The sequence below is a fragment of the Xyrauchen texanus genome, chromosome 37 (assembly GCF_025860055.1).
Source record: "Xyrauchen texanus isolate HMW12.3.18 chromosome 37, RBS_HiC_50CHRs, whole genome shotgun sequence".
Lineage (NCBI taxonomy): Eukaryota > Metazoa > Chordata > Actinopteri > Cypriniformes > Catostomidae > Xyrauchen > Xyrauchen texanus.
The window spans coordinates 8,251,289-8,395,467 of NC_068312.1; the positions used below are offsets into that span (position 1 = coordinate 8,251,289).

At 40.1% G+C, this 144,179-nt stretch overlaps 3 protein-coding genes across 5 annotated transcripts in view; all 3 read right to left on the reverse strand.

Annotated features, from left to right (window-relative positions):
* Positions 1 to 2,853: 2,853 nt before the first annotated feature.
* On the reverse strand, positions 2,854 to 80,491 carry LOC127630664 (prickle planar cell polarity protein 3-like). 2 transcript variants are annotated; one of them, XM_052108302.1, is made up of 11 exons: positions 80,290 to 80,491; positions 70,862 to 70,944; positions 47,109 to 47,292; positions 46,134 to 46,247; positions 42,819 to 42,956; positions 41,870 to 42,073; positions 26,967 to 27,153; positions 21,712 to 22,083; positions 20,779 to 21,093; positions 19,518 to 19,889; positions 2,854 to 6,201 (listed from the first exon to the last, which is right to left on the reverse strand). In XM_052108302.1, exons 1-11 carry the CDS (start codon positions 80,329 to 80,331, stop codon positions 5,783 to 5,785), a joined length of 2,430 nt encoding a protein of 809 aa, XP_051964262.1. In that variant the 5' UTR covers positions 80,332 to 80,491; the 3' UTR covers positions 2,854 to 5,782. The 2 variants fall into 2 exon arrangements, with proteins under 2 accessions (XP_051964262.1, XP_051964263.1); XM_052108303.1 differs by lacking the exons at positions 70,862 to 70,944; positions 80,290 to 80,491 and adding an exon at positions 53,380 to 53,500.
* A 5,513-nt stretch (positions 80,492 to 86,004) lies between these two features.
* Positions 86,005 to 111,044, reverse strand: LOC127630953 (proteolipid protein 2-like). 2 transcript variants are annotated; one of them, XM_052108856.1, is made up of 5 exons: positions 110,683 to 111,040; positions 93,689 to 93,844; positions 90,852 to 90,950; positions 88,284 to 88,380; positions 86,005 to 86,846 (listed from the first exon to the last, which is right to left on the reverse strand). In XM_052108856.1, the coding sequence occupies exons 1-5, from the start codon at positions 110,776 to 110,778 to the stop codon at positions 86,833 to 86,835; spliced, it is 462 nt and encodes a 153-aa protein (XP_051964816.1). In that variant the 5' UTR covers positions 110,779 to 111,040; the 3' UTR covers positions 86,005 to 86,832. The 2 variants fall into 2 exon arrangements, with proteins under 2 accessions (XP_051964816.1, XP_051964817.1); XM_052108857.1 differs by lacking the exon at positions 86,005 to 86,846 and adding an exon at positions 86,853 to 87,089 and having other exon boundaries at positions 110,683 to 111,044.
* Positions 111,045 to 127,713: 16,669 nt separating this feature from the next.
* The window catches only part of LOC127630976 (synaptophysin-like), a 27,025-nt gene continuing 10,559 nt past the window's right edge, over positions 127,714 to 144,179 (reverse strand). Inside the window, exons 3-8 of the mRNA XM_052108903.1 lie at positions 139,568 to 139,692; positions 137,874 to 138,072; positions 137,345 to 137,536; positions 134,964 to 135,102; positions 129,823 to 130,011; positions 127,714 to 129,576 (exon numbers count right to left, since the gene is read on the reverse strand). Coding sequence (XP_051964863.1) covers positions 129,854 to 130,011; positions 134,964 to 135,102; positions 137,345 to 137,536; positions 137,874 to 138,072; positions 139,568 to 139,692 — 813 coding nt within the window. The 3' untranslated portion in view covers positions 127,714 to 129,576; positions 129,823 to 129,853. The remainder of the gene's footprint in view (positions 129,577 to 129,822; positions 130,012 to 134,963; positions 135,103 to 137,344; positions 137,537 to 137,873; positions 138,073 to 139,567; positions 139,693 to 144,179) is intronic.

Here is a 144,179-nt window from a genome sequence, read left to right on the forward strand (position 1 = left end):
TAAGAGATGTGGAAGTCCAGATGTGCAACTAAACAAGAGGGTAAGTACATCAGAGACTCTAGTTTGAGAAATAGATGTATCACATGTCCTCAGCTGACAGCTTCATTGAATTCTACCCGCTCAACACCAGTTTCATGTACAACAGTAAAGAGACGACTCAGGGGGGTGCAGCCTTATGGGAAGAATTGCAAATAAACATTTCCAACAGATAATTGGAAAATAGTGTAATGGATCTTAAACCCATTGAGTTTTATGTGATCAGCTAGACTGTAAGGTGCACGAGAAGTTCCAGACAAGACAGTCACATCTATGGCAAGTGCTACAGGAAGTGTGGGGTGAAATGTCACCTGAGTATCTGGACAAACTGACAGCTAGAATAACAAGGATCTCTAAAGATGTCATTTCTGCACATGGAGGATGTTTTGATGAGAACATTTTGAAGTAGTTTAAGACTATATATTGTGATCAGTTGAAGTTTGACCACTTTGCTGAATAAATGTACCAATTTCTTTCCATAAGAGCAAACTCTGTACATTATTCCAAACTTTTGGCCACCAGTGTGTATACATACATACACACATATATATATATGTAAGCAATATCACACGAGTAAGAGTGTGATATGGCCCTACATCAGCACTGCTGTGATTCGGCCGCAGAGTGCCGTAGGTAATCACTGCAGTGCTCATTTAGGGCCATATAGCATGATTGCAAGTGTGATATTGCTTATATACAACAGTTCAATAACAAGAAAAACAGAGTATGGTCATAAAAACTAATTTGTGTATGGAAGTACTTCTTACGCAACAAATCAGAATCTGCCTTTGCTGGTTCAAACCAAATGATGTGCCAAGCCTTCATTAGTAATTAAAAAATGTCACTTTAGAAATAGTATCACGGCTTGTGCTGTTTCGAACAAGTTATTGGATAAATAAGGATGGATGGATGTGTGTGTGAGAGGGAGAGAGAAAGAGAGAGAGATGGAGCGTGTGCGATCACCTGTTGCCACTCACAAGCAGAGATGCTGTCAGCTTTCTGAAGTTCAGCTTTCTCAGTGGTAAAATAGCCGTCCAAGCAGGGGTATTCCTCTCCATTTCGTGGTAGCTGGTGTGCAAGAGTCGATCATTATAGAAACCACAATGCCCTCCACCATTTAAAAACTTTTTTTTGCCAATGTGGAAACTCCAGTAAGATGTAAGCACCTTGAGTTCTGTAATCAAACAGTCTCTGAACTGTGATGAGCCTTAATGCTAAAGTTGTTCATTTAAAGCCGTTTAAAGCTATTTCCTAGCTTTAGTAATGTAGTAGTAATACAAACGATCATGGACCGCTGTTCTATGTAAACAATGACTAACGGGATTCACTTCATGTCACCAACTGGCTCATATTACACACAAAAATTACCTTTTCATACCACCTGCTGGCTACCATATGCAGTGGGAGAAAAAAATAAATAGATGTAAAAAGAGATACATAGCCTACATTAGCTCTTAACACATATGCACTGCTCTTACACTTTAGGATGAGGAACACAAGCGGAGTGATACACAGTGAAGCGTCCGAGTGCTGATGGTGTCAGACCATCAGTGCTCATGGAACATCTCTTGTCCAATCAGATTCGAGGACAAGAACTAACACACACACACACATATATATATATGACCATCATACTTAGGTTCAAGTTTATTTTCTTTTTTTCCTCCAATAAACAAAAAACGTCCTAAAAATTAGATTAAGTCACGACTGAAAGCAGGAAACATCACAAGAATATAAAACAATTACCATTTAGTTTATCAAAATATAATTCTAACCTACAATCTTTTGATCTGTTTTCAAAAGCACAAAGAGAAAGTAATGTTTCTTTATTAAAACTCTCATTTACGTGTATGAGGTTTGAAATGTAAATATTTACATATCATACAGTTCATGAAGAGACATTTTTCACACGTTCTACTATGCAGCCTGTAATTGCCTTATGTGGTCTTTCACTATACTGTATGTTAGGAATACAGTTAAAACATTATAGAACTTTCTGTTTGTCATCTCACGTTTCTTAAACAACATATATGACAATACATGCTCGAATGCAGCAACTCAACAACATAGTGTTTGCATTTCAATAGGGTTCACTTGGTTACATGTAAAATCTAAATTAAACAGCCCTTTTAAAACTAGTCAGACAAGCTACAACTGCTCAGACCTTTTAGCCCTTTGAAGTAGCTGGTTTTAGATTCAGCACTAATGATTTTGAAATGCACTATGGCATATGATGTGCTCTTTATTTTAAGAACCTCAACAACACTCATTTCTATAATTTTTAAATAATAATTTAAGCTCAGATAATCAGATATTTGTAAAATGATTGAAAAGATTTTTCACCTAGACTCATACTACCACACAACACCGCAATTTATAGTGTGGATCCACAAAAGTAAAAAATGCAAATAAACCTGCTTTTATTTCCTAGATCTGGATGCCACATACTCAAAAAATTATGTATTATACTGAAGTCATGTTACAACAATGTAGCATACAGTACTATTGTTTGAGAACGTTTATCATTACATGATGCATAATGCCAAAGTCTTTTTCAAAGCAAGCCAGTCCACTCAGCGGCAGTCTTGTGAACGTTCCCTGACAGCTATTTTATACAAGCCGAATTAAAGTAAAGATCCAAGATAGAAATAAAAAAAATTCTGTTTGTCGTTTGTAGCTCAGATCACACTTAAAACATTGTTTGTCAGGCTGGTCCAGCTATTGAGTTGACTGACGATTGAACAATGCGATGTCTGAATCTAAAAGGTGATTGGCCCTTTTACCTGTAAGGTGGGACTTTTTTTTTTTTCTCCCCAATTTGGAATTCCCAAAAACTAAGTCCTCATGGTGGCGTAGTGACTCGTCTCAATCCGGGTGGTGGAGGACGAATCTCAGTTGCCTCCGTGTCTGAAGCCGTCAATCCGCACATCTTATTACGTGTCTTGAGCGCGTTACCGTGGAGAGGTAGCATGTGTGGAGGCTCCATGCTATTCTCCGCGGCATCCACGCACAACTCACCACGCGCCCCACCGAGTTACCTAGGATGTGAATCTACCCTCCCTAGCAATTTGGTTGCTTAGGAGACCTGGCTAGAGTCAACTTTCGAACTTTTCAAAGATTCGAACTCGCGACTCCAGGGGTGGTGGTCAGTGTCAATTCTCACTGAGCTTTCCAGGCACCCGGGACTTCCTTTTCTAAACCCGCCAATTTGGGCTTTCCAAATTCTCTATTTATTTTAATATATGTGTCTGTCTCAGGCTGAATAGTGTCTGGTACTGTTTCACAATACAATAGTGTGTTGTATACTACGCCATATGCATTGTATACTACGCCAAGGGTTTTTAAACGTATTGATGCCAAGGACACCAAATATGATCCCCTTGCGAGGGACCCCCTGTGTGAGAAAAATAGTAAACATTATATTATTTGCAAAATTAAAATATCTGGCTTTTATAGTGCCATTGGGCTAAAACAAAATTAATTATAAAAATTTTATATGGAAAATATATACTTTAATTTGACAGTGTCTTTTTTCTATTATAGTAACTTAAGTCATTTAAACTCAGAGAAAGATTTTCAATTCATTTCAAATGTATTTGTATAGCAGATCTAGCTGACGAATTGGCTGTCATCACTTATGCTTTCGCCATTAGCTGCGTTTACATGGACACTTTTTTTTTTTTATTCGTAATGAAATCAATCTGATCGATTATTCCGAACGAGCTGATGTTGCACAAAGGCTTCTAGTTTAAATAAACAATACATCACAAATAAAACAATCATTCAGAATGTTCAAATATACTGTCCATTTACTATCCAGCAACAATAAAAACATCTTTGAAATATTAGAGGTCAATAGTGTGTGACTCTTCGATCTTCTATTGGTCACACGTCTTCTCAGAGTTCAGCATTCCCTTGTCGTCATGCGCACAACGTCCCAGTTTCAGAAAGCAATCCGATCAAGGGTTTACGTGGCAAATATTTTCTTTCTAAAATTTATTGCAAGCAACATCTAAATCGCAAATATTATTAGATAGCTTTTTCCTGGTATTATAGACCTCCTTGGATTTGGCTTTCGTGCGTGGATGTGTTTTTAAAATGTCAGTTGGTATTAATAGTCGGCTGTGACATGGACAAAATATAATGTCCACAGGCATAGTGTGTATTATTAATTGTGAAATGGTATTTTCTTAATGACATGAATCACACCGCAGACCTAGACTTCAAATGATTAGGCCGCCACTGCCAAAATTGGTTTAGAAAGGTTTCTCTGCCTTGTCATAAAAAATAATGACAGTAAATTTGACTAAGCACTTATTGGATAATATGTAATCACCTCTTTAAAAAGGTGCTACACTGATGCACAGACAATCAGATAATGTGATCTTTGTTCATGACTAAGCAGCTTCTTGGTTTGGTTGAGTTTATTGAGCAGTGTTAGATCTTGTAATGTGATGTAAGTGCACAGAAAGGTCTTTTAAAACTGATGTAACTTGTATGTAATTTGTTCTGTTAAAATACTTTCTCCTATCCTAGCTTAATATGAGAAAGCCATTCATAGGTTCATTCGGGCGCTTCCCGTGTTTGTTTTGAGCGACCACATCGAGGGGCTATCTCTTTGTTTCACCAACGGCAGACAGGGGGGTCTATTCAGAAAGCTGTTTTGAAAACCGTGTTAATTTTAGCAATTCCGTTTGGTGGTGCAGAAATTGAAATATCTTCAGCTTTAAAAATCCTATACAGGAAAAAATATTCCTTTTTAAATAATAGTTTTAGAGTTATTTACGCATTTTCTGTTTCATAGGCTATATTCGGAATATAATACTGCTTACTAAACAGTGTTGGAAAATTACTCAAAATAAGTAATCCACTACAAATGATTAATTACTTTTTTAAATTATCAGATGACTGATTACTTCATCGAGAAGTAATCACATCACTAACTACTTTAATTTTTACTTTTTTTTTAAACCCTTTTCATAGATGCGTTTGTTTTTCTGCTCAACAAATTTAAAATAATGTCTATATTTTTCTCCTTCCTGTCACTCACAGAAACGCAAACAGAAGTACAAATGGACATATGAGTTCATATTTTAAATATAAGTATATTATAGTATATAGTAAATATTATTTTAGAAATAAGTGTATCCCAATTAATGTACACAATGTAATTACTTTGAAATTAACTGAAAGTCTGTTACTGTAATCTGATTACAAGAATATACAAAGTAACACATTACACTAATTTTGATTTTAGATTATAGTAACTAATTAGGTGATCAGATTACACTCAACACTGTTACTGAATCCTGTCCACTATACACTATACGTATACTGCCTACTATTTTTAAACAGTAGACATTATTGATAACTTCTCAAACAGCAGCGTGCTTCATTGTTGTCACTATGTTTGTAGCATTACGTTGCACGTTTAATTCAGCGAGTGGAGTCCAGTTATTATCTTGAAAATAAAAATTGTTATATAGCATTTTTTATCCAATAGTGTGTAAAAATGTCTTGAAATTTGGTAAACATCTTAACATTTATTTATTTATTTAATTTATTCTTGCACATATGAAAATACATTTCTAAAATATATAATTCATAATTTTTTATTTTTTTTGGTAGGGCCAGCAAAATAGATTTTCTTTTACTCTTAAGCCCTGGTATACACGCTGTATACTGCAGCAATAGTAAGAGTAGTAAAGAAGTATGCTATTCTGCACACAGCCTCATTCTCTCGGTCTCAGGACACTATGCAGTTCTTGTCTTTTCTACCGAGACTCTGTGTCCTTTTCCTCCTAAAACTTCCTGTTCGTATTTTCTGCTCATCCTCTTCCTCTTTCTGTCCTTCCCTCACCCTCTCTCCACCCGTCAGCTGCGGTGGCAGAGGAATGCGCTGGCCCAGGAAAAAGCCTTCCTCCTCAGAGTCTGAGGAAGAGGAGCAGGTGGAGCAGGAGTCTTCGTGTCTGTAGCGGGAGGAGTGTAGTTTCAGGCTGCCATTACTGCTGCCGTCCAGGACACTGTTGGAGCGACGTCTGCAGTCTCCATCCCGGTAGTCCAGGGTGTCCAGACGAGGTCTGTCGCTCCGTGATCCTCTAAAACGCCGCATTCGCTTCTCTGTGGCGAGGTGGCTCCGACGGAAACCACGGTGGTACGAACCATCTGAAAGAGAATGTGATCAAATGAGATTTACATACAACTTAAAGGGATAGTTCGCCTTATCTGAAAAAACTGAAACTGAAAATTTGGTCAGCATTTTACTCACCCTCATGTCATTCCAAACCTGTATGAAGTTCTTTTTCAGTGAAACACAAAAGGAGATGTTAGGCAGAATGACTCAGTCACCATTCACTTTCATTGTATGGTTCCAATGAGAGTGAATGGATTGAGAATGGTTTCATTTTGTGTCCCATGGTAGAAAGAAAGTCATACGGGTTTGAAACGTCATGAGGGCGAGTTAATTCTGCTAAAACGTTAAAACGTTTTTGCATGAACTACCCACTTAATATGTTAAGTTAGCCTCAATCAATCATGATAAACTTCTGTACTTTCCGAGTTTTGCTCCTTGGTTTCAGTCTGGCCTCAATACCACTGAACCTTTCTGTAAGTTTTATTGAAACAATGGGAAACATTGTAATTCCAGATTTTGTGACTAAAAGAGCAGCAGGAATAGCGCTGGTTTGTATGATGTATCAGAAACATGTCAGCCATAAGAGATTCTGCAATTCTGTTAATACAATTGTAAATCCACAGCATGATTTAAAACATCTGGTACCAAACTATAGCCTGTGTTGGCGATGGGTCCTCTCAGTGTAGACAGATTCAATGATTATATTGTCCATCTTATCCAGTTAGATTTGTAATGTTTTACTGTTTCAAGTCTTTTGTATTTTACACAAGTGTTACTTACAGTATGTTTAGCAGCTGTTTTTGCAATGATGCTAGGCTTTTCATTCATTATAATATAATTATAAATAACAGACATTATTTATAATGGATATGATGTATCATCAGTAACACTTTGGTTGTAAAAGGTTGTTTTTGTTAACATTTGTGAATGGAGTATGTGTCATTAGTGAACAATGAATTGTTTTACAGCATTTATTTTTATTGGCCAATCAACTGGCTAATTTGTGAAAATAAAATTGTCAGCTGAGTTCATGTTAGTTAAAGTGATAATTCAGCCAAAAATGAAAATTCTCTCATCATTTACTCACCCTCATGCCATCCCAGATGTGTAACATTGCAGAACACAAATTAAGATTTTTAGAATAATATTTCAGCTCAGTAGGTCCATACAATGCAAGTGAATGGTGACCAGAACATTGTAGCTCCACAAATCACATAAAGGAAACATACAAGTAATCCATATGACTCAAGTGGTTAAATCCATCAGAAGTTATATAAGGGTGGTGAGAAACAGATCAATATTTAAGTCCTTTCTTTTACTCTACATCTCCACTTTCAGATGTAAAAGTGTAGATTTACAGTTAAAAAGGGACTTGAATATTGATCTGATCTAACCCACACCATCATATCACTTCTGAAGACATGGATTTAAACACTGTAGTCATATGGATTACTTCTGTTTGCTTTATGTGATTTTTCAGTTACAAAAGGACTGATCACCATTCACTTGCATTATATGGACCTACAGAGCAGAGATATTTTTCATTTGTAGAGTATTTAATCATCTGTATTTTCCCAAAAATAAGCATTAGAAGATGGTTATGTAAAATATCAAACATTTCTGGCAGCAAAAATAACCATATTATTTTATACTGTAATATAAGATTTCGGTCATAATGGCACCCATAAGCAGGAAAGATGACTGCTGCTGCCAAAAGTAGAGACCTGAGAGGTCAACAGTCATGATGTAATGATGTTAGACAAAGATGTCTCTTCTTTAATAAAAACCATAAATAGCAAATAATGTTTGCTCTTTAAACTCTTTATGCTTGTAATTTCCTGTTTTAAAAGAACAGGCGGAAAGGTGACTAATCTGTCTAGTAGGTGACTTATTTTGTTCAAACAACGCCGTTGGGTGGCAAATGTTGCTAGCTAATAGCTGTTTTCCATGAGGCGCAACGTTGTCTTCCTCCAGGGGGCGCTTGGAGGCTCTGAGAGCTGAACACTACCCTTGACTGCATTCAAATCTCAGGACAGTGTTAGTGGTGTTTACTTCAGCAAACATCACTAATACTTTTCCAAGGGATCAGACTTTTGATTTTTACCTCGTGGAAAATAAAATAGCCTTGCATTAACCATATCTAGGAACCAGAATCACAGATTCGGTTTACACCTGGTAATCAGATCTGTCTCAAGTATGTCTTCTGTGGCATAAGACTGACACGATGGACCCAAACAAATTCTACACTTAAAAATTAGGGCTGTCAATTACTAAAATTTTTTAATCTATTTAATTACAGGACATGCCGATTAATTAATCAAATTATTTTAAATGAATTGCATATATCAATATTTGCTGAGAAAGGCCCCCAAATCTTCAATATAGGTAAATAACACATAAATGACTCATGCCTGTGTGTGTATATACACTCACCTAAAGGATTATTAGGAACACCTGTTCAATTTCTCATTAATGCAATTATCTAATCAACCAATCACATGGCAGTTGCTTCAATGCATTTAGGGGTGTGGTCCTGGTCAAGACAATCTCCTGAACTCCAAACTGAATGTCAGAATGGGAAAGAAAGGTGATTTAAGCAATTTTGAGCGTGGCATGGTTGTTGGTGCCAGACGGGCCGGTCTGAGTATTTCACAATCTGCTCAGTTACTGGGATTTTCGCACACAACCATTTCTAGGGTTTACAAAGAATGATGTTAAAAGGGAAAAACATCCAGTATGCGGCAGTCCTGTGGGCGAAAATGCCTTGTTGATGCTAGAGGTCAGAGGAGAACGGGCCGACTGATTCAAGCTGATAGAAGAGCAACTTTGCCTGAAATAACCACTCGTTACAACCAAGGTATGCAGCAAAGCATTTGTGAAGCCACAACACGCACAACCTTGAGGCGGATGGGCTACAACCCCACCGGGTACCACTCATCTCCACTACAAATAGGAAAAAGAGGCTACAATTTGCAAGAGCTCACCAAAATTGGACAGTTGAAGACTGGAAAAATGTTGCCTGGTCTGATGAGTCTCGATTTCTGTTGAGACATTCAGATGGTAGAGTCAGAATTTGGCGTAAACAGAATGAGAACATGGATCCATCATGCCTTGTTACCACTGTGCAGGCTGGTGGTGGTGTTGTAATGGTGTGGGGGATGTTTTCTTGGCACACTTTAGGCCCCTTAGTGTCAATTGGGCATCGTTTAAATGCCACGGCCTACCTGAGCATTGTTTCTGACCATGTCCGTCCCTTTATGGCCACCATGTACCCATCCTCTGATGGCTACTTCCAGCAGGATAATGCACCATGTCACAAAGCTCGAATCATTTCAAATTGGTTTCTTGAACATGACAATGAGTTCACTGTACTAAAATGGCCCCCACAGTCACCAGATCTCAACCCAATAGAGCATCTTTGGGATGTGGTGGAACGGGAGCTTCCTGCCCTGGATGTGCATCCCACAAATCTCCATCAACTGCAAGATGCTATCCTATCAATATGGGCCAACATTTCTAAAGAATGCTTTCAGTACCTTGTTGAATCAATGCCACGTAGAATTAAGGCAGTTCTGAAGGCAAAAGGGGGTCAAACACAGTATTAGTATGGTGTTCCTAATAATCCTTTAGGTGAGTGTATATAATCAGTGCAGATCTGTAAAGAGCTATTGTAACCCACACAAGGTTACTGCAGTGCAATTCTCTACTCTGCCAGAGGGTGGCGCAAATTTTCTAGCAACACTCGCTTTTCCTTTCTTCCGGGGGAGACGTTGCGAGAAAACCTCAAGAACTGGTTGAAAGCTGTGAGAGAGTGAATTGAGCCGCATGACTCTGTAAGCTCAAGATACCTCTGATTGGTTTTTTTTAGAGAGAGAGAGATCATCTGAACCTGACCCTCGTGGTCAGTGGCGAGCCAAACCCAGAAGTCGACTGAACGGACCAAGAGCCTGGTGTGGCCAGCCGTGGCATCTTTGGAGCCCTCATTATCCTGTTCCATCATTTGAGAAACAGATAAGATCACACGTAAACCTACCCGGGTAGTGAGAAGAACATACTTAAAGAAACACACACACACCAAGAACTTTCATGGACTCAAAAGGAAGCAACTTTAATTTAAGTTTGGCAAAATCTCACAAAGAGACACTTTTGTTTTGAGTTATTTATTTTGGGTCCCTTTATTGTGCGCCTGTGCACTCAGAAAGCCGGCTTAGGTAGGCAGGGAATGTAAATAATTGTTTTATAATTTTGTACAATATATTTCTCAAACTTACCTGTTTTGTGTTGTCTGTTCTCTGCTGACCGTTTACTACTTCAGGCTCCGTAGTCGTACCTAGAGTTTCTGATATTGGCCCAGTTTTACTTCATAGCTAATCAGATTAGTTATCAGTTATCACTTACCTACAAACACGGGTTACAAGTGGCGAGCCAGCCAAGGAGCGTAGTTATGCGTTAGCGGTGAACCACATTACAAGTTTGTGAAACTATTTTCAAGTGTGTAAGCTCTTTGTTATTTGTCTATAAATTATTCTTTACTAAAGATGGAGTTCATAATGAGCTCAGGTATCAAAGTCCCCAATGCAGTAATGGTGAGCAGTTTGCTTGAATCACCAGAAGATGAGGAGGTCATAGACTACCTTAAGGAGTATGGCTCCATGAGACTTGTCCCAGTTACTGACATTAACTCAGAGTTTTATAAAAACCTGATTATTGAGTATCAAGATGGTGCTGCTATTGAAGCCTTAGCCCCTCTTCTGCCTTACACACATGAACCTAAATGCAATACAGATGTAAAATACTATGTTCAAGCTCTAGCAAGTGTGTACACCACTAAAGTTGGCTGCAGTGTTACCAAAGCCTACCTTGATGAAATCAAGAAGTTAGCGAAACTGAGTGGAAGAGGCTTCGAAGAGGTGCTGAAAGACATGATGTCAGAGATCAGTGAGACAATTGAGACTGATAGCAGTGGTGATACTGAGTTTGTAGCCAAACAGCTCAATACATCTCTTGACACATTTGAACCCCCACACCCCCAGCTGCTCCCAGGTTCTTCTCAGGTACGTTTCATTCATGGTGGTGCTGAGTCATGCCCACCAGCTGATGTGAAGCGAAGTCTGTCCAGTGTGGAGGGCGACCTGAATCCACCCGAAATTCAAAAGGTCATTGTTGAGCACATTGTGAGGAGAGATGAATTAAACACACATTCACACTTTCCCATCAAGCTTCGTTCATTCTCTGGTAAGATCCCCAGACCCAGTAGTGAGACAGACTACGACACATGGCGTTCACATGTTGAGCTTCTCAGGAAAGACACAACCATGTCTAATCTTCATAAATCACGGAAAATCTTTGAAAGTTTGCTCTCCCCTGCAGCAGATATTGTCAAAAGACTAAGCCCTGAAGCTACTCCTGAAACCTACCTTCAACTGCTGGACGCAGCCTTTGGAACCGTTGAGGACGGAGAAGAGCTTTTCGCCCAGTTTATGAATACTCTTCAGGATCCTGGTGAAAAGGCCTCTACTTATCTCTGTCGCCTTCAAGCTGCCCTGAACCTTGCTGTTAAGAGAGGAGGAGCTGCTGCTATAGAAGCAGATAGACACATTCTCAAACAGTTTTGTCGTGGGTGTTGGGACAACACCTTGCTCTCTGACCTCAACCTCGAAGAAAAGAAAAGTCACCCCCCAGCATTTTCAGGGCTCCTGTTGTTAATCCGCACTGAGGAGGATAGGCAGGCAGCTAAAGCCACACGTATGAAGAAGCACCTTGTCTCACAAAGGCAGCGGGCTATGGTAAGCTCTCAGAGTGCATGTGTCTGCAGTCAACAAGCAGCGTTCCAGCCTGAGTCCGACCCATTGACAGAGCTTAAACAGCAGGTGGCGTGTCTGCAGAGCCAACTCACCGCACTGATGTCTAAGAAAGTCAAGAAGACCCCGAAGACCAAGGGGAACACTGAGCATCCATCAGATGGGCCAGCATCTAAACTTGACCCTAGAGCACCAAGCTGGAAACCTACCAACTCAAAGACAAGCACCCAGCCGAGACATTGGTATTGTTTCAAGTGCGGCGAGGACGGTCACATCTCCTCAGCTTGCAGTAACAATCCAAACCCCACTCTCGTCAATAAAAAAAAGAGATGAGTTGAGAGAAAAGCAGCGCCTCTGGGAGGCTAAAGAACATTCACCAGACAATAGGGATTTTTAGATGAAGTCTCAGTTGCAGGGCAAACTGAGGCTGGAGCAGTTCACCAACGCCCTGCTAAAGATAAACGTGATGACAAGTCCAAGTTCAGTGCTGCCTTGAACCAATCTTATATCCGAAAACACCCCTTCAGGGTCCCAGAAAAACTGATAGGCACGTAAAATTACAGGCCAAGTTACCATCCAGGGTAAACCGTTCAGCTGTCTCCTTGACACAGGTTCGCAAGTAACCACAGTCACCAAGTCTTTCTATGACGAATACCTACCTAAGCAACAGATCGAACCACTCTATAACATTCTGGAAGTTGAAGGGGCCAATGGTCAACCTGTGCCCTACCTTGGATATGTTGAAATCACAATCACTTTCCCAGAACAGTTCCTTGGAGCTGAATATGAAGTCCCAACATTGGCCTTGGTTGTCCCAGACAGCGGTACTTCAGGGTACCAGATACTGATTGGCACAAACACACTTGATGTAGTGTATGGTATGTGCAGAGAGAAAAGGCCAGCAAGCTACCATCCTGTCCAGAACGGCTACAGGACGGTGCTGAAAGTACTTCAACTGCGACAGGAACAAAGCCATGACAGTAACATCGGACTGGTGAGGATGCAAGGTAGAGACGGAAAACTAATTCCAGCTGGAGGAACAGTTGTTCTGGAGGGAGTGGCATCAGTTAAAGGGTTCCATACTGAGAGGTCTGTCATCATGGAATACCCTTCATCATCTTCTCTGCCTGGAGGGCTGCTAGTAAAGCCTTGTTTCGTTGATCTACAAAGCAGACAGCCAGGCAGACTACCAGTTGTGGTCTCAAATGAGTCGGAACACGACATTATTATCCCAGCTAAGAGTGTGATTGCTGAGCTCAGTGCAATCCAGACCATTCTGTCTCACAAACAGTGTGTGACCAAGCCATCTGAACCAGAATGCTCCAAGGCAGCTGACCTAGCCTTTGACTTTGGTGAGTCCCCGGTCCCTCCAGAACGGAAAGACAGAATCACTCGAAAATTGAACGGCATGCCTGAGGTCTTCGCCCAGAACGACACTGATTTTGGAAGGACAGACAAAGTCAAGCATCATATCAAACTGTCTGATGAAACACCATTCAAACTCAGAGCTCGGCCGATACACCCACATGATGTAGAAGCTGTTCGACGACATCTTCAAGAGCTTCTCAATGCTGGGGTGATTCGTGAAAGTGAGTCTCCATTCTCCTCCCCAATCGTTGTAGTCAGGAAGAAGAATGCCCAGGTACGCCTCTGTATTGACTACAGGAAACTGAACATGCAGACGGTGAAAGACGCTTATGCACTTCCGAGGATGGATGACACCTTCACAGCACTCTCTGGTTCCAAGTGGTTCAGCGTCCTCGATCTAAAGTCTGGCTACTATCAGATCGAAGTTGACGAGATTGACAAGCCAAAGACTGCCTTCGTATGCCCACTTGGTTTCTGGGAGTTTAATCGCATGCCTCAGGGAGTGACAAACGCCCCAAGTACCTTTCAGAGACTGATGGAAAAGTGCATGGGAGACATGAACTTGAAGGAAGTTGTCGTTTTCCTGGATGACTTGATAGTCTTCTCGAAAACTTTAGAAGATCATGAAGCCAGACTCACCAAGGTTCTCGACCGCCTGAAGGAGTATGGGCTCAAGCTGTCCCCAGAAAAATGTCGATTCTTTCAGTCCTCAGTCCGATACTTGGGGCATGTGGTCTCAGAGCAGGGAGTGGAGACCGATCCGGAAAAGATTGCAGCGCTAAAGACCTGGCCAATCCCTCAGCATCTAAAAGAATTAAAAGCCTTCCTCGGATTCTGTGGGTATTATAGGAAGTTCATCAAAGGCTATTCAAGTATAATGAAACCCCTAAATGACTTAACATCTGGCTACCCACCTCTAGGGAAGCATACGAAGTCCAAGGAAAGTAGTGGCCAATACTTCCACCCCAAAGAACCATTTCTGAAACGCTGGACTCCCGCATGCCAACAGGCATTTGAGATGATCATCGGCAAGTTGACAACTTCCCCAGTTCTGGCCTTCGCAAATCCTGCACTTCCTTACATCCTTCACACGGATGCAAGTTCCACCGGCCTCGAAGCGGCCTTATATCAGGAGCAGGAGGGACAGCTGCGTGTCATCGCCTACGCAAGCAGAGGGTTATCACGTAGTGAGTCCCGCTATCCAGCTCACAAGCTCGAGTTTTTAGCGCTGAAATGGTCTGTAACAGAGAAGTTCAGTGACTACCTCTATGGCAACCAGTTCACAGTAGTCACCGACAGCAATCCTCTTACCTACATACTTACCTCAGCCAAACTCGATGCAACCAGCTACAGGTGGTTAGCTGCTCTCTCCACTTTCTCCTTTAAGCTCTAGTACCGCCCCGGGAAGCAGAATGGAGATGCTGACGCACTATCGCGTCGTCCCCATGGCAATCTGCGTGACGACCCCCCATCTCAAAAAGAGTGGGAAAGGATCCGCCAGTTCACACAACACCATCTATCAGATCCAGATAACATTGAGGCTGTGGATCAGGGGGTTGTTCGTGCCATCTGTGAGAGACAACTTGTTTATTGTGCCAATGATGGAATGGGCAGTGATGGAGGTATCTCCCTCGTCGAGAGCCTTGCCATCTCTGGAGATGCTGTACCTGACAGCTTTGAGCAGGAAGATGAGCTTGGAGGGCTTCCCATCGTCCCGCATCTATCAGAGGCAGATCTCAGAGACAAACAGAGAGCTGACCAGTGCATTAAACATGTCATCTTCCAGATTGAGCGTGGCGAGAAACCACCGCCCGCTGTGAGAACTGAGCTTCCAGACCTACCTCTGTTATTGAGAGAGTTGAACAGGCTTGAACTGCGGAAAGGCATCCTCTATAGAACACGCCAAGAAGAAGGCCACACACAGTACCAGCTAGTCTTGCCTGAAGAACTACGTGAGACGGTCTTAACGAGCCTACATGATAACATGGGTCATATGGGAAAAGACCGTACACTGGACTTGGTCAGAGCCAGATTCTATTGGCCGAGGATGGCCTCTGATATTGAGAAGAAAGTCAAGATGTGTAACAGGTGTGTGCTCAGGAAAACCTTACCTGAGAGGGCAGCACCTTTAGTGAACATAATGACAACACGACCACTTGAACTGGTCTGCATGGACTTCTTGTCCATTGAACCGGACAGAAGTAACACGAAGGACATTCTCGTGATCACAGATCACTTCACAAAATACGCAGCGGCTATCCCAACACCAAACCAAAAGGCTCAAACGGTTGCAAAGTGCTTATGGGACAATTTCATCGTCCATTATGGTATTCCAGAGAAACTGCACAGCGACCAAGGTCCTGATTTTGAGTCGCGGCTAATCAAAGAACTGTGTGAAGTTGCAGGCATAAAGAAAATACGAACAACTCCGTACCACCCAAGGGGCAACCCGGTGGAACGTTTTAACCGCACACTGTTAGACATGCTTGGCACTCTGGAAAACCAGGATAAGTCACGCTGGAAGAATTTCGTGAAGCCTTTGGTCCACGCGTACAATTGTACCAGAAGTGAAGTGACTGGGTTCACCACATATGAGCTAATGTTCGGACGCCAGCCCCGCCTGCCGGTCGACCTTGCATTCGGCTTACCTGTCAAAGAAGAGCAACAGAAGTCACACTCCCAATACGTAAAGCATCTCAAATCCCACCTCGAGGAGAGCTACAAAATAGCTACAAGGAGTGCTGCCAAAGTAGCTGAAAAGAACAAAACAAGGTTCGACAAGCGTGTGACTCCTTCTGCTCTGGACGTTGGAGACAGAGTACTTGTCAGGAACGTACGTATTCGTGGAAAACACAAGCTCGCTGATAAATGGGAGTCCACTGTCCATGTGGTAGTGAGGAAAGCTGGAGATCTCCCGTCTATACAGTAAAACCAGAGACCGGAGAAGGACCCTGGCACACGCTGCATCGAGACCTCTTGCTTCCATGTGGGTTCCTCCATGTAATAGAAGAGTGTGCACAACCTAAACCACTCGAGCGCCGCAAGACACGCCAGAACACTCGTAGTGACCCAAGAGAAGTTGATCAGTCCTCAGATGAGGATAGTGATGATATTCCTGTTACCTGGTCCCAAAAAGAACCAGTTCCAGAGGTAACCAGGTGTATTGTCTCGCGAGATGTTCCAAGACACCATGGTACAAGCCATTCTAAAGAGAATCTGACGACAAACCTCAACAAGGTGACTGATGATGTTCCAGCTAGTGCGGATAGCCTACCTGATGTTACTCCAGTCAACCAAGTAACACTAAACCTACCTGAAAATGAACCTGTGGAAAAGAAAGACCTACCTGGAAATGAACCTGTGGAAAGAGAGACAAAGTTACCTGACAATAACGACCTTGTGAAAGACTTGTCGGATGAGGACTATCTTGAACAACTTCCAGTCCTCTCTGACATGCCAGAATGTGATGAGACAAATGTTCTTGAAAATGAAGGAGAAGAGGAGATTAAGGAGACTGAGGAAAAAGCAGACAGTGTTGACTCGATCAGGAGATCCGAGAGGAATTGTCAGCCACCTAGGCGGCTTGACTACACTGAACTGGGAACCCCCTTAATCACAGTGGTGAAGTCATTCTTCCAAGGGCTGACTACTGTCTGGAATGACATCATACGTGAGAGTAATGCATCAACTCATTCCCCTGATCTGTCCCCTCCGGTGATACCTGTTTGAACATTGCTATGCACAGGGACGTGCATAAGTTTGGAGGGGAGAATGTAACCCACACTGCAGTAGCAGTGCAATTCTCTACTCTGCCAGAGGGTGGCGCAAATTTTCTAGCAACACTCGCTTTTCCTTTCTTCCGGGGGAGACGTTGCGAGAAAACCTCAAGAACTGGTTGAAAGCTGTGAGAGAGTGAATTGAGCCGCATGACTCTGTAAGCTCAAGATACCTCCGATTGGTTTTTTTTAGAGAGAGAGAGATCATCTGAACCTGACCCTCGCGGTCAGTGACGAGCCAAACCCAGAAGTCGACTGAACGGACCAAGAGCCTGGTGTGGCCAGCCGTGGCATCTTTGGAGCCCTCATTATCCTGTTCCATCATTTGAGAAACAGATAAGATCACACGTAAACCTACCCGGGTAGTGAGAAGAACATACTTAAAGAACACACACACACCAAGAACTTTCATGGACTCAAAAGGAAGCAACTTTAATTTAAGTTTGGCAAAATCTCACAAAGAGACACTTTTGTTTTGAGTTATTTATTTTGGGTCCCTTTATTTGTGCGCCTGTGCACTCAGAAAGCCGGCTTAGGTAGGCAGGGAATGTAAATAATTGTTTTATAATTTTGTACAATATATTTCTCAAACTTACCTGTTTTGTGTTGTCTGTTCTCTGCTGACCGTTTACTACTTCAGGCTCCGTAGTCGTACCTAGAGTTTCTGATATTGGCCCAGTTTTACTTCATAGCTAATCAGATTAGTTATCAGTTATCACTTACCTACAAACACGGGTTACACTATGGTTTGTCTTTTTTTCTGACATTACATATGTTAGCCAGCAGGTGGTGGCAAAAGATAATTTTTGTGTGTAATGTGAGCCAGTTAGGTGACGTGAAGTGAATCCGCATCAGCCATTTACATACAACAGCTCTTCGTGATTGCTTACTACACATACTTCACTACACTACTAAAGCTAAGAAATAGCTTTAAATGGCTTTAAACGAACAACAACAGCATTACGGCTCATATCAGCAGAGGGACACAACAGACTGATTAATTACACAACGTGTGCTGTTTAAAATGGCAGAGGACATTGTGATTTCTATAGTGATCGACTCTTGTACATCGGCTACCACGAAATAGGGAGAAATACCCCCGCTTGGATGCTATTTTTCCACTGAGAAAGCTGATCTTCAGAAAGCTGACAGCATCTCTGCTTTGGAGTGGCAACAGGTGATCGCACACGCTCCATCTCTCTCTCTCTCTCTCTCTCTCTCACACACACACATCCTTGTTTATCCAATAACTTGTTCGAAACAGCACCGTGATACTATTTCTGAAGTGACATTTTTTAATTACTAATGGACGCTTGGACGCATCATTTGGTTTGAACCAGCAACAGCAGATTCTGATTTGTCGTGTAAGAAGTACTTCCATACACAAATGCGTTTTTTATGACTGTACTCAATTTTTCCTAATTATGTATCTGTTCATTGAACTGTTGTATATAAGCAATATCACACTTGCAATCATGCTATATGGCCCTATATCTGCACTGCTGCGATTACCTACGGCACTCTGCGGCCAGCAGTCAGCACACAGCAGTGCTGATGTAGGGCCATATCGCACTCTTGCTCGTGTGATATTGCCTAAATATATACTGTATATAAATTAATTACATATTACCTATAAATACACACGATAGTCAATCTACTCTTTGTTTTATTCCCATATCATTGATAAGAAGCATAGAGTTTGCAATTTTGCAATTCAGTTTGTCAGTGTGTCCTGTTCTGACATACGTATGTACATATGCTTCAGATGGACATTTTTGGTACACCTCATTGGTTTTCAGCATCATAAACGAAGCGTTTTTAAAAGTTGTATCAAGTTAAAAGTACTTGAAACTTTAAAAATCACATCTTAAGGATCCATTCTCGTATTTTCGTATTCCGTATTATAGATAGTATTTTGTTGGGCTTCGCCCAGCTGTCAGGAGCGTGTCCTGTGTGAGCGGCTCTCATTCTGTTGCTGTGCTGCTTGTTGAGGTGCGCTGACTGCCCCCCGTTGATGTAGCACATAAAACATGTTAAATGTAGGATTCTTCAAGCATGATTAGCTCCGATGGAAGAAAAACATGTCATTTTACTACAGAATTTAAGTACGAATCAGGAGGCATGACAAATTGTAAATTTTTTATGCTATTATTTGCACTAAATGAAGGTGAATTGACAGCCCTGATGAAAATGTTATTATAATGTTTTGCAGTGTAGTGCAAAAAATGTGTTTCTGGGTCAAAGAGATTAAAAAATTATGGAGTAGGTTACAATGACAGACTACCTTGACATAGTACATTAGCAACCTTATGCATCAAATCCAAAAGGTTTCTTTCCTACAACTAACAACGCAGAATGCATAATTTCTTCACATTTTTTTAGTAGCGAGCAGTGTGATCTTACCCAACAGGTCCATTTGTGCAGGTACTCCGTTGCACAGCCGCAACCGCTGTCCCAAACTCCCCTCAGCTTCATCTTCATCTTCCTCCTGCTCCTCCTCCTCTTTTCTCTCCACATTTACCTCCTCCTGCTCCTCCCACTCTTCCTCTTCCACTGTATAACTGCAGCTGATTGGCTCTCTGAAGCTGACCCGTGCGGTGCTGCTACGGACAGGTGCGGTGGGAGTGTCTTCCGCTTCAGTGACAGTGGGCGGGGAATCTGAAGGGGTTGGCGAATCATATGGCTCGAAGAAACAAGTGGGCGGAGGGGGCGGAAAGGAGTCCGAGTCATCTACATCTGTAAATTCATCTGAACGTGGAGGTTGAGGGGGAATTTCTATGATGGAGGAAGAAAAGCAAGAAGAAAGAGAGAGAGAATATCAGGACATTGCAAAATCGTTATACGCAATGTCATTTCAAACCCGTATGATTCCTTACAACACAAAAAGGTGCATTTTTTGAAGAATACCCAGGCCACTTTTTTTCTATATAATAAAATTGATTGATAATAAACTATCAATATTATTTTAAGGATTAACTTTGTTTTATATAATATATTGACTTCAATCTTATTGACTTCACCTTTACCTGGAGCTTTTATTTTGACACTGAAAGTGCAATATTCCCCATCTGGTGAAACACCGTCATCTCCTACTTTTGTTATACTGTGCCACATTTGTAGATTTGTTTAATAACTTATTCAACTTTACATTTATGCATTTGACAGGTTTAATAATCACCGTATTTCCATATTGATGTCATTTTGATTAATTGCACAGCCCTGAAGGATTATGAAATTAGTCTACAGGTCAAATAATAAGCGCATTTAAATATCGCAATAACCACGATACTGCTTAATGTTTCATCATCAGCCAAATCATCAAGAATATATTGTGGATGTTCAATATATCACCCAACCCTATTCTCCAGGAATGATTATCAGATATTAACAACTTACATTTTGGTCTGTTCCTCACAAAGAGCCATTGTATGGCTTCAGAAGTTTTGAAATATATTGCATTCAACCACATTACATTATACTTCACTTTTTTATATTGAAAAAAATTGGCTAAAATATTCTTTAAAAATGCACCTTTTGTGTTCCACGGAAGAAAAAAAAGTCACATGGGTCTGTAATGTCATGAGTAAAAGCAAACAATGACAACATTTTCAGTTTTGGGATGATTGTTCCTTTATTTCATCATGCTCTTAGATTGAAATCTTACCTGTACAACTGCTCTCGACAATGCCTCCACAATCCTTTGCTGTGGAAGTACCCCTGGATGTGCAGCTTGCTGGAAAAGGGCCAAATTCAGCATATCCATTCAGCTCCACTGTAAACTCCAGACCACTGCATGAATTGTCAGTCTTGTTGTTATTCACTTGGTGCGTGCTGATGTGTGATTGGTCTCTGCACGGTAATTCTGCCATGTTTTTGGCTTCAGGGCAGATCTGAGAGGGTGAATAGGTGTTTTGTGTGTGTTTTTGTCCATACGGTGGAGGATCACCCTTTGGAATAGGAGGGAATGAGGTGTGAACACCTAAAAAATGACCCAAAAGAAAATTTGAGATTTGTAAAGCTTCTGAAAAGAAGTATGCTTTTCATTATGTGACAATTTTCCACATTTATGATGTAATTTTCATCATGTTGTGTTTTAAAGGATTAGTTCACCCAAAAATGAAAAGGTTTGATGGCAAATAACATTGGTTCGCACATATCTTGTATCCAACCGTAACATGCCAATGAATAAGCAAAGTGCAAATGAGAATTGAGAGCTACAGTGGAAGGGGTGATTATCAGTGAATAACGACTTAAATTTTGGTCTGTTACTCACATAAAGCTATTGTAAGTCTTTGAATAAAGCACACAAATTGTATGGACTACTTTTATGGTGCTTTATATTCCTCTGTGGAATTTGAAAGCCACTGGTCACTATATGCTTTCATTGTATGGAAAAGAGCAGTGTGAACAATCTTCAAAACATCTACTTTTGTGTTCGACATATGAAAGTCATACTGGTTTGGAATGACATCAGGGTGAGGAATTAATGACAGAATTTACATTTTTGGTAAACTATCCCTTTATCAACTGAACTGTGTAAAAAGCATAGTAAAAATAAAGATCAAAGTAAACAAATGATGAACAAGAATAACTGAACCTCTGCTCTCCAGTGGAAAATGACTACACCCATTCACTGTTGTTGTACTGGTAGCTATGACTGCATTCTTCTGTGTACTGGCTTTAGAGCTGGCATCAATGGGATTGATTCCCCCCTGTGGCCATTGTGTGGAACTACACTGCTGTTTTTGACTGGGTTTATGTGTTGCAGAACTGCTCTGGAGGGCAGAATCGCAGGAGTCTGAGTTATCTGGGTTTTCCCCCAGCGAACAGGAGCGAGAGCAGAAAATGAGTCCGCCACGCGGCAGGAAGGGTCTGCCCAGCAGAGGGATCCGACAGCAGGCACAGCAAAAACATGCTTCAGAGGCATGCCAGTGCTGGCCCTCGTATGTCATCTGACCCTGGTCTATACCTACAGAGAGAGAGAGAGGAAGAAAGTGGGAAAAATGCAAACACTACAGCACTCTATCTTACCCTTTAATCACAAAACGTCTCAAACAGGAACCACTGCATTCCTCTGTAATTATTCCTATTTTCTGGCATAACTGAAAAGAATATTCTGTTATTTTAACTCAATTAAGGCTGCATCGTAACTGAAACTTCATAAGTGACTGATTTTCAACACTCTACATAGGCAGTTTTACATAACGCTTTGCATAAAACTCATAGCAAACGCATATATTGGGTAAAATAGTCAATTCCTTTTTTAGAACAATGAGAATTTTATTAACTAATATTTAAGTATTAATTAAAATATAAGTGTATATACACTTACCAGCCACTTTAATAGGTACACCTTTACATCTACATATTCATGCGATTATCTAATCAGCCAATCGTGTGGCAGCAGTGTAATGTATAAAATCATGCAGATATGGGTCAGGAGCTTCAGTAAATGTGCACATAAACCATCAGAATGGGGAAAAAATGTGATTTCAGTGATATGGACCTTGGCATGATTGTTGGTGCCAGATGGGCTGGTTATTTTTGTAACTGCTAATCTCCTGGGATTTTCACACACAATTTTCACGGCAGTTCAGTGGATGAAAATACCTTGTTGATGAGAGAGGTCCACCCTGACAGGAAGGTGACAGTAACCCAAATAAACACGCGTTACAACAGTGCTATGCAGAAAAGCATTTCTTTTCTTTGTTCCCCCTTCTTCCCTTTGTGATAATACCCACCACCAACACATAAAGAAAAACACATAAATAGAAACAATAACCAATAAGTACAATTAGATAGTAATTAGATGCTTTTGCATATAAAAAATACAAATGTTTTACTTATATTCACATATAGGCTCTTATAACAAACGCATAGTACCTTAAAATAATTCAAATAATATTATCTAGACATAAAAAAATTATAATACTACTACTACTAATAATAATAATAATTGAATATTTGTTCAATTATTAATGAAAAATATTCATCATTATGAATATTTTAAATGTTATGAACAACATTTAAAAGTTTCACCTATGCAATAATAATAATAGTATTCATATTCTTTCTTTGTGACCCAGGTTCCATACGTTTAACCTGGGCTGCATAATAATATCTCTCTAAATTAGGCAATGCTAGACCCCCTATTCCTTTAATGTTTTATAAGAGCTTAAGTTTTACTCTTGGTTTTCCTTCATCCCAGATTCATTTTCACTTTTTAAAACTACTAAGCTGTATATTTCAAACAAAGATAATGGTAGTATTTTCCACCTTTTAAAATCATGTCTTATAGTAGTTTCTAGAATATCATAATTACACTTTTCTACATTGTTTGGAATTATCACTCCCAAGTACCTTATTTCAGTTTGGGTCCATTTAATATCATATTTCTTTTTAAAATCCTTTTGTAATTTGCCACCTATTTCCATATCTTCTGTCTTATTAACATTTTGTTCATAACCTGACAAAGCTCCATATAAATCTATCTCTTCTAACACTGAGGGTAATGACGTTTCTACATCTGTTAAAAACAGTATTACATCATCTGCATACAATGCAAATTTATGTTCCTCATCCTCAATTTTAAAACCTTTTATTGTGGAATTAATTTGTGTCCTCTGTGCTAAGGGCTCTATGCATAAAGCAAATATCTGAGGTGACAAAGGATCCCCTTGGCTTGTCCCCCTCATTAATGCAAACTTATCTGAAAGAACTGCATTGGCCCTATATATTTTTTTACTTATTTAATAAACCGTTGATTAAACCCATATGCTTCACGAGTTTCAAAAATAAAGAACCATAGAACCCTGTCAAAAGCTTTTCAGCATCTAATGTCATTATTAACATTTGTTTCTTAGTTTTAGTTGCATAATCAATAAGATTTAGTGTTCATCATACATTATCATACAATTCTTGGATTTTCACAAATTCAGTTTGATCTAAGTTAATTATTGTTGGTATTATATCAACAAGTCTGGTAGCAATTAAAATAGCTTTTAATCTACATTAAACAAAGATATTGGTCTATAAGATTAACTTTTTTTTTTTTTGTGGGGTCATTTCCCGTCTTTTTGTATTACCATTGTAATACTGTTCCATGTCTGTGGCCACTCATCCTTTTCTAAAATCTAGTTAAAAACCTCACTCAATATTGAGGACAACATTTTATTAAATTCTTTATCAAATTAATTTGTAAATCAATAACTACCTGGACATTTTTCTGTTTGACTTTTTTTAATAACTGTTAAAATCTCTTCTGTTATTGGAAAGGTCAAAACTTTATTTTGTTGACTTGTAATTGTGTTAAGGTCAAAAATACTGAATCTGGTTTATAAAGAGACTGATAATAATCTCTAAAACACAAAACCCTTCCTTTCTACTACATCTTTATCCCTTATACTCATTCTTACAGATTTTCCTTTTGGTTTTTAATTTAAATGCTAACATTGTTAGAGATTTTGCACTATTATCATAGTATGTCTGTCTAGTATACATTAAAATCTTCTCAATTTCTACTATTGATATTTTATCTAAAACCTTCCTTACCTCCTTTAACTCTTCATAAACCTCCTTATTTTTCACATAATTTTCCTGTAAACTTTTAAATTTATTATCTATGTTTAACTTCTCTTTTTGACTTTGTTTCTTTTACCATGATGCATATGCTATTATTTCCCCTCTCATTGTGGCTTTAGCAGCCTCCCACAATATAACCCTCCATTACTAACAATAACATATTTGTTAAAAAACTTACTTTTTCCCCCGGTGGGTTGTATACATTAATTAGTTATTAATTGGAGTGGAGTGGTGGTGGCGTAGTGGGATAAAGCACTAAACTGTTAATCAGAAGGTCACAGGTTCTAACCCCACAGCCACCACCATTGTGTCCTTGAGCAAGGCACTTAACTCCAGGTTGCTCCGGGGGGATTGTCCCTGTAATAAGTGCACTGTAAGTCGCTTTGGATAAAAGCGTCTGCCAAATGCATAAATATAAATATAATTGTCCTTCTAATTCTCCTCTCACTAGTACATATCTTCCCTCCTTATCCATTTTACTAAATTCACTTTTAAAGTTGCTACTCCTCTTTTTGCTTATGTAAATAATGATACGAATACTTGAGCTGCAACTAGCTTTTCTAATTTTATATGTTCATCTTTATTTAAACGTGTTTCTTGTAAAAAATAATATTTGAAAAGCATTTCTGAAAACACAACATGTCGAACATTGAGGCGGATGGGCTACAGCAGCAGAAGACCCCTCCGGGTACCACTACTGTAGGCTAAGAACAGGAAACTGAGGACAGTAGATGATTGTTAAAACATTGCCTGGCCTTTCTGTTGAGGTACACAAATGGTTGGCCCACTGCAGCCTCAGTTTTCTGTTCTTGGCTGACAGAAGTGGAACCCAACGTGGTCTTCTGCTGTTGTAGCCCATCCGCCTCAAGGTTTGACATGTGGTGCATACTGAGATACTATTCTTCTCACCACAATTGTACAGAGGGGTTATCTGAGTTACTGTAGCCTTTCTGTCAGCTCAAACCAGTCTGGCCATTCTCTGTTGTCCTCTCTCATCAACAAGGCATTTCCATCCACATTGTCTTCTTGTTGTAGTGTGGATAGGGAAGACAGAGACATCTTAAAACAATGACATATTTGTTTTCATGTAAAGCAGTCATATGATTCATTCAACCCAAAATGTAGCCTGTGTTGTAGCGGCATTTTTGTTCCTGCTATCCACTTTGTTAGCATTGTTAAAGAAATTGTACTTTTTACAACTTTTACATTGCATTCTTTAAAAGGCGATGGGAATTTTACTCAGAATTGCTGTCCAGTGACGGAACACAAGAGCAATTGCTTTTCAGACCAACCATGGATCATCTATTTTCCACACGCGCAGTAAGCAAATTAATCATTTTCAGACGTTTCAGTGTGCACCAGAAACTTTTGGAAAATGTTTGAAAAAGATATTGTGGATGGAGAGCTTTTGGAAAACACAGTTTTTAAATATATGGATTGGCATATGTGGATAACAGGTTTTTACCTCAAACTGGGCTGTGAGGGGTGCTAGGGGGTCCGTGGAAAATTTCAGAGACAGAAAATGTTCGAAATAATTGTAAAAAATAAATATGAAATTAAATAAAAAGTCAATGGAATGCTTCCATGCAGTTAAAAACAAACAAACAGTCAATACAGACAATACTGCATTTCAAATACACAGTTTTAGTGTGTTACTGTAAAACAGATTCCCATTAGTTTTTACAAAATGTGGGATGCTTTAAAATAATTGTCTGTGGTAATCGAAAGTATACAACACATCCACAAACATAATGAAAATGAATATGACTCTTTTTGAACACTGTTTATGTGGCTCCTCCATGCAAAGTGTTTTAAATTAGTCATACGTTTTTGAGATTTTTTGAGATAAAATGGCTTGAACATACTGTAACTTTAAGTAACCCAAAAATGAATGACTAATCTTAACCATTAGTCATTCATTTTTGGTTAACTTAAAGGCTTTTCAAAGACCCTGTTACTGAAGGATGTGCAAGTTCAAAACTATATTGGACACAACAGTAAACCCGCAGCTTGTGTGTGAGCACCGGAGCATAGCGATCAACACTGTTGCTCATGCCAGATGCGAAAACAGTTTTTCTTAAAGGCACAACAGCCAAAAACAGACTGCTTATTTCTAAGGGTCAGAGATAGGGTTGAACATGATCATGGGAACTGAATTAAGACATTTTTGACACATTTACACACACAAAAAAGGAAAACATTATAAAAAAAATTATCAGGTGATCCCTTTAAGCGAAATATTGGTAATCAATCATATTTTAGCATACTTACCAATATGTTCTCCGCAGCTGTCGCAGTACTCGGCGTACAGTGACTCATAACAACAGCAGCAGTAAGGCCGACTCTCTCTCATGATGTATCGCTGACCTCCGAGCGCTGTCTCACACTCAAAACAACAGAAATGTTTCATGTGCCAGTGGCGGCTCTCAGCCTCTGTACACTCATCCGCAAAGATGATCTGATGAGCAATGAGAGAAGGAGCCAGACATATTTATTGCTTATTGTGTATAGTGATGGGGATTCACCTTGCTTAGAATATTGTATCTATAAGGTGTAACAATTCAGTAATCATGCAAATTCTTAAAAAGTATTTGATGCAGCATGTATATGGTGGGGATGAATTACGTTAAATAAAGAAAGATATCAGAAAAGATTTGAGTTCAAACAATTCACCACACATCAATTTACATTTCAAATGCATTGAAACATTTTCTAGAATGAATCACCCCTATATCCTTAATGAGTTATTTATTCTAAATTATATTTCCATTTTTAATTATGAATATAAAGTAAATAAGTACAATAATTCATATGACATATTTAGTATTTATATACATTAATAATTAAATCACTCATTGTATATGTTATTATTATTACATTAATAATTAATCATAACAATAACATTTAATTAAATTAAATTGTATTATTTTAATTCAATATAATAAAGAGAGTTAATTATTTATTCATGTAAAATATATAATTAATTATAATATTTATTTAATGTAATATTATATCATATTAATTATATGGTGTATACACCAATTATGTTAAATAAAGAGATTAATATGAGAAAACCAAACCCTATATGAGATGCTAGTGAAAGTTTGGTTGGGGAACAAACTTTATTTTAGTTCAGACAATTCACCACAAATCACACAAATCAATGTACATTTAAAATACATTGAAACATATTTTCCAGAATAAATCTCCCTCAGATTCTTTAAAGAGTTCTTAAAGAGTGGGGGCCTGGATAGCTCAGCGAGTATTGATGTGGACTACCGAATCCAGGGTGTGCTGAGTGACTCCAGCCAGGTCTCCTAAGCAACCAAATTGGCCCATTGCTAGGGAGGGTAAAGTCACATGGGGTAACCTCCTCGTGGTCGCGATTAGTGGTTCTCGCTCTCAATGGGGCAAACACGAGGACCTAGTTAGTAGTGGAAATTGGGCATGCCAAATTGGGGAGAATAGAGGATAAAAAAAATAAAATAAAAGTTCTTAAAGAGTTATTTAAAAATGATATATGTATATATGAATATAAAGTTAATAAATGCAATTATAAATTAATCATTAATTTCATTAATTATTATACCAATTATAATTAATAATAATATTGATAATTAACATTTAATTACTGTAATTTTTGGATTAAAAAAATCATAGATTTTTTAGAGTACAATTACTGTATTCAGTAATTGTTTTTATAGCTATAATATTTTATTAAAATGATATACATTATTATTAATACACACATATACAATATGTATATATACACTAGCAGCCAAAGGTTTGGAATTATTTAGCAGAATTTGCTCTTTCGGAAGGAAATTGGTACTTTTATTCAACAAAGTGGCATTCAACTGATCACAAAGTATAGTCAGGACATTACTGATTTAAAAAACAGCACCATCACTATTTTTGGTCTTGGCACAAAACGACCAAGATATACATAATTTGACTAACATAATTTCACTAATCATATCAGCAGCACCAGGGAAAGTAAAGGAGTACTAGTCAGGTGAAATAACTCTATCATTCTGATTGGATTATAAGAGCTATAAAACGAGGGAAGAAGTGCTTCCAATCATTGTGTTCTTGTTAGCAATGGTTACCTCTAAAGAAAGACATGCAGCCATCATCGCTTTGCATCAAAATGGCCTCACATGCTGCAAGGAAATTGCTGCAAAGAATATTACACCTGAAAGAACCATTTACTGGATCATCAAGAACTTCAAGGAGAGAGGTTTAACTGCAGTGAAGAAGGCTTCAGGACGTCCCAGAGTGTCCAGCAAGCACCAGGACCGTCTCCTCCTGAGGAGTCAGCTACGGGATTGTGTCACCACCAGTGCAGAGCTTGCTCAATATTGGCATCATGTTGTTGTGAGTGCTTCTGCAAGCACAGTGAGGCAAAGACTTTTGGACGATGGCCTGGTGTCAAGATGGGCAGCAAAGAAGCCACTTCTCTCCAAGAAAAACATCAAGGACACACTGAAATTCTGCAGGAAGTACAAGGATTGGACAGCAGAAAACTGGTGCAAAGTTATTTTCCTCTAAAGAAGCCCCCTTCCGACTCTTTGGGACATCTGGAAAATCAATAGTCCGGAGAAAAAAAGGTGAACACTACCATGAGTCCTGTGTCATGCCAACAGTGAAGCACCCTGAGCCCATCCATGTGTGGGGTTGCTTTTCATCCAAGGGAGTGGGCTCTCTCACAATTCTTCCTAAAAACAATGCCATGAATCAAAACGTCCTGCAAGAGCAACTTCTGCCAACAATTCAGGAGCAATCTGGTGATGATCCGTGCATTTTCCAGCATGATGGATCACCGTGTCATAAGGCAAGAATGATAATGAAGTGGCTCGGAGACCATTACATTTAAATTTTGGATCCGTGGCCAGGCAACTCCCCGGATCTTAATCCCATACAGAACCTGTGATCAATCCTCAAAAGGCGAGTGGACAAACAGAAGCTCACATATTTTGATAAACTCCGAGCACTAATAAGGCAAGAATGGATCGCCATCAGACAGGATTTGGACCATAAGCTGATATCCAGCATGCCAGAGCGAATTGGTTATGAAGAACAAGAGTCAACACTGTAAATTTTGACTCTTTGTATATATTGAATGTTTTTGCCAATAAAAGCCTTTAAAACTTATGAGATGCTTATCACTGTTCCCTTTACAAAAGGCTTCACTACGATGTTGCGCTGCTAAGCGCTACGGGGGAACAGCTTTCTCTGTGAGCCGAGCTGAATAATGTGTGGAACACGTCAATGGACATTGACCGGAATTTATAGCCTCGGCTGATGTAATCATTAGATGCACCTGAGGCCAGGCTATAAATGGATACGTCACCAGGTGTCGTCAGAAACTCTTTTTTCAGAGCGATTCTGTTTCTGTGTGTTTCACACACCCTGTCAAAACTTTCTTTCCTCTGTTAGGAGTTAGAATCAGTTAAACAGTGTGCAGTGAACTTTGTTCTTTGTTCTCTTTTCTCTTCTGTTTAGAAAATATTATATATATATATTTCTAAAAAAGAGAATGACTGAAAGCCGCAAACGGTGCGTGTTCCCCTCTTCTCGCTCTATAGCTGAAGACGACACACATCGGTTTTTGCTGTTTGTTTAGGAGCACGCTGCTCTCGCGTTGCAGCAGGGCGGGTGCGAGCACTGCGATTTGCTTTAACAGGCAGAGTGCGTCGTGCTCGCCTTGCTTGCTTCCGGGAGTCAGCACTCTCGAAAAGAAGATCGTTCGTGGGGCTCTTGCATGGTTTTGGCTGAGGAGCAAGAGACGGGTTGATCCCTTTCTCTCAATCTCTCCCCAAACCCAGCTGTTTCTTCACATGATCTCGACGCTTCTCGGATCATGAGGTGGATCGCTATTCTCTTCCCGCCTCCGAGCTTTCCGTCCGCGATAAAAAATCTACGGAGGAATTGCTCGATGTTGTTACTCGTCGCGGTTGCCAGATTGGTCTGGCCACGTGAAAAAGAGACCCCAAACGCTCCAAATTAGGGGATAGATTTTATCTTCCAGTCTAAGAAAGGGAACGCCTCATGGGTTCCTTCCTTCTTTGATAAACCTCCATTAAGAGCTTTTTAGGCTCACGGAGAACCCCTAAAAAAAAAAAAAATATATATATATATATATATATATTTTCTTCCCTTGTTCACATACCCTCGGCGTCATTATATTCGACTGTCCGTGGGTGCTGAGGCACGGCGGTATTCAGTGATGCCGCCGGTCGAAGAGACGCTTATGGGCTATCTCTCGCCGGGCTCGGCATCGTCACTTAAGTAGCCCTCTCTCCCTCAAAGCCTTGTAGGACAACCTCCACTTTAGTGGGGAGGGCTTATCAAGCAGCAGGTCAGGCTCGTGCTGCTCTGCACACTATGCTGTTTTACAGGCGTACCAGGCTGACCCCTGGGCGACCTGAGTATGGGTTCTGCGCTGGCGAGCAAGCCGCAGACCCGCCTCGGTCCTGACTGAAGGGAGGCTCAAAAACAAAGCGTGGCGAGTCGTGCTCCTCCTCCCAGGGATTGGGGACAGTCTCGCCGCCCTCGCCAGCCCGAAGCAAGACCCAGAGAAAACCCTGACGGTCTTGCACCTAGATTAGGGGTAGCTCCCTCGGGACGGGCGCGTGTTTCACTTCACCCCTCCGGTACCCCCTCGAAGCCCCCATTCCCGCCACCTCTTGGTGTTTCGGGTTGCAGAGGCTTCCACCAAAATTGGGTGTTTTAGCTGTTCCTGCATCTTATTCAGGGCGCTGAAGCACACGACAACCCCTCAACAGGAAGTGTTAAATATAATACCCATCTCAGAGATCCTGGCAGTGTGGAAACTCCTGCCGGATATATTCTTTTGTGGGTCTTATAAGGGCGTCAGGATTTAATTCACTCGCCGTTTTCCGTGTTTCAACGGCGTGTTCTCACTACCGTAAACCGGATTTCTTTTTTTGTAAAAACAAAAACTCATTCTCCTGGATAAAGGGGCCACGGTATGTGTTCCCCTTCCAGAGAGAGATTAGGTTATTACACTAAATACTTCCCGTTACCCATGGAGGGTGAGGGGTGGTGTCTGGCTTAGATCTTAAAGCTTGAACTACCCGTGGGTGTTCAAGTCCAAGATGATGCCTGTCAAGGCGGTCGTGTCTCAAGCCCTACAACTCGTTTGGCTGGTCACCATCGATCTTATGACGCACTTCTATACTTCATTTAGAAGTTCTGCCACAACATGGAAAGTTCCTGAGGTTCACTTCGGGGCAAAGTCTTCCAGGGTCAGGTTCTTTCACTCAGCCTAGCCATTTTTACCCGCACATTCACAATGCATGATGTAGCTGGCTTCCTTGCGACTCGGGGCATCTGCATTCTGAATTATGTAGGCGACTGGCTGATCCTAAGCGCAGTTCCAGGAACTGGCAGTTCAGCACAGGGACATCGTCTTAGCTCATCTGTTTCTCTGGGGTTGAGGCTCAACGCCAAGAAAAGCATCCTCTCTCCCACTCAGAACACTGTCTATCGGGGCATCTTATGGAGTTCAATCTCAATGCGGGCACAACTGTCTCCGCTAGGATTGAGTCCATTTAGATCACCCTGAGCAAAGTCAGGCTAGGTCAAGGTTGCACTGTTATCAGTATCAATGATTTCCAGGTCTCAGGGCTGAATGCGTCCACAGTGATCCCTCTGGACCTTCTGCTCATGAGACCGTTTTTGTTGTGGCCAAAAGCCAGGGGATTCTTCCAAGGGCCAAAACCCCTAGGCTAAATAGGGTTCTAGCGCCTCAGGCTTCGTTCCCTTTCTATGTGGTTTAGACCCGGTTTTCTGCCTTGGGTCCCACTCTAGGTGCGTCTTGTTGTCGCAGGCTGCTAACGACAGGCGCCTCCCTGATGGGCGGGGTAGCGGCCTTAAGTGGTCGATCCAGCTTAAGGGGATAGGAGGGTCGTCAGCTCGGTTGTCACAGTCACTGTCTCGGGTTGATGGCTGTATTTCTGGCCCTGAAATACCTCCTCCTGAGGCTGCCATGTCTTGGTGCTTGGTGGACAATGCAGCGGTAGCCTCTTACATAAATCATCAAGGAGACCCACGTTCTTGTCAGCTGTATTTCTGACACGTTGGGTTCTCCTTTGGGCCCAGGGCAAGCTCCTGTCACTCAGGTCAGTTATATCCCTGGATGCCCGTATATGGGAGCAGATTTACGGTCCAGAGAGAAAATACCAACAGGGGAGTTAAGAACTCCACCCTAAGGTAGTAGTTGCCCAGAGTTCGCCAGCAAGGGTTTTTGCCTCTTACTGATAGCACCGCGTTGGCCGAACAGGGCTTGGTTCTCGGAGCTAATCTCTTCCCTCGACGGCTCGCCTTTGGAGATGCCGAACAGGAAGGATCTTCTGTCTCAGGCACAGGGCAATATTTCATCCCTGCCCCAAATTGTGGAATCTTTCATGTTTGGCCCCTAAGGGTACCAACTGAGGGACACAGGACTCTCTCCTGAGGTTATCGAGACCTTTTTAAATCTCAAGCTCATGTCTGAGACCTCTCGCGTTTTTGTGAGTACACTGCACAACCGTAGGGGTCCGGACAGCCCCAAGTGCGGCGGCGTGGGTATTGCGTTCCCTGTAGCGCTTAGCAGCGCAACATCGTAGTGAAGCCTTTTGTAAAGGGAACGTCTCGGGTTACATGTGTAACCCTTGTTCCCTGAAAAGGCGAGCGAGATGTTGCGCTGCTTTGACGCACTGGGACGTCCCAGGACTGCTCTTCAAAAGAAGTATCTGGCGACACCTGGTGGCGTATCCATTTATAGCCTGGCCTCAGGTGCATCTAATGATTAGATCAGCCGAGGCTATAAATTCGGTCAATGTCCATTGGCGTGTTCCCACATTACTCAGCTCGGCTCACAGCTAAAGCTGTTCCCCGTAGCGCTTAGCAGCGCAACATCTCGTTCCACCTTTTTCAGGGAACAAGGGTTACACATGTAACCCGAGACGTTTTCCAGTATACAATAGAAACATGTGAAAAAATAATCTACAATTACTAAAGCAGCAAACTTTGCAAAACCCAAAATGTATGTCACTGTCAATTCTTTTGGCCATGGCTCTGTATATATATATATATATATATATATATATATATATATATATATATATAGGGCTGCAACAGTACATGTATCCACGTCGAACCAAATGGATACAGAGCCTTCAGTATGGTACAAGCAGTCACACAAATGATTACATATCTTAGCATGTGTGAAACCAATATTAAAACTACATATGACGAACAACACAAACCGCGTAGAACTAAAATGAAAAAATATTGCGGAGCAACACAGCGCCACACAGAACCAAATCTTAAAAGAACAGAGCATCACATGGTACACAAGAAACTGCTAATCAGATAAATGCATGAAGTTTAAACTAGCAAGCTCGCTATTTTTCCCAACTGTGATGGAACTAAATAAAATGTAAATATATCAGGCTTAAATAAGCCAGAGACTGAAGACCCACCACCATCTCTAAAATCAGTTTTTTGTGAGCTTTATGGTTTTACAGTAAACTACAGTAATACTGGGCAACAATTAGGGCAACAAGTAGTGAACAGGATGAAGAAATCGCTTCATTGCACACAAGGAGCTCTAAAATACGATTGCACACTAGCAGCCACAGGTGTTGTATGATGATTTTGGCTGAAACCATGAGCGGGAGGGGAAAAACAAGGCACAGTTTTCAATGTTGAAGCACAGAAGGGTTGCAGAAAGGATATGTCAGTCTTCAGAAATATGTTGTGGCTAATTTTAAGGATTTTATAGTAATTATAATTCATTATAATAAATAATAAAATGTATTGTTGGCTTCTCTGTTTACTGAGGTTGCAACATGGTTGCAGAAACATTGTCTCAAGATGGCGCCGAGTATGGCTGCTGCGTTGCGAGCTCCGTTACAACACTGCGGTTTATTGTTTATTTTGTTTACAGTTCTTTGTTTTTTTGTCTTGGATGTTGTCTGCCTTATTGTTTATGACAGACAAACGCTTTTGGACATTGGTTCTACAATTACACATTGAAAACCGGACTTCAAATTCCTTAATGCCGACCCGCTGTTTACAAACACGCTGGCGGAGCCCTTTGTCTGGGCTGCCTGGCCGCGGAAACGCAGAAGGAAAAGAGGAAAACGAGCCGGCGTTCTCATCAGAGTAAGACGTCGTGCAAATCGACCCCCGCTACCCAGTATACTACTGGCAAATGTTCAGTCTCTGGACAACAAGCTCTGCGAGCTGAGAGCGCGGATCTCTTTCCAACGAGAGATGAGATTGCTGTGTTATCTGCCTTACAGAAACCTGGCTGGCTGCGGAGATTCCAGACTCGGCCATCGAAATCACGGGCTTCTCCGTGCACCGAGCGGACAGAGCGAAAGACCTCTCGGTAAAAGCAGAGGTGGTGGTGTATGTTTTATGATCAACAAATCATGGTGTGATCAGAGGAACGTACATTTAATCAAGTCTTTCTGCTCTCCTGATCTGGAATTTCTCATGCTTCTATGTCGACCATTCTGGCTGCCGAGGGAATTTACAGCGGTCATCATCACAGCTGTGTACATCCCCCCACAAGCCGACACAGACCGGGCACTCAGGGAACTGTATGGGAGTATAAGTGAGCAGGAAACCGCGCACCCTGAGGCTGCGTTCATTGTTGCCGGGGACTTTAACAAAGCCAACTTCAAAACAATCGCACCAAAATACCACCAACACATAAAGTTCAACACACGAGGGGACCGGGTTTTAGATCATTGTTACTCTCCTTTCCGGGAAGGCTACAAATCCCTCCCCCCCCCCATTTGGCAAATCGGACCATTCTTCCGTTCTACTTCTACCTGCTTACAGGCAGAAACTAAAACGGGAAGCACCCACCCTCAGAACGATCCAGTGCTGGTCGGACCAATCAGACTCTGCGCTACAAGACTGTTTTGATCACGCGGACTGGGAGATGTTCCGGTCCGCCTCTGATGACGACATCGAGGTTTACGCTGACAGCGTAACGTGTTTCATCAGGAAGTGCGTAGAGGACGTTGTGCCGACCAAAACTATACGGATATACCCCAACCAGAAACCATGGGTTAACGGCGATGTTCGCGCGGCACTCACTGCGCGGACCGCCGCTTTTAATTCTTCTAACACGGAGGAGTGTAAACAAGCCAGTTATGCCCTCCGTAACACTATCAGTACAGCCAAACGCCAGTACAGGCACAAGCTTGAATCAACTGGCTGGTGTTTTTATGGACATTTTCAATCTGTCCCTTTTCCTGTCTGTAGTCCCCACATGCTTCAAAACATCAACCATTGTGCCTGTTCCGAAGCAAGCTATAATCACTTGCTTAAATGACTGGCGTCCTGTTGCTCTGACCCCCATCATCAGCAAATGCTTCGAGAGGTTAATCAGAGATTACATCTGCTCTGTTCTGCCCCCCTCTTTGGACCCATTGCAGTTTGCCTACCGCAACAACCGCTCCACCGATGATGCCATTGCATCTACAATACACACTGCTCTCTCCCATCTGGAAAAAAGGAACACATATGTGAGAATGCTGTTTGTAGACTACAGCTCAGCATTCAACACCATAGTGCCCTCCAAGCTTGATGAGAAACTCCGGGCTCTGGGCTTAAACAGCTCGCTGTGCAGCTGGATCCTGGATTTCCTGTCAGGCAGACGTCAGGTGGTTAGAATGGGCAGCAACACCTCCTCATCACTGACCCTCAACACTGGAGCCCGCAGGGCTGTGTTCTCAGCCCACTCCTGTATTCCCTGTACACACATGACTGTGTGGCAACACATAGCTCCAATACCATCATTAAGTTTGCTAACGATACGACGGTGGTAGGTCTGATCACTGACAATGATGAAAGAGCCTACAGAGAGGAGGTGCACACTCTGACACGCTGGTGTCAAGAGCACAACCTCTCCCTCAACGTCAGTAAAACCAAGGAGCTTGTTGTGGACTTCAGGAAGAAAGACGGAGAACACAGCCCCATCACCATCAATGGAGCACCGGTGGAGAGAGTCAGCAGCTTCAAGTTCCTCGGTGTCCACATTACTGAGGAACTCACATGGTCCATCCACACTGAGGCCGTTGTGAAGAAGGCTCACCAGCGCCTCTTCTTCCTGAGACGGCTGAGGAAGTTTGGAATGAACCACCACATCCTCACACGGTTCTACACCAGCACTGTAGAGAGCATCCTGACTGGCTGCATCACCGCCTGGTACGGCAATAGCACCGCACACAACTGCAAAGCCCTGCAAAGGGTGGTGCGAACTGCCAGGAACATCATCGGAGGTGAGCTTCCCTCCCTCCAGGACATATACACTAGGCGGTTTGTGAAAAAAGCTCGGAGGATCATCAGAGACTCCAGCCACCCGAGTCATGGTCTGTTCTCACTGCTACCATCAGGCAGGCGGTATCGCAGCATCAGCACCTGCACCAGCCGACTACATGATAGCTTTTTCCCCCAAGCAATCAGACTGTTGAACACTTGATCTATCAGGATCAATAATTAGCACTGCACTTTATTCATCTATAATCTCACACTGGACTTTCAACATATTCTCCTCAATATACTACTTCATATACATATATATATATATATATATATATATATATATATATATATATATATATATATATTTCATATACTCTTTACTTATTGTATTGTATATTGTGTATTCTATATTGTGTGTATTGTATATAATTATCGTGTTGTGTAAGTATGTGTACATTTGATATGTAAATTGTGTTGTGTAATTATGTGTACATTTGATATGTAAATTGTGTTGTGTAAGTATGTTGTTTATTGTAATTGGTATATGTCTCATCACTGTCATGACTGCTATGTTGCTTGGAACTGCACACAAGAATTTCACCTACTGTTGCACTTGTATACATGGTAGTGTGACAATAAAGTGATTTGATTTGATTTGATTTGAAAGGATCTAGAAGTTAAGAGGTAAGGGAACGTAGGGGAACCATTGTGTACAACCTAAAGCAAACATGCTCTTTTTCGGCTCTCTCTCTTTCCAAGTGTTTGTCCCGGGTAGGTGCAGGCACCGCTTTATGATAGTCCGCATATATACAGTGAGGAAAATAAGTATTTGAACACCCTGCTATTTTGCAAGTTCTCCCACTTTGAAATCATGGAGGGGTCTGAAATTGTCATCGTAGGTGCATGTCCACTGTGAGAGACATAATCTAAAAAAAAAAATCCAGAAATCACAATGTATGATTTTTTAACTATTTATTTGTATGATACAGCTGCAAATAAGTATTTGAACACCTGAGAAAATCAATGTTAATATTTGGTACAGTAGCCTTTGTTTGCAATTACAGAGGTCAAACGTTTCCTGTAGTTTTTCACCAGGTTTGCACACACTGCAGGAGGGATTTTTGCCCACTCCTCCACACAGATCTTCTCTAGATCACTAAGGTTTCTGGGCTGTCGCTGAGAAACACGGAGTTTGAGCTCCCTCCAAAGATTCTCTATTGGGTTTAGGTGTGGAGACTGGCTAGGCCACGCCAGAACCTTGATATGCTTCTTACAGAGCCACTCCTTGGTTATCCTGGCTGTGTGCTTCGGGTTATTGTCATGTTGGAAGACCAAGCCTCGACCCATCTTCAATGCTCTAACTGAGGGAAGGAGGTTGTTCCCCAAAATCTCGCAATACATGGCCCCGGTCATCCTCTCCTTAATACAGTGCAGTCGCCCTGTCCCATGTGCAGAAAAACACCCCCAAAGCATGATGCTACCACCCCCATGCTTCACAGTAGGGATGGTGTTCTTGGGATGGTACTCATCATTCTTCTTCCTCCAAACACGGTTAGTGGAATTATGACCAAAAAGTTCTATTTTGGTCTCATCTGACCACATGACTTTCTCCCATGACTCCTCTGGATCATCCAAATGGTCATTGGCAAACTTAAGACGGGCCTTGACATGTTCTGGTTTAAGCAGGGGAACCTTCCGTGCCATGCATGATTTCAAACCATGACGTCTTAGTGTATTACCAACAGTAACCTTGGAAACGGTGGTCCCAGCTCTTTTCAGGTCATTGACCAGCTCCTCCCGTGTAGTTCTGGGCTGATTTCTCACCTTTCTTAGGATCATTGAGACCCCACGAGGTGAGATCTTGCATGGAGCCCCAGTCCGAGGGAGATTGACAGTCATGTTTAGCTTCTTCCATTTTCTAATGATTGCTCCAACAGTGGACCTTTTTTCACCAAGCTGCTTGGCAATTTCCCCATAGCCCTTTCCAGCCTTGTGGAGGTGCAAAATTTTGTCTCTAGTGTCTTTGGACAGCTCTTTGGTCTTGGCCATGTTAGTAGTTGGATTCTTACTGATTGTATGGGGACAGGTGTCTTTATGCAGCTAACGACCTCAAACAGGTGCATCTAATTTAGGATAATAAATGGAGTGGAGGAGGACATTTTAAAGGCAGACTAACAGGTCTTTGAGGGTCAGAATTCTAGCTGATAGACAGGTGTTCAAATACTTATTTGCAGCTGTATCATACAAATAAATAGTTAAAAAATCATACATTGTGATTTCTGGATTTTTTATTTTTAGATTATGTCTCTCACAGTGGACATGCACCTACGATGACAATTTCAGACCCCTCCATGATTTCGAAGTGGGAGAACTTGCAAAATAGCAGGGTGTTCAAATACTTATTTTCCTCACTGTATATATATATATATATATATATATATATATATATATATATATATTTGATTTGGCACGGATGCCGGATGCCTTTCCCAGTGGCTGAGGTACTCACTCACACACATACGGGGCAATTTAAAGTCTCCAGTTCACTTAACCTGCATGTTTTTGGACTTGTGGGGGTAACCGGAGCACCCTGAGGAAACCCACGCAAACACAAGGAGAACATGCAAACTTCACACAGAAAGGCCCTAGGCGACCACTGAGCCACTTCCGTAAAAAAAAAAAAACTTTCCTGGACAACCAAAAAAGTACCTTAAAGCTCTGTTCTGAAAATGTTCTGGAAACTAAAAACTGTTAGTTGTGGAAACTTGATTAATAATAATAATAGGCTAATCTTGATGATGTTGACCAACTCTCTACAGAGGCAGTAGCATAATATTAGATTACTATATCATGTCCTTCAAAATGAGTGTTAACAATCACATTGGCTGGCTGCTACATTATATGTGAAGATATGTGACTGGGTAAACAGAAGTAGCTGACTGTAAACGCGTTTCTACATACTAGAGTTTACGTTTCTACATGCGCGCTATAACGTGCATACTCAAGAAAAGTGGGGGTGGAGTTTGAGAGAGCAATTCTAAATAAACAAGTGCTGCTCTAAATAAACAAATTATGTGTGTGTATATATATATATATATATATATATATATATATATATATATATACACGATTTTCTGAATCTATATAGAATATTATATACATAGAATATTATTCTGAGTTGAATATAAACTATTATAATGATCATGGTGGAGGGGGCCAGGTGGTTAAATAAGATTTTTTGATCACTTCATTATTTTAATTGCGTTTAAAGTGCAATTTGAATCTAGAAATGTCTTTTGTTTATGTTTTTGTTTTTTTAATATCGCAATTTTTAAGGCGATTATCGATAAAATATTTTTTACATATCGCCCAGCCCTAGACACTATTATTTTAGAAAAATAAATTTTTTATTAAAAATATTTTAAATGTATTTTATCAGTGACATTGTGTAAGAAGCACGTGTATCTAACATAATTCAGTTTTGTTTTTTGTTTTTTCAGTTAGCAGAATTATTAGCAAATATTTCCATTTGGAGTCACTCACCAAATGTGCCCATGTGAGTGTATGGGCTGATTTTTAGTCCCTGTACAGCTCTGATTGATCGTTTAACACTTTTAAGAACTATAGCCCAAGCTTAATTTTAAAGGAAAGGAGCTGTCTGTAAAGTAATAACAATAATAAACTTTGAATCTTAACTTTTCTTGATTCAGGCTTAGTTTAAAAATCATTAACTGGAATGAACCGTGAGTTTATTATTGTGAACTATATAAACATTTAAAGACACAGGATGAGCCCAGTTTTATATTTACATTTATGCATTTGGCAGACGCTTTTATCCAAAGCGACTTACAGAGCCCTTATTACAGGGACAATCCCCCCCAGAGCAACCTGGAGTAAAGTGCCTTGCTCAAGGACACAATGGTGGTGGCTGTGGGGATCGAACCAGTGACCTTCTGATTACAAGTTATGTGCTTAGCCCACTACGCACGCCACCACCACTCAGTTTTAAATCTGTTTGGTCCAACTGCATCTAAATTATACAGCAGAGTGTAGTTTTTCTCCATGAGGTGAGGTAAACAAACATTGCAAGTCTGCTGCTGCTGTTGGTGTGTGTAGGGGACTTGGCACAATGGAGTTGTTACTGATTGTAACTATGGCAATGACAGCCCCTGAAACCACGACATGATCACTGCCTTGACTGCACAAAACTCTTCCACTATGAGAGAAAGCAGCAGCCGCGTGGCGCTTTTACTATTTTCCGCGTTCTGTGTGTAACAGCCTTAATACTTTACGCACCCGCTAAAATTACACCCTCATTAGTGCCTAGTCCACCACTTAGGGTGACAAAATGGTCAGCCACAGTGTTTTCAAAAGAAATAATTTAAAGAAAGATTCTTTGTTTTCCCTGATGAACCAAAATCGTACCGAACCATGACCCCAAAACCGAGGTACGTACCGAACCGTGAATTGAGTTGCAGTCCTAATATATATATATATATATATGTGTGTGTGTGTGTGTGTGTCTGTGTGTTATTAATAATACTGTATTTATTTGAATCATTTAAATCGTTTAAATATCCATCCATCCATCGTCAACTGCTTATCCTGTGTACAGGGTCGCGGGGGGCTGGAGCCTATCCCAGCTAACATTGGGCGAAAGGCGGGGGACACCCTGGACAGGTCGCCCGTCCATCGCAGGGCCACATCATTTAAATATACTGAATATAATTTAACACTGTATATGTATTTAATCGTGTATCCTACTGAGCACCACGGCTGAACTGAACGCGCCTTGAATATGTGCTCTAACCACTAGGCCACGGGTTCTAACACCAATTCTGAATTTCAGATAGAGGAAAGAGAGAGACACGAGCAGTCACCTCATCGCAGGCTTGGCATCGGGGTTTGATGTGTTCAGCATGGTGTCGGCCGCAGTAGATGTGTCCGTCCTGATAGAAGTAAATGAGATCCACCAACAGCTCGCTACAGGAAGCACACTGGAAACACTGAGGATGCCAGCAGGAGCCGTGACCTGCCCGAGACGCAAACACCGCCATATCACCACCACAGATCTGCCTGCCACACTGACACCAGAGAGGGAAAGAGAGAGAGAGATATAGTCCATTCAGGAGTAAAAAGTTTGCCTTTGCTTAAATTAAGCTAAAGAAAGAAAGTCATAAGGTGTGGAATGACATCAAGGTTAGTAAACCATGACAGAACTTTCATTTTGGGCTGAACTATTCCTTTAATTAAAAGGGAATGTGAATGAAACATCCTATTTTATGCAACTTGATTTGAAGGGAAGGTCTAAGCTGTATTCAACACCACAACTTAAAATGACAAGAAACAAACTGCCTCTCCTCAATGCAGCCACACCCTCTTGGAAGCTATTCATCAGCTGGAGTGCATTATGGGTGTTGAAACATGGCAAAACACTTGAAATATTGCAAGGGCTCTATGGAAAGTATGCGGTTTTATCTCTTACACACGATATCTGCCTTGGCGCTGGTCAGGCTGGAGTTTGAATTTATCACAGCATATCAAAAACTTTCCTGAAGCCACATTCTAGACGAGTGCCTCTTCAGCTCAAGTAGTTCTATCTACACTCTTTACTTCAGCTGAAGTGCCCATGCATGCACCTATCTACTGTAATTGTGTACTATTTCTGGGGCAAGGCAGCAGTCAGTCATCATTTAAAAGTGATGCTACAATAAAACAAGCATTATAAATTTGGCAGAAACTCATCAAACTCGTGACTTGCTGCCGCCATGCCCTACCAGTTGAGCGACAGGAACTTAACACACTGCTTGTGCCTCTTTTGTTCTCTACCTGTTGGCAGATGGCTCCGGTCATAGTAACTGGAAAAAGTCGTACAATGCCACGGCCCAGATTCTCTCTCTTCCTCTGCTGGCTGAATGACTTCAGTTCCTTCTTCTCATCTTCATCCATAGAGTTGCAGTATTGAGGCTGCACACACACAAAATATTGTTAAGACAGATTTTTTTTCCCTCCACTCCACAATTGACAATGCACTCTAAGTCCTTGTGGTTTAAGTCCTTGTAGTTTTCACGTGGTTTGTTGAGTGCGTTACTGCGGAGACATAGTGCGTGTGGTGGTTTCATGCCATCCACCATGGCATCCACGCACAACTCGCCACGTGCCCCACCGAGAGCGAATCACATTATAGCGACCACTAGGAGGTTACCCAATGTGACTCTACCCTCCCTAGCAACCAGGCCAATTCGTTTGCTTAGGAGACCTGACTGGAGTCACTCAGCACGCCCTGGATTCGAACTTGCGCACTCCAGGGGTGGTGGTCAGCATTTTTACTCGCTGAGCTACCCAGGCCCAGTTAAAACAGATTTGTACTTCTTCGTCGATCCTATGCATAGGCTCAGCATAGCTACGACGGTTAAGGTGTACGGCATTTTTGCAAATTGTTGCAGTATACAACAGAGTGCAAGTGCTAGGAACACTGTATCCCATCTATCAGGGAACGTTCCTACAACTTTATGTACAATGTTGTTATTAGTCCTTGATAGAAGTTCTCAAAACGTTAAGAGAAAACATTGTTAGTGCAACTCTGCTCGAATGTTCTTTAGGGCGCCTACACACTAGAGTTTACGTTGCGTCAGAGAATGGTGCGAATGCCTTGATTTAAAGGTGTCATGCATTGAGAAATCACATTTTCCTTGATCTTTTGACATATAAGAGGTCATAGTACTATATAAACATCCTGTAAGTTTCAGAACTCAAAACATATTAATTAGTCCAAACAATGGCTTTATTGAAGTCAATATTCCTAACTGATTCGTTTTCTTCTTATAACGTAATTGAGATGAATACATCAGCACAAGTCTGCCTCTGCATAAACAGGTCAACGCCTACTTCTTCATCATCAGCTTTTTGGCCCGCCCACAGGTTCACGGATAGAGCGGTGATAAGAGTTGGCGCGGCAGGGAGAAACACAGGGATTATTGGAGCAACAAGAGGTTGGAGATGCCTGCAAAGTTTACAAAATGTTGCGCAGTTCCAGGCTGTGGAAAAACTTTGCATTTGTTTCCTAATGATCCTAACATTAGGAAAGAGTGGCTGACATTTATTCTGAATGAAGTCCCTTTTTCAAAGACACAGTTCGACGCAGGCTTTGCAGAGAGACATAAATTAAAAGTTGATGCAGTGCCAACTATATTGAACCTGACAGTAATGTCGCTCCAGACAAGTGTGAGTATCCATGTTAATTGTATTGCTTCACATGTTACAGACTGTTAGATATGTACTGAGAATTTTTATATTTTCACCAAAATTTTCACCGATCTAAGGGGGAGAAATTAAAACAGCATCCGGCTGAGACACTCTGGCACGGGGACGCTCGTCCCTCGAGTGCACACTTAATGCAGCAAGATTATAACGTGATTGCTCGTGACTTATTGAATCATAATACATGTCACTGTCCATTTCTTATCATGAAGAAAATTGTCAATATGCAGCTTTATTAATAAGAGAGAGTTTGTTTTTTGTGAGTTAAAGATGGATTGAAGTGAACAGAAATGTGAGAGGGGGAAGTCTTCGCCCCATTTTACACTGTAACACAATGTGTTTTTGATTTGGCTTGTTTTCCTATATAAATATCTAAAAATCCTTTAAAACAACAAACATTTTCTTTAGCAGCTATACTGCAGAAGATTTTCAAAACAAAAAAGCACGCGTAAAGACAGGGGCGTTGACGCTTCTTTCATATGCAAAGATGTTACCCAATCGTAGCAATGGACATTTACATATAAATCTTAAAGGGACTTGACCCGAAAATTTAGCTTTTTAAACAGAGGGCCAAAAACAGGATAGTAAATGGACAATTATTTCTAAATTATGACTATTTTTGATGAAAAAATGTTACTAACATTATAAGTGGACCTCAGTGAACATAATAGAATAAAAACAAAATTTAATGTATGACATTTTTAAATAGGTCTGGTGCGTTGGGAAAGTACAAGGGTTTGTGAAAGTGATGCTCGGTCTTGCAACATAAAGTTGAGAAAAGGAATGCAGCGATACACTTTTTTCCTCCTGATCCGATTCCGATACCTCAGCTCACAATTCCAGTGTTGTTGTTTTTCTTTATCAGTTTACAATATCTATACATCATGGTGTGGAATGATTTTGGCTACTCTTTATATGAAGTTTACCTCTAACTACACATAATTTCATTATAAAATAGAAAAAAATTAAAAGCGATCATTAAAAATGTAATTGCATAAAATTTGTAGCCAATTAAGAATATATTTGTTAACTTGTCTACTGGATAATGAAGCAGCAAAAAAAAAAAAAAGTCTTCAGTAGAATAGAAGCCAGTTCTTATTGCAATTATGTAGCACAGTGGAGAGAGACACAGGAAATGACCGGGGAGAAGAGGGGGATCAGAATCAGGAAAGAACCTCGAGCCGGTACTCGAACTCAAGTCGCACCATATGTCAGAGAACTGCCCACAAGGCTATGGTTCTTTCAACCTCTCTTTATTATCTGATCAGACTGCCAAAGAAATCCAAAAAAACAGTTTTTCAGTCATGACAACACTCGGAATGGTTTAGCAAGTTAATGTGGGTATGAATTGTTGAAAGGATTTAGTCTTGGCGGACAAGATAAACTACGCAGCTGCTGCTGCAGAGCAATTACAGAGACTTGCTACTGCTAGAACATACAAAGACTGCACTATTAAACACAAGACATGCTGCATATAGCATTTAGGACATGCTGCTGCACAATTAGACATACATATAATCCCCTTAGCAGATCTAGACAGGTGAAGCTGGGGAGGAGGAGGGTTTCACAAGAAAAAAATCTTGATACCTCGAAGTCATTCACTGAATTAAACGTAGTGAGGTCATGTGACAAGAATGTAGCATTTCTGTTTAAAACATCCATTGTTGCTTGTTGCACTCATCTTATGTTTACATACCATTTAAAAACAAAAAAATAGAAGGCAGTACCTACTGCACAATTTGCTAGGGGTTGTACTTTAGTGTCCCATTTTTAACACACCTCTTGAATTATGGTTTAAGAACAGACAGTAGGGTCCATGGTGTTCAGTTTAAAGATTTAGTACTAGAGAATGTTTGGGATTATTAACAAGATCAAGAGTCTTACCTCACTGTCATGGGCTGGGAGTTGGTGTAAAAGCTGTTTAATGCGATATCGTTCTCCTGGACTGTTCACGTATGGAACCTTGTCATCTGGAATACAGCTGAAGTATTGATAAACCTGCAGGTTTACACAGAATTAATTTAACAATAAAAATTTCATCTGGTGATCTTACATGTGGTGCATTGTAACAGAGTTAATTCTCTGTCAGAATAATGCATGATTGTTAGTATGAGATGACATTATAGAAAAGACGTGTTTGAAGTACAGACGCTATTGAACGTTTATTAGTACCATTAGTGATTAGTGAGTTCATGCTGCTTTTTGTAGAAGGTGTCCCTAGAGAAAAAGAAAAAACTAATAATATCAAATTCCCAGAATGCCGGACATTTATGACAAGCGAATACTAATGAGAAAGAAAATACATTTAATAAATCGATTTTAAAAACTATTGGCCAATTTATGGGATACCGGCCTGTCTCTTCTGGTCTTTTGGTCTAAGTTCTTGGCCAGAACATGCTTAAATATGAACCCGACTTTATGCTGATAACAAATAACAACTTCAATTCCATTTTTTTCATATGGCTTCAGAGGATTTGGAATATAACATATGAATCGTGTGGACTACTTTTAAGATACTTTTAAAAGCAGTTTAGGCATTGTATAAAATGTAAAAAGAAATGATGACCGAGTTTTTAATCTTGTATTATTTAGTCTTATAATTTGCTCACTAAAAACAAATGTGAAAGTAATGCCTAATGCAAAACCTGCTTCACTACTCAGGGATTGATTTATAGATGGTTTCATACACACAAGCTGCTCTGCCAGAGCAAGACAGCGTGAAAGCGGCTGTGATTGATTGATTCAGTTCATATGCGGCAATCGCTGATCCCACAAACATATTTACATAAAAGGTCAGCATACATTTTTGTCTGCCTCACACTGTGGAAGGTAAAACCTCCTGAAAACCACCTCCCTCACCTGTTCAGGCTTGAGTCCGGGCGGCACCCAGGCATATTCTTCCGAGGCGCAGCCTGAGTCGTCGTCAGATATGGAGTGCCTTTGAAAGTCAGACACCAGCTTCATCATCATTCTCTCCAGCTGGCCTGGCACCGAGCGCACCACATGCTCTTCCCGCACACACTTACAGTGCACACAGATCTTCCTGTGGAAACAGGTCAGCAGAGATGTGTAAAAATTGGGGAACTCTGATTAGGGGAACTCTTTATATGACTATAAAGATTTGGGGGTAGTAAAAGTATAGAAAAGGAAGGAAAATGAAACGAGCTGTGTTCTACTGGGGAAAAAAATAAAATAAACTTATTTTTGGGTGAACTATTCCTTTAAATGCTGTTCAATAACTGATCTTTGCCATCTGGAGAGGAAGGTATGATAAATCCAAAGTGATTGTGAAGATTAAGCTGTAAACACATCATTAGCCAACGTGAACGCTAATTAATGTGGTGACAAACCTCCATTACTGGTTTCATAACCGACTGGGCTTTTATCCTGCAACTTAATGCTGAATGATTAAATCTGCACTGGGGTTGTTACAGACAGAGATTCCTAATCAAATGGAGCTTTTCCACTGCACGGTACAACTTGACTCGACTCTGCTCCTTTTTGGGGTTTTTCCACTGTTTTAGTACCACCTCGGTCGAGGTTCCAAGCGATCTGAGCCGATACTAAATGTGACATCAAAACCCTACAGATCACTGATTGGTCAGAGACTTACTGGAGAGAATCATCACTACCAGTGTCACTGGATTTGCGACATGGGACATCAACCTGCTAATTTTAAAGATAGAAACAGCGATAGCAGTATTAGCGACTTTCGAATTGTAAAAAGAAATGGCTGTGCGCAAAACCACGCCATGGTCAATAAACGAGGTGCAGACGTTCCTCTCGTTAGCTATGAACGAAACAACGGGAAACGAAAAAAAAATTCAGGAAGTGTCTCAGCTGTTGGCCGCTACCACCGGATCTACCAACAGTGTAGGGACAAGTAAAAAAAAAAAAAAAAAAAAACTAAACAATTACTACAGAACCATCAAGGAAAAGTGGAAGTGGTTTGACCAAATGGACGCTATCTAGACTGGCGAGCAATGGGAGGGAGAGTGCCCTGGAGTCAGCCACGGCTGGAGTCCATGATGGAGGATGGTACGTTAACTCTATACGCTGCTTGAAAGCTTCACTTTATTTAGTTGACCAGCTACTGGAAACAACCAGGCCAATTTAACTGTTACACTTGTGTAAAATCACCATGCAACAACTGCTTTAAGCAGCACAAAGAGCTAGTAGCTAACAGCTAGCAGTCGTGTTATTGTTTATTGTTTTGTGTCATGTTTAAGATGATGTCATGGCAGTAGAGGCGGCGCAACTATGGCGATCAGCCTATGATCCCACCCACATTGAGGCAGAACTAAACAGCAGTGGAAGAGCAAACTCAGAAAAGTAAAGCAAGTAGAGTCGAATCGAACTGTAACGTGCAGTGGAAAAGTGACATAAATAGAAAGACAAAAGTTCAGAGGTTACAGCTAGACAAGAAAGCTGCCAGGTGTTGCGCCAAATCCCATCCCCCTGTCAAATCACCCCTTGAACCCTGAAACAATTGGCCGAAATATAGGCTTATTCTATTTAGTTGAGTTTACTTTAGTGTTCAGGCATGGCTGAAAATTTGTCTTCATTGCCTGGTTAGAATCCTATTATATAGCTTGTTGTACAGTAACAGTATGGGCTCTATTTTTGCTACTATCTAATGATCTAATTATCTATTTTCACTATGCGCAACAACCATGTGCTACATCTTATCTCATTTTCGTGAGAGTGCTAATTCTAAGTGCAATTTTTGTGCCAGAGTAAAGCGAAAAAGTGTGTGAGTGAGAGTGTTTGCGCTATCTATGTATTGTTTGGAAAATAAAGTGGCAATAATCAATTAGCTATATGCATGAGAAATAGGTCATTGCGCCAAGACGTTTCAAAAGCAGGTCTGTTTTCAGCACCAAGTCTAAACTCAGTTTCTGCATTTGCAGTTGGGAGATTCCACCAGCTGGTGGTAATAAAGTTTATGTCCAAACTGAAAATACAGTGGAACATCAAATGATGACTGTTTTCGGCATGGTTTATTTGACAATTGTTGGAGAGGATAAAATGTCTGGATTTTGTACATTATTTTTTTTTTTTACCATTTCGTTATTTTGATTAAAATTTTCGTTTGAAGAGTAATTTGAATTTAGAAATATTTTTGGTAAAATTTTTTCATGTTTAAATAAATTAATTAAAATGTTCAAAATCAAAATCAGTGAAGTAGATGCCGATACAATCACTATTAATACTAGCCATAATTTGTTGTGATGTGTCAGTAGATGAAAACTATATATAATACTTACTTTCCCTATAATTTAACAGTGTACATCCAAATCCTGATGATAATATCATGTTCTAAGCATGTCCATAGGAGTATGTCCATATTTCTATTCTTCCAATTCATTACAGACAGTCTATTCACACTACGAATTTCTTACGAATGTGCTGTTTTTGTTTATATAGCTGGTTCTTGAGGGAATTAACTGTAAAACAGGATGCAGACGCTGCAATAAGCAGAGAATTAAACTGCACTGGACCTAGCACATTAGTGCGATGCACGCACGATTTCGCCAAACCACTTGTGCCTAGACTTAGCGCATACTTGCACAAAAATACTAAACCTTTCTGGCCATGCCCAATGGCTTTTTACTTTTGACTTATATAGTGCTTCACTTAATGCTAGTGCTCTTAAAATAGGGCCCTATACGTAGTTTTAACAAAGAAAATGCATAATTTAAAGCATATTTTCTGTATGTGTGGAATACACAGATCCTACTACATTTGCCAATATGTGCAGTATAAAACCAGTACACTGTGTGGAATACTGTTTCCCACAATAAAATCAATTTGACCTTCCATTTCCAGTATGATGGAAAGCGATGGAAGCGATATCAACTGCAATATTACCACTTTCTTGACTCATGGTGAGAGCGAACTCCAAATCATCTGTCCTCAAACTCCTTGACTTGTCTGCTGCTTTCGACACAGTCAACAACCAATTCTCTTGTCCATTCTCTCTGACCTGGGCATCACAGGAACTGTGCTTGGATGGTGTCAATCATACCTCACAGGCAGATTCTTCAAAGTCACCTGGAGAGAAGTGTCCAAGTCACACCGGCTGACCACTGGTGTTCTTCAGGGATCAATGTTTGGACCCCTCCTCTTCTCAATCTATGCTACATTATTTGTACCTATCATTAAGGCACATGGTTTATACTACCACTGCTACACAGATGACACGCAGCTCTACCTGTTGTTCCAGCCTGACAACCCTACCATCACAGCTTATATCTCTGCCTGACTCTCTGAGATCTCGGCCTAGATGAAGGAACATCACCTACAGCTCAACCTTGCCAAGACAGAACTTCTTGTGATCCCGGACAACCCCTCTGTTGATCAAAACCAACTTTGCTAACGCCAAACAGGACAGCCTGGAACCTGGGAGTGGTGATGGATAAACACCTTAACTTCACTGCCAACATCTCAACAACTGCCCAGTCTTGCAGGTTCGCACTTTACAACATCAGGACCATCAGACCTTTGTCTGAATATACTACAAAGCTCCTGATCCAAGCTCTGGTCATTTCAAGACTGGACTACTGTAATGTCCTGTTGGCCAGTCTGCCAGCTAACATGATTAAGCCACTGCAGATGGTTCAGTACGCTGCAGCATGTCTGTTCTTCTATCAGCCAAAAAGGGCACTCTTGATTTCACTCCACTCGTTGCCAGTAGCTGTACGCATCAGATTCAAGGCTTTGACTCTGGCCTTCAGGACAGCCAATGGAAATGCACCCTCTTACTTCAATCTACTCCTCTAGGTCTTTGTCCCAGCTCGCTCTCTGTGATCAATGAAGGAGCGATGCCTGGTGTCCCATCACAAAGAGGCACAAAGTCCATTTCACGATCATTCACTCTCTTTGTTCATCTGTGATGGAATGAGCTTCTAACCTCCACACGATCTGCTGATATGATCTCAGCATTCAAGCAACAGCTGAAAACACATCTGTTCTGTGAGTACTTAACCAATTCACACTAATGCACTTACTATTAAACAATAATAATAAAAAAAAAACGTGTGTGTCTCTTTCTTCTGCAGTAGCATGTTTAGCAGATATTGTTGACTTTTGTATGAAAAATTGCTTGTTATGTTCCTCATTTGTAAGTCGCTTTGGATAAAAGCATCTGCTATATAACTACCTGTAAATGTGATTATTTAATAGGACTCTGAAAAGTTACTCATACTTAAAGTGATAGGCTCAGAGTAGAATCTATTATCTGCATGATTAAAAATGCAATAATTCTAAAATGAGTGAATATAACTTTTTGAACTATGTGTAGACTACCCTAATATGTCATTTAATTTCTTTTCAATTATACATAAATCAAAGCTTCAAATGGCCACAGCTTTGTGTTTTCAGTTAGTTAGCTAACTGATAAGCCTGCTAAGTAGGTGCAACGTCCTAGGACATATCTCTTTATGCTGTCACCAGGTATTAGCTATGATGACTACTAAAAGTTCCCTGTTACGACTGGCTGACAAGAGTATAAATGCTGGGTGGAACCAACACATGGCGAGAGAGATGGAGAAAGGCAGACAGTTTTTAAAAATCTATTTATTAAAATGTAAAATAAATTAATTCTTATGTCTTTCCTTATTGTGTTGGGCACAAACATAGCTGCAGCAAGAGTCTAAAATGAGTATCCTAGACGTGTGCTTGTTGTAAAAAACAAAATCCCAATAATAATACGAAGATTCAGTGCATAGCGCAGGACTTTTAATTTACAAAACAAGCCTGAAATACACAGCTCATACAAACACAAGGAAATTGCTTACACTTTTACGATCATCAACAATCTATTACAATAGAATCATTATAAAGTAAACATTATAATATATGTTAATAAATGCTGTATGAGCAGTTATTAATTAACATATTATCAGCAATTACTTGTTAATTGTCATACGTATCTTTTTTTTAATAACATTTTGCATAATGGGGACAGAAACTTGGCTCTATTACAATGCTCTATACGTAAATATTCACCAAACTAAGCTTTCTGTGGCCTATATGTTCACCAGATGATGGGTTTTGGCCACAGAAGAACAGAAAAAACCCCAACAACTATCAGCGTTGATTTTTGCAGACATCCGATAGTTCTAAATAGTTATTAATGGCACTGATTAATCTGTAAAACTGATATATCACTCAACAACTAGCCCATACCAACTACAAAGTTACAATGTCTGCAGGTTCTCTGTACAACACAGCTCTCTGTTGCAACACATGCAAACAAACTGGGGTATTTTTGGGCTGCCGTCTGCAATTTTTCACAAATAAAAAAAGGACTCCAATTATTCAAAAATAACATTTACAATCTTATGATGAATATAATTTTGTTGTTGTTGTTGTCCCAATGTGTCCTAAGCATGTAATTCTGGTTCTGTTTGCTCTGTCTCCCTCCAAAAAGTCTTATTTTAGTCAACTAGATGAAAGCAAGTAATAAAAAAATATTCTTCCATCACAATATGCAGATCTGAAATGTAGATGGTGCTTTAAAGCATTTAAGCCATCACAGATATGGTCATCCATATACATTCAGTCTAATTTTCAGCATGTACCACTCATAGTTTCATTAAATATCTCGGCCTCTGAGTGGACTACAAGCTCATTCTAGGTCATTAGAAAGCTGAGATCCTCAGCGATGATATATAATGTTTTATCATCAACAGTCGATAACATATATTTCGATGATTTGTTCAGCATTCTTTTCCTGCTGGACTGCATATTTTGTAAGGGTAGAATTTTTAGCTATTTGAGGCATACAGCATGAGTGACTGACGCATAAAAGAGACGTTTGTTTTTGATGTCTTACATAAATCATATTTCTCTTTGTGATTCTTTTGAAAATCTATCAAACTGTGGTAATTAGGGCAACAATCTAATTTACACAAGGCTGTGCTATATTGTAAACCTTGTGATGTATTGTGAAAATAAGGATAGTCAATATAGCAATGTCACATGGTGAATCTGTTATTCATTATACCTAGTGGCCCCCTTTAGCCATGACTTTTTTTTTTACAATGTAGTACAGCCAATTTATTCCTTGAATAAATAATATTAACTTAATAATAATCCTCCAAAGTAAAAAAGAATAAACACATACAAAATGCAGTTCCAGAATCAGCCAGAAAACAGTCAGGTATGACAGACTTTTCCACAGAACTAATCCTCTGTACTGACATTGCCCCAAAACAAAATAAACATCCTTCTCCAACTGAGCTCAGTCATATACTGATGAGAGAGAGAAACGTTTGTCATAGTTTGTAGAGCCAGTAGAGCCAGTCATTGAGCGGGACAGCGATGACATCACACCTCTAGTGTGATCAGCTCTGATCTCAGCATTCACTCTTTATAATCTTAAAAATGAGGTCAAAATGAGATCTTCACATTTACATGGGGCAAAACAGGAATATTATGGCATTCCGTGTGGTAGGGGTGGGGGCATAATCCCTGTCAATGCAGTTATGGGATGAGCTCCACTGTTCTATTGAAGTCTGACAGTATGAGCTGTTGATGATGTTGAATAGCACACAAGACAACAGCGAATATAAGTGCATTTTGAAAGACAAAGGCATCACTATATCGTTGAGTTTGAAATGTGTTTTTGTTTAGCAAATGCCTCAGACTGTGCTCCAGTGGTACAGAGGCAGCATGGGCACTAAAAGGCACAGATGGAAAACAAAAGCTGCTTTTCCCCTGATTTTACTCTCTTCTTCCACCTATCCTCCATTCTGCCAATCCCTACTTCTCTGCATAAGCTGCCACTCCTATGACTGTCCTAAGCTGAACTCTCTATCATATACACACATACGCCATATGATTTTAAAGGGATGATTCACCCAAAAATGAAAATTCTCTCATCATTTACTCACCCTCAAGCCGTCCCAAATGTGTCTGACTTTCTTTTTCTGCAGAACACAACATTTTTTTATAAGTAAAATATTTCAGCTCTGTATGTGCATACAAGGCTAGTTAATGGTGACCATAATTTTGAAGCTCCAGAAAGCACATAAAGGCAGCACAAAAGTAGTCCATACAGTCCCAGTGGTTAAATCCATATCTTCTTAAGTGATATTATAGGTGTGGGTGTGAAACAGATCAATGGGTGAGTAAATGGTGAAAAAAAAAATCATTTTTGGGTGAACTATTCCATTAAAGGTGACGTGTGCTATTGTTGATGTTAAAATACTTTCTCCTGTCCCAGTTTAATATGCTGAGACAACTTGTTAAACCCCAGAATCATCATATTAAACAAAATTCTATATTCTTTATTTTATGATAAAAAATATAATCGTACTAAGAAAACATACTGCAAGTGTCAGAACTGAAAACTTCTCTGAAAACTAGTAAGACCATTTATTTACCACCCCTGGAGTTGCTAGTTTGAATCCCAGGGTGTGCTGAGTGACTCCAGCCACATCTCCTAAGCAACCAAATTGGCCCAGTTGCTAGGTAGGGTAGAGTCACATGGGGTAACCTCCTCGTGGTTGCAATAATGTGGTTCGTTCTCAGTGGGGCGTGCGGTGAGTTGAGCGTGGATGCCGCGGTGGATGGCATGGAGCCTCCACACGTGCCATGTCTCCTTGTCAACGCGCTCAACAAGACACGTGATAAGATGTGCGGGTTGACGGTCTCAGACGCGAAGGCAGCTGGGATTCGTGCTTCGCCACCCGGATTGAGGTGAATCACTACGCCACCACCAGGACTTAAATGCACATTGGGATTTGGGCATGACAAATTGGGAGAAAAAGGGGAACAAAATAAATAATAAAATAGAAAATATATATATTTGACCCAACTGCAAACTTGCAATCTATAAAGCCAGTCGCACACAGGACGAGAAGCGCTATGCAGCATCGCATCACAGGTTGGACTAGGCACAGGTATAGCACATAGGACACATCAGTGAGGTGCATAGAAGTGCATTCCAAAAAGACATTGTCTTTGTCCAAAAAGATTATGTCATTTGATGACGATTTGGGTCAAATTTAATAGAAAACTATGGTGGCACTTCGTTATGCAATAAAGTTCTTAAATTTAAAACTGAATTTTCAACTTGAAGTTTATGCACCATTATTATCACTAAACAAAACTGGAAAAAAAAAAAACTGAAAAAAAAAACAAAGTTGATTCCAAACAGATTTCTGTATACACTCTCCGTCTACCATTAAACAGATAACACTTCCCAAACTCATGCCATTGATTGAGTCAATGTTGCTGTGTCTGATGGTCGGGACACTCAAACTAACAGAGGATCAAGAATTTGATAGCACCACAGCGTTTACACTTTTCATCCTACTTATGGTTTACTTATAGTTGTCTTTGTATATTAAGCTGATATACAAGAAAGTATTTTAACATAAAAAAAAATTAAACACATAATCTTAAAACAACCGAGTACATACAGTACACCTAGTTCACAGAAATCTTGTAGTATAATAATGGACATTCACACACTTAGTCACAAACTCTGTTCAGAAGGAATAAAGAGCTTATATAAACAGGTTTTTTTGTCCTATTGTTCCCTGAACAGGACAAACATAGATTAGCGCACTTCTAAAACACACTGAAATAGTGTGGTAATGTTCAGGGTCAGGTATAAGCGCCGGTCAAAAGGTTCAGCTGTGCTGGTTATGCTCTACTGAAACTAGTTCTACTGACCCAATATCAACACATACAATCTGCTACCAGCTGCATCCTCAAGATACCATACATGTGCAGATGGTATGGCAGCACAGGGTGTTGTCACAAACAGCTGCCAATCCCATGATCCACAGGTTTTATATAGAAGCCTAAGCACAACAATGACCACGTTTACCTGCACTTAAAGGGGACCTATAATACAAAATTCATTTGTACATAAATGTGTCGGCAGTGTGTGTACACAACCACCCTACAATGTTAAAAGTCCACCCACTCCACTTTCTTATATTTCTATTAATAAAGTGTGTCAAAATGAATGGTTTTTGTTTCACGCCTCGCCCACAACTGGTAACGGACTCCACCCTATTATCATAGATCCTCCCCTGAGTGATCTACACACAGTCCGCCAATTTTTCCATGCTGGAGCAGATACAGTGGGAAGAATAATGTCTCAGCTTCGTAAGCCTCATAAGTGTTCTGTTGTTGACTGTAAAAGTGAAGTGTGGAGCGGAGGGGGGCGGAGCTGGGTCGGAATATCGTGCTCCCGGTCCCCAATCGGCCTGATGAGGCGCGCGGGGGATAAAGGCGGCCGGTGACGACTGTTCGAGAGAGAGAGAGAATTACGGGCATGTCCGTCATGTGTGTGTTTATGTTTGTGTGTTTTGGTTTTGAGTTTAATTAAATATTATTTATATTGACAAGCCGGTTTTCGCCTCCTCCTTGCCCATCTTAACCCCCTTACATTGGTGCCGAAAACCCGGGAAAGAGGAGGGATGCCCGTTGCAGAGTCCTCGACCCTGCCGTCCACTCAGGGGAGCGCCGCTGCCATCTGCCGGGTGACGGAGTAGCCCGACCGCCCGGATGCGGGGAACGGCCGCCGTCCACGGGGCAAGTGGGGACTGGATACCCCAACCACATGGAGCGAGGGAGCCGCTGCCGGGGGCGGAGGAGTGCCCTGCCGTCCCCAGAGACGCGGAGGGGTCGAGGGTGACCACCGTCCGCGAGGGGAGGAGGGAAGAAACTCCCTGACCACCCGGAGCGGTAGGGCCGCTGCCAGGGGTGGAGGAGTGTCCCCATTTGCTGCCAGAAAAGCGGAGGGGCGTTCTACCCGCTGGGGGTCGGAGGTTTGACTCCGGTTCACCCGGGGTTGGAGCGGCTGTCGTCCGCCTGAGTTTGGAGGAGTGTTCGAGGACCACGCGACGGTACATCAGAGAACAGGTGAGTGAGCTTTTTCTCTCTCTCCTCTCTCTCTCTTTCGCACAGTGTTGGACTTTTCCCTTGCCTATTTTTTTTTCTTTGTTGTTGTTGTCTTCCCCTCCTGTCTCCTCCCAGGGCGAGGGAGGTGGGGATGACCACATGGGACGCAAGATACACCCCGCCCCAGGGATGGGGGTGTATGTCATGCCGGTGGCACCCCGCCGGGAGGAGTGTGGAGCAGAGGGGGGCGGGGCCGGGTCGGAATATCGCGCGCCCGGTCCCCACTCGGCCTGATGAGGCGCGCGAGGGATAAAGGCAGCCGGCGACGATGGTTCGAGAGAGAGAGAGAATTACGGGCATGTCCGTCGTGTGTGTGTTTGTTTAATATTTGTGTATTTTCAGTTCAATTTGCATTAAATTATGATTTATGTTGCCAAGCCGTTTCTCGCCTCCTCCTTGCCCATCCTTAACAGTGTTACATGAACATAAGAGTCTTCATGTACTCCCGGCATCAGAGCCACTGAAGACACAGTGGACAATTTAGTTTTTGAAAGAAATGTGCCCCAAAACATACAAAAATTTGTGTTTGTTTTTGCAAATCAGTTTACATCAGACTGCTTTGTGAATGAGTGTCAATATAAAGATTCTCAAACATGGATCAGAACCAACTGTTCATTTTCCAGCTTTATATCCTGAAGATGTAAGTATCGCACTTTATATTTTGTTTGCAAATCGCCTTTCCGAACGTTCTTATTAGCTGATTCCACGGCTAATGCAGCTAAAGTTACCATTGCCTCTGATTGTATTCACGGAGACCAGAGCTATGTCGGGGCGGGGAGTAGTAGCTCATTTGCATTTAAAGAGACGCACACGAAAACAGCGCATTTTTGATTCAACCCAAAAAGAGGCATTTACAACATGGTATAATAATTGATCCATGGGGTATTTTGAGCTAAAACTTCACAGACATGGGGTTAAGAGAAAGTGGTTTAACATGCCTAGGTTTCTCCCTGTGAACGTGGCTTAATGTTGCCATGTAAATGCATAAGCAGCATTCTGATGGGTGTTTGAAGATTGTGCTTGCATGGAACAGATCAGGATAACAAACATCATAGGATGGAGCCCAACAATATGGAAGCCCAGGAGTGCCATTTACAAAAGAACGAAGGAATAAATTATTAATCTATTTATTTGAAAATAAAAATGCAAATAAACCCATTTATAAATGGACAAATAAACAGACACATTTAAATGTTTATGCTTAAAAATGTAATTATATTTAACAATAAAACTGTGCATTAATAAATCATATGAATATCATGTTTAAATTGTCATTAAATGTAGCAATAAATGAGGACATTAATGAGTCTTCCAAATTGCATTTTAAAAAGGTATTTGGCAAATTCTTTTCTTAATTCATGTGCCAGTTGCTTTTCCTCATCCATTTTCCATTGGCTTTTCTTTTTAGTTTTTCTTTTCCTTCTCTTTCTCCAATTGAGAATATAGTAAAAAAAAAATGCCATTGGACCGTTGACTCGTGGGAGCAACCAATGAACTTTCGACTCAGTTATAAGACACCCCCTCTCCCACTCGATGAGGATGTAAGATGGCCTGCCATTGGACGATGGTATGAGCAGTTTGCGTGATATTATTGGAACTGCGAATCCCGCACATGAGACAGATGTGATGTGTGCAAAGTGATATGTGTCCAGGATTGGACCTGATAATCATGATGTTGTCAACAGAACCAGCCTCCTGACCCATGCCCCGAACTGAAAACTTGTGACGGAGGTGAGCAAGGGCAACGGCTTGAGTTGCTGGAGATTGGCCGATGCCGATGGACTTTCCAGAACTTATACTGAAGAATACGCACATCCTCTTTCAGTTATATCACGTTCAATTTCACGTTCAAGCGAGCACACATTTGTGGAACAAATGGCAGTGTTTAAACTAATGTTGTGTATTACAAAAGTGTCTCTTTCAAATAAAAATAAAATAAAATAAAAAATGGGTCTTATGGATTTAACATTTTGGAATTAGAATTTTGAATGAATTTACATTTTAATTGTACCTGAATCGATTATGTTATAGGCAAAATTTAATTGACACAGATAATAGCAAATAAAATGTCAAATTGCCGTCAAAGTCATCTTGTTTACATTTAAATAAATTTAAAACAGTGCGGATGGACACAAAAGCGTGCTCAATGTGAACGGCCCTTCAGTGTACGACTAAAACTTTGTTGAAAGGTTTGATCAAACTTGCCTATTCTTTATTATTCGTTACTGCACATTTTAGAATTTAGAGTATAAAGTCATCAAAACAAAGGAGTAACACAAAAGTATGGAAATTATGCAGTGACCAAAACGTTTTTCTTTTATTTGAACTTCTTCAGTGTAGCCTTTTGTCTATTCCAGCTCAGAACAAACTTCAGGTGCATCCTGGGATAAGTTTTAAACAGTATTGAATATGCTGGACACTTGTTGACTACTTTTCTTTAAAAAATACTATTAAATAAAACAAGTAAATAAATAATGTTTGAATGGGCATCTGTAATAAAAAAAAAAGTTTCTAAGCTATGAGAAACAAACTTTGTCAGTATAATTTTTTGAATGGTTGTTGGCTACATACATTTTATATTTCTATGTGTAAAGGGGTTACAGGGAAAGGAGGAGGTGAGAACCTCAATGTAAATAATAGTTTAATTATAAACTTAACCAAAAAGACAAAACACACACACACACACACACACACACGTGTCGGACAGCTGTCCGTAAATCTCTCTCTCTGTCGCACTGCCGTCTTTGGTCGGCCTTTATTCCTCTCGAGGGCTAATTAGCCTGATTAGGGGCCAAGTGTGCAGACTCACGACCCGGCCCCGCCCTCTGCCCTGCCACATTCCTCCTTCATTCTCTCAGGCTGGGGATTTTCAGTCATTTTCAGAGCATCTGGCAATGGAATTCCTTTATGGTCGGAGATCGTAGAATTCAAATAGGAATATCCCACATCCGACCTGAATAAAATGCAGCATGAGTATCTTGCAAAACTCTGCTTTTGACATTGACCCCGCCTCGATCCCCAGTTGGCCTTCTTTGGCCCAAGGGAAATCAGCAGGCCAAAGGCCATTGGCCCAGAATAGGCTCGATTAAGCCCCGGAAGTGACAGTGGGAATGACACTGGCCCTGGCATGCACTAGAATGCCCTCATTCGGTCCATCCAAACGAATGACATTTTAATTTCACACATTTCACACTAGCAATTGAGTCTATTAATCAACCACCAAGAACACCTCAACAACCATGTAGCGACACTCAGATCACCCGAGCACCCACATAGCAATGCCATTGCAACCAACCAAGACAACATAGCAACAACCTAGTAACACCCTGGCAACAACTCACAACATAGCATCTTGAGAGTGAGTTTGCATGGGAAAGCACTATTCAAAATCTATTCTGATTTACAATGGCCAGAACCAGTCAAAAGGGACTATGTTTCAAGCATATTTTAATATGCTTCACAATCTACCAAAAAGTATCCATCCACCAGAAACGAGGCCTGTCAACGTGCTGTGCTAAAGAGTTGCAATGAGCAGTGTTCATAGAAGGGCTCGAAAACAGATGGACTTATGTGGGTGTTGTGCTGGCAGCAATTAGAGGTTGAGTGATGACTCTAAGGGTCTGCAGGGTCTACTATCCCACCAGACTCTCTTATCACCACCAGCAGATCACTGGTAACTCAATGAATTACCCACAAGAGCTTGACAACCGCCATGACAACTGCAGTGGACAACATCACTATTTGTTCTAGAAGAGACACTTGACAAGACGGATGTTCTCTCTGGCCCTCTGGATTTGTGGATGTGCTCCGCTGCCATGGTTTCTGGGACCAATCTATCACCTTCTAGCACCATCAGAAATAATTAAGTCACATAAATATACAGAATCTTATAGACTAAACCTGACCGCATAAAAATGCAATATAAAAATAATAGTAATTTTAGTTCATGCTATTACAATACTGCAAGTCTGCAATTTAATTTTGAAATGATAGGAAAAACACTTCTCAGCTTTGTTTTGTCTCTTCAACTTTTTGAGGTTCTTCAGATATTGAACATCACTAACAGAATACATTTGCAATTGTGTTTGTAAATCTCTTGTCTGAAAGGGAGAACTTTGAACAAATATTATTAATAATAATTTCTTAATAATAATCATTTAAAATAATAATATTTATTTTACATAATACTGTTTATGTATATATACTGTAAAGTAACATTCGTCAAGTTAACATAAACATGATAAACAGTGTGGTAATAATAATAATAATATATTATTATTATTATTATTAATATATTATAATAATATACATACAACTTAGTCAAGTTAACTTAAACTTTATAAACAGTGTGATAAATAGCAGTATTTAACTAAATATTTATTTCACAACAAAAAAAGATCATAATGTATACAGTGTTTGAGTTATTTATAAAGCATATAAAAGCTTTATGACCCCCCCACCCCCCAAACACACACACACCCGGATCACCTGTAAATTATTCATACCTAACACTACTGTCTGTTACAGCATCTCCTTAAAATGCATTTAAAATAGGCTCAAAACAAGGGCAGATTGCCTTAGACAACAACTTGCACCTCTGTAGTTACAAATACTAATGCACGTCCAGTCTGCAAGGTTATTCTGTCAACCAGTGCTTGTTGAGTTTTACCTAAAGACTTGAATGTATGTTTATGCACACTCTTGAATCAATTAATGTCTTAAACATGCATCAGATATTAATCATGACTATCTGAACCTAAAAGAAGACCAAAAACACGATAGCATAAATGAAAGAAAGTGAGAAAGAGAGGCACAAACAAAGAAGAGTGAAGCATGGCGGATACGTCTGGGAGTTTGATGGCTCTATTTCCACAGTCTTGGCTGCAGCTGCAGCAGAAGGACTTGAAAGGACTAATCTTATTAGTCTGACAGGCCGGATTAGGACACAAAATAAGGGGCCAGACGGGTGGACATGAGGGTGAGAGAGTCTGTGAAGTAAAGAAATGAGGCAGAATGGGCTTAATCTGAAAAAAATACCAAAGTGAATATACAAAAGAAAATTGTGCGAGAGACTATTTCTATTTTTTTTGCCCAGCGCTTAAGAGCAAGTTGAACTTTTAAATTTGAAGGTTGTGTAGAACCAGAAAGCAGGGTTAAAGCAACAAGGATTCCCAGATTAAACTGATGTTGTACATGTAGATGTGTGTGTTTATGTGCACTGCATTGTGAATAGTGACTAAAGTGTTGTGCTCACTTAAAGTGCTTGGCAGATTAGATTTAGACTGACAATGATGTATGACTTTGGACAGAAATGGCTAGTTGACATAAAAGTCCTGCAATGTGATAGACTATACTCCATCTGGAACTTTTTCCAATTCTTTTATGATAATTACTTTTTTTCTGATTAATTGAGAGACTACAATGAAGAGTTCAAAAGTGAACATTATACCTCTGCTGAAAAAGTTTCTATTTTGGCAAACCTAATTTACTTTAATTGTCAGCTTCCAATTTGAATGAAAAGCTGAAGTGAAAAACATTAATTTCAGAATGTATTAGTATTTGGCATGTCCCCCATTTGCTTAAATGACAACATGCACTCGAGCAGATATGGACTCCACAAGTTTGTGCAAAACCTGATGATCATGTTATACAGCAGGATTTGAGACTGTTCCAAAGTCCATTTGTGCACTTCAATGGAAGCATTAAAATCTGACCTTTTGTACAAATGTGTTAACATGGTCTGTGTCACTCATTCGCTTATTTGATTAGATGGTTGCAGAACCTCAATGTGTCTTTTTAATTTGAAATCATAACTTTTCTTTGTTTTAAATGTTCCAAAAGCTTTCTCTTTATTCCAGGTTTAAATAAATAAATACAAAATCAATGTGTCTCAGACATTTGGCCCCAGTGTGAGTACTTTTTAAAATGTATTTGTCACACCATGTCTATTTAACCTGTTGATACGCACCCCCTTTTTGAGCACAAACCATGAAAAGGACATACCTGAACTTAAATGGCTGTATTTACTGGACCCTTTTGAGTATGGACATAGTTATAGTATATTTTGAAAGAAGACACTTTGGGCTTTATTTCCCAAATTAATATATGTTGTTATTTTTTAAAGTTAGAGAAGTGCCAAGACAACCCAGAAATACAATGTTCTCAAAGCCACAAGTCTAAAGAAGTTGTTTCAAATTTGAAGATGATCTATCAAAAAATTAGGCTCCTGTGAGCTTTTATCTCTGTAAAATTGCTGGAAGCGTACAGAGTAAAATTAAGGCTCCGCCTCTCAAATTCAACACATTCTCTGACGGCACTGCTTGGCTATTATAAATGAAACTACGCCCTAATTTTAAAAATAGACTTTGGAGACAGGCTCATTTTGTTTACGAGACTCTAATATATAAGATCATATAAAGTTTTACAACATGAATGCTGCTCAAATTGCATAGTTTGTTGAAGAACGATGACGAAGGGTAATTCTTTCAGACTAGATCTCATTTAAACAATTGAGAATATCGTCATGGTTGCTATTGTAACCTCCGTTCCCCAAGGGAAGGAACGAGACGTTACATAATGAAATGTAAGCAGAGTGATGTCACTATTGGGGGGGGTGCATCCACAAATTGTAATACATTTTGACTTATTAAAAAATATGGTGAAGAAACCAGTCACCTCACCTTAAATAAACACTTTCATGTTTCCCTCACACATTCATGTACTATACATTTTACCCTAAAGTCCATGTTATTTGTCAACTACCATAAAACAGGAGTGGGAGTGAGGAGTGCAAAGAGAAGATTTATGGTGATTTTCTGCTCTGTTAATTCTCTCTCACACACACACACACACACACACACACACACCTCTGATCTCATTGGAATGCCTTGTGTCCTTTAGCATTTGTTCCAGGTCATTGTCTGGCTTCTTCGCACACTTCACAACCACTGACTCTGACTACCTTTTTAGATGGACACAAGAAAGCGGTTTATTGCGAGACAGCTGCAGTCCCTTTTGCATGCACTGTTTAAAGGGACAGATCTCCCGAAAAAAAAAATAATTCTCTCATCATTTACTCACCCTCATGCCATCCCAGATGTATATGGCTTTCTTCTGCAGAAAATAAACAAAGATTTTTAGAAGAATATTTCAGCTCTGTAGGTCCATACAATGCAAGTGAATGGGTGCCAAAATTGACACTTCAAAAAGCACATAAAGGCAACATAAAAGTAATTCATATGACATTTTCAGAAGCGATATGATAGGTGTGGGTGAGAAACAGATCAATATTTAAGTATTTTGTTTGCTAGAAATTCTTCTTCCTGCCCAGTAGGGGGTGATATGTATGAAGAATGTGAATCAACAAAAAAACCCAAGAAGAATGTGAACGTAAAAGTTAAAGTGGAGATTGACTGAGCAGGAAGGAAAATTTATAGTAAAAAGGGAATTTAATATGAATCTATTTCTCAGCCACACCTATCATATCACTTCTGAAGGCATGGATTTAACCACTGGAGTCATGTGGATTACTTTGAAGCTCTATAAAACACGTGAAGTCAGCATTAAAGTTCTGGCCACAATTCACTTGCATTGTATGGACCAAAAGAGTCAAGAAATTCTTCTAAAATCTTAATTTAAGTTCAGCAGATGAAAGAAAGACATACACATCTGGGATGGCATGAGGGTGAGTAATAATGAGAGAATTGTCATATTTGGGTGAACTATTCCTTTTTGCCGCGTACTCTTCTGTCCCGTATATACTCGCCTCTATCAGTGAGCAGCTTTCTCCACAGCAATGTAATTTCTCCGTGGCACTTCATTAAATAACAAACACAGAATCCAGGAAAGACTTCGCTATTTTATTCACCGTTTCATCGCTTTATTTCCAGACATTTATTTCCAGACATAGGGGTGGTTGTGGCTCAGGTGGTAGAGCGGGTCGCCACTAATCGCAGGGTTGGTGGTTCGATTCCTGGCCCACACGACGCGGGAAGCGCACGCCCCCTCGAGGACCCGGAAGGCTCCCAGGCGCTCCTGAGACAGCCCACCCAGAGTCCAAGACGTTAGCTCCGGAGGTGGTAAGACCGCTCCGTCCCCCGGTGGAGGGCCGGGAGGAGAATCTTGTGTTTTTTTCATTTGCCGCACCCCCTAACAAGGGCTGCAGTGCCCAAATTCTCAATAAAAGAGCTATTTCCTTTGTCTCTGGGTCACATGGCCCGCAAATGCCGTTCTCACGGCACTCTGCATTCAGGCCTCAACAGTCCTGGCTTCCTGGACGCGGCATCCCCGCCTTCAGCCCCACGACTGTTCCCCGGCCGGCCGGTTCAGACGAGTCCAGAGGACGCCAACATCAGACCTCCTCCTCAGTCACAAACCCGCCCCCTGCCGGGTGCGCGGAGCAAGGTAAGTGCTTTGAGTCTATTCTCAGCACTGCAGCCTCGGGCCGCTTCACTGCCTCCCGATGCCGCATTACCTGTTCCGCACCGCTGCGAAGCCCCGCCGGGTACGTCCAAAAAACTCGTCCCCTTGGTGGCCCTAGCACGGAGCTTTCACTGCCCAGCCCGTCACGCTGGCTGCACCGGACCATTCGACTCGGTTACGCAATTCAGTTTGCCAGGCCTCCGCCCCCCTTTGTGGGCGTTAATTTTTCCGCAGTACACGGCGAACATGCCCAGTCCCTGCACGAAGAAATCGCCTCCCTTCTAATCAAGGACGCGATAGAGCCTGTCCCTCCAACCGAAATGAAGAAGGGTTTCTACAGCACTTACTTCGTTGTACCCAAGAAAGGCGGCGGCTTACGACTGATCTTGGACCTGCGAGTTTTCAATCAGACCCTGTCCAAAATGCTCACACAGAAACAAATTCTATCTGGCATCCGGCATCTAGATTGGTTCGCAGCGGTAGACCTGAAGGACGCGTACTTCCACGTCTCAATTCGCCCTTGACATCGACCCTTTCTACGGTTCGCGTTCGACGGCCAGGCGTATCAGTACAAAGTCCTCCCCTTCGGCCTGTCTCTGTCCCCTCACGTCTTCACGAAAGTCGCAGAGGCAGCTCTTGCCCTGCTCCGAGAAGCCGGCATACGCATACTCAATTACCTCGACGACTGGCTCATCCTGGCCCCCTCGCAAGAGTTACTATGTGCGCACAGAGACCAGGTGCACAGGCACCTCAGCCGTTTGGGGCTTCAGGTCAACTGGGAAAAGAGCAAGCTCACCCCAGTCCAGAGCATCACTTTTCTCGGTTTGGAGTTAGACTCAGTCTCAATGACAGCACGTCTCTCCAACGAGCATGCTCAGTCGGTGCTGAAATGCCTCGCTTCCCTCAAGCCAGGTACCGTGGTCCTGCTAAAATGATTCCAACAGCTCCTGGGGCATATGGGATCCTCCGCGGCGGCCGCGCCGCTGGGGTTGATGCATATGAGACCACTTCAGCACTGGCTCCAGACTCGAGTCCCGAGACGAGCATGGCGCCGCGGCACACACAATGTGAAAGTTACCACCGCCTGCCGCCAAAACCTCAAACCCTGGACAGACCTCTGCTTTCTACGGGCAGGAATACCATTGAAGCAGGTGTCCCGACGCATTCTGGTCACAACCGACGCCTCCAAATTGGGTTGAACCGGGCCCCGCTGCGTGGCCGCAGGAGGCCTACAGGCCTACAGGCCCCGCTGTAAGGCCTCCTGCTCGGACTCCCCCTGTGTGTAATTCCACGGTACTGTCCCCTCACGAGCTGACTCCCGTGTCTCCCTTAGGCAGTTACAGCTGCCTCGGTTGCCGCGCTGTATGCTTCCCCCCTCTACGAGGCTGGATCTACCACCGCACCAACTTTTCCACATTGGTCCTGTTAGGCCATGTGATGCATTTGCCACTCTTTGCCTCCCCTGCCAGGTAGGTGTGGCCTCCGCAGGGTCTTCTCCCCTGAAAGAAGGGCTAAGACCCCCTTCCCTCAATGCGTGTAAGGGCCCCGGCCGTAGTTGCTCTATGCGAGAAACATAGAGAGAAAAGAGGCCCAGCCAGGCTGGCCCGTTCCCAGGTTGGCGGCCATCACCTTGTTCCCCCCTCCAGGACAACGATAAGGATTCTGATGGCTTGAATGGGGCATTGGGGAAGGGTACGTGCAGTCTGATACAGTTGGTCGTCCTGCACGTAAGAATACCTGCTCGCTCCTGTATCAGCAGTTCACGTACACGGCTCAGCGCATGGCACTTTTATAAGTGGACCCCTAGTGTCGCTTCTCTGACACAACGTGGAGAGAGCAACAGAAGGGGAACGTCTAGGTTACGTATGTAACCTCCGTTCCCCAATGGAGGGAACGAGACGTTGTGTCTTCCCCGCCACGTTGCTGAGCCGAGCCACTGTTGTGGCCGGACCATTTCCGGCTCCTCAGAAAAATCCTGAATGAACTCCCGTATTTGCGCCGCTTAAACACCCGTATGTCCGGGGGCGGGATATGCAAATACCGGCTGCCAACTCTCATTGGACTTTTTTCATAGATCAGAGGTGGATATCGGCGCTCAAGAGAGACCCCTAATGTCGCTTCTCTGACACAACGTCTCGTTCCATCCATTGGGGAACCGAGGTTACATACGTAACCTAGACGTTTTCATCTCATGTGAGTGTACATTTTAATGGATTTTGCAAAAGTAAACGGTTACTTAATGCATCTTTAAAAAAAACAACAAGAGCAGATGAAACAAATGCCATGTGACTGATACAACAATCAGTTGATCTATTCCATCAAAGAGAGTGACCACTCCATGAGAGCTAAACTACAGCAGTCACAGAGACACAGCAACAGCTGGCATATTTAAACGTCACAAACTGCCCTTTGGATTCTGAAATCTAAACTTAATCTGATGGGGGGACGTAATCTACAGAGCTAAATGTCTGCAATATATCTAAATATCTCTATTTTGGTGTGCTAGTGGTCTTGCTGTCAGCTGAAATACTGTAGCTCGAGGTTAATAGGTTTTTCAAATGCTGATGCTGATTTCTAAAAAAGAAGAGTCACTGATGGCCATTATAATACAGATTTATAAAACAGAAAGTTCCAGTCCTGTATGCTGATTGTTCAACACAACGTTCCAGCCATGCTAAAACAAACTGTATGGAAACAAGAAGTTGACCAATAATGGAATTTGCTGATACTAATATCTAAAGTGCTGGAAAAGGCACATTCATTGGCCGAAAGTTTTCTAAAACGATTTAAAAAAAATTAATAAAAAAGTATTTCCTTGTTATAACGGGCAGACATACAGTATAAAGGCAACTAGAGTCTAAGATGAATTTTTATTTATTGTTCATCCAAAATCCCAATAATACCCAGAAAATATAAAGATTTGGTGCATGATGCAGGACTTCAAATTATAAACAAGCCCAAAACATACTAACAATGGTTTGGCTCCATTGCAATGATTTAGTTAATAGACTATTTTCCAAACTAAGCTTTAAATAGCCAATATATTCACCCGATTAAGGGTTTTGTACATATATTTCACCAGATGAGGTTTAAAGAAGAATAAGGATTATTATTATTCACAACATCTAAAGTTGGAGACACAATCTATGTGCTGAGGGGGCAAGTTTCTATCTAGTAATCGAGCATTCCCACAATTCCCTGCGTGACCCATTTATATTTTATGGGAATAGTTATGTTTCTTCTTATTTTTAATATTAGTTATGTACTTTGGGGTGTTATGTAGTTTAATTAATGTTTATTGCATTATTTCTATTTCACATGTGTTACCATGATGGTGTTTAGTGTTTGTGAGTGATGCTGAGCACTGTCTCTATATGTTTATTGGTCATTGCTCCTGGAAGGGCCACTATATTGATAAACTTCATGTCATCATGCCCTTCTGTAGTTACTATGGTGATGAACGATACATTATAAAGTGAAAAGCCAATATTTACAGTTTCAAAAGGTTGATGTATCAAGTTTATATCATTTCATATTATGAACGGTAATGAACCATAAAATACACTTATCAGCCACAACATTAAAAGCACTTGCCTAATATTGTGTAGGACCCCCTCATGCCATCAAAGAGTGGTTATCTGAGTTACAGTATACTTTGTCAGTTCGAACCAGTCTGGCCATTCTCTGTTGACCTCTCTCATCAACAAGGCGTTTCCGTCCGCAGAACTGCCACTCACTGGATGTTTTTTGTTTTTGGCATCATTCTGAGTAAATACTAGAGACTGTTGTATGTGAAAATCCCAGGAGATCAGCAGTTACAGAAATACTCAAACCAGCCCATCTGGCACCAACAATCATACATACAATTATCTAATCAGCTATTTGTGTGGCAGCAGTGCAGTGCATAAAACTATGCAGATACGGGTCAGGAGCTTCAGTTAAGGTTCACACCAACCATCAGAATGGGGAAAAATTTGGATCTCAGTGATTTGAAGTGTGGCATGATTGTTGGTGTATACAGACATCAAAATAACATGCCGTTAAGCCTGAAACTTGGTTAGCGTATTTTTTTTTTTACAGTAAATGCCGGGCAACTACAGCTGCCAGTAATTTACCTTTTACAGTGCTCATAACTGGCAGCTTTGACTGCAGCCAAAAAGTGGTTAAATGTTGGTCAACACCTTATAAACTCTCATTGAAACATTGGTTACATTGCTTGTTAGAAATCCTTTTTCTTAAGTTACCCTCCTCAAGAATTTACCATGCAACTCCAATGGCTATGCAATTGTGGAAAGATGCAGTCGTTAATGTAAAGGACTTTAACAAATTTAGGATAAGATTGTGCCACAAATTAACTTTTCATCTGACATTTAGTTTTATTAACGACATAGTTACATTTTATGTAATATGTTTTTATATTAAATGTATTATTTATTAAATGTATTATTAATTAGTATGTTTTTTTACTAGTCCCATATGGGTCAATAGATAGAAAGATGTATCCCCTTCAAAATAAAATAAAAAAGTTGTGACAAAAAAATAATAAATGCCTTCGACACAAGGGGAGAGCTAAAACTTCTGTTAACCAGTCAAGCAAAAAAATAGCAAAATATTGTACGATTAAATGTCTGGCCTATATCTGGCTATATATCACTAATTGTATCTATTTATGTTGTTAGCTGGATTGTTTAAATGAGGATAATGACTCACATTCTCATCCCAGGGTAGTCACAAGAACCCTGCAAAGCTCTATACTGTAGCATGGTCAGCATGTTAGAAAAACACACAAACACACACTTAAGCTGATGAACGCTAATGGATTGTCTAATGGCATCTGCAAGTGTTACAGTCTAGTGTGGTCTGTGTAAACACTGGCTCTCATTACCTGCTCTGGAAATTTGATTAAACGTCTCAGGTTACACGCGACAATTCTAGGTCTCGTTCAATGCCTATCCATATCGCACATAACAAGCCTTCGAGTCAGCAGTTTATCCTTTCCTTAACCTCAGTCTCATACAACATTATTTCAAAACAACAGCATAACTAAAATGATAATACCAGATTGTAATGTCTGAGGATGTTATGTTTCTGTGGGACAAATGTCCTTCAAAAGTTCAAAAAATACTATTTAATGTTCATCCTCTTTCAGGAGACATGAGTTTGAATCTGGCTCACACAGGGGTTAGAATAGGTTTTTGAGGCCTAGCCTTTTTTTCAACCATGTGAAATGAAGGATGGACAATGCTTAAATTTCCCAGTCTTACCTCCATCCATGCATGTGGAAGCCGGGACACTGTTCACCACAGCGCATACATGGCTGCCCTCTGTCTGGATCCTCCACCTCGTTCTGAGAGAGAGAAAAAAAAGAGAGAATTAGGAACATTTTAAACTAGAGTATGACCAACAGTGGATTTTGCCAATGCCGATAACCAAGGTGGTGAAGAACCGCGATAACCAATTTATTTGCCTTTGTTACTGTGACAGACACAAACATAAGGTTAAATGAGGAATAAGGTTAATTATTATTCACAAGAATGTGCTGACGGAACACATTTTCATATAGTCATATTTCTCCTCCATATGCTTCCATATGCTTCCATATGCTTCCATATGCTCCACACCTTGTCATATTCACATCTGAGATATTAGGGCTTAAATATTTGGACATTGGAGAACATAAACCAATGAACAAACAGAACTCTAAACAAGATAATCAAACAAAGAACCAATGAAAACAAGACACATGAACATGGAGGGAAAACAGTACATCACATGACCAGGAACACAAAACATGAAACAGGAACTAAACTTTTCAAAATAAAAGACAAGAAAAACAAGAATCAACAAAATACACATGACAATTGTCAATAACGAAAGATTTAGATACAGCAATTTTTCATGTGATTGATTTGTCACATCAGGTATCGCACTGAAGAGCCGAGCCAAAGACCCGGCCATTTCAGCAGTTCAGTGTTGTGGCAGGAGGGACACAAAGTCTCGTTCCCTCCATCAGGGAACGGAGGTTACATCAGTAACCGAGACGTTCCCTATCTGTCACTCACTCAACGTTGTGTTGATTAGTTGACACTAGGGGTCCCAATGGAAATCGCCACAAGAGCTGAACCGAGTTACGCAGACTGGCGGTGCGAGACGGACAGACCTCTGTGTGCCTTGTAGCCAGTGCAGCAAGCCGTCGCATAACTACCCCCAACACACTGGCAGGTATGAAGCGGTCCCCTCACACGGGGTTGCCTAGGGGATCTGTAACTATTAGCATAGATTTTGGCAGATAAACTATAGTTCCAAAAAACTATTGGTTGGTTCGTTGGACCGCTGGATTGGATTGCCTTCTCACCACAAGCAAATCACTCCAAAGTTTGTTTGAAATTAGACCAAGACTACCTTGTCGAGGTGGTCTCAGACTGAGTGTTTTAGTCCCGATCTGAAATCGAAGCGAACTAAGGGAGGAAATGAACCAGGTTCTGAAACAAAATGCTCCAAATGAGGCAAGGTACAAAAACACAATTAATGTAATTTCATCACAAATGTTTAATTTGGATAATGTGGGTCATACTCAACTGTAGTTTCATCTTCAGCCACTAGGGGCTGTTTGGAAATTCAGAAAGCATAGACCTATTCTAACACACACACCAAAAAATCCATCTCTTGAATCTTATTTCCCTCAAAATCTGCCTGTTTCAGATGAATATATATCATTAAATTGAATTATGTATTGAATAACAAAGGTCTGTGTTTTTCAATACACTAATTACAAATCTACTGTTATACAAGTATATGTCAGGCCTAGTTTTGCCTTAAGGTTTTCTGCTTGTCAAGCGAACAAATAAAACTATAAATCTGAGAACTCTTCTCCTACAAGTGACAAGTGACAAGTGATGTGCTGAGTGTGCTTGAAATCTCTGACATGCCTCTTGAATGGTCATAAAGCTACAACACCAGGTTTCCTCTCAAAAACACTGTGGAGGAGTGCAGGAAAAAGTGTGTGAAAGTTTGAGAATTATTTTTGAAAACAAGACAGAGGACAAAACATTGGTGTAGAGTTTAAGTATACTAGCTGCCTCTTGTCCTTCAGCTAGGCTACATGAGAATGGGAATTTGTATTTTATATCAAGATCTTGCAAGATCTTTATATATAAGATATTCATGCAGATTTTAAAAGGAATATTCTGTGTTCAATACAAGTTAAGCTCAAACAACAACATTTGTGTCATAATATTGATTAGCATAGAATTGCATACCGACCCATCCCTCCTTTTCTCAAAAAAAAAAGAAAAATTTAGTTTACAGTGAAGCACTTACAATGGAAGTGAATGGGGGACAATTTTTGAACCTTAAAATACTCACTTTTTCAAAAGTATAGCCACAAGAAATAAACAATATGCATGTTAACATGATTTTAGTGTGATAAAATCACTTACAAACCTTTTCTGAGTAAAGTTATGTCCAATTGTACTACTTCATTACAAAGAGGATGTAATGTCAGCACCCCCTAAAACCCCAAAAGTATTGTAAAAATTATGATTTAAACAACTTTAGGGCTCAAATAATACATGAGTTTCAACAGAAGAATTAATTTAAGTGCTTTTATAAAATTATAAACAAAATTTGATGTTTAGTTGAAAAATAAAAATAAATTTGAGTTCCCTAATAATTGGTATCCATTACTGTATGAGTTAAGGCCCAGGTATACTTCGATTTCGATAATTAAATGAATAGTCATTATTCTTTTAGCTGAAATTCAGGGGCAAAGTCTTATTTTGGCTAATATTTATGCACCTAATGATGAGGATTGGAACTTTTTTATAGATCATGAAGGATTGTTGCAAGCCGCTATCACCCCTCATAATATAAAATTGGGAGGAGACTTCAATCTTTTGATGGACTTTTGATCATAGTGAAGCAAAAGTGTGTAAGCCCCCTACAGCAACAGTGACGCTTCACAAGTGTGACCACTATAGTGTATGTGTCGGGTGGGGGGGTGTGGGGGTGTGGGGGAATGTTCGGGGGGAGGCATTTCATATAATGATATTTATAAACTTTTTTGTTAATAGCAACAAAAAAAAAGAAGCCCAGTCAGGATGAGAGACTGTGAGAGAGACGGTAGCTGGATGGTGGCCTCTCATCGCCAGGAACGAGAGATCTATGGAATCGCGTGCTAAAACAAACAGAGCCTGTAAGATCAGTGAACTCTAAACACTTCACTGAACCGAGACCAGAGCACAGCTATTCACTAGTGTGTGTCTGAGGGAGAGAGCTAAAATGAGTAAGGGAGAGAGAGAGAGAGAGAGAGAGAGAGAGAGAGAGAGAGAGAGAGAGAGAGCAGATGGAGAGCAAGATCTTTTTTGTGTGTGTATTTTCTTTGCTGAATGGTTAATTGCATTAGCCTGTTTTAAAGTATGAATAGGAGAGGAGAGAAGGAGAGAAGGAAAGGGGGGCACAAAAACCTTCTGTGTGCAGACAAAACTGTTTTGACAGTAACATAATTAGTTGTTACACTGGCATCAAACTGATGTGGTTTTATACAGGAAAACCTGACAGACAGGTACAAAAGCTTTACAAGTTCATGGATTTTATTTTTCATATACTACTAGTAAATACACGAAGGCCCAAGGCTGTGTCGTATAGTGGTAAACAGGATTACAAGTGAGTTTGAATGAAAAAAAAAAACATTATATTTGTCGTTTTGGGGCTTTGTTTATTAAAGTATATATTTGTTGCTTAGAGTAGTTCATTATCCCTATCCAAAAATATTTCAAGTTTGGATGTTGGTAACTAAGTGGCAAAAGTAAGGAAATTAGCGAAAGTCTTGTCGGTTACGTAAATAGGCCATTTCCCACTGCAAGAACTAAAGCCTGTTTTTGGTACTTTTACATGGAACTGGGTATTTTTGTCATTTTTACACAAGGAACCATAGTTCCTCTTAGCCATTAAGAGGGGCTTAAGACAGACTTTTTAGCTTCTACTCCGGGGTAGATTTTCTACCCTCAGAAGAGGGACTGTGGGAGGTGCTGCATGTATGAAGCACAAAGCTGAGAATGAGAAGTCGGCAGCCACCATAAGTAAACAAATTTGTAGCTGCTTGCTTGCCACTCAGATTCATTCAGATTCCCATAATAGAAAAAACATAAAACCAACAAAGTATCCAAAGAGTGTCACATGTTTCACATGTGTGTTTGAGGGGTGAGCAGAGCTGCTGTGTGACTTCAACGGAGATGTTTTGAGTTTTATCGCATCTGCACAGTATGACTATACAGAAAATAAAATGATTTCTGGATTATCGAACCTTCGAATCCAGCTTCAGGAAGCAGCACGCACGGCTCGCATGCCCAGTTTAAACTGTAACCTGAAGACACAGGCTGCGTACGATAACTTTAAAATGCTGCCTTCGGACGCTGTCTAATGAGGTGGGATGAAAATAAGGTGCATTTCAAACTGTTCTGAGACTATTTTCCTTAAAAGTTCCATTCATTAAAAAATACTATTGTTTATGCCATTAACTGTTTAGGCAGTAAGACAGCTGCTCACGTTTTTGGATGCAGCCACAGTTTGTGTAAAACAGCACTAACAAAAGTGGAGCTCCGATCCTGACATCCTCCGTCGGTGTTGTTGATTTTAACAAAAGTAACAAAAGTACCGAAACAAATGTAAGAAATGTGATTAGCATCAAGTAAGAAACAAAATAAAGAAGTGCAAGTTAGGAAAGGAACAAAATAACCAAAAGAAACTTAAGGAAAGTAAATAGCCTTAGGAAAGGCTAGTACAGAAAGTAACACAAGTAGCGCAAATAAGCAAAGCAACATAAGTATCAAAAAGAAACGTAAGAAACTAATGTAAGAAGTGTAACCAAGGAAACTAACACAGACAGTATAGCTGACTGATAAATCGCTAAAAGATCGCGATCTCGATTCAGACGCCCACGCAATCTTATTCCTAAATGACAACGATTCAGCTATGCATTTTAACATTCCAGTGGCATGCCTTTGTTAGGCAGTCAAATTTAATTTTGAAATCCACTTCGAGACGTGTTTTTAAAGGGTGAAGTTAACTTTATATGGCATCTAAAAAAATGCCGCTCCTGCTCGAGATGCTGAATAAACTAGGAAACGCAACGGCTAAAGACGTTACTCTAGTGCAATGATTCCCAAACTGCAGGGTGCTGCAAGAACTGGATATGGGTGCCACATAATCTATGCTCAGTTCAATATTTTGGCATATATTATAATAATATTCAGCTACTGATGCTAAAAATATCAGCAGTATCAAGCTCTGACTTACTTCGGTAGCTACGTGCTGTTTGATTTCAGCGGTTCGAACGCTCACATGAGTATATCTGCCTGTGCACTCGTGAACAAATGCTCTTTTTCAGACAAAATACTTGACACGATATTAATGTAAACACCGCTGTTAATATATAAGCAGACAGGACAAAAATCTTATTTTTCAAAGTATCAGATCAGTTTGAGGTGTAAATGCAGGCTAATATACCTGCTGCTCTCTGTTATGGGCGTTAAGGCATTCTGACTGCATCAAAGTAGTATTAATGTATATCTAATAATCACACGGTAAACACTGTCAATAATTTAAGTAGTTTATTTTGCATTAGATTACATTTTTTATGTTTTTATATTATAATTTTAACATTTAATTCTACTGTTACTGAAAACTTAAAGCACTTTTTACTCTGTTCTGTATTTAATTTTCTGAGTCTTGAATAATTACTTTAAGCTTGAAGCAACATTTAAAAAGAAACACTGAAGGCTCCGTTGTTTTAATTTAATGAGTGGTATTTTAAAGCATATTTGCTTATTTATTTACCAGTGCAACCAAACACCTAATGCTGAGGTTTTCTAAATCACAAAATTTGTTTCTTCAAAATCGTAAAAGAATCGTGACATTTATTCTAAGCCAAAAAATTGTGATTCTCAACTCAGCTAAAATCATTCAGCTCTAAAAGAAAGTACAGAAAGAAATGTAAGGAAAGTAACGAAAGAAAGAAACACAAGGAAAGTAACAAAAGAAGCCCAAGTATGGTAAAAAACAAAAGTACCTAATGTAACGCAAGAAAGGAGAGTAATATAAAGTAACGAAAGTAACGAAAGAAAAAATTGAAATACAGAAAAAAAACATAAGAAAGGGTTGTAATGAGAGTGGAGTAACCGTATGTAAGGAAAGTAACAAAATAACAAAAGAAACATAAAAAAGTAATGTAAAGGGTGATTTATACTTCTGCGTTAAACCTACGCCATAGCCTACTGAGTAGACTGACGTGCACCTCTTCAAAAATTTAACTTAGTGTTGCGTCAAAGCAGATCACAACAACTGTGATTGTAACCAGAGACTGCCCACCAGAATGATAACAAGCATGACTGAGGTAGTGTTACATTGCATCCCAGATTATTTTGAGATCTATGCATTATATCACATTATTTGGACTCGGGACCATTAAAGCAATTAATGCATCTGCTGTTTTTATATTATGTTTGTGTAAGAAAAGTAACAAAAAGACAGTATGGAAAGAAACTAATGTAGCGCAATTAAGGAAAGTAACAAAAGAAATGTACGAAAGGACAGTAATGTAACAAAATTTAAAACGAAAGTAAAAAAAAGGAACAGAAGTACAAAATAAAACATAAGAAATGGGAGTAATGTAAATAACATAAGGAAATTAACAAAAATAAATAAACGTAACGAAAACAATGAAAGTAGCGCAATTCTTGAAAGTAAAAAAAATCACCAAAAGAAACATAAGAGAGGATAGTAATGCAAGTTTCGAAAGAAAGAAACGTAAGCAAGGAAAGTAACAAATGTACCAAAAGAAATGTAAGAAAGTAGAGTAATGGAAGTAGCGTAAGTCGCACACACACACACACACACACACACACACACACACACACACACACCCTAACACTTTAATCACTTTATCTATTTTTGTATGTATTGTGTATATGATAATGTAATTGGCATATTGTGATGTCTTTGTGTTTATTGTAACTGGCTTCTGTTGCATGTTGAGCAGATATCAAGCTTGACCAAAGTAAATTCCGGTACCGCACAAGTACTGGCGAATAAAAAGAGATTCAGATTCAGAACAAAAAGAAATAAACTAAAGTAACGAAAGTAACAAAAGTATTGCACGACAAGAATGTAAGACAAGTACAGAACAAAAGTTGGCAAATAAAAGTACCGAAAGTAACAAAAACATTCCTTTTAAAATGTATAACCTAACAAAAAATGTGTTGGTTCTCTCTCGAAAGTAATTCTGCTAGGAGATGATCAAGTAGTTTTGTTTGCAGAGAATTGCGAGTAAAGTACCTGAGATACACTGTATGTACAGTGTACATTAAAAAACACAGTCACCTGAAGGCTTTATGCTGAAACTTTGGTCTCTAAATAACCTTTGACTCCTGTCTCACGGTAAGACAGGATACCCTCAGTGTGTGTTCCTGTCCACACCCTCGGGGAAAATTTCCTCTCGATTGTGACCATTACAACAGTTACAAGAGGTCAAAAGCTCAAAAAAACTTTTTTAAATAATTTATGAGACCCACAATCACCGTTTCCTCAGAGTACTTTGTCAAAACAAGTACTTGCCTAAATAATGATTAGTATGGCTCACAGAGAAGTTAGCTACAGAATTACTAGCTAAATGTCAGTATACATAACATAACTGTGAAAAGAGATTTATTTACATATTGCTTTATCCATTGACCAACTGCTAAGTTAACCATAGCATAGTGACCAAGTTAAGTAGCACTTCTTCTCACCAGCATGTTTTAAAGGGATAGTTCACCCAAAAATTTAAATTCTCTCATCATTTACTCACCATCATGCTATCCCAGATGTGTCTGACTTTCTTTCTTCTGCAGAACCCAAACAAAGAGTTTAGAACAATATTTCAGCTCTGTTGGTCCATACAATGCAAGTGAATGGTGACCAAAATTTGTAGCTTGACAAATCATATAAGAGAAACATAAAAGTAATCCACATGACTCCAGTGTTTAATCCATACCTTCAGAAGCGATATGAAGGAGAAATTTTTTTTAAAGTAGTTTTGTACTCTAAATCTCCACTTTCACTTTTACATCTGAAGGTTACCTCTGATGCCTGTTTAGTTTCACTTTCACATCTGAAAGTGAAAGCTTAAGTAGAGATTTAGGGTAACAAAAGGACTTAAACATTGATCTGTATCTCACCCACACCTATGATTTCACTTCTGAAGACATGGATTTACACACTGGAGTTATCTGGATTACTTTTATGCTGCATTTATATGATTTCTGGAGCTACAAAGGTCTGATCACCATTCACTTGCATTGTATGGACCTACTGAGCTGAGATATTTTATAAAAAGAAAATCATACACATCTGGGACGGCATGAGGGTGAGTAAATGATAAGAGAATTTTCATTTTTGGGTGAACTATCCCTTTAAGACGACCAGCTATCATCTGGAGTTCAGTGTATGGTGCACATCTGCATTCCTGCACCAACACTTTACAGAGAGAGCAGCTTCAGGAAACAAAGAGTTTACTGTTGTGTTGAAATCCATTTAAAACCATCTAATCCAATACAAATATTCAATGGACATAAGCATGTCCTGATGTTTTTCAGGTTGTTTACTTTTTGTCCGCTTGCTTTCCTGGCTTCACTTTCCAGGCATTTTAGGGACATTTCCTCATTGGAAAGCACTTCCTCCAGGAAAGTAAACAAATAAAAAACAAAAGCCATGCTAATCGTTCACAGAACTTATATGAAGTATTAAGTTGGGATGCTAACTTAGTGAGGTAGACAAACTGAGCGTTTCAATAATAATTTGAAAACAATGAGTGAAAACATAGAATATTGCATGGGAGGGAAGGGATTTTAAAAGACTCAAAAGCAAAACCCAAAATAATTCCAGTAGGACACACATTATTGGGTAAAAGGTACATGTCCAAGCCGATACATGTAGCCTACATGTTGTATACAGAGTCCTATTTTCAGAAAGGAGGCTGTCGTATTACAATAGATTTCACTAGAAATCATTCAGAAATAATCTGTACATAAACAAATTTTAAAAATTCAACTAATAATAATGTTTTATATTATATAGGCTGTGACTAATATTAGCCTATCTTACATAAATATAATATAGGCAAAATAGTTTTTGTTCATTTAACATGTTATACTGATAATATTTTTAACTTTTGATAAATCTTTGAAATTATACAACTATTTTACTTTACACGAAATACGCCATGATGTCCTTGAATGATGGCGTCACATGCACAGGTAAGCGTGACTAAATATAAGCCACGCCTCCTAAATACAGTAGTTCACCAGATCGTTAAAAAAAATCCTATTAATTGTTAGGGATAAAATAATGATTGATAAGCATACTATCTGCACCGAAAAGAACATCTCACCATACGTAAGTTGCCTAAAACTGAATGATGGAGTGGAATCTATAAAACAAAAAGCCTTCTTCATACGTTAAACCTACAACATGAGAAACAGTCTCAGGTAAAAGTGCTCGAGGTACATAACTTTCGATAGCCATCGCGCGTTACGGTGGAATGATCTTTAAGACTTCAAACTGCGATGCGTTTATTCAAATATGTGTAGATTATAGGCTAGGTTAAACTCTGGGAATGATGTTTAAAGCGGGATGCCATGACTTGAGCGCGACTTACCGAGCGATTGGAGCGTCGCTTCTTGGACCCGCGCGTGAACATGTCGCACGCTTTAATGTCTCGTGCGTGGATTCACGCGAATACTGTCATGTATCTGCTGGGGCTTTTCTTAACGTAAGTTAAATCCAATGTAACGTCTTGGCGGTCTGTTTTTGGCCTGTCGATCTCCGGAGCTGGCAACAACTCCTCCAGAAGTTGTCCCGCGTCAGAACGCATAGGGAGGGACGAGTTACACCTACAGGACGAGTCTCTGAACTGTAGCCGATATCAGATTCAGGACCACCCCCTCTCTCTCCTATTCTGTCTTGTATGCTCTTTACTATTCCATAACTAAACTAAACTAAACTTGTCTATCTATCTATCTATCTATCTATCTATCTATCTATCTATCTATCTATCTATCTATCTATTTATCTAAGGTAGCCATTAAACTATATAGCTATCTGTCTGTCTGTGGTAGCCATTAAACTAACTATCTATCTATCTATCTATCTATCTATCTATCTATCTATCTATCTATCTATCTATCTATCTATCTATCTATCTATTTATCTAAGGTAGCCATTAAACTATATAGCTATCTGTCTGTCTGTGGTAGCCATTAAACTAACTATCTATCTATCTATCTATCTATCTATCTATCTATCTATCTATCTATCTATCTATCTATCTATCTATCTATCTATGGTAGCCATTAAACTATCTATCTATCTATCTATCTATCTATCTATCTATCTATCTATCTATCTATCTATCTATCGTAGCCATTAAACTAACTGTCTGTCTGTCTGTCTGTGGTAGCAATTAAACAAACTATCTATCTATCCATCTATCTATCGTAGCCATTAAACTAACTATCTATCTGCCTGTCTGTCTGTCTGTCTGTCTGTCTGTGGTAGCAATTAAACTATCTATATATCTATCTATCTATCTATCTTAGCCATTAAACTAACTAACTATGTATCTGTCTGTCTGTCTGTCTGTCTGTGGTAGCAATTAAACTATCTATCTGTCTGTCTATCTATCTATCTATCTATCTATCTATCTATCTATCTATCTATCGTAGCCATTAAATCTGTCTGTCTGTCTGTCTGTGGTAGCCATTAAACTATCTATCTATCTATCTATCTATCTATCTATCTATCTATCTATCTATCTATCTATCTAGCTATCTATCTATCTATCTATCTATCTATCTATCTATCTATCGTAGCCATTAAATCTGTCTGTCTGTCTGTCTGTGGTAGCCATTAAACTATCTATCTATCTATCTATCTATCTATCTATCTATCTATCTATCTATCTATCTATCTATCAATCTATCTATCTATCGTAGCCATTAAATCTGTCTGTCTGTCTGTCTGTGGTAGCCATTAAACTAACTATCTATCTATCTATCTATCTATCTATCTATCTATCTATCTATCTATCTATCTATCTATCTATCTATCTATCTATCTATCGTAGCCATTAAATCTGTCTGTCTGTCTGTCTGTGGTAGCCATTAAACTATCTATCTATCTATCTATCTATCTATCTATCTATCTATCTATCTATCTATCTATCTATCGTAGCCATTAAACTAACTGTCTGTCTGTCTGTCTGTGGTAGCAATTAAACAAACTATCTATCTATCCATCTATCTATCGTAGCCATTAAACTAACTATCTATCTGCCTGTCTGCCTGTCTGTCTGTCTGTCTGTCTGTCTGTGGTAGCAATTAAACTATCTATATATCTATCTATCTATCTATCTTAGCCATTAAACTAACTAACTATATATCTGTCTGTCTGTCTGTGGTAGCAATTAAACTATCTATCTATCTGTCTGTCTATCTATCTATCTATCTATCTATCTATCTATCTATCTATCTATCTATCTATCTATCGTAGCCATTAAATCTGTCTGTCTGTCTGTCTGTGGTAGCCATTAAACTATCTATCTATCTATCTATCTATCGTAGCCATTAAATCTGTCTGTCTGTCTGTCTGTGGTAGCCATTAAACTATCTATCTATCTATCTATCTATCTATCTATCTATCTATCGTAGCCATTAAATCTGTCTGTCTGTCTGTCTGTGGTAGCCATTAAACTAACTATCTATCTATCTATCTATCTATCTATCTATCTATCTATCTATCTATGGTAGCCATTAAACTATCTATCTATCTATCTATCTATCTATCTATCTATCTATCTATCTATCTATCTATCTATCTATCTATCTATCTATCTATCGTAGCCATTAAACTAACTGTCTGTCTGTCTGTCTGTGGTAGCAATTAAACAAACTATCTATCTATCCATCTATCTATCGTAGCCATTAAACTAACTATCTATCTGCCTGTCTGTCTGTCTGTCTGTCTGTCTGTGGTAGCAATTAAACTATCTATATATCTATCTATCTATCTATCTTAGCCATTAAACTAACTAACTATGTATCTGTCTGTCTGTCTGTCTGTCTGTGGTAGCAATTAAACTATCTATCTGTCTGTCTATCTATCTATCTATCTATCTATCTATCTATCTATCTATCTATCTATCTATCTATCTATCTATCGTAGCCATTAAATCTGTCTGTCTGTCTGTCTGTGGTAGCCATTAAACTATCTATCTATCTATCTATCTATCTATCTATCTATCTATCTATCTATCTATCTATCTATCGTAGCCATTAAATCTGTCTGTCTGTCTGTGGTAGCCATTAAACTATCTATCTATCTATCTATCTATCTATCTATCTATCTATCTATCTATCTATCTATCTATCGTAGCCATTAAATCTGTCTGTCTGTCTGTCTGTGGTAGCCATTAAACTAACTATCTATCTATCTATCTATCTATCTATCTATCTATCTATCTATCTATCTATCTATCTATCTATCTATCTATCGTAGCCATTAAATCTGTCTGTCTGTCTGTCTGTGGTAGCCATTAAACTATCTATCTATCTATCTATCTATCTATCTATCTATCTATCTATCTATCTATCTATCTATCGTAGCCATTAAACTAACTGTCTGTCTGTCTGTCTGTGGTAGCAATTAAACAAACTATCTATCTATCTATCCATCTATCTATCGTAGCCATTAAACTAACTATCTATCTGCCTGTCTGTCTGTCTGTCTGTCTGTCTGTGGTAGCAATTAAACTATCTATATATCTATCTATCTATCTATCTTAGCCATTAAACTAACTAACTATATATCTGTCTGTCTGTCTGTGGTAGCAATTAAACTATCTATCTATCTGTCTGTCTATCTATCTATCTATCTATCTATCTATCTATCTATCGTAGCCATTAAATCTGTCTGTCTGTCTGTCTGTGGTAGCCATTAAACTATCTATCTATCTATCTATCTATCGTAGCCATTAAATCTGTCTGTCTGTCTGTCTGTGGTAGCCATTAAACTAACTATCTATCTATCTATCTATCTATCTATCTATCTATCTATCTATCTATCTATCTATCTATCGTAGCCATTAAATCTGTCTGTCTGTCTGTCTGTGGTAGCCATTAAACTATCTATCTATCTATCTATCTATCTATCTATCTATCTATCTATCGTAGCCATTAAATCTGTCTGTCTGTCTGTCTGTGGTAGCCATTAAACTATCTATCTATCTATCGTAGCCATTAAACTAACTAACTATCTATCTGTCTGTCTGTCTGTGGTAGCAATTAAACTATCTAGCTACTATCCATCTATCTACCTTAGCCATTAAACTATCTATCTATATGTCTGTGGTAGCCATTTATCAAACTAACTATCTATCTAATTATCTATTTATCTATCTATCTATCTATCTATCTATCTATCTATCGTAGCCATGAAACTATCTATGCCCCCCTCCCCTCCCGTTCACAGAAAATGTATTTATTTGAGTTATTTACTTTATTGAAAATTGAAGGTGTTTAAATACAAATATTTAGTAACACAATGTTTATGATGTTGTTTTTTTATGTATTTTATATATATATATATATATATATATATTTGCTTGAAGGCTATGCATTTCGAAGACGCTTTTAACCTAAATGACTTATAAAGCATTCAGTGCATACATTTTTCAGTGTGTGTGTTTACTGAGAATTGAAACCATGATCTTGGTTGTTATATTTTAAGCATCAGGATTCTTTTGCTTTTAACTTACCGTTTTACCGAATGTGCCGGTCACTTTAAATGAACTTAGATGCTGCCATCTAGTGACAAATATTCATGTCACCAAAGTAATGGAGAACATTTGGGGGATCCTGGCTCTGTAGGGGCCATACTATCTGTTGCAGGGCTTCTTGATCTTCTTTTATTCATTTCTATTTGCAAAGGGAATGTTGAAATATTTTCTACTGATACACTAAAACAGAATATATAAAATAGCCATTTAAGCCCCCCCGCCAAAACATCAGTGAGCCACCACGTTTCACAGTGGGGATGGTATTCTTTTCACTGTAGGCCTTGTTGACCCCTCTCCAAACATAACGCTTATGGTTGTGACCATAAAGCTCTATTTAGAAGCTGTGAGGCGTGTCAAGGTGTTGTCGGGCATATTGTAACTGGGCTTCTTTGTGGCATTGCCACAGTAAAGGCTTCTTTCTGGCAACTCAACCATACAGCTAATTTTTGTTCAAGTATCGTCGTATTGCGCTCCTTGAAACAACCACACCGTATTTCTCCTGAGGTTACCTGTGGGTTTTTCCTTTGTATCCTTAACAATTCTTCTGGCAGTTGTTGCTGAAATCTTTCTGGGTCTACCTGACCTTGGCTTGGTATCAAGAGATCCCCGAATTTTCCACTTCTTAATAAGTGATTGAACAGCACTGACTGGAATTTTCAAGGCTTTGGCCTTTTCCATCTTTATAAAGACCTTGTTCTGCAGGTCTTTTGACAGTCATTTTCTGCTCCCCATGGCTCAGTATCTAGCCTTCTCAGTGCATCCATAACAAACTCATTGATTATTTATACACAGACACTAATTGCAATTTAAAAAGCCACAGGTGTGGGAAGTTAACCTTTAATTGCCATTTAATCCTGTGTGTGTTTGTAGGGTATGTAAACTTTTGATCAGGGGCATTTGGGTGATTTCTGTTATTATCATTATGATTAAAAAGGAGCCAAACAACTATGTGACAATAAATGGCTTCATATGATCACTATCCTTAAATAAAAGTTTTTATTTTTCATATTTTTAAAAAATGTCATAATTTCTGCCAGGGTGTGCAAACTTTTGACCACAACTATATATATATATATATATATATATATATATATATATATATATATATATATATACTATGTGATATATATGTAGTATATAGCAACAACATATTATGCTAATATTATGGCATACAGTTTTATGGTTATATCAGGTCACTGCCCAGATTATGGACAATGTTTCTATTTTTAGCAATAAAACTGAGAATGACAATTTCAGTTACACAATATCAGTCTGGTTACACAAGTGATTTTTGAAGAGATGAGCTAAACCGTTGTGACACTTCTGCAATAGAGAAAACCGCTGAGCAAGCATCTTAATTATTGAAGTAGCTGACACCACTGAATAATTGGCAAGTCCAAATAAGCATTGGTTATAACAGCAGAGTAAGCAGTCTTTTCTTTGTAATGTTTCTTCGAGTAATATTGACAGTACACAGACTGTACATTGGTGCTATTTTAGTATTTTTTACACATTTACATTCATGAATAGGGCTGAATGCCAAAAGACAAAGACATATCCAATATATGACTCAGTTTATTATTATAATAAAAAAGAACACTTATGACATAAAGAAAGTGAGCAACCTTTGAGGTAACAGGTTACATGGCAAAACGGAAGAAAGATGAAAAATGAACATATTGTACTAACAGATAGATGTGTGAACTCGCTTGTATGTTTGAGATCAGTTCCTTTTCAATTTAAATAATCTTAAATCAAATTTTCAAGTTATAGTCTGGTCAGAACCTGAGTTGAATATACTATATCTATAAACTGGCTAAATTGAACTGGAACTGAACCCAATCCTCCTTAAAAACATTTTTTTCAAAACAAATGTATATTGTAGGCACAAAACACAACATAACCAATAGTTATTATAAATTAGTTACAGTTACAAACTATGGCTGAAAGTTCTCCTGAATGGGAATCAATTAGCACTACATCTTACAATATGTTGTAGTTTTTTGTAACCAAAAAGGTGACAAAAATGTGTGGTGACTAAAGCCCTCTGACCAAGACAATTGTAATAAATCTTTGGATGCCAACAACTTTCTGTTCCTTTCTGTTCCTTCAAATATGTCATGAAGGCTTCTTTACCTGCTTTGCATTAATCTTACAGTACTTCTTGATCACTCAACCCCTTTTTTACATAAACTTCAGTCTTTTTCATGTAATATTTTCATCCTTTTGCACTCCTCGGGTCTTCAGCTGTTATTGTTGAGTCATATGGTATCTTTGCGAACACTCTGGGATTCTCCCATTTAGCCATTTTTTTAATGTTTCTCCATGTTTTGGTTGCTGTTAATGTTGTAGTGAGGGAAGTAGTTTTCAAGCTGTGCCATCTGTTAAAACAATAAAGAGAAAAAACACAAAGGGAGATGCAAAATAAATGATTAGGGAATAGTTAGTTAGGTTAAGCTGTTATACAGTAGTCACAGGACATCAGCAGTGCACAGAAACAACTGTTAAATGCTTTCTCTGTTAAAATGGCATAGCTCTTGCTGAGATGCCAGTGCCCCAGAATAACTGTTTGGCTCAAATGCCAAATGACAGTTGTAAACATTCCATGCAGAGCCTTCAGTGACCTGTTTAAAGAGACACTCAGTTAGAACATACGTCACCTCGAGTGAAAATCAACGGAGAGGCAGGTGTCCTTAGACTTGAATAAATGTCTACTCTGTCAAAACTGGCAAACATTATGTCGGGTAAGATTTGTTCCGATGAACTGACAATGAATAATACTTTTACTGTTTTTTATTCTTTATTAAAGGGACGGGTCATCCAAAAATGAAAATTCTCTCTTCATTTACTCACCCTTATGCCATCTAAGATGTGTATGACTTTCTGTTTTCTGCAGAATAAAAACAAAGATTTTTAGAAGAATATTTCAGCTCTTTTGGTCCATACAATGCAAGTGAATAAAGCTCCTAAAAGGACATAAAGGCTGCATAAAAGTAATCCATATGACTCCAGTGGTTAAATTTGTCTTCAGAAGCGATATGTTAGGTGTGGGAGAGAAACAGATCAATATTTAAGTCCTTTTTTACTATATATTGTACTCCCTGCCCAGTAGGTGGCGATATGCACGAGGAATGCGAATCGGCAAAAACGAAAGAAGAATGCGAATGTGGAGATTTATACGTAACAAATTACTTAAATATTGATCTGTTTCTTGCCCACACCTATTATATCACTTCTCAAGACATGGATATAAACACTAGAGTAGTATGGATTACTTTTATGCAGACTTTATGTGCTTTTTGGACCTTCAAAGTTCTGGCCAACATTGACTTGCATTGTATGGACCTACAGAGCTGAAAAAATATTCTAAAAACCTTTATTTGTGTTCTGCAGAAGACAGAAAGTCATGCACATCTGGGATGGCATGAGGGTGAGTAATGATGAGAGAATTAACATTTTTGGGTGAACTATCCCTTTATTGTTAATTTCTACATCCAAATACATTAAAAGTTGTATATATTAACATTAGTTAATGCATTATGAACTAAAATGAACAATCGTATATAGAAATATACATTTTATATATATATATATATATATATATATATATATATATATATATAGTCGATGCCACTTGGTTTGATATTTTATTATGTAATACAGTGACATTCAGACATTTAATGTTTTGCTTTAAGTGTCAGAATACTTTTGGGGCCACTGTACTTCTAACAACATGTTTCCCATACACATGTGTTTGTTTGTATATTCTGTTCATTAACTTGTATTCTGTATGTGTATATATGAGTGTGTGCATGTACCTGCAGCAGCAGCTGTATTCTGTCTGTTGCTCTTGATGCCCATGAAGATTGTATAGGCATCATACCCAAACAAGATCCCAGCCAGCAGACCAAACACCTGCAAGAGAAGGTGAGCATCATTTCTAAATAGATGTTGCATAGAAAGGCCCACATCTGTCATCACCAGGGGTGGACTGGTAATCTGGCATACCGGGCATTTTCCCTGTGGGCCGACGCACTTTGGGGCCGATCAGGGGTGGACTGGCCATCAGGAGAACCGAGCGGGCCAGTGGGTCAGCCGCGAAATGGGCCGAATGGGCCGCGATAAGATAAAACGAGCCGGCACTTTATGCAGAACGGACCACAAAACGGTGCCGCGATATGCAGAAAAGGACAGCAAACTTTTGGGCCAGTTGCTATGTAAAATCCTGGGCCGATTTCTTTTCCTAGTCCAGCCCTGCCACAGTGGCACTGAGCAGATTTCTTCCATACCGGTGGACACATACCAGTTTTATGGATCAACTGGGGATCGTGTTAGCTGGGGATGTGCGCGTACGTGCACGAGAATGATTTTACTTGTCATTTCAGCAGATTAGTTCAATGTGAACTGCCAAGGAGCAAAGAAAAGATATTTTGCACATTATAATAAACATTGGCATCATTGTTTCATTGATGTCTGTTCTAATGAATCTGACACAGTTTAAGAGCAATTTTAACCATTTCACTGGATGACATCAGGTTGCCTATGTTAATGTGAGACATTGGTTTGAATGGGAACTGGCGATTACACTTGTCAGAGCAGTACATCTCAAGTGGAATGCTTTTATTTGCAACAATAAAGCATCATAGGCTAATATGTGTCAATAATATGCTTCCAATCGCTTTTATTTCTCTATATGAATTATGTCTTGACTCTTGATTAATCATAATAGTTTGAGTAACTTTCTCCTACCATTGTTAAACCATTATCAAAATAAACAAAGTGAGTGATTGAAGCTGGGAGGTTTGGTCAGTGGTATGTCACACTCATAGTTAACAGAGTGACCTGGGTTCAAATCCGGAACCATCAGAACAAACACATGTACCATCACTGCAGCTTAAGTTATTTTTATGTTATCCATGGTTAACAGGTTTTTTAAAATGTATCAAACATTTTAAGAGTAAATATTGAAAATCTTAAGATTTAGTCAAACAAACATCTAATTCTGAAAATCATTATGTTCCCATACTTTCTTAGAGTGTCATTTATTCTCACCCATTAATTTGACCTTTGACCTGGTTTCTTGGCCAAATTCCCCCCATTGGCCCTTATCTATCATGGCCTCCTAATAATCTCCATCCCTGAATTGGCTACATCACTCTACTCTCTCCTCTCCACCAATAGCTGGTGTGTAGTGGGCGTTCTGGCGCACTATGGCTGCACACCGGTGGTGGTTGAGGAGATTCCCTCTATAGTGCCTAGAAAAGAGCTATATAAATGTAAGGAATTCTTATTATTATAATTATAATTATTAATTACTTTATATTTATAAATACTATAATATTAATTCACTCACTGCTCCAAATAACGTACAGATGATAAGCAAAATAAACATATTTAGAACAGAAACAAAATCCCTCAAAAAGCAATAATACATTTTGAATTATTTTATATCAATACTAAAGGTAAATATGCTGTTGTGTGATCTATTAAGAACAAAAGTGTCTGAAACATTCTTTGTTTCATAGAAGAATAAAATGTTTTTCTTTTATTAACATCAGACAATCTCTTCTTATCCAAGTGAGCTGTAATAAGCTCTCAGTAGATGGCGGTAATTCACTATTTTTGTTTGTGATATGTCATTACAAAAGAAGAAGACGATGAGGCTGCCTGATTCTGATCAGCTGACCGGAATATGGTGCCAGATCGTTGGACGTTTTGCCGGTAAAAGTTTGGCTTCTACACAATAAGGAAGGCTATTAGTTATAATCTGACCAACATGATGTAGCGTTTGGTCCCACTACACCGCTACTTGCTGGAAAAAGTAGTTTGCTACTGGAACAGCTACTCTGTTTTAAAAGCAGCTGAGCTTCTGTCAAGCTACTGAAAAATGTAGTTAAGTTAGTAGCATCGCTACATGTAAGTGCAGTGTAGTTCTAGTGGGAAGACTAACAGCTGTATGTCATTGCACCATTAGCTGGGTAATTCTCAGCCAATCACATGTAAGCCGTTGCTTTATAAGTCTGCTCACAATCTATCACATTGCTGTTTTAGTGCGCTAACACGGCAACCTCCACCACCCCACCACCACAAGTTGAGTCCCGTCCTGCACGGGGGTAGGCTCCTTGACAATGCCTCCTATCTCAGGCAGGATATGACGGTTCCGAGTACTACTTCTTCGGACCGCCAGACGGGGCCTACGCCAAAGAGAGACATTACATTCCTGCTTTATATGCATCAAATAAATGTCATCTTAAATCTCCCCAACACTGCACGCACATCCCTAGTTAACACGATCCCCAGTTGATCCATAAAACCAGAAGAAAACACATTTGCAGATCAAAAAGACAATGAGGTTTATTTTGAATGTTAAATGTTGAATATCTTACACCACCAGCGATTCGAGCCCCATCACCTGAACCGCCAATCACACAGATCAGAGAGGTAATAAGATACAGGAGTGCACCAATCCCAGCGCGGAACATATCCTGAGGGGGCAAGCCAAGAAAGAAATGGATTAACAACTTTTTGACATTAAAGGTGCAAGTATATTCAATATTTTCCTCAATAAAAAAGTTTTACTCCCAAGGAAATGAATTGTATTTTTGAAATATGTATAAAATCCTGACCACTCACATGAGATGAAGAGTCCAGTCATATATATATAACCTTATAAAAGTTGTTTTATTCAACATGAGGAGGGTCCCCCTCATGGGGGCTGCCATTTTAGAATCAAATGACCAGCTGAATGCTGCTTAATCTCAGTAACCGCTCTGTTATTGGACACTTTTACTCTTGGATTATATTAATCATGGCTGATTGTGAATTGGAAATTTCAACAAAGGCATCTATAATTGAAAACTATTGAGTTTGAATGATGATCCACGCCACAAGGGGTCAGTATAAGTCCAAGGCAACATATTCAAGACATTACAGAGCGAAACTTTAATGAAGTAATCAATGCCTTTTCACTGAGAAACTTGCACTCCCTAGAGGGATCTTTTCAAGTTTTGTGGAGAGGAATTTGGATCAGTGTGATTTCCATCCATGAGAAAAATGTGGTTAAATGGTTCAATCTTTGCAATAGACCCATAAATATATTTTTATATTCCTTCAGACTCAAGTTTAAACAAATGCAGGTATATCTTGACCTCCTCACACATGTGTTCTTGACGTGCGCATCCACTTCGGTTGTTTTTAACCTTCTTCTCCTTCTCTTCTGTTTAGTGGCATCTTCTATCACTTCTTTATGACTGCAATGCTCAATTGTGAGTGTTGACACCTTGTGGATCAGCTAATTAGTGCAAATTATTTCAAGTGCGTGTGCATAATGTGTGTTCAGAGTATGCGTGGTTCGAAAAATCGGGCCAGCTGTATTCCTTGCTCGAGCACTCTGCTGATGACAAAATTTTCGTCACGTGTCCCGTATCCAGATGCCTAGCGTTCACGTCTGACTGCAGTATATTTTAGGATTTAAATGGATCAGAAAATGCTGTGGTCTCTTCTTATGTATAATGCATAAGACTGAAATAAAGTCACATGTTTGTCAAAACACTGCCATTCAAAATGACACTACATGAGCTAATTGGCCAAAACATGTGCCACCTGGCCAAACACCTCAATGGTTCATTGTTAGCACTTCTATCAGGAAGTATATGTGGATGTAAGTACAATATTGACTGCAGTACACTACATGCAACATTGTTTCCCAGTGTACTGATAACACCATACTGACTGATTTTTGTTCTTTTTTTTTCAGGGAGTACTGGAAATGGATACTCATGCAATCCCACATGAGCTCATCTTTATAGATGAGGCTGGATTCAACCTAGCAAAGACCAGAAGAAGGGGGAGAAACATCATTGCCAACGTTGTGGGAACATCACAATGTCCGCTGCCATCTCCAATAAGCATGGTGTTCTCCACCGTCATGCCAACCTTGGACCATACAACACAGCCCATATTCTCACATTTCTGGACAGACTCCACAACATTCTGATACCACCAGAGTGTATGAATGATGCAGACCATCAAAGAAACCGGTATGTTGTAGTATGGGACAACGTGAGCTTTCATTGTGCAGCCCCAGTCCAAAACTGGTTTGCTGACCACCCAACATTTCTCGTGCAATAACTACCACCATACTCACCATTTCTTAACCCCATAGAAAAGTTATTTTCGGCATGGCGGTGGAAGGTATACGACCGGCAGCCCTTTGTGCGCATGCCTCTTGTGCAGGCTATGGAAGAGGCATGTGATGAGATTGATGTGGGTGCGATTCAGGGATGGATAAGGCACTCAAGGCGCTTCTTCCCTCGATGTCTGGCAAGGAAAGATATTGCCTGTGATGTGGACGAGGCGTTGTGGCCAGACCCAGCTGTGCGGCAAGATGCTGCCTAATTATTTTTCTTGCCTTTTCTATATATTTTTTCTGCAATTTTCTTTTTCATTTTACTGTTTTCAGTCCAATGTAAATATATCTGCTGTGCATATGTTGCACTGACTTGTTTGGTGAAAAATTAAAATACAAACGTTTCAACAGCATGTGTGTGTATCTGCAAATATTTCTGTGCATGTGAACAATATGAAGAATTTTCTACAATTTGAACTATTTTAGTATTATTGCAAAGCTAAAGATGAGAGTGCTTTTCATTATGCCCAACAGTTGTAGTTGGTTAGACAAAAATCTGGTAATATGAATGAAGTGTGTGCCATTTCGTGCAAACATTTAGTTTGGTTAGCAATTGGAAAAAACTGTAATGATTTAAATTCACTAGAACTTTCTATCTGGAGGTATTTCCAGCCTTTTTAACTGTTTACTGTAAAAGCTTTTTTTCGATTTCTCACTTTTGCAAAGTTTTCTGTGACTCATTACACAATCGAAATCGAGTGTCTGCATTAACATACTTGCCTAGAGTATGTTACGGGTCTGAATGCTTGCATAATCAGCCCTGCAACTGGATTTTGAATTCCAGCATGTATAATAAATTCTAGGTTCTGTAAAAATGTGAATCCCCGAATAAGGAAACATTCATAACACATTTGTGTGTGTGTGTGTGTGTGTGTCTGTGTGTTGGTGTGTGTGTGTATATGTGTGTCTGTGTGTGTGTGTATATGTGTGTGTGTGTGTCTGTGTGTGCGTGCGTGTCTGTGTGCATGCGTGCGTGCGCGCTTGTGTGTGTGTGTGCGCGCGCGTGTGTGTGTGCGTGTGTCAGTTAATACTTACACTCCAGGGCCAGTTCACGACCAGGAACTGTTTGTCCAGCTCCATCATGAAGATAACGAAGAAGATGATGGCAAAGACCATTTCACAGATGGCAACTGCTGAATATCCTCCATACATTGATGCAGCGTAACAGATAATGATGATGAAGCTGATGAGCTACAACAAAGAGACGTAGAGACAGTCAGTTCAACAACTTTAAAACAAACTTGATCACCTCAGTGGAGAAAATGTTAATCTGTTATGAAAAGGTTGATTTTTTTCCTTTAGGGCGGGCAACTGGCTGTATCTTCGCCAGTCACCCTTGTTCATGTTTCAACATCACTCTGGGGTTGGAGGGCATGAGAAGTTTCTGGGGGGGCACTTGGTAAATCTGCAGCCCCCGCATAAATCCAGCCATGCCCTAGATGGTATTAGGACACAAAATAATTCTTATTTTTATTATATATATATATATATATATATATATATATATATATATATATATGTATGTATATATATATATATTTTTTTTTTTGTGGAATTGCATTAAATAAAACGGGAAGTTTACAAGAAATACTTTGGGGAAAATGTCTTTTGATATGACATGCAACACTTTCATTCCAATCAACTCAAACATTTTAAGCTGCATTTTTCTATTTTTTGGTAATTTTGCGTGCAGTAATTACGGAATTACTACGTGGAATAATTGTAATTCTAAAAATTAATTTGTTGCTGCAGGACCATTCAAAATTAACTAAGTGACGGAAAAATGGTTTAGAAAACAGTGAAAAATTAAGAGAAAATCTCATTCCATCCTGAAATGTTGATGCTGATCCTTTATTATTATAATTTTTTTGTATCTTAAAAATATGTAATTGTATTAGATTATAACATATCAATCCAAGCGCCATTAATTTAAATGAAAGATAGCACATGCAAAAATCCTTAATGTATTTGCCACAAGTATGCCTTTCACATTTGCCGCCAAATCACCTCTCAAGGTGGCACAAAGCTTCTTCCTACACTACCCACAATTCATGTGAATGTCCCATCTGTTCTAGGTGTCAGTTAACAGAGGAGCTCTACATTTCTCACATCCCTTGCAGTTTGTGAAGCTTTTTGAACTTTGATTACTAAAACATGAGGTGAAGACTAAAGAAAGTAATACAGCTTTGGTGTAAACAGCATGAAATCCTGAAGGATCCTGAAGGCCCTTACATAGTTGTAAATAAAGACTTGACTAAGAATACATTTAGGAGCAGACAAATGTTGTGCACATCTAATCAACTCAACCTTTAAACTGAAATAGTCAACCAAAGGTTTTTGCCTGTATTCCACCATAAAATAAAAAGGTTTTCTTTACTGAAGTCAGTACAGATTAACTAAATAAACACTGCCAGCAATTTTCGACTAAAATGTACTCCTGCTATGAGTATCAGACTTCGAGAACTCATTATGAAATTGATAATTTATGACTCATGGTTGTGAAAAATAGAGTATGCATCCAAGTCGAAACTGACCTTAAGCATTAAAGTAATAGTTTACCCAAAAGTGAAAATTCTCTCATCATTTTCTCACCCCCATTCCATCCCAGATGTGTATGACTTACAATAACACAATAACACAAAATATGATTTTTAGAAGAATATTTCAGCTCTGAAGGTTCATACAATGCAAGTGAACGTTAACCAAAACTTTGAAGCTCCAAAAACATAAATGCAGCATAACAGTAATTTATATGAAACCAGTGGTTAAATCTGTCTTGAGAAGTGATAAAAGTGTGGGTGAAAAACAGATAAATATTTAAGTTCTTTTTTACAATAAATGCCTACTATCACTTTTACGTTCATCTTGTTTTTTGCAAATCACATTCTTCGTGCATAGCGCCAACTACTGGGCAGGGAGAAGAACCACTGGAGACTTATGGATAACTTTAATGCTGACTTTATGTGATTTTTGGAGATCCAAAGTTCTGGTCACATTTCACTTGTATTGTATGGACCAACAGAGCTGAAATATTCCTCTAATAATCTTAATTTGTGTTGAGAAAGTCATACACATGATGGCATGAAGGGGAGTAAATGATGAGAGAATTTTCATATTTGGGTGAACTATCCCTTTAAATAAGCTTTTTAAATCTTCTGACATGTCAAACATGATTAAAAAACACAAGTAAACATGTGAGCGAAAGTGTCATAGAAGCAACATAAAATGACGTGGTTGCTTCAGCAATCACATTTTTCAACTCACATTTCCTTTTTATGACACTATCTGTTAGGTTTAGGATTAGGGTGGGGAGGTAGGTTTTGTTGGGGAAACTAAAGTATGAGCACTAGTAATAGTGATAGTATAAAGGTGTTGTGTGACATTTTTACATAGGTCACTTCATCCTGAAGTGTTATTTATGTTACCATTGTTATTATAGTGGTGCTAATGATTTGTACACTTTCCACCGTGAAACACTGTGCTTGTAAATGGAATGTGCTGTTGTCATAGTAACAACAAGTGTGAAGTAGAGGACCGTTTCTCAAACAGGAAGACTGTCGATGTGTCTGCAAGCAAGTTTCATGCTTGCAACCCCTTGGTGAATAAACAAAGCTGTGTTACCATGACAATTTCTATCATAGACATTATAATTCACAGGAAATGTGATTCAAGCGTCAGTGACTAGGGATGCACTGATGTAGAAATTCTCTCCAATAACGATTTAATGACAATTATTTTAATGTTATGGCCAAAAGCTGGCCTATATTACAAGTATATACTACTTTACTGTACTGTATATGTTGTATGGGAAAACTGTTTACTGTGTGAATTAGAAAACAAGCCATCATATTATCAGCTTCCAATATATAATTAAAAAAAATACATAAATAAATAAATGCAAATTAATAAATAAATATATATATATATATATATATATATATATATATATATACTTTCTGAGTAATATAAACAAATTACTAAAATTCATCAGCATCGATATGATGAATAATATATTGTGCATCCTTAGGTGACCCTTGCTGGCATATTTTATATGCAAAAGAGACAAACAATCTACATAAGCATTCACCAAAAACACATTACACAAACACATTGCAAATCAAATTTAGTACAGTAGGTTTACAGCACAATCAGCCCACGGTTGAAGGTTAAGAAATGTTGAAGTCCAACGTTGGCCTAAAACTACCCAGAAAACACAGCTTAAACCATAAAATTGAACTATTTTTTGCACATGCTGTTTTCATTTTCAACTAAGCTCTGGACTGCAAAAAGAGGGCTGAGAAAGGCATTTTTCCATCAGGGTAGCCAGTCTGTCTTATCAAGGCATGCCTTTGAAATGAAGCCAGAATGGGGGTGCATATAAATATTTCTGCCAGCACACCGACTCCCGTTTGGCTACAATCTGTTCAATTTGACAAATGTGTGACACTACGGTCAGTTCATCACACAGATGTGTCAATGGTCAGCTATGTGGATCCTCTATGTTGACTCAGTGGTCTGTGTGAAAGCCAGCATATTAAAGCCGTGTGTTACTATAATTGTCACAAGGAAGCTCACTGCAGTTTTAGGGCCACGCTTAGGAAACAGTGCCATTTGTGTCCCCGTGACTTAATGCTGATATAATTTACTCTTACACCCTGGAGGCACTTTTGAAAGATTTCTAAAAGGCAAACAGAAAATAAATGCTTATTACTTTAAGGAAAAAATACATAAATAAGTTGGGTTAATGGAATGGATTCATTTTACAAATGTTATAGCACTCTAAGTGTCCAAAAACTTCTCCAAGCTAGTTTTCAGGTGTTTTATTGAACATTAAAGCAGAATAACTGAAAACTATGGATGAAAATATCTAAAAATACTTAAACATATAACAACCGTGTGGCTAAAATTGAAATTCAACACACTCGTGTATCTAATTTTGTCACTCTATAAAATGTGTGTTGAGCGCTCTGGGTCATCTTTCCCCATGTGGAGATATGGTACTTTCCAAATATGGATTCTAACACTCTCTAGACATCCAATGATGACAATCTGAAACATCAACGACGTGAAGAATTGTGTTTCTGTGAATCGATCCCAGAGAAACCATTGCTTTGTAAACAAGATTAGCGATTAGCCACAATAGCTGTCATGACACTCTTTGAGGAATTTTTGCAGGATCTCCACATTATATTACATTGAATGTGGGCTTGTTTGATTCAGAATCACCTGCTGCAAGATGTGATATGGCATTTTTTATATCATGATTATTTTTCATGAAGTAATTAAGCAAAATGTGATGAAAATTCTGTTTATTATACATGTGGATTTCACTCGCTAATACTCACTGTGGTGTGGTCTCTGAGTGAAACAAATTTGCTCATTGTATTATTATTTGTTCCTTTCCAAAGATATATAACACATGGCTATGTGATCTTTTTATCTCTATTTTTTATCCCCTTTTCTCCCAATTTGGAATGGCCAATTTCCACTACTTAGTAGGTCCTCGTGGTGGCGTGCTTACCTCAATCCGAGTGGCGGAAGTCTCAGTTGCCTCCGCTTTTGAGACAGTCAATCCGCGCATCTTATCACGTGGCTCATTGTGCATGACACCGCGGAGACTCATAGCATGTGGAGGCTCATGCTACTCTCTGCAATCCACGCACAACTTACCACACGCCCCATTGAGAGCGAGAACCACTAATCGCAACCACAAGGAGGTTACCCCATTTGACTCTACACTCCCTAGCAACCGGGCCAATTTGGTTGCTTAGGAGACCTGGCTGGAGTCACTCAGCACACCCTGGATCCGAACTCATGACTCCATGGGTGGTAGTCAGAGTCAATGCTCGCTGAGCTACCCAGGCCCAGATCTTTTTACATTTTTTAACACTTTTAATTTGTCAGTAAATTGAAAAGGAGTATTTTAGAACTTGCCAGATCTGCTATATTCATTGTAAAGGTAAGAGTCTAAGAATTAAAATTACCATCAAGTGATTGTTAAATAATTCCATAATATATATTTTTTTCCACGATCAGTGCCCCTCTCTGGGCCGCTCCGAATTTAAGAGGTTTACTTGTATAATAAATAAACATTCATTTTAGTTTAACATTTTTAAAATCAGAATATCAGCCACATTGTATGTCCCTATAGCTCACTGTCACGTATTTAAAAAAATAAATAATTCATGCAAAAGTCTCGTAATATATTGATATGTGACTGTATCGGAACAAACTGAATGGAAATAGTATTTTAATAAACAGTACTACCTAATGAATAGCTTTGTGAACTTAACTATAAATGAAACTTTTCCTGCTGTTTCATTTGAATAAATTTGAATTTTTTGATTAAAAACATTTCTGATGACATGGTCTTCTATGTCCCTTTAAAGAAAGTCAACCATCATTAAATGTACAGTACCTCACCTTCTGTACTTGGTTTAGCCTACTGAAATACAACAGCCTAGAACAGGCATGCCATTACGGCAGGGCAGGGCCATGTCTGTGGGCGCAAGGAGAGTAATGGGAAGAATGATGTCATCAGTCACCCCTCCCTCTCACACATATGTATTAGAGCATTATAAGTTGTGGGGACTGGCACAAACTGCCTCTATGAGCCTCACAGGCAGACTGAACTCTAGTCAGTGCACAATGAAGCTCTTTCAAGGATCCAGTTCTGCCCCTATAAGAACACCCTCTACTGAGGGCTCTAAACTGAACAGGGTCACGGGGTGAGTCAATAAATAAGAAAACATTGAAAATAAAACACAACTCAAAAGCACATGCAAAAGCAACATTTTGAAAAGACGAGCATGATTTTAAGATTTTCACTCTAAAAATACATTATTACTCCACTGATGGTTTTTTTTTTTGTGTTGGAGGGTATAGTTTATAAAATATTAATTCCTGTTGACTTTATTATATAATTTACAACTAAAAATACAACTCGCTCTGAGAACGTTTTAGCCAGAAACTGAAGCTCAAACGTGTGCATATGTTCAACAACACTTCCAGCTCCGGCCACTGGGGGCAGTGGTTTGAATTTCGGTATGCACAGACTGATTTCAGCTAAAGAACTTTTGATTTTGTTATTATAGTTAACAAAAACTGAAACTAAACCTAAATAAAAAAAAAATTGTTTAACAAAAATAAAAACTGAAATTGTTGTAAACAACTGAAACCTAAAATACTTTTTTGGAACCTTTGAAGACCCACTTTTTACTGTACCAAATCCCATTTTTTAAGCAGTAAAGCGGGACAGAGGGAAAATTATTATCTATAAAATATTTACAAAGCATATGGAATAAATGTTTTCTATTTTCTTATACACTTTTACATCATAAATCATAATGTAACATTTACAAGAATTACAGCTCAATTTTATTTATTTCTTTTTCTTTTTTTCTTTACCATTGCATTTGGGATGGCATGAGGGTCAGTAAATGATGAAAGAACTTAAATTTTTGGGTGAATTATCCATTTAATTGTTTACGTCCCAAAGTTTAGTTTAGTAATGATTTAAAATGATTTAAGAAAATTCATATAGATACAATGGAGATCAAGTTTAAACGTCCTTTGTCGCTTTATCCATATTCACCATGTATTATAACATTTGCAACATTTACCATCCAAATTAAACATGATAATACAACTAGATAGAGGAAACAAAAAACTGCCCTGAGAAATGTAATGATGTTAGACTTTTTAAATGACACCAGTAAACACTCAGCTTTGGCAGCCATAAAGAATATTAAAACTAAAACTAAAATAAAAACTTACTGAACTGAAACTGAGAAAACTATATATAAACTAACAAAAAAAACGAAAACGAAAACTAATTTGGAATGACAAATTGAATATAGACTAGAAATAAAAACTACATTTAAAATCCAAAACTATAATAACACTATTTCGACCTACTGTTGTGGAATTCATTTACATACAATGCCTAAATGCAAACTGGTGAAAAAAACTGAGGTTCAAAAGTCTGTCCACTTTTTTTATTTAATACAGTATTTTCCACTACAAATTACACTGGAACTGAAAAAGACAAATTAATTCAAAATGTTTTTGGTGTTTAGTATGTCCCCAGTTTACTTTAATGACAGCATGCACTTGAACTGGTGTGGACACCAAATGTTTGGGCAAAATTATCCATATTATTCCAACATGATTTGAAAGTGTTTCAAAGAGAACCTCGTGGGCTTCAATGGAAGCAGGGAGGTCTGACCTGAACATAGGAGTCAATGTCAGATATTTACTTACATATGTAACCGTTCCTGCTCGCCCCGCTCTGGACGGGACTCGAACCTATGTCTCCAGCGTGGGAGGCAGGTGCGCTAACAAGGAGGCTAAAGGCTACAGCCGCTAGCGTCAATCGCTAGTGCACCTCTTGAGGTTAGGAGAGTGAGGTTTACACACTGCACAGCTATCTACAAGCTGGCTCCTGTTACATATATTTGATTAGTGAGCTAGAAATAGTACACAATAATAACATTCCTTTGTTTTAAATTTGACAAATTCTGAAACTTTCTCTCAATTTCCAGGTTTAAATTCGATTTTGAATCCCACATTGTCACATTTCTGCACCCCAATTCTACTTTGCAAATAAGCAGAATATGCCACACACTGAACATTTGGAAAAGATGCACATTCTCAAACTCAGCAATGGTAATGTATTAATGTATGCCCACTGCTTGTTCAAGGCATGCTTGTCTTGCACAGCACACACATTCTTGCAAGTGTTCACATTTTTTTGTCCTAAAAGAAAAAAAAAGAAAAGATAAATATGCATAGAGCTTCACAGTACATCACTCATCTACACAAAGCCTTTGTAAATGTCCAGCATGTGCAGTTACTTAAGACAATGAGTGTGTTATTGAACTGGCCTGTGAATCTACATGTTAAGAGCTATCTTGTGAATGGTCAGACATGTGTGACAGAATTTAGGCCTTGCACACGATAATGAGTGTATCACGCCCACGGTCCATGACCTTTACCTGCAATGTCATAACATGCTATTATTTCTCATCTTTATCATAGAATTCTCAGTTAGTTAATCAATACCATCTTGGGGGATGTCACGTGATGCTATGCATGGTTGAAACTTTGCTACAATTATCCTTTTAAGCAATATTTTCCAGACTTTGCTAGAGCGACACAAGCAAAGCGGGACGGATTCAAAGAGTGTAAAAAATTACTGCACCAACAGATGGTAAGCTTCGCACTGCTTTATCCTGTCAAGCTGAGAATTGACACAAGGGATGGTCGCAAGAGTCTACATGCCCAAAACAAGATATGGCCTTCAATGGAGTGAGTGGGTAACTTTGCCTGCACTCGATCAACAACACAGACTACACATCATGCATTTTGCTGACGCAGCCTGAGAGGGTTTGTTGTTCTGTTGTCTGCCCACTGGCTCCTGCCTTACTTCTTTTTCTCCCTTTGTTAACTTGCTGTTGAGCTCAACTGCTCGTGATGTGGGTTTGATGTAATTGTTTACTAGGGCCTATTATTTTTTTTGTTTTTCATTTTATTGATATAGTATATATAGAGCAGTTTTTTATATATATACATATATATATATATATAGTATGTGTGTGTGTGTGTGTGTGTGTGTGTATGTGTGAGCGTGTATTTATCACTTTGTGGGGACCAAATGTCCCCATAAGGATAGTAAAACCAGAAATTTTTGACCTTGTGGGGACATTTTGTCGGTCCCCATGAGGAAAACAGCTTATAAATCATACTAAATTATGTTTTTTGAAAATGTAAAAATGCAGAAAGTTTTCTGTGAGGGTTAGGTTTAGGGGTAGGGTTAGGTTTAGGGGATAGAATATAAAGTTTGTACAGTATAAAAACCATTATGTCTATGGAAAGTCCCCATAAAACATGGAAACACAACATGTGTGTGTGTGTGTGTGTGTGTGTGTGTGTGTGTGTGTGTGTGTGTGTGTGTGCGTGTATTTATCACTTTGTGGGTACCAAATGTCCCCATAAGGATAGTAAAACCCGAAATGTTTCACCTTGTGGGGACATTTTGTCGGTCCCCATGAGGAAAACAGCTTATAAATCATACTAAATTATGTTTTTTGAAAATGTAAAAATGCAGAATGTTTTCTGTGAGGGTTAGGTTTAGGGGTAGGGTTAGGTTTAGGGGATAGAATATAAAGTTTGTACAGTATAAAAACCATTATGTCTATGGAAAGTCCCCATAAAACACGGAAACACAACAAGTGTGTGTGTGTGTGTGTGTGTGTGTGTGTGTGCGCATTTTTGTGATAAACCAGGACAATTTTGTAAGTTATAAACTGGTAATCACAAGGTTATTATGCTATAAATGTGCTTTATGAGGACATAGACTAGTGTCCCCATATTTCAAATCGCTTAAAAATCATACTAAACAATGTTTTATTTGAAAATGTAAAAATGCAGAAAGTTTCCTGTGATGATTAGGGTTAGGGGTTATGTTAGGTTTAGGGGATAGAATCTATAGTTTGCACGGTATAAAAATCATTATGTCTATGGAAAGTCCTCATAAGGATAGGAAAACAAACGTGTGTGTGTGTGTGTGTGTGTGTGTGTGTGTGTGTGTGTGTGTGTGTGTGTGTGTGTGTGTGTGTGTGTGTGTGTGAGAAAATCACCAGAATTGAGTAATCTGGTAGCAATATTGTCATGGAAAGCCTCGTGAGCGTGCATGGACTGACGGATTTCCGAGCGATGGACACCATTTGGGACTGTTATGAGCAAAGTTGAAGCACTTTGTTTTCTTTTCTGTCAGTATTAAGGACATTATTGTTACATCAATGTTGGATAGTGGTCTATATAATTTAACCTTGGGTACAACATTTTTCTTTGCATGTCAATATGTCACTTTAATATGGTAAAATGTTTCTCAACATGAGGAATGTTAATGAGCTGGAGCACCCAACAAAAAGAAGGAAGGTTGTCTCTTTTCTTTAATGTACATTGTTTTTATATAGTGTTCCTTCAAGAAATGCACTTTTCTTCACAGGAAGCTGAAAAACTTGGCAGGGCATGGGGTGAGCATGTGTTTTGTAGCGTTGGTTCGAGTAAAAGCAGGGGAGTCATTACACTGATAAGTAAGCATTTACAATTTAAATGTCTCAAACAGTTTAAAGATAATTTAGAAAGAGTCATTATTGTTTAGGCTGAAAGGGGGAAATGTGATTTTGTCTAATATGCATGCACCAACACAGAACTTTTTTTATAGATCTTAAGAGAAAGCTACAAGCAGCTAGGATCCTTCATGATATTGCTTTGGGTTGAGACTTTAATATTTTAATGGATCTGCTCCTTGATCATAGTGATGAAATTGTGTGTAGAGCCTTAAGAGCAATGTTGACACTACAGAGAATGTGTACAAATCTTGGTCTTACAGATATTTGGAGACTTCTGAATCCATCTGGGAGGGAATACACCCTTTTTCAATAGTTAATTAGATTTACTCTAGAATAGATTTATTTTTATAACTAAGTCACTTATTCCATATGCCACTGACAGCTCAAGTGGAAATATTTTAGTTTCAGATCATGCTTTGGTGTGTTACGAGATGTTGCCACATATAGAGAAAATAAATTCTTATAGATTTAATACATCCCTTCTCCAGGACCCAGCATTTCAATAAATGTTAAAGATAGAAGTTAATGCTTATGTGGAAACCAATTGGTCCTCTGTGGGCATGGCATGGGAGGTGCTTAAGGCAGTTTTTAGGGGCTGATCATACAATATACCTCATTCATTAAAAAATCCAAAGCACAGAAATTCATAGAATTGGAAAAGGTTATTAAAAGTGCTGAAACAGTGCTGAAGCGCTGAATGTCATCCAGTGGTCTTAGAGAGTTGACTCAGCTAAAGTATTAGGGCAAGACAGACATATTTTGAGTCGGGGGACAAGACAGGGAGACTTCTTGCCAGATACATAAAACAGAAAAAGCAATAGAGAGAGAGAGAGAGAGAGAGAGAGAGAGAGAGAGAGAGAGAGAGAGAGAGAGAGAGAGAGAGAGAGAGAGAGGGAGAGAAAGAGAGAGAGCGAGAGTGAGAGTTTTAACCCATAGAGAGTTTTTTCCACCATTCCTTCAGTGAAATTTGAACAGTGGTGAAACACTTTCTTATGATGTGTTACATTCATACGAGCAGACAGAGAAGTAAGTTTGGAGCAAAAGAAATAATAAACCTTGTGTAAATTGTCAGCTTTACGCTAAGCTACAATGCTATTTCTAGCCATTTTACATGCACGTTACCAGACACCATCATAGTTTTTATCAAGAAAATTCATGTTGGATCATAATAAAATTTTTCTAGTAAGACCTTTGATATTAGAGCAACGATCATATTCTTGATAATAATTTTTGTTTTGTTTTCCTGTAAAAATATCTAAAAATCCTTAAAACAAGATCAGTTTGATTGATCTTGTTTTAGAAACAACACTGCATAATATACTTAGGTTCTTCAGAGAATGTATTTTTAACATGTGTAGTTTGTCTTACTGTACTGGCAGAGTTTTTATAGTCAAAACAAGTGAAAATGTCTACCAGTGCTGAAGAAGTAATCCTAAGTATTTTGAATATGTTAATGACCTTGAGTAATCTATTGGAATATGTTACAAATTACATTTTACAGCATGTATTCTATAATCTGTAATGGAATACATTTCAGAAGTAACCCACCCAACCCTGTATATATATACTTCTACCACAGATATTAATAAAGCCTTTAAAGAATTATATTTCAATCTTTATAGTTCCACGTCCAATGTAGAATGCTAAGGATATTAGCAACTTCGTAGATACATTAGAACTTCCTAAACTGACAAATGATCAAAAAGACATTCTTGATTCAGATATTAATTTGGAGGAGCTTGTTGAGGTAATAAAAAGCCTCAACCAACAGGTAAGGCACCGTGGCCAGATGGTTTTGTCGCAGAATATATTAGATCTTATGTCACAGAACTGGCTCCACTTATGTTAGAAGTTTACGCAGAGTTATTAAAGGAAGGTGATCTACTGCCAACCATGCCACAAGCCCTGATCAGTCTCATTCTTAAAAAAGATAAAAACCCAAATTAATGTAAAAGATATCACCCAATTTCCCTGATCCAGTTAGATGTAAAAATCAAATAATATAAAATAAAGAATTATTAATTAGTTCTCCAAATATTCCAGATATAGGATTAATCGAAAGCTCTTGCTCTGACAACATATAACTCTGCCACGTCTGTCCAACCTGGCGCCTTTCAATGGCCCAAGTAAGGCATTTGGTATTTAGGCATTTTATTTTCAGCAAATTTTAGAGATTTTGTTAGAGTTAATTTTGAACTATTAATGAAATCCAACTAGACAAGAGAGCATGGTTAACACTTGACAGCAAACAATACATTCACATTGACAATCACAATAACAATGATCCACAATCAGACATGACACACGAGGGGATTAAAACAAGCATGGAAACAAACAAGGGGCAGGTGCCTCTTGCAACTGAAGGTTGTAATGATCAGCATTCCCATGGAAACAATCAAGGTCCCCATGGAAATGCTGATTCAGCTTGCCAGCAAACACATAAGGGCAAAACGTAAGCACGCTTTGACAAAAACAGACAGGGAATGATCACCGGAGGGCACATGTTGGTGGGTTACCGCAGTGCGTGAGTTGCATGTTTACATTTTGCTCTTATGTGTTTATGTTCCACACAAAGCACATATACAAACCACAAGACAGACAGGGGATGATGATGAAGTCATGGACCTCGTCAGACAAAACCCAACCTGACAGGTTAACAGGACCATGACACCGGACAGCGCACAGCGGTAACTCACGCATGGCGGTACCAAACAACCGGACCTGTGCGCTCACACATGGGGGTACACAGAACAATGAGGCAGGCCGATATTGCCATGGTTCCATCAGCCAGAACGCCAACCTGACAAGGTGACTGGACCGTGACAAGTGTATGGTGCTCACAGCCTTTGGAAAGTGTCATGAAGCGTCAGTTTATTAATCCTTCTTGATTCAGAATCTTGGAGATAGAGCCTTAAAAGCCCTTAAGAGGTTTTGGGAAAGAGATGTGAACTTAGTAATGGAGGATTTTGCATCGTTTCTATTGGACTCCCTCTAGATTGTTTAGGCTTGGTTTAAAAGACACGCCTTCTGGCTGGCGATGTCAGTTGGAGGATGGAGACATAGCCCATGCTCTATGGTTCAACGCTAAGATTCAAGAATTCTGGGTAAGAGACAATAATTTTATCTGTGAGGTTTAGGTTCTCAAATTTAATTTGCCACAGACTATGTATTCTGGGTGATATGGCGGTTATTAAAGTAGGTAACAAATATACAAAAATCTGGGTCCACACTAGCGTAATGATCAGCAGACATATAATTCTTCGAGGATGGAAGTCATTTGGTTGTCATTCTCTAATCAGTTTTTAATGTCTTACTGGTATCCGGATCACATTGTGTAAATCTGTTGAACATGCTATGGGCTAAACAACAAATTCAGATTACTTTACAATATGCTGTTGTTATTTTTCAACAGGAAACAGGATCTTGGACATGTGGATTAGAGCAGTTATAAACGGCAGTTTAGAAAAAATCACGATCTGAGACATCTGTTGGATCTGGTGAACCAGGAAAGTGTCATTAATGCATGATTGAAGTTCCTGTCTTTTGTGTTAACGATGAGGTGATTGTTTTATTCAAGGGCTTTATTGTTGTTTTCACTCTAGTCAGGTGGTTTATGTGGTGGGCTATTGCCAAATTTATGGTCAGTTTATGGGTTTTCAAATACCTGTGGGGGTGAAAATTATTTCCCTTATAATACTGAACAAATCTGTTGATCAAATTGTTTTATAGCCATGTTATGAATTTGCTATTACTTCTTTGTAATACAGATCATTTATAAAAGTCATACAGTACATGGGTGTTTCTGCAACTCTAGCACTGTGGACTTCTAGAAAATAAATTGTTGTTAAAACTTTTTTACTCTCTCACAAATGTTTATAATTTGCCAACAGTGTACATGTATCTCAGGAGAAATTTCCTTTTTTATATATATTTACAAAAAAAATCCACCTCATCTCTAAATTATGAATTGTGTCTAACAGAATTGTGGTGAAAATAACGCTGATGGAAATTATTTTTTTTAAGTTTTCTTTTAATAAAATGGCCGAAGCTATGCTAATTTTTGTGTATGCTAAATTAAATAATATTTTTTAATTTTTGGCATATTTTGCCAAAATTACAGCTTGATTGGAAATGACAGGCAATAAAAATATCATTGATAGATGATATTTTCATAGATTTTTCTTTGTTTACTTCAAACATATACAATCTCATGCATGTTTTTGTCTGACAATTTTGTCGACTTGGTACACTAAGAAGTACACTAACTTTTGAAAAAGGAAAAAAAATAATAATACAAATAATTCAATATATATATATTGATTAGGGCTGTCGATTTAACGCGTTAATTCAGTGCGATTAATTTTATTAAAAATAACGTGTTAAAAACATTAATGCAATTAATCACAATGCCCCCGGATTGTAATAAGGAAGATTCATGAGAAATGCAAGCTTGTAGTACCACCTGTTTACTCCAAATTTCTGCTGTGTGGCAACGCGCAGTTTATAGAGTGAAGAAAACAGACATTGATGGAGCGCAAAATTCGAACTAAGGGATCTCAAGATGTGTTGTAAGTATTAAACAATATTTAACTTGACACAGTGACCTAAAACTTTTATGTTTATGATGTAATGCACCCGAGACACTACTCAAGCATGTTTGACACTTTTTGAAATTGACGGGTCCTTAAACAAGCCCTCATAATAAATCTCCAACTGATTGATAAATTCACTTGTGAAATGGATTGCTGTGAACTGTATGCCAATGAATGACTTATGATCAATAATATGGTAGTAAACAATACATTGTATTCTAAAGCCACTTTTTGTATTGTCTTATCAATGATTAACTCTTCTGCCACAAGCATGTAATGCATTTTAATTATCTGAATATATATATATATATATATATATATATATATATATATATATATATATATATATATATATATATATATATATATATATTTAAAGATAACTATGTATAATTATTTCATCATAAATTGAATTATTGTTATATGAGGGGCTTTCTCAGCAAATAATTGTATATGCGATTAAATGCGATTAATCGTGATTAATTAATCGGGACATCATGTAATTAATTTAATTACATTTCTCTTATTGAATTTTAACATGGTGCATCTTGATGAAGCACATTTAAATATGCACAAGAATAAACTTTTAAGCACTCGATTACTATTTGATTTCAGTATAAACACAAGCAACGTGAACACTCTGCAAAACATTTTTGTGCTCCACTGAAAAAAAAAAAAATTTAGAATACATAAAAAAAGAAGATACAGTGTTACAGAGATATTGGAATTTGCACGCTGTTTTTTAAGATACAGTCCTATCAAATCACAAATCTGAATCTAATGTCTCTAGACAAAAGATCATCCACAACTATTCCTTTGTGAGGATTAAGACACGCCATGGGAGAGAGAACGGCAGCCTGGCCTCTATATCTTTCCAGCAGATGGGTGAAACTTCATGCCCTTTGACCTCACCATCAAGTCATCGCCTGGAAGCACATGGTCAACATTCCATGCCACCTCCTCCCAAAAGCACACATTCCAGTGCCAGTATGAAGTTTCAAATGGCCCCTTAATGGGAGGTATTTCATTTAACACTATGAATACTTTCAACTCACTAGAACTGAAATAGCTGCAAACTGAATTAAATACATAATTTTATTCAATCTATAATATTGGATATTGTAGAGACATACTTGGGCTGTAACATTGATTTGCTACTCGAATAGCTATTTGGGTGTCAATTCTGAAAATAGCATACAATATGCTTTTAGCTGGTAAAGTGGGAAGTATGTAGATCCTATTGTTTAACATCCAAACTGGCACAGTGGTTGCCAGAATAATTACCGGTATGTAAAAAATACAGTAAGAAATTAACCAACTTTACATGACCACACTGGCACTGTAACAAAATCTGTTACATTTACAGTAAAAAAGTCATAAACTTACAATAACCTTCTGAAACTGTAAAAATCAGCCTTTTACTTTATAAGGTATTGTTTATCACCATAAAAAAATCACAGAAGAGCACATGGTGACATGAAGTTCACCAATAGTGGCTCTTCCAAGAGCAATGACCAATACACATATAGAGACGAACACTAAACACTATCATGGTAACACATGTGAAATGGAAATAATGCAGTAAACATGAACTAAACTACATTAAATATAAAACAGAACACCCCAATGTATGTAACTGATATTAAAACTAAGAAGAACCATAACTATTCCCATAAAATAGAATTAAAAGTAATGGGAATTGTGGGAATGGCCGATTATTGTTTTTTACTATAATTTTAACAATAATTTACTGTAAAAAGTGCATGTACTTTATTGTTAAACATAATGTACATTTTTACCATTAATTATACAGGAAAATCATAATTTTTACATATACATTTTTTTATTATTACAAGATTTTATTGTAAAATCTACTGTATTGTCTTTTAAAATATTTTTAAAAAATGTTACTTTATTTTTTACAGTTAATATTAATTTGGTTAATATATTGATATCTTATTTCTGTAGCATTTTTACAGTCTTTTATCGTTAAAATTACAGATTTTGTTTACAGTGCACGCTGACTTGACACTTCACTTGTGTTCATTTTATGAGAGTTGATTATATACAAGATGGCTTGATAACATGCTAAGTTCTGTTCATTTTGAACAGAATATGCTGCTTGGACTCTCTAAAGGTTAACAACAGCCATTCACTTCAAGTGTGTGAATCATCGGAGAAAGCGGCGCCGTGGCAACAGTTTCCAGGTTATTTCTCTCTCTCAACATTAAAATACGAACGTGTTACCAGATACAATTAAAAGGAGAAAAATAAAGTCATATTCGCGTAAATAACTTACTATTTCAGCGGCCAGGATCGTTCCTTTGCGAGTCCGCACATAGTTCTTGAGTTTCTCCAAACAGTTCGCAAAAGGACTTGCGTCAGTTTCTGCCATCCTGCAAATGTATTCCAATGGAATAACAACGCCTTCTAAGCAGCCCTAGTGTCAGTATCGACAAACGCTCCCAATGAAGATACTGTCAAAAGACAGCGCGAAGAGGAAATGAAACCGTTGTTAAATAAATCCGTCAACTTTGAGTTTCTTGCTGAAGTTCCTGTGTGCAGCTGCCGTCTGCTGTATGTCAGTATGTCAGTGTGTCGTGTAACAGAGTAGCAGTAACAGAGAAACAGTGAGCTCACTGAGAGTCTGTGTTTGGGCGTTGGCTTTGGGCAACTTTTCTCTTGAGGGTAAACTACTGAGGGAGAAGGGGAGTAACAATATGAAAGTAAAATAATGCCTTGACGATTTGCATGCACAAGCTTGCATCAAATTACAAGCTTAAAAATAAATTGCATGCACACAGAACGTTTTGTAAAGTTGTAAATCAAGTTGCAAGCTCAAGAAACAAATATGAGCAATACTTTAATGCTTTGCATAAGTAATTCAAGCGTTGTGAATCTGTAATTGTGTATTAACACAAAGTCAATTTGGTGTGTATTCTTCTGACTTCCTTTTTTTCACGCTTACACTTTTAGCCCTGTTTTTTGCACCTAAACATGGCCAAAAACAGCGAGATACAAGCAAAGAAAGGGTGTCATGAACAGCATGAACGGATTGGCCGCGTAGAATCAGTCTATATGTGTAAAATAAACTACTGCAAACATGTAAATGACTTGACGTGTTTGTGGCATATTTTCCAGAAATAATCCTGTTAACCCTGTTCTGTCTTCCTGTTCTGTTGTGCTTACAGTTTTGACACAAATTACTCACTGAAAGAGTTTTGCAAGCATGAGTGGAAGGCGGGTCTACCTTATTCTAGTAACCAATCAAATTAGGTTTTCCTTGACCAGTTTACTCTGACCTGATTGGTTTAATAATGTGACAGACAGCTACTTCTTATGTCTAAGTTTTGTTCCTCTGGGTATCTCTCCTCTCTTAAATATACACAGGCTTTAAAGATCTGTAAGACAGTACACTTTCTGTTTAATTTTGTCAACAACTTGTGCCAAAAACAGGTGCATTTCCTGCATTCCTGTAAAAAATAAAGCAGATACGCTACACAAAAATGCCTCTCTTCTGGGAACTCTGCACTGACTAATTTGTCCATGGCCTTCATGCAGAGAATGCCTGGCAATTAAACTGATCCAAGAAGAACATCTGACTTTTCTACACACCACTAACTTCCAGTCTTAAGGTCCACTATGACACACTTCTTTTAAATACCACAAGACAAATGAGGACAAGAAAGTTATCAAATTAATATTAGCAGAAAATAATAATGGGAATATATCATGAATTATTTAAAGCAGGACAATGGCAATGACATAATCTTTTGTCTGTAGAAAATAAAGCATAGTGGGCAAGCCAAAAAAATAAAAATAATATACAAATCCATTAATCATAACATATAATTCTTAAGACCTTTTAATGCTCCTTAAAAGGACAATAAACTGCCCCATGATACAGTGTACAAAATCTCACCATTGTCTGGACTAATATATGAATAAGGTCTTATGACTTTTCATGTGTGGTAGTTAAGACTTGTTGTCAGAGTTACATACATGAAATGTCATATTTAAAAAAAACACACAAGTACGATCAGTGGGTTGGCCACAAAACAAGGCCGAACGGGTCCGTGACTTGCACAAAATGCTTGAAGGTGAATCACATGCACTTTGAAGGGTGTGGTTATAATCTTAGGCACATAGCCTTCACTGGGTTTGACAGTGGCTTGAAAGACTTTGACCAAACTCAAGACATGAATTGTCGACTGACAGTACTGGTAAATCACCGACCCGTTTTTCGGAGGCCAAAGCCAGCAGTAATGCATTCTTAAAGAGCACATATTATGTTTTTTCAAATATTACCTTTCATGTAGTGTGTTATATCGTTGTTTGTGTATGTAAAAAAGTCTGCAAAGTTTCAAAAATCAAAGTGCACGACAAATGGAGTTATTGACTCCCAAAAGAAAGAACCAATTCTGAATACCTGAAACGAGTTGTTTGTAATTCCAGACTTACTTCCTGTACTAACCTACGTAATGTTGTAACAAAAAAACCCTCCTCTGGTCTTCATTGGCTGCTTGCGAACAGCTTTGGCCCGCCCTCAAACACTACACAAAGCGGTAGCCCAATCACAATACACTGGGACATCTGACCAATCAGAGCAGAGTAGGCTCTCTGAAAGCAGGAGTTTAGAATGAATCCTTTATGGTACATTCACATACAACGCGAAGAAAATCTTCGCCTCGCATTGCTCGTGCGAGTTGACCGCTGGATTATAAATGTGCGTTTAAACTTGCATCCGTGCGAGTAACGCGAACCCGCAAGTATTCCCCCTTCTCTTCCGGAAAAGGACAGGAGGAGGGGCTTCTATGACTTGGTTCATGGTAAAGTACAACCAATAGCTGGAATCAAGTAGACGCACATATTTTCAGAACTTACCAGGTCCAAATTCCTCGCTCACTTTCCTCCAAGCAATGTCTTTTTTCGACATTGTGTCATACAATTCCGGGTGCCCACACACTGCTACAACAATTTTTTCATAAAACTAACTACGTTAGAACGTTAGTGACATCCAGACAATCTTAATGCTGATATGCTTTCGTGACAACGAGTCATGTGGATTTTACGTGAATGAAGCAATTTTGAGTGTTCAAGTCATTTACTTAATTCGCGCCACCCGGTGCAAATTTGCGTCTATTCGCATCTTTGCATTGACTTTGTATGTAATCACGCCGCGTGAAACGCTTGCTTTGCGTTGTATGTGAAAGCACCATTAAACGTTTAAAAACCATTATAGCACACACAATTTAACATAGTCCAAAGGAACGCAGATTATAGTCGCCACATAAACTCTGAGCGTTGATGGAGTGAACCCTGCATCCAATAGCTCTAAAAGAAATTTAGACATTTTGTGACAATGAGGAGGGGGGGGGCTGGGCCGTGAGTGTGCACGACCAGCCCCCAATCAGGCAAATCAGCCCGAGGAGAGGGATAGAGCGGAGCCGGATGCAGCAGTTCGAGAGAGAGAGCCACAGCTGCGTGTGAAAAAAGTGAGTTCTTACGAGTGACTGTTATATTTGAGATCCACTCCTTTCAGTCTTTCAGTGCTATCAGAATGGATGGTAAAGGACATAAGGGGACAATCACTTCTGAATGGAACACACCCTTTCTGCTTTCATCTAAGCTTTTGGAGACATTAAGTGTGTTCCAAATCGCACACTTCTGCACTGTATTATGTCATTTTGTAGTGTAAGTTACAAATGTAAATTGAATGCTTAACCATCATCCCTCACTCTGTGAATATGGACGGGCATTTTCCGGTGGGCCGACGCACTTTGGGGGCGATCAGTGGCGGACTGGCCATCGGGAGAACCTAGCAGGCCGTTGGGTTGGCCACGAAACGGGACTGTAATGAAGCCTCAGGCAAGTTGGGATCCAAGTTGGGACCCATTTATTGAAAAACAGCACACAAGTCGTACAGGCAGGGTCAATGGCAGGCAAACAGAGAATATAGAAGGCAGGCAGAAGAGTAACAAGAACAGGCAGAGATCAGGGCAGGCAGCAAACAATCGTAGAACTGGGCAGGCAAGAGATAAACAAGGCAGGCAGCAAACTAGCAGGGTCTAAACAACAGGCAGGAACGGTACACAGAATGACTAGAATGTAAACTGGAGATAAACTTGCTTGGTAGAGTCGCCGGAGCAAACAAGACTTCACAAAGAGAGAATGAACTGAACAGTTTATATAGAGCGTGGGAAACAGGGAACAGCTGAGGAGTAATCAGACCTAGGTATGCGGGCTTATGGGAAATGTAGTCTTAGCGGTCAATACTCCGGTGAATCAGATCTCCGATGACTGGAGGAGGAGGCGCTCTCAGTGTTCGTAACAGGGGCGAATGGGTATTCGCCCATTTTATCTTGATAAGATATCTTGATAAGATCTTGATAAGATAAAATGAGCTGCCGGACGGAACACAAAATGGTGCTGCGATATGCAGAAAAGGACAGCAAAGTCTTTTTTATATTTTATATTCATTTGAAATTTTTCTCTTGGTCTGTTTCTCAGCCCTCCTTGGTCCTCCTTGGAGTTTAGCCAGATTTTCCGTCGCTCTTCTAACGAATGTCCCACTCGCTCTTCCCCTACCCCCATCCTGTGCACGTGCAAGAACCACCCCCTGTTGCTGATTGGCTGGAGTAGTGTTGTGTTGATCGGTCTGTTCCACTTTGTTTTTGTCCCATTTACAGAGCCAGTGTTGTGTACAAATACAATAGATTTTTTTTTCAGCCCACCCACAGAAAGGACAGCTAGCAGAATGTGAGGAGATATTTGCAGAATGTATCAAAAAGTGTACTGGATTAGTATTACTGATTACACCTTTAATGGTCCATGAGATTCACCCATGAATCTGGTAATCATTTAATATTATGCTATACATCAAAGCACCATGAAATTATGTCTAAATAACATCACTGTACCATGGCTGTCCCTCCAATGACCCATATTCGTGGCCTGGTATAGTTATTTCTGTGATACAGTTTTTCCTTCTAGCTTTTCTTGCTTATTTTGGATGTGAAGAGTTGTAACAAATTAATTTGAATAAGGAAACTGACTGTTTTCACATCTGGAATGCATTACTCTCGATTTTAGGTAACAGTCTGATTTTAAGTGATTTTCCGACCGTACACTGTACTAATCTGTGCCATAATAACTTTGGGTTTCTTCTGAAAGAGTGAGGCTGCTCCCTGCCAGATCATCCAGTGGGTAGAGACAGAACAGGCTTGTTTTGGCAACACAAGTGAGTGATCATAACAAATGTGCTGCCATTTCAGGGAGGGCACCACAGGAAACCACACTTTTTGGCTTGACACCTGTTTCAAAGGGGGGGGGGGGGGGGGGTGCACTTGCAATGCAAATATGTTATAAGAAGAGACATGATAAAGACATAATTGTTTCAAGTCTGAATGGAAAATATTGGAATAAGTACGCTGCTGGGGTTAGTTACATTAATGAAATCTATTGCTATAAAAATAACATAGAGTTTAACATGAGAGACACTAATTTATATAGGTTTGCTCAAATTTTGCATGATCTCAACTACACTGGTTAAAATTAGTTGTAAAATCCTGGTACTCAGTATTTCATGAGAAAAGCTAATTTAAAATGTTTTACTTTTAAAGAAATGAATAGTCATTTTTAAACGTATGTATAAAATCATGAGCACTCATGTGAGATGAAGAGTTCCCCTTCTGTCACTCGTATCGGTGAAGTGACACTAGTGGTTTCTCTTGAGAGCCTCAGTTTCCTCTGAGCTTTGAGAAAAGGCCAATGAGAATTGGCGGACATAATGTCCCTCCCCGGACATACGGGTATAAAAGGAGGGAATCGTGCATCTGTTTAGTCAGATTTTTTCTTCGGAGCCAAGTGGTTGTGTGTTCAGCAAGCTACTGTTCCACTACTGTTCCACTAAGCACCTCTACAGAGCTTTTGCTGTTGGATCTTATGGCGCGTAACCAGTGGCTTTCTCTTCTCTGCACACCTTTGCAGTCTACGCCCCTGTGCGCTTCGACAGCGCTTCTAAAAGAGCAATCACCCTCTAAAAGAGTATTTTCTCTAAAAGAGTAACATATTGGCATTGAACGTCTTTTTCAAGATGCGTCTTTTTAAAGATGCCTTTCCGCCTTTATGTAGTTCCTGGATGCGGCAGATATCTCTCCGCTTCTGACAATCATGGGCGATGCCTGTCATATCTGGGCTGCGATCACACTGAGGCAGTGTTTTATGAATGGTTCCTGTTCTCATTGCAAGCCAACTTTCTCAATGCCCCTGTCTCCCAGCTCAGCCTATTTGGTAATGCCACTGAGGACCTTGCCCAGCGGTTCTCAACCCAGACCGGGCTGTGGTACCCAAAAGCGCAGCTTACTCAATCCATGATTCACCTAACTGTTCTCACGGTGGTCTGATGCCAAACACCTACAGTCACGGCACCAGGGATGCGGTCTATTCGCCTCCTGGTGCTGAAATGCCTAAATTTGTTCAGACAAGGCACAGCAGTTCCACTGCGGCAGTTCCAGAGGCTCCTGGGGCATATGGCATCCTCTGCCGCGGCGCTCTGGTTGATGCATATGAGACCGCTTCAGCACTGGCTTCAGACTTGAGTCCCGAGATGGGCATGGCGACACGACACATTCCGTGTGATTTTCACCCCTCTCTGCCATCACTTATTCAGCCCTTGGACAGACCATTTTTTTCTGGACACCTGCTGTAGTCCCCCTACAGCAGGTGTCCAGATATGTCGTGGTCACCACAGACGCCTCCAAACTGGGTTAGGGCACTGTGTGTAACGGGCACGCAACCGCTGGTTTCTGGACAGGATCATGACTGCGTTGGCACATCAACTGCCTAGAGTTGCTGGCTGTATTTCTTGCCCTCCACAGGTTTCTCCCACTGATTCAGGGCAAGCACGTCTTGATCTGTTCAGACAGCACAACAAAGGAAGCGTACATAAATCGCCAAGCTCTCGTCAAATGTTGCAACTCGCCAGCAATCTTCTCCTCTGGAGTCAACAGCAACTGGAATCGTGGCACACCACTCATATCCCATGCAGCCTCAACATGACAGCAGATGTGCTGTCACGACAGGCCATGCACAGCGGAGAGTGGAGGCTCCACCCCCTAGGTGGTCCAGTTGATTTGGGACCAATTCAGCAAAGCACAGGTAGACCTGTTTGCTTCCCAGGAAAATTCCCAATGCCCGCTCTGGTACTCCCTGTCGGTGGCTCCACTCGGGACAGACGCGCTGGCATACAGCTGGCCCCGGGGGCTGCACAAATACTAATTTCCCCCAGTGAGCCTACTTGCACAGGTGTTGGGCAAGGTCAGGGAGGACGAAGAACAGGTCCTCATGGTGGCCCCCTACTGGCCCACTCGGACTTGTTTCTCGTACCTTACGCTCCTCGTGACAGCACCTCCCTGGTGCATTCCTCTGAGTAAGGACCTCTTTTTTCATGGACGGGGCACACTCTGGCATCCACGCCCAGACCTCATGAACCTTCATGTTCTACCACCTGATGTCATAGACACGATCATCCAAGCCAGAGCTCCCTCTACCAGGCAGCTCTACACCCTAAAGTGGCATCTGTTCGCAACTGGTGCTCTACCCGATCAGAACACTCACAAAAATGCGAAGTTGGGTCAGTGCTCTCATTTCTGCACAGGAGGTTGGAGGGACGGCTGTCCCCCTCCACCTTGAAGGTGTTGTAGCCACAATACCGGCCCAATGCGATGCAGTGAGCATTAAGCCCTTGGGGGAGCACAACCTGGTCATCAGGTCCCTTAAGAGGCACCTGTTGGCTGAATCCTCCAAGGCCATGCCTGTTCCCCTCACGGGTTCTCTCCATGCTCCCTGTGGGCCCTCGGAGAACCCCTTTCGAGCCACTAGAGTCAGTCGAGCTATGTGCCCTCCTCTGAAGATGGCCCTCCTGATTCTGCTCGCTTCCATCAAGATGGAATCAACACCCAATACCCTTGCGAGATCAATAACCTCCGACGGTTGAGTCAGTCCTGGCCCGTGTTTCTTCAGGTCCGAGCACCTAAAACTCAGTAATACGGGACAGCTGACCCGGTGTACCGCTTGCGCATAGTGTCTTTCCCCTCTTCCGGGGTGAACCCATGCACTTTTACCCCCAGGTGAGTCCACAAAAGCTTACACTCCCTGGATGTCTTTCATCCATAGCCCTCTGGCTCGTGAATTCGGCGGAGGAATTCCCGACCAGATCCACTACTAATTACTCTGTACTGGAATAGGTGCTCCACAGGTATCGTTCATCACGATTACCCCGTTTTGTATTTTCTGTGGTACTGTCCCCCTGACGGCAGACCCTCATCTCACTTGGGAAGCTCCCTCTGCCCCTGGTCGCTGTGTTTGTAGAGCTCCTCCCTCAACAGGTAGGACCTACCACCATGCCACTTCCATGTGTGGCTTGTAAGCCCATGTGACGTATTTGCCAGATGTGACCTCCTCAGCCTGGGCAGGATGTGGTCTCCGAGGGGTTTTTTCCCTCTGAAAGAATAGGATCGGAAAAGAACACCATCCCTGATGCGTGGTATATCGTTAGATGGCCCCAGCCACTTCTAACAGCCCTATGGTGAACATAGAGAGAGAAAAGGCGGCGGCAGGCACGGCCTACTCCCATGCTTGGCATGTTGCTTGTTCCCCCCTCAAGAGAAGAGGGATGCCGGGAACCTAAAAAGTGTATAAAACGTTTTTATGGGGAGTTGGGGAAGGTTACGTGCAGAGGAGGTATCTCTCCTCTCTTAAATATACACAGGTTTTAAAGATCTGTAAGACAGTACACTTTCTGTTTAATTTTGTCAACAACTTGTGCCAAAAACAGGTGCATTTCCTGCATTCCTGTAAAAATTAAAGCAGATACGCTACACAAAAATGCCTCTCTTCTGGGAACTCTGCACTGACTAATTTGTCCATGGCCTTCATGCAGAGAATGCCTGGCAATTAAACTGATCCAAGAAGAACATCTGACTTTTCTACACACCACTAACTTCCAGTCTTAAGGTCCACTATGACACACTTCTTTTAAATACCACAAGACAAATGAGGACAAGAAAGTTATCAAATTAATATTAGCAGAAAATAATAATAGGAATATATCATGAATTATTTAAAGCAGGACAATGGCAATGACATAATCTTTTGTCTGTAGAAAATAAAGCATAGTGGGCAAGCCAAAAAAATAAAAATAAAATACAAATCCATTAATCATAACATATAATTCTTAAGACCTTTTAATGCTCCTTAAAAGGACAATAAACTGCCCCATGATACAGTGTACAAAATCTCACCATTGTCTGGACTAATATATGAATAAGGTCTTATGACTTTCATGTGTGGTAGTTAAGACTTGTTGTCAGAGTTACATACATGAAATGTCATATTTAAAAAAAACACACAAGTACGATCAGTGGGTTGGCCACAAAACAAGGCCGAACGGGTCCGTGACTTGCACAAAATGCTTGAAGGTGACTCACATGCACTTTGAAGGGTGTGGTTATAATCTTAGGCACATAGCCTTCACTGGGTTTGACAGTGGCTTGAAAGACTTTGACCAAACTCGAGCCAAAGCCAGCAGTAATGCATTCTTAAAGAGCACATATTATGTTTTTTCAAATATTACCTTTCATGTAGTGTGTTATATCGTTGTTTGTGTATGTAAAAAAGTCTGCAAAGTTTCAAAAATCAAAGTGCCCAAAAGAAAGAACCAATTCTGAATACCTGAAACGAGTTGTTTGTAATTCCAGACTTACTTCCTGTACTAACCTACGTAATGTTGTAACAAAAAACCCTCCTCTGGTCTTCATTGGCTGCTTGCGAACAGCTTTGGCCCGCCCTCAAACACTACACTAAGCGGTAGACCAATCACAATAGACTGGGACATCTGACCAATCAGAGCAGAGTAGGCTCTCTGAAAGCAGGAGTTTAGAATGAATCCTTTATGGTGCATTCACATACAACGCGAAGAAAATCTTCGCCTCGCATTGCTCGTGCGAGTTGACCGCTGGAAGTATAAATGTGCGTTTAAACTTGCATTCGTGCGAGTAACGCGAACCCGCAAGTATTCCCCCTTCTCTTCCGGAAAAGGACAGGAGGAGGGGCTTCTATGACTTGGTTCATGGTAATGTACAACCAATAGCTGGAATCAAGTAGACGCACATATTTTCAGAACTTACCAGGACCAAATTCCTCGCTCACTTTCCTCCAAGCGATGTCTTTTTTCGACATTGTGTCATACAATTCCGGGTGCCCACACACTGCTACAACAATTTTTTCATAAAACTAACTACGTTAGAACGTTAGTGACATCCAGACAATCTTAATGCTGATATGCTTTCGTGACAACGAGTCATGTGGATTTTACGTGAATGAAGCAATTTTGAGTGTTCAAGTCATTTACTTAATTCGCGCCACCCGGTGCAAATTTGCGTCTATTCGCATCTTTGCATTGACTTTGTATGTAATCACGCCGCATGAAACGCTTGCTTTGCGTTGTATGTGAAAGCACCATTAAACGTTTAAAAACCATTATAGCACACACAATTTAACATAGTCCAAAGGAACGCAGATTATAGTCGCCACATAAACTCTGAGCGTTGACGGAGTGAACCCTGCATCCAATAGCTCTAAAAGAAATTTAGAAATTTTGTGACAATGAGGAGGGCGGGGCTGGGCCGTGAGTGTGCACGACCAGCCCCCAATCAGGCAAATCAGCCCGAGGAGAGGGATAGAGCGGAGCCGGATGCGGCAGTTAGAGAGAGAGAGCCACAGCTGCGTGTGAAAAAAGTGAGTTCTTACGAGTGACTGTTATATTTGAGATCCACTCCTTTCAGTCTTTCAATGCTATCAGAATGGATGGTAAAGGACATAAGGGGACAATCACTTCTGAATGGAACACACCCTTTCTGCTTTCATCTAAGCTTTTGGAGACATTAAGTGTGTTCCAAATCGCACACTTCTGCACTGTATTATGTCATTTTGTAGTGTAAGTTACAAATGTAAATTGAATGCTTAACCATCATCCCTCACTCTGTGAATATGGACGGGCATTTTCCGGTGGGCCGACGCACTTTGGGGGCGATCAGTGGCGGACTGGCCATCGGGAGAACCTAGCAGGCCGTTGGGTTGGCCACGAAACGGGGCTGTAATGAAGCCTCAGGCAAGTTGGGATCCATCTGCGGTATTTATTGAAAAACAGCACACAAGTCATACAGGCAGGGTCAATGGCAGGCAAACAGAGAATGTAGAAGGCAGGCAGAAGAGTAACAAGAACAGGCAGAGATCAGGGCAGGCAGCAAACAATCGTAGAACTGGGCAGGCAAGAGATAAACAAGGCAGGCAGCAAACTAGCAGGGTCTAAACAACAGGCAGGAACGGTACACAGAATGACTAGAATGTAAACTGGAGATAAACTTGCTTGGTAGAGTCGCCGGAGCAAACAAGACTTCGCAAAGAGAGAATGAACTGAACAGTTTATATAGAGCGTGGGAAACAGGGAACAGCTGAGGAGTAATCAGACCTAGGTATGCGGGCTTATAGGAAATGTAGTCTTAGCGGTCAATACTCCGGTGAATCAGATCTCCGATGACTGGAGGGGAGGCGCTCTCAGTGTTCGTAACAGGAGCGAATGGGTATTCGCCCATTTTATCTTGATAAGATATCTTGATAAGATATCTTGATAAGATCTTGATAAGATAAAATGAGCTGCCGGACGGAACACAAAATGGTGCCGCGATATGCAGAAAAGGACAGCAAAGTCTTTTTTATATTTTATATTCATTTGAAATTTTTCTCTTGGTCTGTTTCTCAGCCCTCCTTGGTCCTCCTTGGAGTTTAGCCAGATTTTCCGTCGCTCTTCTAACGAATGTCCCACTCGCTCTTCCCCTACCCCCCATCCTGTGCACGTGCAAGAACCACCCCCTGTTGCTGATTGGCTGGAGTAGTGTTGTGTTGATCGGTCTGTTCCACTTTGTTTTTGTCCCATTTACAGAGCCAGTGTTGTGTACAAATACAATAGATTTTTTTTCAGCCCACCCACAGAAAGGACAGCTAGCAGAATGTGAGGAGATATTTGCAGAATGTATCAAAAAGTGTACTGGATTAGTATTACTGATTACACCTTTAATGGTCCATGAGATTCACCCATGAATCTGGTAATCATTTAATATTATGCTATACATCAAAGCACCATGAAATTATGTCTAAATAACATCACTGTACCATGGCTGTCCCTCCAATGGCCCATATTCTTGGCCTAGTATAGTTATTTCTGTGATACAGTTTTTCCTTCTAGCTTTTCTTGCTTATTTTGGATGTGAAGAGTTGTAACAAATTAATTTGAATAAGGAAACTGACTGTTTTCACATCTGGAATGCATTACTCTCGATTTTAGGTAACAGTCTGATTTTAAGTGACTTTCCGACCGTACACTGTACTAATCTGTGCCATAATAACTTTGGGTTTCTTTTGAAAGAGTGAGGCTGCTCCCTGCCAGATCATCCAGTGGGTAGAGACAGAACAGGCTTGTTTTGGCAACACAAGTGAGTGATCATAACAAATGTGCTGCCATTTCAGGGAGGGCACCACAGGAAACCACACTTTTTGGCTTGACACCTGTTTCAAAGGGGGTGCACTTGCAATGCAAATATGTTATAAGAAGAGACATGATAAAGACATAATTGTTTCAAGTCTGAATGGAAAATATTGGAATAATTACGCTGCTGAGGTTAGTTACATTAATGAAAACTATTGCTATAAAAATAACATAGAGTTTAACATGAGAGACACTAATTTATATAGGTTTACTCAAATTTTGCATGATCTCAACTACACTGGTTAAAATTAGTTGTAAAATCCTGGTACTCAGTATTTCATGAGAAAAGCTAATTTAAAATGTTTTACTTTTAAAGAAATGAAGTCATTTTTAAACGTATGTATAAAATCATGAGCACTCATGTGAGATGAAGAGTTCCCCTTCTGTCGCTCGTATCGGTGAAGTGACACTAGTGGTCTCTCATGAGAGCCTCAGTTGCCTCTGAGCTTTGAGAAAAGGCCAATGAGAATTGGCAGACATAATGTCCCTCCCCGGACATACGGGTATAAAAGGAGGGAATCGTACATCTGTTTAGTCAGATTTTTTTCTTCGGAGCCAAGTGGTTGTGTGTTCAGCAAGCTACTGTTCCACTACTGTTCCACTAAGCACCTCTACAGAGCTTTTGCTGTTGGATCTTATGGCGCGTAACCAGTGGCTTTCTCTTCTCTGCACACCTGTGCAGTCTACGCCCCTGTGCGCTTCGACAGCACTTCTAAAAGAGCAATCACCCTCTAAAAGAGTATTTTCTCTAAAAGAGTAACATATTGGCGTTGAACGTCTTTTTCAAGATGCGTCTTTTTAAAGATGCCTTTCCGCCTTTATGTAGTTCCTGGATGCGGCAGATATCTCTCCGCTTCTGACAGTCATGGACGATGCCTCTCATGTCTGGGCTGCGATCACACTGAGGCAGCGTTTTATGAATGGTTCCTGTTCTCATTGCAAGCCAACTTTCTCAACGCCTCCCAGCTCAGCCTATTTGGTAATGCCACTGAGGACCTTGCCCAGCGGTTCTCAACCCAGACCGGGCTGTGGTACCCAAAAGCGCAGCTTACTCAATCCATGATTCACCTAACTGTTCTCACGGTGGTCTGATGCCAAACACCTACAGTCACGGCACCAGGGATGCGGTCTATTCGCCTTCTGGTGCTGAAATGCCTAAATTTGTTCAGACAAGGCACAGCAGTTCCACTGCGGCAGTTCCAGAGGCTCCTGGGGCATATGGCATCCTCTGCCGCGGCGCTCTGGTTGATGCATATGAGACCACTTCAGCACTGGCTTCAGACTTGAGTCCCGAGATGGGCATGGCGACACGACACATTCCGTGTGATTTTCACCCCTCTCTGCCGTCACTTATTCAGCCCTTGGACAGACCATTTTTTTCTGGACACCTGCTGTAGTCCCCCTACAGCAGGTGTCCAGATATGTCGTGGTCACCACAGACGCCTCCAAACTGGGTTAGGGCACTGTGTGTAACGGGCACGCAACCGCTGGTTTCTGGACAGGATCATGACTGCGTTGGCACATCAACTGCCTAGAGTTGCTGGCTGTATTTCTTGCCCTCCACAGGTTTCTCCCACTGATTCAGGGCAAACACGTCTTGATCTGTTCAGACAGCACAACAAAGGAAGCGTACATAAATCGCCAAGCTCTCGTCAACTGTTGCAACTCGCTAGCAATCTCCTCCTCTGGAGTCAACAGCAACTGGAATCGCGGCACACCACTCATATCCCATGCAGCCTCAACATGACAGCAGATGTGCTGTCATGACAGGCCATGCACAGCGGAGAGTGGAGGCTCCACCCCCTAGGTGGTCCAGTTGATTTGGGACCAATTCAGCAAAGCACAGGTAGACCTGTTTGCTTCCCAGGAAAATTCCCAATGCCCGCTCTGGTACTCCCTGTCGGTGGCTCCACTCGGGACAGACATGCTGGCGTACAGCTGGCCCCGGGGGCTGCACAAATACTAATTTCCCCCAGTGAGCCTACTTGCACAGGTGTTGGGCAAGGTCAGGGAGGACGAAGAACAGCTCCTCATGGTGGCCCCCTACTGGCCCACTCGGACTTGTTTCTCGTACCTTACGCTCCTCGTGACAGCACCTCCCTGGTGCATTCCTCTGAGTAAGGACCTCTTTTTTCATGGACAGGGCACACTCTGGCATCCACGTCCAGACCTCATGAACCTTCATGTTCTACCACCTGATGTCATAGACACGATCATCCAAGCCAGAGCTCCCTCTACCAGGCAGCTCTACACCCTAAAGTGGCGTCTGTTCGCAACTGGTGCTCTACCCGATCAGAACACTCACAAAAATGCGAAGTTGGGTCAGTGCTCTCATTTCTGCACAGGAGGTTGGAGGGACGGCTGTCCCCCTCCACCTTGAAGGTGTTGTAGCCACAATACCGGCCCAATGCGATGCAGTGAGCATTAAGCCCTTGGGGGAGCACAACCTGGTCATCAGGTCCCTTAAGAGGCACCTGTTGGCTGAATCCTCCAAGGCCATGCCTGTTCCCCTCACAGGTTCTCTCCATGCTCCCTGTGGGCCCTCGGAGAACCCCTTTCGAGCCACTAGAGTCAGTCGAGCTATGTGCCCTCTGAAGATGGCCCTCCTGATTCCGCTCGCTTCCATCAAGATGGAATCAACACCCAATACCCTTGCGAGATCAATAACCTCCGACGGTTGAGTCAGTCCTGGCCCGTGTTTCTTCAGGTCCGAGCACCTAAAACTCAGTAATACGGGACAGCTGACCCGGTGTACCGCTTGCGCATAGTGTCTTTCCCCTCTTCCGGGGTGAACCCATGCACTTTTACCCCCAGGTGAGTCCACAAAAGCTTACACTCCCTGGATGTCTTTCATCCATAGCCCTCTGGCTCGTGAATTCGGCGGAGGAATTCCCGACCAGACCCACTACTAATTACTCTGTACTGGAATAGGTGCTCCACAGGTATCGTTCATCACGATTACCCCGTTTTGTATTTTCTGTGGTACTGTCCCCCTGACGGCAGACCCGCATCTCCCTTGGGAAGCTCCCTCTGCCCCTGGTCGCTGTGTTTGTAGAGCTCCTCCCTCAACAGGTAGGACCTACCACCATGCCACTTCCATGTGTGGCTTGTAAGCCCATGTGACGTATTTGCCAGATGTGACCTCCTCAGCCTGGGCAGGATGTGGTCTCCGAGGGGTTTTTTTCCCTCTGAAAGAATAGGATCGGAAAAGAACACCATCCCTGATGCGTGGTATATCGTTATATGGCCCCAGCCACTTCTAACAGCCCTATGGTGAACATAGAGAGAGAAAAGGCGGCGGCAGGCGCGGCCTGCTCCCATGCTTGGCACGTTGCTTGCTCCCCCCTCAAGAGAAGAGGGATGCCGGGAACCTAAAAAGTGTATAAAACGTTTTTATGGGGAGTTGGGGAAGGTTACGTGCAGCCTGGCCCATGCTGGCTACTTTGGCACGCAACAGCTTGCTTGCACCCGTATCAGCAGTTCACGTAACACAGTTCATTGTCGTGATAGGGAGCCCTAGTGTTACTTCACCAACACAACGTCGAGTGAGTGACAGAAGGGGAACATCTAGGTTACTGTTATAACCCCCATTCCCTGATGGAGGGAACGAGACATTGTGTCCCTCTTGCCACAACACCGTACCAACCACTGTAACAGCCGAACCTTATTCTCGGCTCCTCAGTGCAAAACCTGACTAAACAGATGCACGATTCCCTCCTTTTATACCCGTATGCCCGGGGGAGGGGCATTCAAATTCTGTTCGCCAATTCTCGTTGAAATTTTCTCAAAGCTCAGAGGCAACTGAGGCTCTCAAGAGAGACTCCTAGTGTCACTTCACCGACACAACGTCTCGTTCCCTCCATCAGGCAACAGGGTTTACAACAGTAACCTAGACAGTCAGTCATATCAGTAACCTTATTAAACTGTTTTTAGGGCTGTCATGTTAGCATCACATGACCAGCTGAATAATACTTGCTTAATCTCAGTAACTGCCCTGTTATTGGACACTTTCATTCATGGATTAAATTAATCCTGGTTTACTGTGCATAGTGAATTTATATAATAGCATTGGTAAATGAAAACTACTGTGTTTGAGTAATGCAGCATCCAGGCCACTATGTGTCAGTGTAAGCCACACATCGACATACTTCTAAGTGCACCTTTAAGAGCATTTAATCTGAAAAAAGTAATGCATTCTAATATACATCTGCTAAACATCTTAAAAGATCAGATAAACATTCTAAATCATAAACATCTCAAAGACATCTACTGAATGTCTTTTTGACATCTGCTCAGTTACATCTTATAGACGAATTGCAGAAGAGCAAACAATAAAAAAATAAATAAAAAAAAGTCTTCCAGACGTAGTTTTGGTCTCCATTCAGTTGCATCATATGGACCCACATGGCTGATATAGACAATCTTCTAAAAATCTTCTTTTGCGATGTGCAGAAGAAAGTTACACATCTGAGATGGCATGACAGTGAGTAAATTATGAGAGAATTTTCATTTTTGGGTAAACTATCCCTTTTTCTTGTATTGATCCCAGAACATTAAGGGTTATTGCTATTTTGCGCTACAATGATAATTAAAGGGGAATTTGAGCCTTCAATCCTAGGGAACACATTTTAACCTTAACCTACTGTAGATGTAATACAATGTAATGTGTTGAACTCCATTAAAGCGAGTAGGCCTACTTTATAAAACAGATGTACACTGGGTCATTAATGACATAATCACCACACCATTCTCTAACTTGACTTTATTTGCATTATCAGACAATATAGTGGGGGAGAGAAAGAATGACCTTTCATGTGAAATGCAGCATAACAGACAGACAGCATAAAAACAACAATTTTAGTATAAACAAAAAGCCAAAACACATGGAAATAATTTTTCAGAAATGATACCCATGAAACTCAGTAGCGTTCCACAGAACTAGATAAACAGATTATCAAGTACTGAAGCACCCATGTCAGACTTTAAAAGTATTCACTACTTCCTATGTTGCGTTTTATAATCAAGGGAATAATTCACCTAAAAATGAAAATTCTCTCGTCATTTACTCACCCTCTTGCCATTTTAGATGTGTGTGACTTTCTTTCTTCAGCAGAACACAAATTACGATTTTTAGAAGATTTTAAGCTCTTTTGGTCTATACAATGCAAGTGAATGGGTGCCAAAATTTTGAAGCTCCAAAATCACACAAGTCAGCATAAAAGTAATCCATAATGACTACAGTGTTTTAATCCTTATCTTCAGAAGTGCTATGATAGGTGGGGGTGAGAAACATCAATAGTTAAGTCCTTTTTTACTATAAAATCTCCTCTCTGCTCAGCCAATCTCCACTTTTACTTTCACATTCTTCTTCTTGTTTTTTTGTGTGATTCACATTCTTCATGTATACGTCCCCTAATGGGCAGGGGGAAGAATTTCTTGCAAACATTTACTTAAATATTGATCTGTTTCTCACCCACACATATCATATCATTTCTGAAGTTATGGATAAAAATTGTATGGATTACTTTTATGCTGACTTCATTTGATTTTTGGAGTGTAAAAACCTTGGTACCCATTCACTTGTGTTGTATGGACCTACAGAGGGGAAATATTCTTCTAAAAATCTTAGTTTGCAGAAGAATTCAAACACATCTGGAATGGCGTGAGGGTGAGTAAATGATGAGAGAATTCTCGTTTTTTTGGTGAACTAGCCCTTTAACACACTTATGTGCATTTGGAATTATGCCATATTCATAAAGGTTTGCATATACAACCAAAACACTGAAAAAAATGTTTCTGTTGCGTAATTTGTGCACATTATGAGGAATAGGGGCCAAAAAGATCCATATAGTCTTTGGTAATGTATTACTCTGTTTCTCTCCTTACTCTGGATTGGTTCCAATTTGATCTCAAACTTCTGACTTTTGTTAATACTTTCTGTTAGCAGTTATTGACACATCACTTCGATACACTCTCTAATCTGTGTTCTCCCAAACCTTCGAAGAATATTTTACACACATAAAAAAGGAAACATATCACACATTCGGTAGGATGTTTAAGGTTGACTCTTAATGTGGGTTTGAACGATGAAGACGATGTAGTGTAAGATGGGGAAAAACACCACTACAATAAATCATAAATAAGTAAACAAATGTGGGGACTACAAGATAAATCACAAATAACAAAACAAACAAAAGCAATGTTAAGTTTAATTCACAATACAGTATACTGGATCTGTTTAAATATATTTCATATTTACACCACACAAACAAACACATTCAGTTTAATATTACTATAATTTATATATTAATTCATTCAAACTGTTCCCCGTACATAACATATACATAATAGTTTTCATTCGTTTTTTTGGTTGCATGTTCAAGTGTTTCTTTATGATAATAGGATGGGTGGACAGCATATTAAAATTAGGTGCACACTAGGTGCATTGGGTCCAATGCATATACCCTCAGTTATAACTGTAGGTTAAGTGCCCCCCCTCCAATTTCCCTTTTAAAAGACTGAAGAAAGTGAAAACATAGCTAATAGTTTCCACGCTGGCTGACCACATGACTGTCAATTTGCTGTAATCTGTAGAAAGAGTTTACACAAACAAAATGATTAGCAATAAAAAGTTCAAAAAGCTTTGACTGGTAATATAAGTAGTAATTAACATTTTGTATTAAATTAGAAAATAATGCATAACAGAAGAATTTCGTTAGTGGTTTCAGACATTTGAAGCCCCCTGTATGTTTTGTGTTTTGCTTAAATGCTGTAAAATGCTGAAACAGATAAAAAAGCCAAAATAGTGCATGTTTCATATTTGGTTTCACTCACCAGTGCAGAGCTTCAGCCGCTGTGGCTGCACTCACATCTCATTAGCGAATGAGGTGGGTTCGCCCTGACCATACACTCCTTGGTTGTACCCTCCACCTTCATATCCACCCCCCTGTTGGCCATAGTCAGGCTGGTACCCGCCCTGGGAGCTGGCATGCGGGTCCTGTCCATAACCTTCTTGTCCATAGGCTGAAAGAACAAAGTACAAAGAAAATAATTAAAGAGGACGATGGATAAATGTGGCATTCCCCAGTTGGACCAATATGCTTTAAAATTTCATTTATTTTAAATGTAAATTATCCTAAATGAATCACAAGAAACCTGTCAAGAATATCCAGGTCAGATTTTACTCCAAAAGAAAAAAAAGAATATAGATTGCACTTATTCATTATGCGCAATACTAGGGCATAGTTAACACAAGCGCTGATTTACTGTACGGAGAAAGGAGACTTCACCCGCCAGCAGTGAACAAGGTGAGGGTTAAGGTTTATGAGAGATTTAGGCAAGATGCATCTCCAAAATGCATCTCCCAAAAACGCTCACTCACTGTCATCTGAACCAGTGTCGAAAATAAAACCAAGTGGGAGAGACCCAGCGTGTGCACGATAGAGACTGAATGACAGCCAGAGAAAATAATAGTTTTGAGTTTTTAAACTAAAGCAAATGTGCCCTCAGTAAGATTTTAGCTGGCTCTCACTTGTCCCGTCGGTCACACTGACACCTGTCATCCTGAATACTGGAAGTTTGTTTAATTAGTTACACAGAAGATGTTTTTTTATCTACTGTTTTGTTACTTATAGTCTGTATTTTTATCCATCTCATAATACACACATCCCTATAATGGACATTCTTGGTTTTAATCCAAACTCATTTTCACGTGTTGTAGTGGCAGTTGTGGCTCGCGTGCTCTCTGGCGGATGAACACCGCCATTTGCTTGCACTTGCCGTTTGATGTCGCACCATTTATCCATGCCATGAGAGCTGCAGGTATTAGCTGTTGGTTTCAAGATTCCAGCAGGGACCTCTTGTTTGGACATTTTCTCTTTTAACTTGCACTCATTGTGTTCGGGCTGTCTGGTGGATCACCACTCCTGGTGATCAATACCACACCATCAGTCTGGACTAAACTGTTGACTCGGGCCCCATTGTAAGTTGTCACGATTCCCTTGTTGTCTGCCCTGGGTTTCACTTGTCATTGTTAAATGTACTACACTTCCCAGAATCCACCTGCCATCACCACTGCCATTTTGTTCACTGTTCTCACCTGTGTCTAATTCAGTCATCACTCCCTGGTTATTTAAGCCCTGCTTTTTGTTCACTCCTTGTGGTTCGTTGAATGTTGTCAAGCCTGATCTGTGTTTCCCTGCCTGAGTTCTTAGTTTATGTTTGTTTCCCCATCGAGGGTTTTTCCTTTGTGTTTGTTTTGATTTTGCTAAATAAAGAAACCTGCATTTGGATCCTCTCTCCTCGCTGCCTCATTCGTAACAGAACGAACCACCGACAATGGAGCTAGCAGCGTTCCTCAGAGAGCTGACAGAGGCGGACTTATCAGTGCGGGAGTTCACCCACTTTTTCTCCAGCGTGGCCAGTTACTCCGGCTGGAACGACGAGGTCCTGAAGGTAGCGTACCGGTTCGGCTTACCAAAACATCGATGGTGGGAGTTACCGGAGACCGGAGACTACACCTGGCGGGAGTATGTGGGACTCATCTTGGAGGAATTCGCTGCCGGGGAGCCACCTCTCCTGATCCCGGCTTCCGCCTCTGGGCTTTCCACGCCTTCCACGGTCAGCGAACCAGAGCCAGCGCCTTCCACGGTCAGCGAGCCTGTGCCCACGCCTTCCACAGTCAGCGAGCCAGAGCCGTCGCCTTCCACGGTCAGCGAGCCTGTAGCCTCAGACGTCAGTGAGCCAGATTCTGTAGCCTCAGACGTCAGTGAGCCAGCGCTTGTAGCCTCGACTGTCCCTGAGCCAGCGCCAGCAACCATGACCGTCCAAGAGCCAATGCCTCCCGAGCTTCCTAGAGCTCCGCCTTCCGAGCATTCCAGAGCTCCGCCTTCTGAGCCTCCCGAGCTTCCCAGAGCTCCGCCTCCCGAGCTTCCCAGAGCTCCGCCTCCCGAGCTTCCCAGAGCTCCGCCTCCCGAGCTTCCCAGAGCTCCGCCTCCCGAGCTTTCCAGAGCTCCGCCTTCCGAGCCTCCCGAGCTTTCCAGAGCTCCGCCTTCCGAGCCTCCCGAGCTTTCCAAAGCTCCGCCTCCCGAACTCTCCAGAGCTCCGCCTCCCAAGCTTTCCAGAGCTCCGCCTCCCGAGCTTTCCAGAGCTCCGCCTCCCGAGCTTTCCAGAGCTCCGCCTCCCGAGCTTTCCAGAGCTCGGCCTCTCGAGCCTTCCAGGGCTTCGCTTCTGGAGCGTCCTACGGCGCCTTCCATGGTCAGCGAGCCTGTGCCCACGCCTTCCACGGTCAGCAAGCCAGAGCCGTCGCCTTCCACGTTCAGCGAGCCAGAGCCGACGCCCTCTACGGTCAGCGAGCCTGTAGCCTCAGACGTCAGTGAGCCAGATTCTGTAGCCTCAGACGTCAGTGAGCCAGCGCCTCAGGCCTCAGACGTCCCTGAGCCAGTGCTTGTAGCCTCGACCGTCCCTGAGCCAGCGCTAGCAAGCAACCATGACCGTCCAAGAGCCAATGCCTCCCGAGCTTCCTAGAGCTCCGCCTCCCGAACTCTCCAGAGCTCCGCCTCCCGCACTTTCCAGAGCTCTGCCTCTCAAGCCTTCCAGGGCTTCGCTTCTGGAGTGTCCTACGGCGCCACATCCCTCGGCTCCACCTCCAGAACCTTCCAGACCTCCGCCTCTAGAGCCTCCTACGGCGCCACCTCCATCGGCTCAGCCTCTAGAGCCTCCTACAGCGCCACCTCCATTGGCTCCGCCTCTAGAGCCTCCTACGGTGCCACCTCCATCGGCTCCGCCTCCAGAGCCTTCCAGGTCTCCGCCTCTAGAGCCTCCTACGGCGCCTCCTTCCACGCCTCCGGCTGCAACGGCTCCGCCTCCCACGGTTAGGCCTTCTGACCCTGTTCCCGTCCTGTGGCCTCTTCCCAGGCCTCCTGACCCAGTCCCTGTCCTGTGGCCTCCTCCCAGGCCTCCTGACCCGGTCCCTGTCCGGTGGCCTCCTCCCAGGCCTCCTGACCCGGTCCCTGTCCGGTGGCCTCCTCCCAGGCCTCCTGACCCTGTTCCCGTCCTGTGGCCTCCTCCCAGGCCTCCTGACCCTGTTCCCGTCCTGTGGCCTCCTCCCAGGCCTCCTGACCCTGTTCCCGTCCTGTGGCCTCTTCCCAGGCCTCCTGACCCAGTCCCTGTCCTGTGGCCTCTTCCCAGGCCTCCGGACCCAGTCCCTGTCCTGTGGCCTCTTCCCAGGCCCCCTGACCCAGTCCCTGTCCAGTGGCCTCCTCCCAGGTCCCCCAAACCTGTCCTTGCCCTGTGGCCAGCTCCCAGGCCTCCTGAACCTATCCTTGCCCGGTGGCCAGCTCTCGGACTTCCTGCCTGCCCTTTGTGCCCCCTTGGACTTCCTGTCTGCCCCTTGTGCTCCCTTGGTCTGTCTGTTTGCCCCTTGTGCTCCTCTGGTCTGTCTGTTTGCTCCCCCTCACTCCTTGGATGATTTTTTTTTTCATTTATTTTTTCTCTGAGGAGTGTCTGGAAGCCGCTTCTTTGAGGGGGGGGCTATGTCACGATTCCCTTGTTGTCTGCCCTGGGTTTCACTTGTCATTGTTAAATGTACTACACTTCCCAGAATCCACCTGCCATCACCACTGCCATTTTGTTCATTGTTCTCACCTGTGTCTAATTGAGTCATCACTCCCTGGTTATTTAAGCCCTGCTTTTTGTTCACTCCTTGTGGTTCGTTGAATGTTGTCAAGCCTGATCTGTGTTTCCCTGCCTGAGTTCTTAGTTTATGTTTGTTTCCCCATCGAGGGTTTTTCCTTTGTGTTTGTTTTGATTTTGCTAAATAAAGAAACCTGCATTTAGATCCTCTCTCCTCGCTGCCTCATTCGTAACATAAGTATATTGTGTTTGTTGTTTTATTGTTTGGCTTTCTTGTTTTGTATACATGTACTTACAGTATATGCCTGAACATTGGCTAAAGACGCTATTTACATTTTCTTTCCTCCCCTTTTCTCCCCAATTTGGAATAATACATCTTTAAGTCTCTAGGTCTTTGTGGTGGCGTAGTAACTCGCCTCAATCCGGGAGGACGAATCTCAGTAGCCTCCATCAGAGACCACCAATCTGCGCATCTTATCACGTGGCTCATTGAGCGCGTTATCGCGGAGACCTAGAGCGTGTGGAGACTCAAGCTATTCTCCGCGGCATCCACGCACAGCCTACCATGCACTCCACCGAGAGCGAGAACCACATTATAGCGACCACGAGGCAGTTACCCCATGTGACTCTACCGCTAGCAAACGAGCCAATTTGGTTGCTTAGGAGACCTGGCTGGAGTCACTCAGCACATCCTGGATTTGAACTCGTGACTCCAGGGGTGGTAGTCACCATCAATACTAGCTAAGCTACCCAGGCCCTGTGTGGCAGGACGGAGGGCGGGGCCGGGTCGTGATCATACACACCCGGTCCCGTAATACAGGACCGGGTGTGTATGATCACGACCCGGCCCCGCCCTTCGCCCTGCCACACCCTGCCAGACCCTGCCACACCCTGGTTGGTGGAACTTTCTTTGCTGGATCATGGGTAGTGTAGTTTATGATTTTTTGAAAGTTGAAACAACTTGGACTGTTGGCTTCAAAAGAAGCATATACCATCGATTAACAACCTTGGAGCTCACTGTAAGTCTGTTTTTAAAAGGTTTATAAGTTATCTTTGAAATTAATTTCACTATGGAAAAGATTTATAGGATTTTTACTTCTGTAACGTGACTCTTATGCTCTATTGAAAAAATAATGTTTTTTCTCATTTCTGTCATGCAAAAAAATAAAAATAAAATCAATTATATATAATATAAATTGTCAAGTATTTACAGATCATGGTAGTTAATTCTTTAACCTGAATATTAGTGTTTATAAACAACTATGAAACTCCTGATATGGATTTCTTAATGGAGAACATAAGAAGGCCTGTGACTTGTTTGTTTGGCAGTTGACTGTGCCCACCTTGGCCGAAGGAGTCTGGTGCTGGCTGCTTCTCTCCAGATGGCGCATAAGTGCCAGAGAAGGCTGCGAGCCAACCTGTTTCCTTGAAGACAAACCACATGTTCCCAGCCCACAGCACCATATTACAGAACCCAAAAGCCTGCAGGAACAAAAGAAATTAGCTGTCAGGTTACTTACACATATGCACTTATTTGATCATCTTTGTGTATCAAAAATCTGATAAAAAAAAATACTAAACATGACCAGTTAACTAAAAAATTATATTTGTGTCATCATTCACTCACTCACGTTGTTCCAAACCCATATGACTTCCATTCCATTCTTCCGGGGAACATAAAAGCATACATTTTAGAGAAACAGACCAAAAGTTAAGTTGTTATTCACGGATAATCTTGTTCTCAGCTGTAGCTCTTAAAATGCATTTGCACATGTACAGTATATGTCAATCATGGTGCGACGTGTTTTGATGAGCCAAGGGCAAATGTGCACAAAAGCAAATGAGCTACAACTGAGACTTTTTTTAATTAGGGTCTGTTCCTCACACAAAGTGTTTGTATGATTTGTATGAATAGCACTTGTAAATAATCAAATAATAAATCTCATCTTTTAATTGCTGCATGGCATTAGCATAATCACAGAGGTGAAGAGGAATTAAATTTCTTGCTCTCGGTGAGGCGTGTGGTGAGCTGTGTGTGGATGCCGCAGAGAATAGCATAAAGCCTCCACACGGGCTTTGTCTCCACGGTAACGCGCTCAACGAGCCATGTGATAAGATGCGCAGATTGACGTCTCAGATGCGGAGGCAATTGAGATTTCGTCCTCCGCCACCCGGATTGAGGCAAGTCACTACACCACCATGAGGACTTCGGAATTGAGCCTTTCAAATTGGGGAGAAAATCAAATCAGATTTATATCCGAGTTTGGAAGTGTAAATGGAATGCGCTCATTCAATCGGATAGCAATCTGACCAGTAAAAATATTTTTTTTGTGTGCAAGCGACCAAGTTTAAATACTCCCTTGACAATAGCACACGAGTCGTCTGGACTACTCTTATGGTGCTTTTTATCCTTTTTAGAGCATGACAGCCTGTGGTCACTATATGATTGAATTGTATGGAAAAGAGCAGCTCAGACATTCTCTGAGCTATGTGTCCTTTTGTCCACATATGTCCTTTTGTCCAACAGAAAGAAAGTCATTCTGGTTCGGAACGTGAGGGAGAGTAAATGATGACATCATTTTAATATTTGGGTGAATTGTCCTTCCAAGTTAACAAATATACAAGGGCGGGTTTACGATTTCTAAGGCCCCAAGCAACCGATCAACCAGGGGCCCCATTTAGAACATTTTGCTTAAAAAATGACATAATATAATTTAAAATTCAGCCGTTGTAGTCAAGTACATGAAAAAAAAAATTATTAACTTAAGTACTAGTTCAAGGTAATTAATGTTTTCCAGTTTTTCCTACGATACAGCGATAAAAAAAGCTATATTTACCTACATATATTTTTACAAAACACTTTTCTTTTATTGAACGGGGTGTGCAAAACTTACTACTAACCTCAATAACATTTTGGAATTCAGTTGTTATTTATTATTATTATTAGAACCCAACAATTATTCATTGCTGTCCAGTTTTTAATTACAATACAGTATGATACAGTATAATTATTATTACTTTGAGGATTTATTGTATACAGTAGTAAAATATTCTTATTATATCTTATTTACTTCACTTTCACCTGGAGCTTAAATTCTAGTGTTTTGTTCATCGTTGCAAAAGGTTGCATTTTATGTAAGCATCATAGGCAAAATTTTTGACAGTATAAGTAAACATACAAGGCATGGCAGCCCCTCAGCACAGTATAGCAGAAAGAAAAACATTGCTGTTTATCAAATGCTGAATCTTTGCTTGGTGCAGAACAATCTGAAATAATGTTAAACATTGTAACAGTCACCTCTTTGCAACCCGAACTAGTTCAGAACATTACATCTTTGTGACACCTGCGCAAAAAACAATCTAAACACAGCACAACGGATGAAACAGAACGCAGGTGTTCTTTTCAACTTGACAAAATTGGCAAAAAATGTGCCGGTCCTGTGTGTGACACTGAAGAAACAGCGAGACACGGAGCAGCAGTCAAGCACGTGTTTACATAGGAAAACTATGGAAGAACAGAGCAGATGCATGCAAAAACGCATTCGGTGTGAACAGCCCCTGACTCATGGGTCCTATATAGTCCTATATATTAAGAGCGCTGACAACAGCATATCCGCACGTGTACCCAGAACATCATGTCACCCCTCAAGCGGTTTATATATATATATATATATATATTTAATATGTGTATAATAACAGTATTTATTATATTGACTGTACACACCACAGATGTGTTTAGTCCAGACACTACAGGCTCGTGGATTTCTTTGCAGCGATTATCCTCATGATCACACGCAGCAATGAGGTTGATGACATCATCAGGGTCGGTTGCCCTCTTAACATCTGAGAGACCTTTGGCCCACGCTGCTGAACTCACCAACCACATAAAGGTAAAGATAGCGGTCACCACAAAATCCTGTGGAACAACAAAACAACACACATCCATTTCAGCTGGCAGGTTTTGTTAAGGGTATTCATCAGGAAACAGTGTCATTTGTGACTTACTACTGAAAGAATGAACAATACTGATCCTAAACGTAGTCACATTATATGATACAGTATGTTTAATGTGTAATGCAAAATAACTTTTTATAATATTTTAATATTATAAAAAGACTTAATATTTTTCATCAGCCATTGCAAGGCTGTAACCACATCTTTAAGATTGGGGAAACAGTTTAAAGTGTTTAATTTCTGCAGCACCAAATTGCATAAAAAATTGTTTTTAAACAGTTTTCCCGAAGAAGACTCACAGCCTGAGCGCCTTTGTTTCCCTCACGGTATTTCTCAAGGAGGAAGATGTACACTGAGATGGCGGCCATTGAGTAAAGAAAGGAAAAGACACCAATGGTGACAAAGAATTCAGCAGAGGAAGAGTTGTCTCCCACTAGAAACAGACGCTCTGGCTCCGGCCCTTTACACGTAGGAACATCAAACCACACCTGGTGCAGTCTGTAGAGAAAGAGTGTTCCTCAGTGTTATCAAGAACATTTTCACAGTATAGAGTTCATGAATTGGCTATATCAGTGTGTTCCCCCACAGCCCCATTGGTAAGGCTTACATTCTCCTTCATCAACATCAAATTGAAAATGTGTTCCTTTTAAAGGGATAGTTCACCCAAAAATGAAAATTCTCTCATCATTTACTCACCCTCATGCCACCCCAGATGAGTATGACTTTCTATTTTCTGCAGAACATAAAGAAATATTTTAAGACTTTCTCAGCTCTGTAGGTTCATACAATGCAAGTGAATGGTAAACAGAACTTTGAAGCTCCAAAAAGCACATACAGTCAGCATAAAAGTAATCCATACGACTCCAGTGGTTTAGTCTATCTCTTCAGAAGCAATATGATCAATATTTAAATTCTTTTTTATTATAAATCTCCACCTTAAACCAGCCCCGACCAGTAGGTGACAATATACAAGAATAATGGGAATAGCCAAAAAGAAGAAGAATGTGGAAAGTGGAAGAGGAGATTTAGAGTAAAAAAGGACTTAAATATTGATCTGTTTCTCACCAACACCTATCATATCGCTTCTGAAGACATGGATTAAAACACTGGAATCATATTAATTAATTTTGTGCTGCATTTTTGTGCTTTTTGGAGCTTCAAAGTTCTGGTCACCATTCACTTGCATAAAACAGAGCTGAAATATTCTTCTACAAATCTTAAACCATGACTTGCACTATACATAAGTAATATTGGCATTATATTCATGATGTTAGCCAGAGGGGAACTGGCCCCCACAGTGAGCCTGGTTTCTTAAAAGGTTATTTTTCTCCCATTAACCGACATCTTATGGAGTTTTGTGTTCCTTGCCACAGTCGCCTTCGGCTTACTCACTGTGGTTATAAATACAATGAAATTGTTTATTTTTAAACACAATTCGAAATCATATTTTATCTAGTTACACAATGATGATTCGTCGACATTATAGACATTACAGTTGTATCTTCGGTGCATTGAAACGATATGTGTTATGAAAAGCACTTTACAAATAAAATTAACTTGACTTGAAAAATCTTCAATAGTGTTCTGCAGAAGAAAGAAAGTCATACACATCTGGGATGGCATTATATATATATACATATATCTACTGTAACAGCACTAATCATTTAATCGAAGTCTCTATAGGTTTAAAAAAGTTCTTTGGAGATTAAAAAAGTTTTTGATGCTACATTATCCTGTTAGTTCCAGGTGTCATTCGTGGTGTCACAGAGGACATATGAGGCTCTAAAGAACCAGGAATCAGACTTTTCTGTTTTTGTTTTTAAGAGTCATGGCCTACGCTGTATACCTTTTTCTTATTTAGTGAAAAAACATACCGTTCCTCTGGCCTAAAGCACCATGTGTGAACTGGGTGAATCAAAGATGGCAATTTAAGATTGTGTCTTGTGTCTGCTGTGCTGTCACCTGATTGGACGGGGATGACATGAACACTGACCTGAATGGATAGCCGAACTCAACCTCAATGTTTAGGTCACTCTCTGAGCGGTTCTTACACTCCACACTCAGACGAAACACTCCAGAGTAACCGCCACAGGTGGAGAATGCAAAGATGGCAAAGAACTGAGAGGAAGAAAAGGAGAAAGTGAGTTATGTACATATACTATACATCAAAGAAATAAAATAAGCAGGAAGAATAGAAATATGCTTAAAACAGTTCCTAAAAATGGACTGGCAATCAAATAATAATTGTAAATGTAAATAATAATTCTACTATTTTAAATTGCAACTGTATATTCTCAAATCAATGGCCCTTAATGATTCTCAGTGTCAATATTTAGGTGGTAAATATTCTTTCGACCGCAGCTGAAGTAGCACAGCGTTCAATGTTGTATGTGTTACTTTTCTCACCGATGGTCAGAATGGACCAATCACAGTCATCTGTGATTACTAAATAAGGCATTAAATAAAAACAGTCATTTTATAGAGATTGCTGGGGTGGATTTCCATTTGTATGTCAGGAACCAATTAATGGAATGAAAAGATTTAAATTATTATAATGTTAGTACAAATGTTTCCATTATGATCTCTGAGCCCCATTACAGCCCCTGGAGGGAGACAACTTTTTATTCCATAAGAAACATCATTATTTTGCTACATTTGCTGCCCAGTGAAGTACTATGCGTAACAATGTATACGATAAAAATAAAAATAAAAAAGAATCTTCACATACTAATCACAATACTAATAATGAAAACCCAGAAAATGGAAAACTTGTGCCCATTTGCCCAACAACAGTTACTGCTTTGGCCACTGGGGGCAGTGATTTGAATTTCGGTAAGCACAGACCGATTTTAGCCAATGAAAATTCAACCTACTGTTTCTGATTTCACTGTGAGTTCAGTCTGAAAACAAACTAGATAGGTAGATTTTCTGAAGAAAATGTGAGTGGTGAGTGGCCACAATGTCCCACCAAGGGCCTCAGTACACTAGGGCTGTCAACAGGGCTGAGAAAGTACATTTACATTTTTCACTTAAAACATTACCAAAATTCTAATTATATTTGAATGTTAAAGACATTATTTCAGTTGGGGGAAAAAAGCTGCAGGACATCAGAGATCACCAGATATTTCATCTTACATCTCCTAAGTCCATACAGAGTCACTATAAATTCGGAAAAGAATAGGTTGACATTTCTTGAACTAAACTCGTCATTCAAAAGAGTGCACAATGAATAAAAATAACCCAAACAGTGTTGTATTGTTTACTGCAAATAACATACCAGGCCATAACAAAACGCCAATCCATTGAAACTAAAGTGGATCAAATTATTTTTTTTAAATGTAGCTAGTTTATATTATTCAATCGTAAAGGAATTAGTTCCTTTGTAGGAATAGTTCACCCAAATACTCTCCCTCATGCCATCCACATGTGTATGACTTTCTTTCATCTGCAGAACACAAACACATTTTTCACAAAGAAGAATTTTTCAGCTATGTATGTTCAGACAATGCAAGTGAATGGGTGCCAAAATTTTGAAGCTCCAAAAATCACATAAAGGCAGCATAAAAGTAATCCATACGACTCCAGTGTTTTAATCCATATCTTCAGAAGAGATATGATAGGTGTGGTGAGAAACAGATCAATGTTTATTTCCTTTTTTACTATAAATTCTCCTCCCTGCCCAGTCAATCTCCACTTTAACTTTCACTTCTACATTCTTCTTCTTGTGTTTTTGGTGATTCACATTCTTCATGCATTTCACCCCCTACTGGACAGATGGAAGAATTTCTAGCAAAAAAAGATTTAAATATTGATCTGTTTCTCACCCCCACCTATCATATCTCTTCTGAAGATATGGATTAAAACACTGGAGTCATATGGATTACTTTTATGCTGCCTTTATGTGCTTTTAGGAGTGTAAAAATGTTGCCACCCATTTACTTGCATTGCATGGCCCAACAGAGCTCAGATAGTCTTTGAAAAATATTTGTTTGTATTGTGCAGAAGAAAGAAAGTCATACAGTAAATGAGTAAATGATGAGAGAATTTTCATTTTTTGGTGAACTAACCCTTTAAGTAAAAAAAAGTAAAACAAGCAAAGAAATGCTAAAGCAAGCACCAATAACTGCAAAAAACAAACAAACAAACAAACAAAAAATGATTTCAAAGGTGCATGCTGTTAAAGACAACGGTGTCACATTTAACATAATAAATGTGATCAGTGAAATTAAAAAATATTTCTAAGTCACATGAAACCACAGAAATCAAAAACTACAAAGTGGTTTAGTGTTACTACATCCGTGTGTGTGTGTGTGTGTGTGTGTGTGTGTGTGTGTGTGTGTGTGTGTGTTTTCTATGGGTCAGCCAACTGCAGTGTTTCACCATCTGCTGTTTCCTAGATCTTCTCACTTGTCAACCAATGCAATCACAGCATTTTCAGCACCTTTACTCTGCTAAACCAGTCAGAAAGCACTGCTGACACAAGCACACAATGTGCAAATAAATGCAGCTATCTGTGCTGCATTTGTTGCCATGGATACTTAGCAATTAAGTTGAGGTGACAAATACGAGGTATTCACGGAACAGTTCAATAACGTTCAATTCATTCTTTGGAATTACATCATTAACTATGGAACACATCAAAGGAATAGCTCACCCAAAACAATGAATATTCTGTTTGAAAATTAAATTACTCACACTCATGTCGTTCCAAACCCATATACTTACATTGCATCTTTTTTTCCATACATTGAAAGTGAACGTTGACTGAGGCAAACTTTCTGCCTGACATCTTCTTTTGTGTTCCAAGGAAGAAAGAAAGTTATACAGGTTTGGAACAACATGAAAGTGTATAAATCATGACAGAATGTACATTTTTGGGTGAACTATCCCTTTAAATATAGCAGTGTTACAATGGAGCAGGCATTTGCTCACTCACACACACACACACACACACACACACACACACACCACACACACACACACACACACACACACACACACACAGATTAGTCGGTCAGAGTATTTTTACCATACCCCCCTGCACTGAAGGAAGATCCGATTGAATAGAAAATCTGGCTATTAATCTTACCGAGGTGCTTCACCACCTGTCACTACACACACTGTGTAGATCTACTACACATTAAACACACACGCATACATTCATACAGCGCATGCACACAGACAGACAGAAAATAGGCACATGTACAGTGGCTCTATAATATTTGGACACTTACTGTTAGTCACATTTTAAAATGTCTGAATGTGATTGAATTAGAGCTAAAATGTCAAACCAAGTGGCATCAGCAAACAAATTAAACTAGGTGTTTATATTTCATAGACATTTTTGCAGTAACTTCAAACCAGCTGGTGTAATTTTTGGTGGATGTATGTCAAGTTCACACAGTAGTGTTCCACAAAGTTAGACAACCAAAATATCCCTATACTTTGTTGTACCTTTTGTTTATAACATTCATACTTTTGAACAATATCTCTTGTTCTATGGCCTATTTTGAAACCTATCAAACTCTTGCTTGAAACATATTTGTGCTATATTTCATAAAAATAAATGTTCCTTGTTTGATATTTTGTCATACGGTATTATTCCAAGACGTTCATGCAAGGCAAGCTGTGGCTCAGGTGGTAGAGCGGGTCTAATCGCAAGGTTGGGGGTTCGATTCCCAGCCCACATGACTCAATATGACGAAGTGTCCTTGGGCAAGACACTGAACCCCAAGTTGCTCCCAATGGCAGGCTACTGCCTTGCATGGCGGCTCTGCCGTCATTGGTGTGTTAATGTGTGTGTGAATGGGTGAATGAGACGCAGTGCAAAGCGCTTTGAATCCAGAATAAGGTTAAAAAGGCGCTATATAAGTGCAAACCATTTAGCATTGTTACCTGTGGCCAAATCGACATGTTGCTTCTGAAAGTTAATGTACCCTGAAATCAACCCCATTCTGCCGAGTTAAGCCCTATTCACACCGACAGCGATGCGCAGCGCCAAAGAGACAGGATCTCATTAATTTTCAATGACTTCTGGCAACACGAGCGACAGCAACCGCTGGCAGCAAGATGTTGGAGTGGTGGGCAACAAGACAAAGAAAAAGAAAAGTTGAGAAAAGTTTAACTTTAAACAACAAACAAAATTCAGTTGTGACTACCAATGAGAGTGAAGGCAGTGGAGTTCACATCATCCGTCTACTGTGTGATACTCAGCCTGGTGTCATGAACATTACGTGGCCGAGGCAACATTTTAGAAAATGAAATGACATGCTTCGTTACATGTTTCGCTGCAGTTCCCCTGTGATATGTCCAGCAGGGGGCGTGAAAAGCATGTAAAATTGTGTTGTAATCAGATGAGTAAAACATACGTTCCATAAGCTAAAACTTTTACCTAACCCTAACCATTAGTGTCCAAAAACAAAATGAGAAATGAAAAGCACATTTTCTGAAGCAATCACCTTATTTCGTGACACTTCTATGACACTCTAGTCTAACGATTCAGATTGTGTGCTTGGCTAGGCTAGAACCACAAACTTCTGACTCCTAAGTCCAACACTCTATCAGATGTACTAAGCGAATCACTTTGGAGTAAATATGTGTGTAAA

Bases quoted from the DNA above. Each gene is read 5' to 3' on its own strand.
- LOC127630664 (XM_052108302.1), bottom strand. From the start codon at position 80,331: ATGTTCACGCGCGGGTCCAAGAAGCGACGCTCCAATCGCTCG. The intron at 46,248-47,108 runs GTGAGGGAGGTG...GTAAACCTGCAG, and splicing joins CCGGACTCAAGCCTGAACAG to GTTTATCAATACTTCAGCTG. The intron at 42,074-42,818 runs GTAGAGAACAAA...CTCTGGTGTCAG, and splicing joins CCGGAGCCATCTGCCAACAG to TGTGGCAGGCAGATCTGTGG.
- LOC127630953 (XM_052108856.1), bottom strand. From the start codon at position 110,778: ATGGCAGAAACTGACGCAAGTCCTTTTGCGAACTGTTTGGAGAAACTC. The intron at 90,951-93,688 runs GTAAGTATTAAC...TTGCCCCCTCAG, and splicing joins TCGTGAACTGGCCCTGGAGT to GATATGTTCCGCGCTGGGAT. The intron at 88,381-90,851 runs GTAAGATATTCA...CTTCTCTTGCAG, and splicing joins GGGCTCGAATCGCTGGTGGT to GTGTTTGGTCTGCTGGCTGG.